Source organism: Muntiacus reevesi, chromosome 12 (genome assembly GCF_963930625.1).
Source record: "Muntiacus reevesi chromosome 12, mMunRee1.1, whole genome shotgun sequence".
Taxonomy (NCBI): domain Eukaryota; kingdom Metazoa; phylum Chordata; class Mammalia; order Artiodactyla; family Cervidae; genus Muntiacus; species Muntiacus reevesi.
Genome location: NC_089260.1, coordinates 38679862 through 38824040, shown reverse-complemented (window position 1 = coordinate 38824040; position 144179 = coordinate 38679862). Strand labels below are relative to the sequence as shown.

General features: G+C 35.3%; 1 long non-coding RNA gene across 3 annotated transcripts; it reads left to right on the top strand.

Moving 5' to 3' along the window:
• Positions 1 to 40776: 40776 nt before the first annotated feature.
• On the top strand, positions 40777 to 129313 carry LOC136145157 (uncharacterized). Of its 3 annotated transcripts, none has more exons than XR_010658708.1 (4): positions 40777 to 40956; positions 50077 to 50175; positions 93934 to 94109; positions 128043 to 129313. It is a non-coding gene; the product is annotated as an uncharacterized lncRNA (long non-coding RNA). The 3 variants fall into 3 exon arrangements; XR_010658706.1 differs by lacking the exon at positions 128043 to 129313 and adding an exon at positions 95076 to 95954; XR_010658707.1 differs by lacking the exon at positions 128043 to 129313 and adding an exon at positions 95076 to 95954 and having other exon boundaries at positions 93934 to 94113.
• Positions 129314 to 144179: the final 14866 nt, after the last annotated feature.

Genomic DNA, 144179 nt, shown 5'->3' with positions numbered 1-144179 from the left:
CACCCCCTTTTCACAGATCCATTTCAAGTTCAATTAGTACAATTAATGTTTAATTTATAATGTTTTTATGCCTTATGTAGAATATGCCTATAAAGATTTTGAACTAATACAGGGAATTTAGTCACTGTCCTCATAATTCCTTCCAGGAACTAGAATATCAATTTTCTTTCATCATCATAACACTTCTAAATATATTATTCATTTATTTTTTTAATCTAAAATATTTATGTATCTATAAAATAATTACATCACTTTTGATATCTTCAAAGTTGTTCCAGATGTGTTCATACTTCAAATATTTGTCCTAGTAAAATTATATATTCTTTCATATTACACAATTCTTTTATATGAGGAGCTAAAGACACTCAACTTTTAAATAAAAAGGAATGGATTAGACTTTGCTATTAAAGGTATAGTAGCAACCAGGCCATAAAAGACCCAATAAATAACTAGAAAATAAATTAATCTTAGAAGACATTCAAAAAATACTCATTTTAAATGACATGTAAAGCAATTAACCACTACCCTCGGTTTTTTTATAACGTGAATGCATTTATAAGCATGCATACCCTCTGAATGCTTTATAACATTCTTTTTCTTGATTTAAATTTTTATTTATTTATCCTAATAATAATAAAATATGCTTCTTTTAAAATTATGAGACACATGTTTTGTCTGTATTAGCCAACAGTTCTATCAAAAAATACTCCAAGAAATAAAAAATTATACATATCTCTACACAACATTTTTCACTGGAAACAAAGTACTTAAAATCATGTCAAAAACCACAGGCACAAATAAAAATGAATAAATTATTAATACACATTTCAACAGGCATGATGGAGAAGGAAATGGCAACCCACTCCTGTGTTCTTGCCTGGAGAATCCCAGGGACGGGGAGCCTGGTGGGCTGCCGTCTATGGGGTCGCACAGAGTCGGACACGACTGAAGCGACTTAGCAGCAGCAGCAGCAGCAGCAGGCATGAACCTAATAAACAATATGCTGATTGAAATAATCTAGCCATGAAAGGGCACATCTTATATAATTCCATTTATGTGAAATGTTCAGAAAAGGCAAATCTTCGAAGACTAAATTTATTATTGTTTTCTGAGTGCTAAGTTTAGGAATAAGATGTGGCTATAAATGAGCACAAAGTTCCCTTTTAGGATAATGGGTATGTTCTAAAATTGGATTGTAGTATAGTTGTACAATTATGTAAGTATACTAATATTCAGAGAACTGTATATTCAATATAGGTCAATTTGTGATATGCAAATTATATCTTAATAGAAGGCACATAAACCCCCTCCACCCCAAAAAAGTCACACTCTAAAAAAGGCATTAGCACTTCAGCAACTGTGAAGAACTGTTGATCTATAAAAAGAATTCCAAAAAGACTAGTACTTGAATGTAGTTTGCTCTAACTTAAGCTTTCTCCTTGATTCATGCTTGATCATATTCTCAGCTGGAAATGGTGACATTGAAATTATAGGTGAACACCTTGAAGCTATTGAGTAGAGATTGAATCTCAAAGGTTTTAAGGTGAAATTCAATATTTAATATGAAAAGTTAACTACCTGATGTTATTAGAAAGCAAAAATAAACTATTTTTAAGTTATCGCACTTTTTCTCTTTTATGTCAGTGAAAAGAAAACTTTGAAAACTTTTGTTGTCCTCAGCATCAATATTATGGTTGTATTTTCTTATCTGTTGTCTGCAGAGAGCTCAAAATATAAGGATAAATAGATGTGCTGATACCAAATGACACTGTACAAGGATTGCATTCCACTACTTAGTTTGTGAAAACATATATCCTAGTTTGCCCAGGGAAGTAAGTTAGTATAAACTTAGGGAATTGCTGAATAGATGATGGAATGAACTAGTGGCTAATATAGCAGAGGGTGCTGTGAAGGTAGCTGAAATAATGTTTTGAAATACCTTTAATTTCTCAAACCAGGTGTCCCATGAATATAAGGTACTAGATCTGATTGTATAGTAATTTGACTCTATAGTGAGAAAATTGCTCACCAAAATGGGATAAATTATCTCTTCCTCAAATACGAAGGCTCCAGTTCAATAATGTACTGGAAGTGATTATTTACCAAACGTCATTCTGATGCTTTGAAGTTAATCCAATTCACATGGTTAAAATGTGTATATCTAGTGACTATTTACATTGGCTAATACCATTTTTTTAATGTTTAACCTTATATTTAAAATATTTGTGTCAGTGGGTTTGTGTAGCTGCCGTTTACAACCACTGGACATATGCATATTAAAAATTTAAAATGTCAATAATTAGGTAGATTTTTTCTTAATACTTTAGAAATGAAGTCGTGCATGAAACATTAAAAGTTAACAATTGCTAAATTGACAGAAATTTTTTAAAAAAGCATAGGAAATGAGAAAAAGTCTTCCATAGAAAATATCTGCTTACTTGTTCCTCTATAAAATTTGCTAGCTGCAAGTGTCAATTGTGTTAATGGAGAGAGCAATTTGAAGTTGTAATCAGGATTAAGCCTCCATAAGACTCTTCATTTTTCTTTTCCATTTGATGACAATTTTCTGTAATTAATATCAGTCCTTTTTCACATCACAACTGCCTTGATATTACAAGTAGAACATTGTGCTGTGGCTTTAGGTAAGGGGTAAATTAAGAACAGATGAATTCTTAATAGCAGTCTTCTCTCACAAAATGTTCAAGATTATAAAACAATGTAAGGAAATAATTATTGAGGATGTGACACTGTATAAGGGAAAATTCATCTTAAAAATGTTTGGTGATTTTTCTTAAATTCCATTATCTTTAGTTCATCCGCACCTAAGTATTTACATGGGCATGCAAAAGGATCTAGAAAATGCAATATATAGGAATTATGTACGTGTCAATTTACACATGTGTATGTATTTATTTAAATATTAGAAATAATATTAAAATAGTGTATATCAATGAATTTTAATCTTTTAGATAAGGTTATTAGTCATGCACATGTAAAATTACATCTAGTTTGTATAAGTACAGTGAACTCAGAAAATTTTGAGTTTTTTGTTTTTGTGCTTATAGAAAATAAAAGGATGAAAACTTATGCATTAAATTATTGCTAATGGTCATGTCCCATCAGACTGTAGGGCAAAAAATCATGTTAATGCATATTGATTTTTTTCCTTTTACTCATTAGCAGCTTATTTTTTATTTCTGTATAATACACATATTTCTCTGTTGTTTTCCAAGTAAATAGATACATTCAAAATAAAACTGCTGTGACAATTCATATGTGGGTAACTTATATTTGACAACTTTTAGAGACACAAAAGAATAAATATGTGAATTTTAAATTAGATAATTCTTTTTACTCTTTTTTCTAAAATCAAATAGCTATTTATTCTAAAGGCTTTGAATGGATCTAAAAAGTTCTTCATTCTGGGAACTGTAAGTCTAGCCTTTAATGCATAAATGGAGTTAAAACATTTATAAATCAACTATAACTAAAATAAAAAAGAATGATACAAAGTGATCAAAGGTATAGTGATGCAAATAATTTTTTTAATTAATTCTAATTAGCCAGAGTATGAATATCCTGTCTCTCAGTTTTCTTTTAGCAAAATGGGGATATTAACCCTTATCACTGACGCAGTCAATAACAGACACATTTACAGAAAAGTTAAAACATAGGGTAATAATGGTATACTTCAAAAAGTACCTCCTGGAACAGAGTAATGAAATACATAATGGAATGATGTTCTTCCTGGAAAATTCAATATTTCTTATTGCGGTAATACAAAATAAACATATTTTTCAAGAAAGAAAGAAAGAAAGAAAAACTTAAAAAAGCCTTCCTATTAAAAATAAACTCTCTCCCCTCATATAGACAGTAACTTTCCAGCTCTCACACTTAAAATTTAATAATTCCTAAAATATGATTTTTATTATGTTCATTAAATAAGAATAATCAACATAAGGACAAAGGTATGACTTATTTATTTCATCATAGTTCCCAAATAAATTTTTCCTTGCATAGTAACAAATGTTTAGAAAATTAATATTCGCATGAGCAGAGTAAATCTTTTACTAACTGAAGTTATACAACCCTTTTGGAAGTGACAATGCTGAATCGTTATCTAAAACTATGCTTTTTTTTTTTTAATTGTTTTTTGTTGTCATCTGATCTTGAACAAAACTTGCAAGGCTATATTTTAAATTTTTGTCTTACCAACATTATGAAAACCCTGCCAAGCTTTTTGTTTAAAGTATAAAGTGATTCTAAGTTTTGGGTTTTGAGAATTCCTGAGTGGCCACGAGAGGAAAAAAATTCTGAAAGTTTTAGGCTTGTAAAAAGTTGAAAGCTATGTGGTACTTATATTTAGAGCAGACTCAGTTGAGCAGTTTCAGGTTACTGAATGAGCTTAGTAAAATAACAATATATTGCTACTGCAGAAAGAAGTTACTCTGCCACTAGGGATTGCCAGAAGAATCTACTTACATTTGAAAAAATATAAAAGAAATGAAACTCAAAATTGAAGCAAAAACTGGCCCCCCCAAAAAAAAAATTGCTCCATGAAAAAGGTGAGAGGAAATAATTTAACTTTGCTTTATTTTTTTAGTTATAAGTACATATATAAAATATTTATATAAAGTTTATAAAAGATCTTTTTCAGTTCAGATGAAGCCTGTTTTAGACGGTGAAAACCATAGTGTGGAATGAGCTAAATATTGAAACTGAATTCCAACAGATTTTTTTCTATTTAAGTGGTATTTAGTAAGATTTTTTTTTTAAAGCATCAAGCGTACTATTATTATATGCAAAGCTTCATTGAATAAATGTTAAATCTTCTGTGTAAATCAAGTAGGAATAAAATGCTTACACATTCAGTTATACATTGTGTGTGTGTGCAGTCATGTCTGACTCTTTGCGGGTTACTCTTTGTAACCCGCAGGCTCCTCTGTCTAAAGAAGTTTCCAGGCGACGATACTGAAGTGGGTTGCCATTGCCTCCTCCGTGGGATTTTCCCGACCCAGGAATTGAAGCAGTGTCTTCTGCATTGGTAGGTGGATTCTTAACCACTAGAGCCACCTGGGAAACCCCAGGTATACATTACCTTTTAAACATAATTTCAAAGACCAATATTTAAATCTTAAGCCTTTACATTTAGGGTTCTGATATAGAATAAAAAATCATAAAGGTCACATGCCCAACTTATTAATTTCTCAATCTTTTTTTTACTCTAAGTGCATTTCCAGTGACCATAAGCTTTATTACCAAGTAAATGCTGGTAAAGCTTTTACAGTTTTGTATACTGATATACTCATGTTTCATGAAAGAAATATTTACATGTCTATGTTTACCTACTTATAGAGAAAGATTTCTGAGTTAGGAGCAAGCAATTTCAAAGGAAATTGGAGTTGATAAAGGGGATTGATCTATCATTCACATCCATATGTGCATATATTGTCTTACGTCTCCTTCAAGATAACATTTTGATATTTGCACTGCTTTGTAACCATATTCACAAAAATAATTTAGAGATTATTTCCATGTTTAACTGGTTTTAGTATTCATAATTAGTTCTCTTATATGACAGATTTCCCTTATGAGCTCTTTAGATTTCTTGCTATCTCAACTGAGTAAATGTATTAGTTTGTTAGGACTCCTAGAGCAAAGTAACACATGCTGGGTGTTTTAAACAACAGAAACATATTGCCTTACATTTCTGGAGGCTAGGAGTTTGAGATGAAGATGTTGACAGGGTTGGTTCCTTTTGAGATTGATGAAGGATGTGTTGTACGTTTCTCTCCCACCTGGCAATCTAGTGTTCCTGGGTTCCTGCTGCATTATTCCAATCTCTGCCCTCATCTTCGCATGATATTCTTCCCATGAGTGTGTACATGTGTGTGTATCCAAATTCGCCTTTTTATAAAGACACCAGTCATATTGGACTAGGGCCTGCATCACTCCAGTGTGACCTCATCTTAATTAATTACATCAGTAATGGTCGGTCACATTACCAAATGAGGTCACATTTGGAGGCACTGCGTTTAAGACTTCAACACATGAATTTTGAAGGTGACACAAATCATATTCACATAACAGTTAGTATATTTTTAATAAAAAGTACTATTGGTGGAGTAACATGAGTAATATGTTTTCTAGTCCTTTCATAACTGAGAATGTTTTTTAGTTCCTTTTGTACACAAACAATATTTTTGCTAACTATAAAATTTTTTAATCATTTTTTTGGACAAAAGAAATTGGAGAATATACCCCAAGACCAGGTTTCGAAACAAGATTGATTGTATTTTCTTTGTGAACAATTTTTATTTTTGACCACCATATATTTGAAGGCATTTTTTTCTTTATCACAGATATTGCAAATGTACTTGCAATACAGCAAACTAATTTAATTTTCAAAATCTGATAGTGTTAGTTAAAATGTGGGTTTTGCCATTGAAAAATATGACAATAGTTCGCAAGAGCTTGACTCATAAAAATTTATTTCTTATTTAATTCTCTTTCTTTAAAAGATCCTCTATGTTCAAGGCTTTCCTCCGTGAAGTCATCAGGGTCCCAGGTTTGTTCTACCTTGATGTCGCTGCTGTTGCTGCTAAGTCACTTCAGTCGTGTCCGACTCTGTGCGACCCCATAGACGGCAGCCCACCAGGCTCCACCATCCCTGGGATTTTCCAGGCAAGAATACTGGAGTGGGTTACCATTTCCTTCAGCCACCCTCAATATCTAGCTTTCATCTTCTGTTCTGAAATGCTTATTCCAATTGCTGCTAACTTATCCCCACTCCAACTACAGAAGGAAGAAATACAAAGACAATGGTTACTTGTGTTAAGGGCACTGACTAGAAATTGCACGCATAGCTTTTGCTCCTATGCTATGGAACAGAAATTAGACACATAACCACACGCAATTTCAGGCAATCTGGAGAAATGTAGTATTTCCATGGGGAGCCAAGTGCTCAAATAAAAATTCTATTAATGTAGAAGAAGACAATATATAAAGGGACAGATAGTAGGCACTGCTATAATTTACACTTTCCTTCTCTTAAATATCCATTTGTAAATATTTTTTCATGCATTTGAATATACTTGCCTTTTTTTCCCCCATAGAATAACCCTCAATATTTCATCCACCCCAGTGTTCCATCCAGTTACTGTGTCCTACTTAAATTCTAGGATCTCTGGAAAATGTGTATTCCTAATTGTTAGGTCTGAATCTGCCTTATCATAGCCCAGCATCTTCTAAACTAAAAGACATGCTATCTATCTCCTTCTAGTCACCCCCCATAACCAATATGGAATATAATAAGAACATATCAACAACAGATCTTACAATGACTGTAGCAAAGGGATGTTGGCTACTCCAGGTCACCAAGGGATGCTGCCCCATTGCAAAGGGTGATGGTTTCCATGTTAAGAAAGCAGATATGCATGCTGGTCTTTCAGTCTACCCCCAGCCAGAGCTTCAAGGAGTTGTCAACTGTGATCCCCTCCAACACCTCATCAGGCTCTGTCTGCCACATGCAGATTCTAGCTCATCTGCAGATTCTGGCTGATCCATCATGGCATCCTCTGCATTGGAGTGAATAGAATATTTCTCAAAGTGATGGTTTCTGGAGAGAAGCTTCTCAATCACATTTTGATAGTCTTCCAATGTTATTCTCTGAGTCATACACATGGAAAAGAAACTTTAGGTTTTCTTTTTTTTTTCTTTTTTTTTTTTTTTGGTGTACCTGCTTCTGCTCCTCTACTACTCTGGTGTCCGTGGGTTGGAAGTAAGACATAATGATCAGGAAGTCCTCAACTTTGACCTCCTGGGCCAGGTCACTGACCCCCTGCACACTTTCATATGATCAAAGAAGTCAGATGGCTATTTGGATCATATTTTGTCAAGCTCCAATTCTGGGACTTTGTTGAAGATCTCTTTAGGAATGGGTAAACCATCCCTGTTTCTTAAGTTCAGCTTCTTAAACTCAGCTTCTTAAATCTCCATTGGAACTGTTGAGAAGCCTGTCTAGTCCATTAGCTCCTGCACCTTTTTAGTTTGGAGGTGGGTGGAGCCCATGGTGTTGTTGGCAGGGGCTGTGGGTAATGAATTTCTTGCAGGGTGAGAACTGGCATTGACTCTGCAACACTTGGTTAGGCCTTGGATCTAAGGGTGAGGATGCCAGGGATGTGTATGAGCCACAAGTCAAGTAGCTTAGGCAAAGAAAAAATAGTCATCCAAAGAGGAAAGAACGAAGTAGAACTGTCACTATTTGCAGATGTTATAATATTTCTATTGAAAATCCTAAATATTGCACCAAAAATCTGTTAGAACTAATAAACAAATTAACTAAAGTTGTAGGATACAAAGTCAATATAAAAAGCTCTTGTGTTACTAAACAAGAACAAGACTGTCAGAAAGAAATTAATAAAAACAATCTCATTTACAACTGCACCCTCAAAAATAAAATATCTAGAAATATATTTATCCAAAGAAGTGAAAGATCTGCACAATGAAAAATTTAAGATATTGATGAAAGAAATTGATGAATTATTATTGTGGAAATAACCATACTACTCAAAGCACAAAAGACCCCAAAAGTCAAAGCAATCTTGAGAAAGAGCAAAGCTAGAGGTATCATATTTCCTGATTTTAAACTCTATTACAAAGCTATAGTAAACAAAACAGCATGTAATTAGCATAACGACAGACACACAGATTGATGGAAAAGAAAAGAGAGCTTAGCAATAAATGCACTCATATATGTTCAAAAAATTTATCACAAATAAGATGTTAATATGCAAAATACATGAAGAACTCATACAACTTAATGAGTGGCACAATAATAGAGAATTCACTTGCCAGTGCAGGTGATGCAGGAGATATGGGTTCCATCCCTGAACTGAGAAAATCCTCTGGTGTAGAAATGGCCTGCTCCAGTATTCTCACCTGGAAAACGCCATGGGCAGAGGAGCTTGGAGGATTACCAGCCACGGGGTCAAAAAGAGTTAGACACAACTGAGCACACACACACACACACATCCAAGATGCATAAAGGACTCATAAAACTTGATATCAAAACAAAAACAAATACCAAAAGAAAAAAATCTAAAACACCAAAAAGCAATCTGGTTAAGAAATGGACAGAGGATATGAATAAACATGTTTCCAAAGGAGAACTACAGATATATGGCCAATGGTACATAAGAATGTGTTGAATATCACTAATTATTAGGGAAATGCAAATCAAAATCACATTGAGATACACCTCACATCTGCTAAGATGGATATTATCAAAAAGACAGAAATAACAAGTTTTGGTGAAAATGTGGAGAAAAGAAAACCTATGTGCACTATTTGAGAGAATGTAAATTGGTGCAACCACTAAGGAAAACAGTATAGAAGTTCTTTAAAAAATTTAAATAGAAATATCCTATAATCCAGCAACTTCACTTCTGGTATTTATGTGAAGGAAACAAAAACACTAATTCAGAAAAATATACGCACCCCAGTATACATTGTAGTATTATTCACAAGAGCCAAGAATGAATAAAGAAATTGTAGTATACACACACACACACACATATGTAATTCAGTCATAAAAAAAGAGAAGGAAATCTTGCCTTTTGTGACAACAAGGACAGACCTTAAGGGTATTATTATAAGTAAATTTAGTCAGAGAAAGACAAATAGCATATGACCTCACTTACAAATGAAATCTGAAACAGATAAGCAAATCAAAATAAAAAACAAAACTGAAATCACAGAGAATATATTGGTGGTTAACAGAGGTGGGGTGTGGGGAATAAATAAAATGGGTGAAGGTGGTCAAAATGTACAAACTTCCAGTTATAAAATCAGTAAGTGCTGTGAATGTAATGTACAGCATAGTGACTATAGTTAATAACACTCTATTATGTATTTGAAAGTTCCTAAAAGAGTTGTTCTCATCACAAGAAAAATATCTGTAAAGTGTTGGATTTTAACTATACTTACTATGATGATCATTTCTCAACATGTGCAAATATCAAATTGGTATGTTATACACTTGAAACTAATATAATATTATACATTTTATTTTATCTGGTAAAATATTATTCTTTTACTTGGGAAGTGAAGCCCAAGGTCATACAGTTGAAAACAGATCACACTTCTTTGAATATTTCAGCCATCAAATATCCATGCTTACTCTAAGCCAGGAAGAACTAGGTAAATATTTCCTGTCCCATAGTAAGGAAGAAAGTGGCAGAGGTGTAGGAGGTGACACTGTAGTGCCTTAGAGTTTTTTTCTGACACAAATCAGCTTCTCCAAAAAGATGTCCAGCTGGAGAACTTTGAACTTTCCTCGGGGAATCTCCTATGGGTGCTCTCCAAATATGGCTGTTTGTATATGGCCCTGGACATTCTTGTACACCTGACATTCAGGAAAGCTGAAAAAATCAAGAGACAACAGGGATTCCCTGAGGGTACTGATGATGAGAGCCATTTCTAGGAGAGACCACTGTTATTCTTGACAGCAGCCTTCCTGGGAGCAGCAGAAGGCCTCTAGGAGTCAACACCAGTGAGACTTGAGGCCAGAAATAGAACCGCCATGTATGTAAGTGAGAGTACCACGGTTCTCGCGGCGAGAAGCGCAGACTTTATTTCATCAGTCTTCTCTGTTTCCAAACTTTGTAGGAAGGGGTGTGATACTGGATTCTCAGAAGATTGCTTTAATAAATTAGTGTGTTCACATTTAAGTGATTTTTCACTCCACAATGGGGTACACTGAGAGACGGAACTGGATGAGTGGAAAAATGAAAGTGGCAAAAGAAAATTGGAAAATTAGTTGTTTTTTTTACATTTTATTATTATTGTTATTATTTTGGGGTCGTTTTTGCCATACATTCACATGAATCAGCCATGGGTATACATGTGTTCCCCATCCTGACCCTCCCTCCCACCTCCCTCCCCAATCCCATCCTTCAGGGTCATCCCAGTGCATCAGCCCTGAGCACCCTGCCTCATGCATCTAATGTGGACTGGCAAAAATCAGTTTTTTAAAAGAAGCATTCATTTATCTTTGGCCGCGGGTCTTAGTTGCAGCATGCAAGATCTTCATTGTGTCCCTCGGAGTCTTTGACTGTGGAGCACAAACTCTTTAGTTGCGGCATGTGGGCTACACTTTGGTAGTGGTGGTGCTCCGGCTTTGTTGCTCCATGGCATGTAGGATCTTTCCCAACCAGAGATCAAACCCGAGTTTCCTGCATTTGAAGGTGGATTCTTAACCACTGTACCACCAGGAATGTCCCTTTTTTTTTTTTTTTTTTTTTAAATTATTTTACCCCAACGTGAGGACAGACTAGCTACTATATCTCCTCCTTTGAAATCAATATATGGCATTGAGCTTCACAATGTTATATCAATGCAATTTATGAAAAGATGATAGAATGCCTTCTTATTTAGGCAAGTCATGTCATTTTATGTACTCATTTCATGTGACATTTTTCACGTTTTACCTTAAAAGTGAAAGTGAAAGTGAAGTCGCTCAGTCATGTCTGACTCTTTGCCTCCCCATGGACTGTAGCCTACCAGACTCCTCCTCCTACATGGGATTTTCAAGGCAAGGGTACTGGAGTGGGTTTCCATTTCCTTCCTTCTCCAGGGGATCTTCCCAACCCAGGGATCCAACCCCGGTCTCCCGCGTTGTAGGCAGACGCTCTTATCATCTGAGCCACCAGGTAGGCAATGAAATAACACTACCTTCCATGGAAACTCAACTAAATATATTGCGAAGAATACTGGATATGAATTGGGAGATTAGTCATAGCCATTTGAATCTTAAAGGAGTGTAAAATATTTTTACATTTTATTCATTTATTCATAAACCAGACATTTATTGAGAACTTAGTCTGTATCAGTCATTTAGGTAGATGATGACCTAAGAAAAAATGCTTATGCCCTCAAAGAGCATATAGTTTATTAGAAAAAAATGTTTAAACAGTTTCAGAATAATAAAATCAAAATTAAAATAAAAATACTGTCCTGTACTAAACAGGTACCTCAGTGAGAGAACATTCAATTCTTTCCTGGAGAGGAAGGACTCAGGAAAATTGCATAGGGATAACACACTACAACATATGACTTAAAATGCCAATTTAAAAAAATAATATAAGTAAGTGGGATTGTTCTTTAAAATATGAGAAATATAAATAAAATAGGTCTATAAATTATTTTTGATTTAAAATATCCAAAGTTTCTCCTAAATATTTAGAGAATGTCTAAATAATGGTAGAAGTGAAAGTATTAGTCTCTCAGTCATATCTGACTCTTTGCAGCCCCATGGGCTAAATATGTAGAGAGACATAGTGTTGATGGAAAATGAGATCTCTGGAAAAACTTCTTACTTTTTTGTTCTCTTAGTGAGGACATTTGACTCATACACCATTGTTCTGATTCAACCAAACACTTTTCCAGAATTTTATCATATGCATTTATTTCAGCAGCTCTCTAATTTGAAAAGTATACTGGAAAAAACAGAGTAAAAAATAAAATTTAGAAATCCTTGATTTAAGACAGAATGTATAATTTTGCAGTCCAATTCCCATTCTAATTCCATATGATGATAGTAAAACCTAGTTAAGTTTAAAATCATATTCTACACCTCCATTTACCACATTTTGGGTAACAGTTGCACTAATTAGTCTGTTGTATTTACTCTACATTGCCCCAGAACTTGAGGAAATTCTACCTGGAAGGTCATTCATACCTGACATGGTGCTAACTTAAAAAAAAAAAAAAAAACTATTAAAATTAATTTTTGTGCCTCATTAATTTTTAGATGCTACAAAAAAACATGTCACTTTTCCCACCACAAAGAACTTGCAATGTGATTAGGGAAATAAGACTGAGAATATCAATAAAAATGTCAAAACGGTTATGTTCTAATCATTTTCCTTGTTTTACTTGTACTTCTATATTGCAAGAACAAAATACTAATACCAAGTCATATACTACAAGTATTAAATATGCCTGTGAAGAAGTTGTGGAATTTACACTTTGACTTTGCATTTCCACAGACAGGGCGGTAATGTTCATCAGTGCATAGTTGGTGATACTGTACCTCTCAGAACTTCATCTGTCCTACAGACAAAACATATGAGACACGAACTGTCTGAGATCATGTTCAAACTTGGACAAGTCATAGAGCCAGTGATCATAAAACCCAGTGCAAGAATTACATACCTTGAGGACCAGTCAGTTGAGAAACCACTCATATAACCAAAAATCAGGAAGAACTTGATATGTCTTCATCACAGTGAAAGGAGGATTGGAAGTCAGAGCCAAAGGGAAAGATTTATAAGGTTGGTTTGTGGAAAAGTTTTCTAAGTTTCATCACAAACTGTCCAATTTATCTTCTGGTATTTATGCTAAAAGTAAACAAAATAAAGGAAGGCCTTGTTATAATTTTTCATAAAAAAGACAGTGAAGAATTTTATAACCTCTGATTATGTAGAAATGCTATAAACCATAAAAATGAGATGGGAAAGGGACAGAGAGTGGAAGATACAATAAATGGTACAGTTTTCTCATATTTTATAGTAAGCAATCATTTTATAATCAAGAATCACAAAGAAATGTTAAAAGTATTAATGCAAGATATATATTTATATATTTATATTTATATATATATTTAAGGACATTAAATAGACTTATTAAATAAGGTAATACAGTTGAAGTCATGTAGGGGTATTATAAGCATTTACTCATATCTGGCTCACTTCGCCTTCTTGGTACGTACAAGGAGTACTGACTCCTTCCTAAGACTTGGTTTATGGCCAAAGGGATATCAGCAGAAATAACTGCTGTCACTTCTGGCTGATATGCCGACTTCCTGTTCTTCTGTACTCCCATCCCCTGCAGAGTGGACATGAAGCATTGTATTGAGAAGTAGGAGTCACAAGATCAAAGCAGTCTAGGATCCTGAGCTACTGGGAGAATAGCTGCTCTGGAGGATGTTTTTTTACTTTTGGAGAATAACTGCACTGGAGAGTACCCAGACTGTAGGGTATTTTTTTGCAAGAAATAAACTTTGTTGTGATAAGTCACTGAAATATTGTGTTCTTTTTACTGCAGTATAATCTAGTCTTACCTGATTGACCCAAAATAAGTGGTTGGGACATAGTAAAAGAGGAAAGCATAGATTTAGATAACAAATATACTGTCTAAAGATTTAAATAATATACTGCTAAGTAATACCTATGAAGAAAACCTCTGAAAAATGTATAAATTTCCCAAATTATAAGGAAAAACTCCAGAAACATGCATAAAAGGAAACAAACACTGTTTACATAGTGACACATTTTAAAAAGTAGTGGGAAAAAATAAATTACGTTTTAACCAAACATGTAAATCATTTAACTAAATATAAATGGGCTTAAATTAGCCATTAAAAGAAAAAAGTTTTTATTAGAACCAAGGACAAAACCTAGTAATATGCTGTATACAAAAATACAAAAATTACAAAATAACCCAGAAAAGTCAAATATAAAAAATGTGGATGGAAATGGCAACCTACTCCTGTATTCTTGCCTGAAAAATCCCATGGACAGAGAAGCCTGGAGGGCTACAGTCCATGGGGTCACAAAGTCGGACACGACTGAACGACTAAACACGTGAATGTAGCCAGCCCAAGATGATGCAAATAAAAAAAAAAGAACTAAAATGGGATTAGCAATATTGAATCAGAAACAGAAACACATTTTAATTGCAAACTCTTATTTTTTTCCAATTTCAGTTTAATAAAAATTTAAGACAATTAAATATGCTGACTATAAGATATTATTAATTTACATATCATTTTTAAGTTCTGTACTCTATAATAGAAAATAGTTTTTTAAAAATTGCTATGAACTTCCAAATTTGGTCATATGTAGTGTCACAAAACACTTCAATAAACTTTGAAAAATCAAATTATTGTATACTATACCCTCTAAGAGAGCACAAATCTGTAAAAGTACACTCTTGCATTTAAAAACAATATGTATGTGTGTATACACATTTAAGGGCTTCCCAGGCGGGTAAACAATCTACCTGCACTGTAGGAAACACAAGACTTGTGTTTGATCACTGGGTTCGGAAGATCCCCTGGAGGAAGGGCATGGCAACTCACTCCAGTATTCTGGCCTAGAGAGTTCCCATGGACAGAGGAGCCTCGAGGGCTACAGTCCATGGGGTCACAAGGAGTCGGGCACAACTGACGCAACTTAACACACATACACATATAAACATATTTTTAACTTTATTAAGATGTATTTTAAAGAGCAAAAAATTCAAACCATTTCAAGTGTACAATTCAATTTTTTTATTGGCAGTTTCAGTGATCACCATAAGTCAATTTTAGAGTGTTTTTACATGTCTCCAAAATATTCCTCATGCCCATGTATATTTCAACCCTGTTCCCACCCCAATTCCCACCTCTAGTCCCCAGCATCCACTAATCTACTTTCTGTCTGTGTAAAGTTGCTTCTGTTGGATATTTTATGTAACTAGAACCATATAACAGGTTGTGTCTCTGTGTGTAGTTTCTCATACTTAGAATGAAGTATTCTGATATTAATCCATGAGACAGCATGGCCAGGAGTTTCTTCCTTTTTATTGCTGAGTACTATTCTATTGTATGGATATTTCACACTTTATTTATTCATTTATCAATTGATGGGCATTTAGCTTATTTCCATTTTTTAGTCATTGTGAATAATGCTGCTGTGAATACTCTTGTGCAAGTCTTTGTGTGGACATGTGTTTTTATATAACCTGGTTATAAACTTAAGTGTGTTAGACTCTACAGTAATTTATAAGAAACTTTCTTTTTTTTTCATTTATTTTATTAGTTGGAGGCTAATTACTTTACAATATTGTAGTGGTTTTTGGCATACATTGACATGAATCAGCTGTGGATTTACATGTGTCCCATTTCCCAATCCCCCCTCCCACCTCCCTCCCCATCCCATCCCTCTGGGTCTTCCCAGTGCACCAACCCTGAGCACTTGTCTCATGCATCCAACCTGAGCTGGTGATCTGTTTCACACTTGATAATATACATGTTTCAAAGCTATTCTCTCAGAGCATCCCACTCTAGCCTTCTCCCAGAGAGTCCAAAAGTCTGTTCTATACATCTGTGTCTCTTTTTCTGTCCTGCATATAGGGCTATTGTTACCATCTTTTTAAATTCCATATATATGTGTTAGTATACTGTATTGGTCTTTATCTTTCTGGCTTACTTCACTCTGTATAATGGGCTCCAGTTTCATCCACTTCATTAGAACTGATTCAAAAGTATTCTTTTTAATGGCTGAGTAATATTCCATTGTGTATATGTACCATAGTTTTCTTATCCATTCATCTGCTTTCAAACTGTTTTCCAAAGTAGTTGTACCATCTCATTTTCTCCCATAAATTGTATGAGAATACCCCACATTGTCACCACTGTTAGTTATTGTTAGTCTTATTTTGTATAGCTGATCTAGTAGATATAAAATATTTCATGTAGTTTTAATTTATATTTATCTAATTATGAACTTGTACTTATGAACTCTGGTGTGTTTTTTTCAAGGCCACCAAACAATTGGCTTAATCCTGACACTATCTACCTGGAGATAGCATGAGATTGCACAGGTAAAGGGTTAAGAAATACAAGACTGCCCCCCACCCCACTCAAATGCACAAATTTCAGAGACCAAACACAAGCCCAGGTTGTGGCTTGTGCTTCTGACCAAACAGCTATAGATGGTAGGGTCCCATAACTTTCTCCCAGTGATTTGTCATTCAATTGTGTCACCCTCTTTATGACCCTTTGGACTGTAGCCCACCAGACTCCTCTGTCCATGGGATTTTTAAGGCAAGAATACTTGAGTGGGTTGCCATTTCCTTCTCCAGGGGGACTTCCTAAACGAGAGATCGAATGCATATCTCCTGGGTCTCCTGAATTGCATGTAGACATATTCTTTACTCACTCAGCCTTGGGTTTTGTTAATATGCTACAGTAGTTCACAGGATTTAGAGAAACATTTTACATATGATTATCTTATAAAAGTATATAGCTTAGGACTCTGTGGGAGGAGTTTCATTGGAAGCTCTCAAAATCCTGTCCTTTTCAGGTTTATGTGATGGCTTCGTTATATCAGTATGGTTGATTAGCAACACCTTCTAGAACTAACATCCAATTAAGACATCCTTTTCATCAGAGGAGACTGGAATGCAAAAGTAGGAGGTCAAGACAAACCTGGAGTAACAGGCAAGTTTGGACTTGGAGTAAAGACTAACAGAGCTTTGCCAAGAGAAAACACTGGTCATAGCAAACACCCTCTTCCAATAACACAAGAGATGACTCTACACATGGACATCACCAGGTGTTCAATACCAAAATCAGATTGATTATATTCTTTGCAGCTGAAGAAACAGTCAGCAAAAATAAGATGGGGAGCTGACTGTAGCTCAGATCATGAACTCCTTATTGCAAAATTCAGATTGAAACTGAAAAAAAAGAGAAAACCACTAGACCAGTCAGGTAGGATCTAAATCAAATTCCTTATAATTATACAGTGGAAGTGACAAAGAGATTCAAGGGATTAGATCTGATAGGGTACCTGATGAACTATGGACTGAGGTTCATAACATTGTACAGGAGGCAGTGATTGAAACCATCCCCAAGAAATGCAAAAAGGCAAAATGGTTATCTGAGGAGGTCTTACAAATAGCTTAGAAATGAGAAGTGAAAGGCAAAGGAGAAAAAGAAAGATATGTCTATCCTTATGCAGAGTTCCAAAGAAAAGCAAGGAGAGATAAGAAAGTCTTCCTAAGTAATCATTGCAAAGAAATAGAGGAAAACAATAGAATGAGAAAGGCTAGAGATCTCTTCTAAAATATGAGAGATACCAGGGGTATATTTCATTAAAAGATGGGCTCAATAAAGGACAGAAACAGTATAGACCTAATAGAAGCAGAAGATATTAGGAAGAGGTGGCAAGAATACACAGAAGAATTAAACAAAAAAAAAATCTTAATGACCCATTAATGATGGTGTGAACACACACTTAGAGCCAGATATCCCAGAATATGGAGTCAAGTGGGCCTTAAGAGGCATCACTACAAACAAAGGTACTGTAGGTGATGGAATGCAGCTGAGCTATTTCAAATCCTAAAAGATGAAGCTAAAAGATGAAGAGTGCTGCACTCAATATGCCAGCAAATTTGGAAAACTCAGCAGTGGCCACAGGACTGGAAAAGATCAATTTTCATTCCAATCACAAAAGTAATGCCAAAGCATGTTCAAACTACTGTATAATTGCACTCATCTCATACACCAAAAAAGTAATACTCGAAATTTTCCAAGCTAGGCTTAAACAGTATGTGAACTGAGAACTCTAGATGTTCAAGTTGGATTTAGAAAAGTCAGAGGAACCATAGCTTAAGTTTCTAGCATCTGTTGGATCATAGAAAAAGCAAGAGAGTTGCAGAAAAACATCCACTTCTGCTTCATTGACTATGCTAAAGCCTATGAGTGTGTGAATCACAAGAAACTGTGGAAAATTCTTCAAAAGATGGGCATACCAGACCACCTTATCCACCTTCTAAGAAAATTGTATGCAGGTGAAGAAGCAACAGTTAGAACTGGACATGGAATAAAAGACAGGTTCCCAATTGGGAAAGGAGTATGTCAATGCTGTATATTGCCAGACTGCATATTTAACTTACATGCAGAGTATACTATGTGAAATGCTGGGCTGGATGAAGTACAAGTTGAAATAAAGATTGACAGCAGAAATATCAGTAACCTCAGATACACAGATGCTGTATCTTCCTTTAGTGAAGAGGAACTAAAGAACCTCTTGATGAAAGTGAAAGAGGAGAGTGAAAAGCTGGCTTAAAACTCAACATTCAAAAAATGAAAATCATGACTTCTGGTCCCATCACTTCATGGCAAATAGATGGGGAGACAGTGGAAACAGTGACAGACTTTATTTTCTTGGGTTCCAAAATCACTGCAGATGGTGATTGCAGCCATGAAATTAAAAGACACTTGCTTCTTGGAAGAAAAGCTATAACCAAAATAGACAGCATATTAAAAAGCAGAGACATTACTTCGCTGACAAAGGTCCATCTAGCCAAAGCTATGGTTTTTCTAGTAGTCATTTATGAATGTGAGAGTTGGACCATAAAGAAAGCTGAGCACAGAAGAATTGATGCTTTTGAACTGTGGTGTTGAAGAAGACGCTTAGAGTACATTGGACAGCAAGGAGATCCAACCAGTCCCTCCTAAAGGAAATCAGTCCTAAATATTTGTTGGAAGCACTGATGCCCAAACTGAAGCTCCAATACTTAGACTACCTGATGCAAAAAGCTGACTCATTGGAAAAGACTCTGATGCTGGGAAAGATTGAAGGTGGGAGGAGAAGGGGACGACAGAGAATGAGATGGTTGTAATGGCATCACTGGCTAGATAGACATGAGTTTGAGCAAGGTCCAGGAGTTGGTGATGGACAGGGAGGCCTGGCATTGTTGCAGTCCATGGGGTCTCAAAGAGTCAGACATGACTGTATGATTGAACTGAACTGATTGATGGTTGATTAAGTCATTTCCCTTGGTGAAGGAACTCGAATTCCACCCTTTTCCCTTCCCCAGAAGTGAGGGACTGGTGGGATGGGACTGAAAGACCAACTAACTAAATACAGAATGGTCTCCTCTGGCAACCAGATCTCACCCTCTGTTACCTAGGGGCTTTGCAAAAGTCACCTCACTAACATAACAGAAGAAGTCCTTAATGCGTTCCTTGCTTACGGAATTCCAAAGGTTTTAGAAGCTCTAGGCCAGGAACTGGAGAAAGACCAAATACGTATTTCTTATTATAAACCACAGGACTACATTATTTTGATTTCCAAGGGGTGCTAGTGGTGAAGAACCCACCTGCCAATGCAAAATGCTTAAGAAATGCGAGATCGATCCCTGGGTCAGGAAGATCCCCTGGAGGAGGGCATGGCAAGCCACTCCAGCATTCTTGCCTGGAGAATCCCATGGACAGAGGAGCCTGGCAAGCTATGATCCATAGCGTCTCAAAGAGTGGGACACGACTGTTGCGACTTAGCATGCATGCACACTGTCCATTTCTACATCTTTGGTAAAATGTCTATTAAAATCTTTTGCTCATTTTTAGATTTATATATATACATTATATAGCCTTGCATATTATATAGTATGAAAGATAAGGTATTATGAATATATTACATACTATGTTACATATATGTATATATTATGTATAACAACTATATGTAAATAATGCATAGAAAATAGTTAAAATCCTTTTTCTGAATTAATGAAATAAAACTAAAGCTTTTGGGGAAGAAAACTGATGACCTAACATATTTAGTTAATGGAAAGCAAAAAAGTGAAAAACGGGTGAGTTTTCAATCAGCAAATATGAAATTACAAAAATTAACATAAGAAAAAGTGAAAAGAAACTGTATATATATATACACAAATAAATGAATTATAATAAATAAATTAATAAACAAATGACCTATCTTGGGGGAAAATTAAGAAAATACGTGTCATTTTCCAAATCAAACAAGGCAAATTGACATCACACACATATATGACATGCCCACTAATAATAGAAATAATCACAGATATAGGGAATGTTAACTAAATCATGAGAGACTAATTTTCTCCATTCTATGCCTATGCATTTACAAACTTAAATTATGTGTGTATATATATTTGTGTGTGTATGTATCTTTTTTATTTTTAATTTTTTTTAGGAAAATTTAAAATGCCACCACCAATCACAGAACAGACAGATAATCTTGAACTGAGTAACATGAACTACAAAACAGATTTGCCAAAGAGATATACTAAAAACAAACAAACAAACAAACAAAAATGGACTGTTTCCCAGAGCAGTTCATTAAAATCAGTTAATTCTAGAGCTATTTAAAATCCTTTGAAGCACAAAAAGAGCTTCCAACTCTTTTTTACCAAGGTGGAAAAGTATTAACACAAAACAGTGATTAAAAAAACATAGTCTATCTGCTACATAGTCCCCTACACTTTCAAAAAGATGAAGAAAAATAAAACTCCAAACTAATCTCACCCATGACACCAATTTACAGAAATATTAAATAAAACCTACCAAATATTACCCAGAAGCATACTAATTAAGACTTATTCCATGCATGTACCTACTCTGTTATCTCCTGAACTTGACTACTCTAGCACCATCTGCAACATTACAGCAGCTAAACAATATTTGGTAACAGTCGATGCTTTTTCACTTGTGCTCACAGAGTGCCTACTGTCCAAGTAACTCTTAGGTGACTTGAATCATTGTTATCCTTTAATAAATGACTTCATAGGGAATGACTGATTCTCCATTTCTTCTTTCAAGACTCAGAAATGTCCAAGTGTTCTATTTTCCTTTGCATTCTATCCTACATTTCATCTCAGCTTTATTTTGTATTTGTGTGAAGAGGCAGAGGTAGCATTAATTGTTAGGGCTTTCATTTCTACACTATTTACTTTTGTATGCAACTTATTTAACTAATTAGATATATAGCCTTAAATGCAATATATACATTGATAGTTTTGCATTCAAAATAAAACACCAATGTAATATTTAAATGCAACATTTTTCACATTTTAAGAAACAGGCCAATTATTAAACTAGTACACCTAGAATAGTGATTAACAATTTTCTGCATCTCTCTTTATTCCCCCTTCTCTTATATCAGTCTATTATGTTTATCCATCTGTCTTTCTATAAAGCTATTATCTAACCATTTCCTTGAAATTCCTTAAAGTTCTACTCTCACAGAAGTCCTAAAAAGGCTTTTAGGATAAGCTGTACATTCAGATTCTTTTCTGAGGGCAATAGACATCATCTGATTATCTTACTAATGGAGGTAAATGTCTATCTTGATTGGGAGAAAAATACCACAGCCTTGTATCAAAGTATATCATGGCATAATAAGAAATGAGTATAATGCATGGCTTTTATCTGCATTTTCTCTTCTTACTGAAAGAAGGAATGAGACTAGAATAGGTGCTGCAGAAAGCCATTAAAAATAAGGTTGTTTGCTCTGGGTCTTGCCTGGACTGGCATAAAGACCCTGGGATAAGATGGGAGCCAAGGTGTTAGGAAAGCACCTCGTTAAAGATAGGCTGCCCAGAGAGAGCAGAAGGAAGGCTTCAGCTTGAGAGCAGGGCAATAACAAGTCCAGACATACAGGGGTTCATACACCTGAAGTCTGGAACAGTCAAACCAGCTTGAGGCCATCTAACGCCATAGTGGTTAGCAGCTGCAGGGGCTGTTTGAACCCTAGATTCCTGGAGAGAGTACAATACCAGAGTGACTACATCACAGAGCTTCTGACCCTGAGATCCAGTAAGTAAATGTTCATAAAGCAAGGATCAAGAGGTTTGGCTCTCCCTGGGTACTTGGCTCTGAGGGTGAACAAGCATTCATTAGAGAGATAAGGCTCAAGTTTGAGAGATAGGTCTTAAGCATTAGCAAGAGCATATCTGAGGCTTCCTAAAGTAAAATAGCAGGCCACCCACCAGAGTGGAGAAGGCTCAGAGAAGGCACAGCTGTGGCTGTCATAGAAGGATTGGACCAAGGAAAATTTTTCTTATAAATGAGACTGTCTCTAAGAAAAGCAAAATTTACTGGGTGAGATAGCGTTAAACACTCATCCTTCCTATTAAATATACAATGCAGTTTGCTTTTGACTTAAGATTTGAGTAACACTCTGCTTCTGGTATCTCTAAAGAATAAGTATGCAAATTTTAAATTTTATGTTTTAAAAAATTAAAGAAAAAACTTGAGAGCTAGGAAGGATTGTCAAGATAATATATTCTATCACATACCCACAAAATCCATTTCCAAATGAGAAATGTGACACTCAGGGAGGTTCTCTAACTTGCCTAGAGTCACGAGTGGTAATGAAAGAATTAATAATCATAATGCTGATTCCTAGCACAAGCTTAACTTCATTATGCAATATAGAATGTTGCTAATAGAAAATAAATTTGCTAAATAAAATTTCTACCTTATTCTACTTTTGAAAACATCAACAAAAACAACTAATGGTTTGCTATGCAGGAACACAGTTTTTTTTTTTTTTTTTTAATAAACAAAAATCCTTATAAATATAACTCATAGGTATTGGCACATTCTATATAGGTGCATAAAAATATATAATGTCACTATACATACACTGGATATATAAAGATATACTATCTAAATATATATCTATCCATCCAGATATACAGACAGATATATATAGCTTTATATATAAACAAATATATGGAGGTATATATGTATATGTACAGTTTTCATTGAAGATGTAATTTCAAGTTGTAATTCCTATCAACTGAAGAGTAGAATGTGTGTATATTTAGTTGCTTCAGTGGGTCTGACTGTGATCCTGTGGTCTGTATCTCACAGGCTCCTCTCTCCATGGGATTCTCCAGGCAAGAATACTGGAGTGGGTTGCTGTTCCCTTGTCCAGAGGATGTTCCCAAGCCAGGGATAGAACTTGGATGCCCTATACTGCAGGAAGATTCTTTATTATCTCAGTCACTAGGGAAGCCCTTTTGTTTGTACGTTTTGTCACTAAGTTATGTCCGACTCTTTCATGACGCCATGGACTGTAGCCCACCAGGCTTCTCTATCCATGAGATTACCCAGGCAAGAATACTGGAGTGGGCTTCCTTGCCCTCCGAGAGGGGATCTTCTGGACCCAGAGGTCAAACCAACATCACTTTATGTTTCCTGCCAGCAAGTTCTCTACCACCAGCACCACCTGGGAGAGGAAGAGAGAAAACGCTGCTTCAGAAGGTGCCATATTGGTATGTGGGTTGTTTTGAGTGGCAGGCAATCAAGATAGAGCAGATTTAAGAAAAACTTTTTTGCCTTCACCTTAACTGCCTAAAATAAGTTAAATAAAGGGTCTGTTCCAGGAAGAAACTATCACCAGAGATAACTATGAAGAGTATGGGTTATATGTGGTAAGCTGGGGGAGCTCAGCAGGGTCTGTTCAAACTCCTCTCTTTGTCCCTTTGTCTCTGCTTGGCATGGAAAACACTTGTTTGCCAAACATTTGCTCTCTCCATCTTGCTGTGATTTGTCATCATTTGAGGACCTAGACCCCTACCTTCTCCTTAGTTCAGGATGACATACTTGCTTGTGTGCTCCATATAAGTTTCAATTGCCTGAGTGTCTGAGAACCTCTCATGTCTGTGGGAGGTTCTGGTACACACGAACTTAATTTAATTTTCTCCTGTGAATCTGTCTTATGTCAATCTAATTATTAGATGTGTTAAAAAACTATGAAAGTAGAAAAAACTTTTCCTTTCTGACACAATTTAAAAGCTTGAACATAATACAACAAGCAAACATAGGAAGATTCTGACTGATTGGAAAGAAAATGTGGAGCTGACTAAGGACAATGGGGTTTGATGAGTGAAAATACAGTGAGCTCCCTGGCTGTCATTTTCACCTTTTATACAGCCAGGATGAGGCACAGGGGGCTGCAACCTGGAACTATCAAAAGAGGTAGGCAAAACCCCTAAGAGAACCCCTAAACCTTCTACTTAGCCAAAGAAGAAGGAAAATGGTACCTTAACAGAGTAGTAAAATTTTTGATGATACCCACTGTACTCTACCTAAATGCCAGTGGAAAATTTTTCCTCTCTCCTTTTTTGGTGTTAGGGGAGCTGAACGCTGAGCCAAAGTTCCACACATTCTCCTCTCATCCATCCTGACAATCAGTTCAGTTCAGTTCAGTCACTCAGTCGTATCTAACTCTTTGCGACCCCATGAATTGCAGCACGCCAGGCCTCCCTGTCCATCACCAACTCCCAGAGTTTACCCAAACTCATGCCCATCGAGTCGCTGATGCCATCCAGCCATCTCTCCTCTGTCGTCCCCTCCTCCTCCTGCCCCCCAATCCCTCCCAGCATCAGGGTATTTTCCAATGAGTCAACTCTTTGCATGAGGTGGCCAAAGTACTGGAGTTTCAGCTTCAGCATCAGTCCTTCCAATGAACACCCAGGACTAGATAGCAACAAATGGTGCTCTGATTATCACACCAGATTGTTCTTGTTTGAGCTAAGCAAAGAGCCAAACTTTGACCCCACCAGGCAGCAAAAATGTGGAATAAAGCAACGCTCATTGGTGTCATCCAGCACCCTGGACATCTGCGCCAGTATCAGTGAAGCTCAGTGGACTGATGAACCTCCAGCCTCACTGTTTTCCACCCTGCTGTCAGCAGTGAGGAAGTACAAAATGGTGTGAGGCAGCACTCGCTGACATTCTGCTTTTGCTGATAGGATATCATTGGTGGAAATCATAAAGTGTTGAATTTCTACCCCTGTCCACCAGTAATAAGGTAGTACAATGCCATGCTCTGCCCTTTCAAGGGTAGTGTCAGGAGAGCCCAGTGAGCATCTGAACCTCCACTTCCACCCCTACCTCTACCACCACTAAACAGGGTGACTGTTCACTAAAACAGACTAAATTGTGAACCCAGAATCTCACAACATATCCTAGAAGTCCAAAATACAATCCAAAGTCACACACCAATCCAAGAACCAGAATAATCACAACTTGTATGATGAAAGGTAATCTATAGATGCCATTACTGAGATAACTCAGCTATTAGAATTATATGACAAGTATTTGAAAAAAGTAACCATCTACTTGCTACGGTCCATAGGGCTGCAAAAGTTGGATATGACTTTTGCATCATCTACTTGTTTCATGAACAGTTATGAACTCTTTTAATAAGTGAAAAAATAGAAAAACTCCATATTGAGATGCATCATGATCAAACTTCTGAAAACTAAAGACAAAGAAAAAATCCTAAATACAGCTAAATAGAAATGATCCATTTCCTATACAGGAACAATGGTTTGAATGACAGCATATTTCTGATCTGAATCTATGGCTTCAAAAGGAAATGCAATTTGTTTTTCAAAAAAAAGAAATATCAACTTCAGATTCTATATATAGCAAAAATATTCTTGGGAAATAAATGCACTCCCAGATGAAGGAAAACTAAGAGAATTTGTCATCAGCCTTTTACCTTTTAAGAATGGTTATAAGAAGTTCTCCAAAGAGAAAGGAAAATAATAACTGTAAACTTTCATTTGGATCTCACAGCTGAATCACATATGGATTTAGCAGCCTAACACAGTTCAAATGGTCATTTTTTTCAGTGAGATTAATTTTTTTAATGTATGTTAAATACTCAGTTTGTTAGTTGTTCACATAATAGATACTAGGCAAATGATTGCAAGCCTTTGCCAAGCACTAAGCTAGGCAGAGGGAACACAGTGCATGTTAAAACTGCCTGTGTTAGAATTTTATACATGCAGAGAACATAAAATTTCATGGGAGAAAATGGCATTGGACACACAATGAGACAGTTTTAAAATTTTACAATTATTTAAGAGCCTATGAAAATGTATAAGATCAAGGAGATTGTATGTCAGAGGAGACTTACTTCATCTAGTGGATCAGGTAGGCAGGGTTTTCTGAGAAGTTATGATTTAAGATATTTAAAAATGAGGGAGATAACAGGATTACTGTTGATAGGAGCAAGGAAGGGTGCAGGAAGAGCATTCAGACTAAAGGGACACCAGGCACCAGAAGCTGATGTGGAAAGAAAGGAGTTTGGGGACATTCTAAGAAGTACAACAAAACCAGCACAACTGAGATTGTAGTGTGTAGCATGGGGAAATGACATTTTTGAGACAGATGGAGCCTGAAAGTCACACAGTTCATTTTAAATTTTAAACTATGTGTATGATCAACATGAAGCTGCAGTTTTTTGTTATTGTTACTATTTGTTTTTAATTGAGGTACAGTTGCTTTACGATGTTGTGTTAGTTTCTGGTGTACAAGGAAGTGAATCAGCTATGTGCATGCATATACACTCTCACTCCTGGACCTTCCTGCCCCCTACATCCCACCCATCTAGGTCATCAAAGAGCACCATGCTAATCTTCCTGTGCTATACAGTAGGTTTCCACTAGCTATCTCTTTGACACATGGCACATGAATCAGTCCCATTCTCTCAATTCAACCCCACCTCACCCTGTGTCTACATGTCCATTCTCTGCATCTGTATCTCTATTTCTGCCCTGAAAATAAATTCATCAGTACCATTTTTCTAGATTTCCACTAGAGTCTGTCATACAGAGTGAAATAAGTCAGGAAGAGAAAAACAAATATCATATATTATGCAGCAGTGTTTTGAATGCAAAAGCATTATGATCAAGCCATTGGTTCCTGTTAGTGCTTTTCAAAGCCTCTTCTTTCTTTCAGGAAGCACAGGTGGATGACAGGGTGATTCTTAGTTCTTAGTGATTCCCAAGGATAGCAATTATCATCAGTTTCCCCTCTTTGTGACAGGGGTAGCTACTGACAACAAATGTTCCAAGTGACTTCTATCTTCCTTATCAATTTATTGCCCATTTTCTGGAGAATATTTCAATCAATCATTACTTTTTCAACACCTTTACTACACTTCTTTTTCCAGTATGCTTCTAATTTTCTTAGATTTCATTTAAATCAATAAAATTATATTTAGAATAAACCTTGACACATAACTGCAAGAAAATACATTAATTTAAGGTAATACCTATTGTTTGGGCTTCCCAGGTGGAGACAGTAGTAAAGAGGCCACCTGCCAATGCAGGAGACCTACGAGACACAGGGTTCGATCTCTGGGTTGGAAAGACCCCCTGTAGGAGGACATGGCAATCCACTCTAGTATTCTTGCCTGGAGAATTCCCATGGACAGAGCAGCCTGGCAGGTTACAGTCTGTAGGATCACAAAGAGTTGGACATGACCGAAGGGACTTAGCATGCATGCACACAACTATGGTTTACACAATTTTTTTTCAAAGTCCACCTAAGATGTCCTAGTGGAGGAGGCAATGGCACCCCATTCCAGTACTCTTGCCTGGAAAATCCCATGGAAGGAGGAGACTGGCAGGCTGCAGTCCATGGGGTGGCAAAGAGTTGGACACGACTGAGTGTCTACACTTCACTAAGATGTCCTAGGGAAGCAAGTTTGAATAAAACAACTTACTGATTGTAGTTATGTTTCCATCAGCTCCATGCCCACAAAGCCCTGCCTAGAGAGTAAGAGCAGAAATGTATTTGCTTTCTGAGCTCAAATTAATTCTTGTGTATTCTAATCTTTTCAAGTGGTTGTAATGGAAATTTCTCTAGTACTATGTTAATTTATTTAAATGCCTAAAGTTTATTTTTATGTATATCTCCTGATGCTACTTCTCCTCACTTTGCAGTAAAAGGCTCATGAATACTTATGTAAAACGGGATTTATGTGGAAAATTCTTGAAGAGATAGGAATGCTAGACACCTGACCTGCCTCTGCAAAATGTGTATGCAGGTCAAGAAGCAACAGTTAGAACTGGACATGGAACAACAGATTGGTTCTAAATAGGAAAAGGAGTACCTCAAGGCTATATATTGTCACCCTGCTGACTTAACTTATATGCAGAGTTCAGTTCAGTTCAGTTCAGCGCTCAGTCATGTCCGACACTTTGCGACCCCATGAATCGCAGCATGCCAGGCCTCCCTGTCCATCAACAGCTCCTGGAGTTTACTCAAACTCATATCCATCGAGTCGGTGATGCCATCCAGCCATCTCATCCTCTGTCGCCCCCTTCTCCTCCTGCTCCCAATCCCTCCCATCATCAGGGTCTTTTCCAAGGAGTCAACTCTTCACATGAGGTGGCCAAAGTTTTGGAGTTTCAGCCTCAGCATCAGTCCTTCTAATGAACACCCAGGACTTATCTCCTTTAGGATGGACTGGTTGGATCTCCTTGCAGTCCAAGGGACTCTCAAGAGTCCTCCAACACCACAGTTCCAAAGCATCAATTCTTCGGCGCTCAGCTTTCTTCATAGTCCAACCCTCACATCCATACATGACCACTGGAAAAACCATAGCCTTGACCAGGCGGACCTTTGTTGGCAAAGTAATGTCTCTGCTTTTTAATATGCTATCTAGGTTTGTCATAACTTTCCTTCCAAGGAGTAAGCGTCTTTTAATTTCATGGCTGCAATCACCATCTGCAGTGATTTTGGAGCCCCCCAAAATAAAGTCTGACACTGTTTCCACTGTCTCCCCATCTATTTCCCATGAGGCGATGGGACCAGATGCCATGATCTTAGTTTTCTGAATGTTAAGCTTTAAGCCAACTTTTTCACTCTCCTCTTTCATCTTCATCAAGAGGCTTTTTAGTTCCTCTTCACTTTCTGCCATAAGGGTGGTGTCATCTGCATATCTGAGGTTATTGATATTTCTCCAGGCAATCTTGATTCCAGCTTGCGCTTCCTCCAGCCCAGCGTTTCTCATGATGCACTCTGCATAGAAGTTAAATAAGCAGGGTGACAATATATAGCCTTGACTTACTGCTTTTCCTATTTGGAACCAGTCTGCTGTTCCATGTCCAGTTCTAACTGTTGTTTCCTGATCTGCATACAGGTTTCTCAAGAGGCAGGTCAGGTGGTCTGGTATGCCCATCTCCTTCAGAATTTCCACAGTTTATTGTGATCCACACAGTCGAAGGCTTTGATGTGGTCAATAAAGAAGAAATAGATGTTTTTCTGGAACTCTCTTGCTTTTTTGATGATCCAGTGGATATTGGCAATTTGATCTCTGGTTCCTCTGACTTTTCTAAAACCAACTTGAACATCTGGAAGTTCTTGGTTCAAGTATTGCTGAAGCCTGGCTTGGAGAATTTTGAGCATTAACTTACTAGTGTGTGAGATGAGTGCAATTGTGTGGTAGTTTGAACTTTCTTTGGGATTGCCTTTCTTAGGGATTGGAATGAAAACTGACCTTTTCCAGTCCTGTGGCCCCTGCTGAGTTTTCCAAATTTGCTGGCATATTGACTGAAGAACTTTCACAGCATCATCTTTCAGGATGTGAAATAGCTCAACTGGAATTCCATCATATCCACTAGCTTTGTTCATAGTGATGCTTTCTAAGGGCCACTTGACTACTTGACTTCACATTCCAGGATGTCTGGTTCTAGGTGAGTGATCACACCATTGTGATTATCTGGGTCATGAAGATCTTTTTTGTACAGTTCTTCTGTGTGTTCTTGCCACCTCTTCTTAATATCTCTGCTTCTGTTAGGTCCATACCATTTCTGTCCTTTATAGAGCCCATTTTTGCATGAAATATTCCTTTGGTATCTCTAATTTTCTTGAAGAGATCTCTAGTCTTTCCCATTCTGTTGTTTTCCTCTATTTCTTTGCATTGATCGCTGAGGAAGGCTTTCTTATTTTCGTTTCAGGATCCCATCACAGCTGTGCTCATATACTTGCATAGAATCTTTTTGCCTCTCTTCCAGCCAATGTCATGGCCTCTATGTCTTTATATCTGACTTGACAACCAAATTCTGACCTGATGGTTTTATTTGTCTGTACCATCTGTGGTATAAGAGTGGTATAGGAATCTGCCTGCCAGTGATGGAGATGCGGGAGACGAGTATTCAGTCCTTGGGTTGGGAAGATCCCCTGGAGGAGGAAATGGCCACCCACTCCAGTACCCTTGTCTGGAAAATTCCATGGACAGAGGAGCCTGGCAAGCTGCAGTCCATGGAGTAGCAAAGAGGTGTACATAACTTGGTAACTGAGAACACACACATATATTCCTTAACATTTGCCCTCTAGATTAAATCATGTAGGGTTAACGTTTACTTACCAGAGTTATACTGCCAACTCTGAGAAAAAGCGCCAGACTCTTTCATTTGAAAATAAGCAAAAAATAATAATGGTGCATTTTTCTGTTAAAGATAATTATTTTTTATTGAATTATGACTTATTTCTTAACCTAACATCACAGATTGTTTTTGAAAATTCCATACACTTCCCTTGATATATTTATTTTATATTATAAAAATATATCAAGGAGATCATTAAACACATTATGTTGGGGAAATCTTTCAAAAGATACTGATATAAGAAGCTAAGGAGAAAGTCACTTCTCAGAAATGAGATTAAAAAATAGAGTAATTTTTATACACGGTGGCTCTATATTAATTTTTAAACTCTTTAATTCAAATGCGCCTTTAATGTAAAAGATCACTCTATGATAACATTAACAGACTTGTTATGTGCCTACAGCATCAGAAATGTACCAGATGTATTATTATTTTTCTTTTTTTAATCTTAACAGCACCTCTATGAGATAAATATTATAGCCTCACTTTAAGGTGAGCAAATTGGGATTCAAAGAGGATTGATGGCTTAATTGAGTTTACATGCTAATAAGTAGTGACCCTTTAATGGAAACAAGTTTGATTAGAAACCGTTTTCTAGATTCCAGTTCAATATCATGATATGTTGAATTTGGCTACTTTTAAATTACAAAAAAAAAAAAAAAAAAAATACTGAGACAGAAATTTCAGTGAGAATCAGTATAGTTCTGATAGTCATATCAGTCAGTTCAGTTCAGTCCCTCAGTCATGTCTGACTCTTAGCAACCCCATGAATCACAGCATGCCAGGCCTCCCTGTCCATCACCAACTCCCGGAGTTTACTCAAACTCATGTCCATCGAGTTGGTGATGCCATCCAACCATTTCATCTTCTGTTGTCCCCTTCTCCTCCTGCCCCCAATCCTTCCCAGCATGAGGGTCTTTTCCAAAGAGTCAACTCTGCATGAGGTGGCCAAAGTATTGGAGTTTCAGCCTCAGCATCAGTCCTTCCAATGAAGACCCAGGACTGATCTCCTTTAGAATGGACTGGTTGGATCTCTTTGCAGTCCAAGGGACTCGCAAGAGTCTTCTTCAACACCACAGTTCCAAAGCATCAATTCTTCGGCGCTCAGCTTTCTTCACAGTCCAACCCTCACATCCATGCATGACTACTGGAAAAACCATAGCCTTGACCAGGCGGACCTTTGTTGGCAAAGTAATGTCTCTGCTTTTTAATATGCTGTTTAGGTTGGTCATAACTTTCCTTCCAAGGAGTAAGCGTCTTTTAATTTCATGGCTGCAATCACCATCTGCAGTGATTTTGGAGCCCCCCAAAATAACGTCTGACACTGTTTCCACTGTCTCCCCATCTATTTCCCATGAGGTGATGGGGCCAGATGCCATGATCTTAGTTTTCTGAATGTTAAGCTTTAAGCCAACTTTTTCACTCTCCTCTTTCACCTTCATCAAGAGGCTTTTTAGTTCCTCTTCACTTTCTGCCATAAGGGTGGTGTCATCTGCATATCTGAGGTTATTGATATTTCTCCAGGCAATCTTGATTCCAGCTTGCGCTTCCTCCAGCCCAGCGTTTCTCATGATGCACTCTGCATAGAAGTTAAATAAGCAGGGTGACAATATACAGCCTTGACTTACTGCTTTTCCTATTTGGAACCAGTCTGTTGTTCCATGTCTCTGTATTTAAATAACAAAGGCCATTTTTTGAAAACACATGAAGACTATCACTTTTGTATCTCTAAACAAGACTGGCTATGAGATTTTTTTTTTTTTCCCCTAAATTTTGCTTTTAAAAGACATATGTGTTCTTTGTGATAAATATGATCTTCATGGTTATTTCTCAGAATTAGACATTTATTTTCACAAATTCATTTCATGCTTATGAGAGAATATTTTAGATTATAAGTCTAACTACAATTACTCACTACCTATTCACTTTCCAGATTTTGGAAACTATGAGTTATTTATTGCATAATTTTTATTACATAAATTTCAAATTAGTGAATTTATCAGTTTATATAATGCTATCTCTTTGATTGTGTGTATAGCTAACAGGTCACTATCACATTTGCTGTTGCTGTTGAAGACTTCAGTTCACGCCAACATGTCTTTGTGAGCAACGTCCATGTGCCAAACCAAAGCAAGGGCTGCTGAATGAAAAACAACACAGTTCCTACCCTCAGGAAAGGCCTCATTCTAGTACACTGGCTCAGATGGTAAAGAATTTGCATGCATTGCGGAAGACCTGGGTTCTGTCCCTGGGTTGGGAAGATCCCCTGGAGGAGGGCATGCAACCCAATCCAGTATTCTTGCCTGGAGAATCCCCATGGACAGGGAAGCTTGGAGTGGGTTACAGTCCATGGGGTCACAAAGAGTCAGACATGATTGAGCGGCTCAGCACAGTACACTGTATAGAGCAGCAATTACAGAAGTTCATTTTTGAATTTCAAAAATGATTAGTCAAGCTCCTAATAATGGAACTGGCTAGAATTAGAATTTTCAGATTTTATTACACATTAAGCAGCAGCAATTTTCAGTTAGGGCCCTTTTTAAAGTGAGATTTAGAGGAAATACTGACTCTGCTCTGTACTTATATTACTGGGTACTCTCTGCCTACAGTCTGATATCTATTGATTTTAACTTACAATCTTCCATGTCTTGCAGTCTAGTATTCCACCACATGATTTTTTTTTACTAACTGCCTATAAACTACTTTATCTGATTATACTCTGTGAAACACAGTGCCAACTGCTTTCAGGGTCATACCCCCAGTTTTTCAGGACTCTGAATTATTCTGTTATTCTTAAGTATGTTTCTATCTTTACTTATCTTCTGACCAACATCCCAGTTACAATATGGTCAAACTAAATATTAGTAGCTAATGGTGTTATCTAGCTTTTGATAATGATTGTATTTCTGGTTTCAAGCAAATCCTCCACCACACAAATGGGAAAAATCTAGCCCCATTAAAAAAACAAGAAACAGAGAGATTTATTTTCTATTCCTTAGTGGAGATTATAGTTAACTATTCAAAATAAGTGCATGGCAGGGCTCAAATCACAATGCCAAAATTTTAGAGAGGACTCATTTAGATACATGATTGATACTGATTTATGATGCATGTTGGGAACAATGTTATCCTTCTCAATGCTGTATTGTAATTATTAAAATATAAACTTAGTTTAATTAAAAATCATTTTATTAATCAATTAATGGGTATCAAGAAACTAATCTCTCAAGGAAATTAATAGCATGGTATAGTAGAAAGATGAAGGAGTTTGAAGTTTAGTTTCTAAAATGGAGTGATAATACTTTACAAATTTACAATAAGGGCAAAATAAGAAAGTCATATGAAACACTTTTATAAAATGCTATCATAGTTTTAACTCAGATAACTATCTGGTAATTAACTAAAAATAGGACATCAAATTGACTAATATTGGAATGATTCTTATGAGAGGAGAAATTTCTCAATTATACAATACATGTGTGTAGCTGTCCTACTTTCACATAGCTTCTTGACTACCTAAGATGTCTAAACAGTAGATATGAAACTACCTCAGGGCTGAGATTATTGGTTTCACTTTTATATTCCTCAGTTTCTACATTTACATTAGCTGTGCTAACAAAGAGGCAGGTTTGTATATTTTTTCTAAGTAGACCTATAGTAATGTTTAGAGAATATAATGGACAGAATATATCTCATAACATGCACATTAATTTCTCATTTTAACGACGATTTTTAAATGCAATGAAAACAACTATGTTTAAGAATGTGAGTTGATCACAGAGGAAGAGAAAGCTGAAATGGCTAATATACTTGACCAACATACTTGTATCTGGGGTCACATGTGGGGGAGAAAGCAGTTCTTACCATTGAAAAGCTACAAAAGACCTTGTGGTCACTGCATTTGGATGTAATAGCTAACCAGCAGAAACACAAAGTGGAACTTGCTCCGTTAGAACAGCAGATAACACAGCTTGAAAGCGACTTTACAGCTGCCAGGAAACTTTGTAGTTAGAAAGATCAGCTACACCCTTGAGATTGTGAGACATGGGGAAGCAGATATCTGTTAAAAAATCACATTGCTATTGATAAGGAGAGGGAACTGGAAATATACTACTTTGTTCATTTTTTCTGAATTATTGAGAAGTATCTATTTTGCCATAAATTTTGTGAATCCATCTTTCTTTTGTTGTTTGTCTCTAAATTCAATATATACCATAAGTGCTGGTAATAGAAATGCCATCAAGTTTCATTTAGATAGAGATTAAAATGAAATAAAAATGCAGTATTTATTAACTTATGCCTGTAGATGGCTGGAAGATAAATCTGCCAAAACTGTAAGTGTAAATCCTTCCCTATTCGCTTTGCATTTCAGAGGCAAAGCAAAGGACACATTTTTCCTAGTGGGAAAAATGACACGTGTCTGACAGGTGAAATTAACACCATCTATCCAATTCAATTGACTAAGCGCTTATTGTATAGAGAGCTAAATATAGGACTCTGGGCTAGATGCTGGTAACACACAGATAGGCAAATAAGGCAAAGTCCTGATCTACAGGGAGCTTATTTCCTGATGGGAGTTCATTGAGTGGGCTACTGTGTAATACACAGGCTACTATTATGTTCATTAAAAAGTATGCAAGTTCACTTTACTTAGCATGCAATTTTTATTATTCATTAAGAGTAGGTTTCCTTTTTTAAAAAATTAGCATGAAAATCAATTATCTGAAATCTAATCAACAATATGTAATCTCTACATTCCAGAATTTTTCAATTTCTAAATTTTAAACATATATTCATAAAACATGGATAAATGAGTTCTACACCGTAGTTCTTTTAAAGTTAGTTTTACTACATAACTTTTATAATGCAGTGTTTTGGGGTTTTTGTTTTTTTAATCTGGATATTTGCACAACCTGCTCAGAATAAGGACATGGAAGAAATGGCCACTGAGAGATCTAGGACTTTGAAATTTCCCATAGAAAACAAACAAAGCAATATAATTCTTACGTTTGTAACAACTGTTGAAGTGTTTCATTATGCTGAATTATTTAAAGACTATTAGCTATATTAATACCAAATCATTCTTGCATTGAACTTACAATTTAACAGTTGGTTAGGGAAAAGTCATGTAGAATTGAATAGACTAACCCACACTTTTTATTAATAATAACAGAAGTAATGGAACAATGAAATACATATCCATAAGAAGATATCACATGCCATTTACTAAGTTTTGTACACCTGAGAAAATGTTAATATAAATAATTGTTATGTTAAAAATATAGCCAAACATGTCTGCAGGTTTTAAGCTGTCTAATGTAATTCTACATTCTCAGTGAATAATGTTTAACATTTGAACCAAAAACAGTTTGGCACGAATAATTAAAGGCTTAAGTTAAATACATAGACAGTCATTTAAATTTAGATCTGCAATAACATTTACTATTATTCTCCAAGGCTTTGACTGCTTGACAGAAACAAAGTACTCTGGGATTAATTTCAAGAAATGGTGCCAACTGTGCCGCAATTTGCTGTAATTAAGACATGAAAGAACACTAAATATTCAGATTAAAAGAAGCATGATGGAGCATGATAGAAAGTCAAGGTGTGGCAGAGAGCCAAAAAAAAAAAAAAAAAAAGAAGACAGCCAGGAATACCATATTGATGGATATGAAAACAGCACCAGTAAAGGCTGGTGAATTTTCTTTTAAGGAAGCACATCATTTTAGTCTTAGATTACTTTTTATGTCTTTCTTCACTCAAATGTAAAGCTGAGACCTGGTGTGTTAGAAAGATAATAAAATTGAAAGAGAAAGTGACAAACATTGTGTTCTTCTACAGCTAATTAGTTTAAGTGATGTGGAGAAGTCATTAGGAGGGTGTCATAATTATCTTTATGGTGAAGGAATTTCCCTGTGTGTTACATTAGTGTAGTTTGCTTTAGAGCTAAATGAAAAAGCTACATAGGTGTTAACTACAAGAGATTAAATACACTTTCTGTGTTCATTAAACTCCTCTTTATAGTTTAAAAGGAAAGAATTCATTTTGATCTAACAAGTCTCCCTTTTAATTCCCTAAGAATCATGAGAAATATTATTCTTTAGTCTTGTAACGTTTATGTATTAACACTTCATTCAGAATAATGGTGGGTGAATCTTCTCCCCAACTGACTTTTTACTTTTTTTTTCTTTTCCTTTTTTGGAAGTCCTTTTAAGGTTTTGATCCTAGAAAAGAAGTGGATACTTGACCCAGTTGCTAATGAGGGGTTTGAATAAGCTCTAGTATCCTATAGCTCAAAATAGCAGGATGGCAGTGTAAAAAGTCCATCATAAAAGGCAATACGTAAAAAAAAAAAAAAAAAAAGACTTGGTAAGAAAGTCAGAAGCTGGTCTCCTGCAAGCACACGAAGCCATCAAAGTCAAAGTGGGTGATGGGGAGGCAACTGGACAGTGTGGTCAAGAGACTGAAAGAAAATCCAGAATCTACAAGGAGGGCAGCGTTAGCAAGATCAATCTTCCTCGTCAGAGTAGGTCTGCAGCAGCCACATGGGAACATGCAGAGTTGCAGAGAGCAGGGCTTTGTGAGAGAAACCAATGTACCCCAAATTGTGAACTTTACCAGAATGGAAATCTGTTCAGCCTGACAAAAGAGAATTTCCTGTTCCAGGTATATGATTAAGGCTCGAAATAGAAAATGTGGATCTTTTCAGGCTTTGAAGATGCTGCGAAGAGTCAGCATCTTTCAGAGAACCATAAAAATAAAACTGAGTTGTTTCCATATACAGAAATCTTTGCAGAAAATGTATGATGTCTTTTGAATACAGACTTTTTATCTTAGCTTTTCCCCTTGATGTTGCAAAAATCTTCATTTGGGAATACAAAGCTTGTAATAAAGGGTTTATTATATAGTGCTCTGAAGCAGTTCAAATTGATATTCTGTCTAGAATCTTACTATTCTAACAAAAAAAAGGTAGTTGAAGAGACATCAAAGAATTTCATAGGCACTAGTATTTACATAACTTAGATAAGATACAAATAAGATAATTCATTTCATAGCAAAAATAAGTCATTGGTATTACTTGTAATCTATGACACATAATATTCATACAGCATTGAATGTCTATATTTAAAAGTCTACAAGTTTGCTAGGTTTTTTATTTCCCATATAAATGGATAGTATGAAGCTATGAGAATTATTATTGTTATTATTACTTGTGGGCTGTTGTTTGACTAAAGTTTGTGGTGTAATACTTTTATAAACTAGAATATGAATGAAGTCATTGGGTACATAGTAGAGAGTCATTGTCAGCCCCTTAATTTTTCCTTCTACTATTCACAACGTTTCCAAATACGTGTTTCAGGATAAAACCCCCTAGAGGTCTCCTGCAAATTCTTTTTCAATACAACCAGATCATTGCAGATAATTGTATTACACAGTGTATCGATCCAAAATCGTTGTGCACCGGAAACATCTGAAAAAACATGATTATAGCTTTCTGTTTATTGTTCGTACATCATATAAGCAGGCTTTTGTGTGAATCACCTGTAAAAAAGGCAAGGTGGAAACATCAGAGAAATTACCTCTTTACAAGAATCTATTGATCACTTTAAATCAAAGAAGTATGTTTGACATAAGATTACCTGCCAGTTTGAACATTAGGTACACTATGTTATAGCCTGGGGCAGTTGTAAGTCTGACAAAGGGATTGTAAATAAAGCATGCAGCTGCGAGTGCCTCTGGCTTGGGATCAACTCCAGCTCAAGTCCAAGGCATAGGTAAACTTAAAATAATTTACCCCTTTTTAACCAGCATATAATGAATTAGAATAGACTCTTAGGAGAACCGTGAGGCATAAATCTCTTAGTCATTTTGAAATGGCAAACTTCATAGAAAATTCACAACATACACAGTTGATAAAAGGTCTTTTTTGCACATATGCCACAAGTTGACTCTAGTAGTCTAGAAGACAGTCTATTGGTACAAGTAGGTTCTTCAAACAAGAAACTTCCTGAAACAATGTGATATCTACAATCTTTTGTAGATAGCTTGATTGCTCAAAGTCAGGGTCATCAACCTCTCAATTTCAATATCAGAAAATTCTCCTTAAACTTATCTAAAAAGTTTTGGTGCAGTTTTGTTTTTTTTTTTTTGGATAAGAAATACGTATATTGTGAACGGTGAAAAAGCTTATAAAATGAAATATCATACTTTATGGAACTACATATACAATGTTAAAAATCTATCACTAGAAATATATTGATTATTTTCACTTGATGACTTGACTATAGTTTTTTATTGGTCAAGATCAAGGAAAGCTAAAGTGCCTTTATATATACTTTAAACTTGAAGGATTTTTTAAAAATTTTGAAATCAAGCTTGTAAGTTCTTTATTGGATTTTTTCCCTGCATGCTTTAACATATATTGAAATTATTAAACATTTAGCTCATTTGTTCAGAGAGATTTCGATGTATTTGAAATTTAATAAAGATGAGCTCTGGGTGATGCATTCTTCCTTGTTAAATATTTAGCTGTTTGTGTTAGCTCTCTGGTTTCCTGAGGCACAAATTTAAACTGCTAATATAGAGCAGGTTTAAGCTATAAAAATAGTAGATGCCATAATTTCTTCTGGGGCAAACTGGTCATTTTGAATATTTGCAAGAAAACAAAGGAAACATGTGTGCATATATTTATTAAAATATAAGCACACAGTTGTATATATATAATATATAATCTTAAAAAATCTATAAACGAGAAATGGAGAATCAAATATTCTTAGATCTAATTTATAAAGGAGACATCATTCAACTTCAAAGATGAGTGATAAATGCAGAATATTTATATGAGTTTCTTCTTTATGAGGTTGACTGTAAAAGATACCTCTGATGTAAGACTGTAATACTGTGGCTTCCAACTTTACTGAAGCTTAAAATAAACACCATTTTTGGACATAAAATGAGAATCATTAAAAGGGAAGATGCTCTTTTTATAAAAATCTGATCTCCATTTCTATTTCTATTTTTATTGATTTGGAGATACAAAAAGGCATTTTTTTTTTTTCTTCAGTTGGATTGCAAGACTGAAATTACTAATTTTCGTAAAATATCATGATCTTTAATGCAATGGATTATAAATCCAGTTATATTTAAGAATACTTCTAAAAAGATACTTTTAAAATAATGCAAATAAACAAATCCAAACATATGATTAAAAATAAAATTTAAAACCTGATAACATTTGCAATTGATGATATGTATTTGAGCCAATTGAAAAGAAAAAAAAACAAAACAGATAAACATTTTTATAAAGGGGGAATAGTCGAATAAAATATACAGATATATATCTCTAAGAATACAGTCAACAAAGAACAAAGGAAAAATGTCTTTGTCTTAAATCACTTATTTTTTGAGAGCTTGAAGCATACCGCCTGTCTGCTTTGGTCTAATGAAAGAGTGCCATCTATTGGATGACCTTGAAAAAGTGTTTAAATTTCATAAATATTATACATGAAAATAAATCAGTGGAGAGTCATCATTTTGGCATAATTTATAATGTGTCAGTCTTTGTCTATGTGAATATATGTACATATACCCAAGGCCTATGCTAAAGAAAGAACAAGAGAACTATACATTAATGTTAGTTCATAATACACTTATATTGCAGCAAAATTTTTACAAGTTATCTTGGGGAATTGTTGTCTGATGAAGACATTTAAGTTTTTCATTCAAATGCTTTATAAATTCGAGTTTACTGACAAGCATCTTGTATTTCTTCATACATACCTTTGTTTACTTGTGCTTTAAATAAAGGAATCTGAAAATGTGAATACACAAATTTGTATTTGGAAAAGAAGGATCTGTTTAAATCTTTCTCAAAGTTGCATTGCATAAAATTTAAACCAAAAACAAAAGAAGAAAAAAAAAAAAAACCAGATGAGCTTGGTTTTTTAAAAGGCAATGTTCTTGTTTTATCTTTCAGCCCAAGAACTTGCCAGTCAAGATGAAAAACTTCTTCTAATGGAATCCAGCTTTAAGGCTACTCAAGAGCAGCTAACAGCAAATAGCAGAAACAGTTCGCCAAGAACAGAACAGTAGAAAACCCCAGGCAGAGCCGAAGACAGTGACAGCAGGGCTTATTGCTTCTGAAGAAGAAAAAAATGATTACAAGTGAGTTGTTTTTCAGTCTTTCAGAAAGTTTTACTTTACAAACTGAAATCAAGTCAGTCCTTTTGACTTTAGTTGCTAAATGTTTAATTCTCTCTGTCTTGCAAAAGGTTCTGTGTAAATATTCTAGCTTGTTCAATATATTGTTCTTTCCAAAATAGATAAACTTTCAGTCTGCAACATTTCTTAACTGAAATGGCACATGTTGAAAACGGTAACTGTCTTATTCCAGATTCTGAATAATGATGTGGCAGTCAACTTTCTTGTTAACTATCAAGAAATGTTCAAGGTAGGATTCAAGGGAAAGAGTACACTGTGTTTCTGTAGCACCTATCTGCCAATGGCATTCTCATCTTTCTCCTTTCAGAGTCCAAAGGTTACATATGGCTCTTGTTGCTTTTCTTTTTTGTTAAAGTAGCAGCTCTAAGCAAGACACTATTAAATTGGGAGACATTGAGAGTGGAAAATTTTTGATCAGACCATTGAGGCATGTAAGAAACTATGAAGAAAAGTAATAAAGACTTAGGTTGTTCTGAAACACTCATGAAAACTGTCCTTAGCGAAGCATCTAGTATTTAATTTCTGTTTTTATTATTTAAATCTTTATGCAGTTACTTTGTATCTCTGCAATGTTTTCAGATTTTATCATTGGCTATTCAAATAAATATTAATTTCTTTTTTATTTTAGTTTCTGATAATTAAGTATTCTATCGTCTGTGTCTTTTTTTTCTGTATTTATTCTCTTAGTCTGTTTTCAAAAAACAAATAGAAAGTAGCATAGCCCAGATGAATCTCTCTGTCTCTCTCTTTCTGTTTGTAAAGAATTACACCTTACTCGCTGAACTTGCTTGAATCAAGTAATTGCAGTTAGATAAAGCATCCACACCTGAAGTTTTTTCCCCTGTCACTCACTCCTTTGAACAAAGTCCTGCAGCCAGAAGTAAATTTGGCCTGTTTTATTTGATCTTAACTGCTCTTTGTAAGTCAAATTCTAAACTTATACTCCTTAATGCATATCTTGATATACCTATAAAAAGGATTTCAAAATAATGCATATAGTAAACATTTCTTTCTTGATTTGTAGTTTATAGGGCACATAAAATATAAAAGGAATTTTTTTGAAATTTATTCATGAGAAATTTATGTTTTAATTCAATGATTTAATATTACAAGGCACTAAAGCAATTATAAAATCTAGGATAATATTTTGTGTGCTTCTAAATAAAATCAAATCCTATAATAAACACTCTTTGCCATTCATGTACCTTTAGTCAGATGCCAGGACACACACAACAACAAAAAAAGACACATTTAACAAATATTAAAAGGTAGAAATTGGTACCAAGGATTAAAAGCATATTGGGCAAAGTTTCTTTGGGAATGCATATAGTAATGTACTATTGTTATAAATATTATGGTGTCTTAAAAAAGCAAAATTATTTTAGGGAAATAATATGCCTAAGATATGTTTATAAAATAAGAAATATATAAAAATGATTGTGAACTTATATAAAACTAATGATAGTATTTGATGTTAGCATATTGCTCTTAAAATAATGCCAACCTTTTTTCTATAGTTAAACAGTACTATAAAGGCACATTATTCAGTATGTCCACAAAAATATAATTTTTGACCTGAAAACTGACATGCAGTGATCTGCTTTCAATCTTGAATTTTATAAGTAAATAGACTAGACAGTGATTCATCTAGTTAAATAATAATGAAAAATCAAACAAGTTCTATATGTTTGATCTATATTTATCTACTTTATTTTCTAATACAGCTTCATCCTGAAATTAAGTATGATATTCTCTCTTAATATGAAACTGCTGTCAAGGTATACAGATATCATCTAAGAGTATTTAAAGTTGTAACCGCATGTTTTCAAATCTAACTATTTGAAATTGTTTTTAGCAATTAAATATCCTAAAAGTCATAAAATTAGAAATATTATTAAGACATAAGAAAATGTTATTAAAGTTTAAAAGGATTGATAAATGATCATAATCAAAACAGTGATGATTTCTTAGGAGGAACACATTTATCTTTCTTTTCAAATATAGCCTCAACATAGATTGTCACAGGATATGAGTACTTGTTACATATATGTGTCTATACGTTTTCCATAATACATGGAAAAATACACTATTGTTTAAATGTCAAATAAAAATCAAAACCCTTTGGCTTAGCAAACAAAATATTCTGTTTATTAGTTTTGATTTTTTTTTTCCCCACTCAATCGACAGGTGGCATGAATTGATCAAATTTACCAATTGATTTGGTTTGGGGCAGTGCCAGACACCATTGGGTTTGCCAGTCAGAAGAAAGAAAGACCATGTTAGGTGTCATAAGGCATGAAAGTATTATAGTTAGTTCCCTTAACCTGTCATCCCTTTATCTGGAAAACTCTTAGAATTTTGACTAGCAGATAAAGGAACAAAATGTATGGGGGATAAATTTAAGGTCTTGAGTAGCTTCTAGAGTTTATAATCAACATAGAATCTTTCTGCAGAGAGCAGACAATCTCACGTAGAACAAAACATTCTGGGATTTTTATTTAGAAAAACAGCAACTCATTTTTGAAATTATAACTTTTTTATTTTACAAAAAATAGAAAAAATGGAATACCTCAAACATGATTTTTTAAAATGTGTTGGGATGAGTCATAGAAACAATAACTAGAATGTGTATTTTAAGGGACCTGCTACAATCTGAGATATTTATCAGTCAGGGTCCTCTATGTATGTCTGTAACAGTGATAATGTATTCAAGTGACTGTTTGATAAGTTATCCCAAAGGTATTTCTTTCATTCATTTATTTTGGGAAACATTCAGAATTAACCAGGTTGCTATATCACCTACGTCTATCATTAGAGTAAGTCATTTCTTAACTAAGTGTGAAACAGTTAAAAAAGAAATGTGCACAAAACTTGGCAACAAAAGGAAGATGTTTTTAACATTAAAAGGTGACCCGTAAGTTAGTTTCCATAGAGCTGAATTTTTAAAGAACGCGTAGGATTTAGATTTTATTTTTCCCCTTCTCTTTTTGAAATAAATGTAGAGAACACACACCATATACTCAGTATAAGACTGTTACACTTGAAAGATTTGTTCTGAATGTCCAGTGGGAACCTGGAAATCGTAATAATTTGTAGTATCGATTGAGTGAAGCTATGCAGCTGGGGCCTCCGGTGAATAGACAGGAATAGACATTTTATTGATTAACTTTTACAGTCATATTTTCAAGACTCCACTGCAACATAATTTTCACTTCCCAGCTTTGTGTCGCTGCATCATGAAACTTGGATTCTTCTCTCTTAACATTTACCCACTTGAGGAAAAAAGCATGAAAGTATGGACTTGTCTTGCCAGGGTTGTGATCTACAGAGATGCAAAACTTTCTGGAAAAATGATTTATCTCAAGTGCCATTCCACTACAAACAGTAGAAAGGAAGTAACTGGTTGTAACAGTTTTTGGAAATATCATGATGGCAACTATTTAGAATTAAAATTCTTATTTTTCTAATTCTTTTCATATTCAGGAATCTTAATTTTCCTACCCTAACTCCATACTTGTAACTATTAAAATGAAATATCTTGTGATGGCTTTGCTTTCATTCACATGTACTTTACGTCTCATTTAATGTAAGCCACAGGAAAAAAAATTATTGTAATAATAGGCTAGAATTTAGTCTAAAATGAAAGCTGTTACATACTAAATCATTTTGGCCAATAATTCCAAAGTATGAATATGTGAATATAGACCTATTGGACATATGTGTTATTTCTCTAGTCCTATGAGAGTTTTTAAAATTATTTGAGCAGAAAAAGATTGTATTTGCACAGGTGAAAATCTTGCACATCTTCTCTGTATAGTCATATATTTATTTACCTCAGGTTCTTCTCTGCTTGCATTTTTGGCCTCTGAAACAAATTGCAGATTTTATGCTCTCATTTACATACATGGAAATATTTCACTGCAATTTTATGTAAGAGTTGATGACAGAGATATTTAGACATTAGACTGGATTTTAAAACAGGATTAAAAAAGATGACATCGATTTCTTTTTTTAACTCATATCTGCATTTCTTTTATTTATGACCTTGAAAAATCTAATATAAGTATAAATTGATCCAAAGATAAAATTCAGGAGCTTCATGTGACCACCCAGAGTCACGAAATATAAATAAATTAGACCAAAAATTTAGCACAAGCTTTAATAATTATGCAAGATAATTCATATTCCTTAATGTTTGTGTCTCACATAGTTAATTTTAGGAATTTTATTTTTATTAAAATTCATGAATAATTAATATGGAGTTTTGGTTATGAAATTCATAATTTGAATTAAGAGGCATTTTAAGGTTCTAATTTACTTCTATCTCAATCTAAAGAAATGAGTAAAACATCCTATCTTAATAGAATGTGAAACAAAATTTTTTTCTCATACTGAATATTCCTTTTTTTTTTTGATATTCAGTAAGCTTATAGATTTTTTCCTATTGATTTTCAGAAATACAAATATTGAGAATTTGCTTTGATTTCTCTTCCAGGGAGTATTAATTTATCCTGTTAAAAGTCTTATAAACACTTTTATGTACAAAATATATATATAGATTGTGTTGGTTGAAGTTTCACAGTTATCACAATGAATATAGCACATTAATGTGTGTCTAGATTTTTCAGTTACTCATATATATATATACAAAGCTATGTTTTTGCTTCTAATCTTCATTTATAATGCAAAGATATTTGAATAAAATATCTATGGTTAATTCTTTCCTACTTCACATTGAAAGAATGGACAGAATAACATATAAAGAATACAAGTTATTTTATAATATGCATGGATCTTGAAAGACTCTTACCTCTGTAATCAACTAGGTGTTTTAAAATTATTTACCAAAATAAGGAATGCAATTAAGACAGATCTAGTAATAAACATAAAATACGAAAAGTCTGAATTGAGATTGATTTCAGCATAATCCTGTAGAGGAATCCCCAGTTATTGATCAATTTTAAAGCCCATGCATAGCACTTAGAAAGATAAAGTAAGCAAGGTCAGATAATCAAAGCATTTAAATAGTAAAAACAGCAACTGCCACTGTAGACTGCTAAAATAAATCCATAATACAAATTGCTTTAGCAAAAAGTGGATGAGCAGCTGATCTTCCTATTGAACTCTGATACTGTTCAGTGACCACACTGGGAAAAGGATTGGGAGAAATGCCTTAAAGATCAATATTGAGTGAGATGTAGCAGGGATTCGTTTTGAACATGAAAGCATTACAGGTGTGAGAGTATAGACATCTTCAGGAGAGATGCCATCAAGAGGAGATTGTTTAATACAGTTAAAAAATGCCATCTATGCCTGATGTTCCCATGCCACACTCACAGAAATGCTCTCCTAACTGTTTCAAGAGATTGAATGAAGTTTAAAACAGCTCTCAACTTTAAAGTAGAGTACATTGACTTTATACTAAAATAGTGGTACAACTACTTACCAAAGACAGTTAATATGTAAACTCATGTCACTAATACATATTTGAGATATCAAACAATTATATGATAGTGGTCTCTGGTCTTGTATAAATATATATAAATTAATCATAGAATAAGGGAAGGAAGAAATATTTTTTGGAATTTTGTGAAAATGTACTATTGTTGTGAGTTCCTTTTTGAAACTTGCCACAATTTGGGCAGTTTTATTTTTCATGAGTATTTGAATTCTATTGGCTAATTATATTCTTGGCTGTAGAGAACAGTTGGAATTTCCAGTATATAGATCTATGACCGACAGAATTAAGTTTAACAAATTTAACTACTCTTTTAATACAATTTGAGTTTAACTTCTACACTTAATGAGACATCTTCATGGCTATAATGAAGTTTCATGGGAAGCTAAATATGCACTAGCATAAGTACGCACAGTGTTATTGCATTTTAGAAAAAAGTGGTTCTTCAATATTGCAGTTGAATTGCATCTTACCTTTTCTTCAGGTTCCCATAGGTGTCATCCTTATGTCATTATCTGTTTCCATAGCTTCTGAATTCATCCACATGCTCATTTCATGAATGATACTGTATCTTGATATGTTAAATACACCAAAAGGGTTTTCTGTACAGATATGTCTGTGGAATATCATCATAGTCTCCTAATCTGACTATAGTATTTAGAGCCTTAAAATATTTTTGACTGATGATTTTGCTTCATTTGCAAAAGCATTTCAATATTGAACTTCTCAAGTAAATAACATAAAGCATTGAATTATTTTAATCTCTTTTCATCTGGAACAGAGAAGAAAGAATCTAAACAATGACTGGTTACAGACAGAATTTCAACATCAAAATGATTAACATTTACACACTACTGAATATAAAATAATCAAGCAGACCCTACTGTATAGCACAGAGAACTCTACTCAATATTCTATAATAACCTATATGGGAAAAAATCTGAGAAATAGTGGACATATGTATATGTATAACTGAATCACACTGTTGTACACCTGAAACTAATAGAACATTGTAAATCAACTATACTCCAATATAAAGTAAAAATTAAATTAAAAAGCTAAAAATAAATTCTAACATGAGTCACAAGTATAAATAAATACTGTGATCAAATGTGGGAAAAAATAAGAAAAATGAAATATAAAAATCAGGCTGAGGCTTAAAAGTTGCATAACTTAGGCTTAGTTTTCCTCATTCCTTTCTCGCCATAATGAATGGTTATTTACAACTATTGTAATCTCCATGTTTGCTGTATGAATTGCTGATAGCAGCAATTTTAATGGCAAAATTGTGGAACAATATTCATAGTTGTCAGAAAAAGGTCATTCTATTTGCATTCATTAGGAACCTGGAGGACTGCAGTGTGTGTTTCCTTTGGGATGTTGCAACTATTGATTTATATACAGCTGTAGGAAAAATTAATTAGGATTATATTTCACTTATTACTGCAGGCTGTGTAATAAGAAAGAAAACCATTTTTTGGTCAGAAAGTTGAACTGAAAAACCTAACTGGAATCATTGTTTCTTAAATCACAACTACTTTATCATAAAATTTTTCTTTTATAATCTGGTTAAAGGCTGAGTGCATTTATGGAAATTTAATTAGCACATTGAAAAATGAGTGTTTTAGTATATATCCTATGACAATAATTATAATTCAAATTAAGCCAAAGAGACATTTTCTCCTTGTTAATTGAACCTTTCCTTTCTTTAACCAAAATCCATGTATACTTGTCTACTGTGAGTTTGCAGGCACTGAGACATTATTGACAAAAGAAGTAAATCAAAAACTAAACAGAGACCAAGATCAGGTGAATTCTCAAGGTGAAGAAACAGATTCCAGAGTCGAAAGCTTAGAAGTATAACAAATGAGAAAGAAGTCTTCTTAATTTTTACATTTTCAGTCTAAACCTGCTTATAATTAAGTTCTCCTGTGAATTTAATATATCAAATAAATATGATGTATTTATATTTGAGAATATGTTACATTGATAATACCCTGTTAGTGTGATAATATCAGATTTCAGATTATTTGAAAAATATTTTTGTCTCCTTTCTGTGAACACTCTGCATACTCCAAGTGAAAAAAAAATTGAATTCAGTTCTCCACATTGTTTATACGTGACACATGTTTGAGATTAATCAAATTGTAGTCACTTCTAATTAACAGCAGAGAATAATTTCGAAATGGGGCAGAACCAGATGACAAAAAATAGTTTGTGTGTGTTTAAGACATACTTTATGAATGGAAACACATGCTCATTGTGATGTTTCTAACTTGAAATTTTTATTAACTCAGCTATCATCTTTTAGATGCATCGCATTTTCAGAGAAACCCACTGCCTGGCCTCTGGTGGACACTTAGGCATAGAATCAGCATTTAGGAAAAAGCCAAATCAAAGAGAGGTAACTTGATGCCCCTATAAAAGCTAAAACTAAAGTACAGTATCAAAATCCTTTCATATTATTGGAAGTTCTTGGTTTTACAAAAGGGACAGAGGTCAAAAGCAAAACAGTACAAATACAGGCTTCTTCTCTATATTGTACAGATTAGATATTCTTTAAAATTAATGACTAGGATTGAAAATATACTACTTCCCTCTCTAAAACTTTTAACATAGTTTTTCTTAGCTGTGATCATAACAATCTGCTCATTAATTCCTTAATGTACCTACTAGAATGTAAATTGGTAAACAGTTTGTGCTTTACTTCTTCACTCCAAATATTTGGGGCCCCTTTGAGAGAAAGTATTTATCTTGAGTAATATGGAACTTTGTTTTTCCCGGGTAATAAGCAATATTTTCCACCATGACACATTTTGTATTCTGTTGCAAAAATTATATGAGGTATTTATACCGAGATTCATTGCAGGTCCTTGGCTTTTGTAGTGAATCTAACATTTCCAGTTTGTTTTCAAGCTAATGCTGTGTTGGACTAATAATGAGGTAACTAACTAAGAATTTTATAAAATCACAAAAGTCTGGGGCAAAAAATTTGAATTACTTTCTTAGCTAAAACAAAATGACCAGAACTGTATTTCTTAGGAAAATTTATTGATCAAACTATATACTGGTCCACAGTTGATTGAAAAGCTAATGTTTTAAAGGCACTGTTTCTTTGGGTTGTGAGGAACACAAAAAACAGCTAAGGTAGAATTTTTTACCCTGAAGGGGTGGGCTGCAGTCCATGGGTCTCAAAGAGTTGAACACGACTGAGTGAATAACACACACACACACACACTCATAAGCTAAAAAGGGGAAGATACATGATAACGAACATTCACAAACCTAAGTAATGTGTGATTTGTCCTTTAAATTGAAAAGAAAATTATCACAGTATAGAAATAATTGCCTCATAAGGGGTGATTAATTAAAGAGGCAATAGTTGGCGACTATCTTTTCAAATTGTGTAAATATTTGAAGGGATGTTTTGATGTTGTTGTTTAGTCACTCAATCATGTCCAACTCTGCGACTCCATGGACTGTAGCCCACCAGGCTCCTCTGTCCATGAGGTTTTTCAACCAAGAATACTGGAGTAAGTTGCCATTTCCTTCTCCAGTCGATCGTCCTGATCCAGGGATTCAACCTGTGTCTCCTGCATTGACAGGTGAATTCTTTACCGATGAGCTGGATGAGATGTTTACATGGACAAAAAGATTGAGAAGCAAAAACACAACAAGAAAGTATATTTTTGGCCTAGAAAATGGTAAGTGATTTTATTTTATAGAGAATAGTTGGGTGTAGAGAAAGGCAGATTGAAACCACATTGTAGGTAGTCTCTATGCCACTTCTGGGAATTTATAATTTGCTTAGAAGTAATGGGGAGATTTTTAAGAGTTGTAATAGTCAAGGGCATATAATCGCACTAATTAGAGAAGCAATGGGCTGAATCTCTCACCATTTTCTCTTAATATTTCAACTAGCTAATTCCTATTCATCCTTAAATATTGGTATCTAGGTCACCGCCTCCCTGTGATTGCCTCTTCATTCAATCCAAACTGAATTATGCTAAATATTTCACATTCTCTATGGGACCTAATGCATACACTGCTATAGTAAACATCTCACCTTATTTTACCTATTTTTGTAATGGTAAGACCCATTTACCCCAATGGATAGCTCTGTGTTAATTACTATTTTCCTGCACCATGATAGGCACTGCACTCTTTTAACTAATTTTTGGTAAACAAGTACTTAACGAAAGGAATGAACTTAGCTGTGTGCCTGGTTCAATATATCATCCATCACCTAGTGAAACACTCAGAATTGCTGATCTGACTTCTAGCATGCATTACAAATATCAAAAGAAGACTTGATTTTTATCTAAGGGTAGTAACAATATTAACCCTTGGCTGAGATATGGTCAGACAATTTATTCAAGTTTGAGAGAAATGGATTTGGAAAATGGAATCTTTATTGTCATAGATGAGAGTTGGTAAATTGCAACAAATTGACACAGAAATGTATAGTAAGCAAAAGGTACTTGCATTATTGTTTTAAATATTTGGTGATGCTGTGGTCTATATGTGTGTGTTCCCTCAAATTCTCGCGTTTAAATACTAATCCAAAGAGTGGTGGTATTAATAAGTGAGGTCTTGGGTGATTATATTATAGTGATACAACCTTCATGAATGGAATTAGTGTTCTTATAAAAGAGCCCTGAGAAAGCTCCCTTGCCCCTTCTATCCTGTGAAGACATAAGAAAAAGGCAGTCATGTATGAAGCAAGAAGCAGGCTTTCACAAAGCATGAAATCTGCCAGTGACTCCATCTCTGATTTCCTAGCCTCTAGAACTCTGAGAAATAAATTTCTGCCCTTTATAATCCATTGAGTTTATGGTGTTCTGTTATAAGAGCCCAAAGTCACTAAGACAGGTGGGGAGAAAGAAAAGAAAAGAGAGAAAAAGTAGAGTAGCTGATTGAAAGGAGTGAGGAAGGACTAAGTCCTCATGCAACATCGACTTGAATTTGACAATAGATGAAAGATATAGAGGACGTGGACAAGGAAGACACAAGACTGAAAGTGGGTCATTGATGGGGCAAGCATTCAGAGCATAGAGCAGACATTTATGAAGTGTAAAGATAGACACTTACAAAGGTATCTTTTACATCTGAGAAGATATGAGTGAATGATGGATACAGATGTCAGGAAAATGAGAATAGCTTTTGAAATAAAGTAATCTGACAGAATGAATATAGCGGGAGTTTAGAGGACTGTAAACAAGACTATAAAAAATTACTCAAACCATTGAGAATTGAGTGGAAAATGAGAAGACAGCATATACTAATGTGTATGTGCTTAAGGAAAATTAGACTCATAAGATTGAGGGGCAAGGATTACTGAGCTAAAGTGAATTTGAAAATTAGCTTATTCAACATTATTTCCTTAGATCCAGCTTTGCAGCTAACAGTGATCCTATGTTTAAATGACAACAAAATAACTAAATCCTTGCCCTCAAAAAGGTTATGTTCTAGCAGGGAGTCAGATAACAAAAGAAGAAAAAAATTGTTCAACAAAATTATACAATGAAGCCTGTATCTTTCTTGGGTCTTATAATTCTCTCTTTTTTGATCTTTTTAAACTTTTATTGAAATACAGTTGTGTTAGTTTCTGGTACACAGCAAAGTGATTCAGAAATATATATATAAATCTTATAAATAAATATTTGTATATATACACTTTTTAAGATTATTTTCCATATAGGTTATTACATAGTATTGAACATAGCTCCCTGTGCTATACAGTAGGTCCTTCTGTATAATTTTCTTTGTTATATTAAAAAAGACTTTGTTATTAGGGATGTGAAAGTGCTTGAATGGCATAACATCTTCCAGTTCTGGGAATATTTTTTCCTCAGAAATCCATCTCTTTGGGTTTTATGATTTGCATTCCTTCTGAAGACTAGAAAAGAGAATATTTTAATATTTCTTTATAATAAAAGCCATGAAAACTTTATGACAATGATTGACATAGCAATACAATACATACTGAAATCACATTTTCACTTTTATTTGGAAACATCTTATATTTTTTTATTCTCTTTTAATTTTGATGCAACTCTAAAATCTAAATTTCTCTTCTTTTTGCCATCCTCTTTACTGTCGATCTCATGGATTCACTTACAGAGATGAATCTAAACTGTGAGAACCTCTGGACTATAGCACAGAAGTATTAAGGATTCTCTCTCCCCTGTGCTTCTTCTGCTCCCCGTAAAGTTAATTTAATTTTCATGTTAGAATTATTCTATTTTTATCATTGTTGGCGCTGAATCTCTTTACTCTCCTGGAAGCCTGAGCTGTCTTCTCCACAGTCCGTTCATAAAACACTTGCTCAAAGATGGATTCAAACTAGTGGTGACTGCTCTTTGTGTGGATTATTCTTGATTTGGATTAAGACAACAGATAAACCAAGGCTAACTAGATATCTCAAGAGAGCATGGAAGAATTTACTCATTAACCAATTAATTTAATATCAAAGAATGACAAATGATAAATATAGAACTTAGAAAGGATTTAGACTTTCCTGTCACAGTCAACGGCAAATGCTTCTATGACATTGTTCCTAACCTATTCACCTAATTGAGTCGTGCTTTCAGTTGCCAATATACCTACAAAGCTTGTGCTTTGTATGCGGCTCAGTGGTAAAGAATCTGCCTAATGCAGGAGACTCTGGAGATGCAAGTTCAATCCCTGAGTCAGAAGGTCCCCTGGCATTTCATAGGAAATGGCAACTCACTCTAGTATTCTTGCCTCAGCAATCCCATGAACAGAGGAGCCTGGTGGGTTACAGTCTATGGGGTCACAAAGAGTCAGACACAACTGAGTGACTAACACCCTGGAAATGGAGTTCCATGTATACTTGGCAGACATTTAACAGAGCTAAGACTCTATGATACTTTGAGGAAAATTCTGAATATTCACTCTCTAGTGAATTTTAAATTTCTTAAGGTCTAAAATGATGTTCACAAATATATTCTCAAAATATAAAATATATATTGATGCATTTGTTTATGAAGTCCAAGAAAAGATTTGGAAAGATGAAATTAAAGCTCATTTTTTTCCTCCAATCAAAATAAATGACAAACGACACAATAAAAAAACAAAGCGCAAAGATTGTAGGAAGTGTCTAGCTATGAAAATCACTACATTTGTGCATCTGACTTCAATAAACTAATACTTGGCCTAAAATCCAGTATGTCTGATGCTGCAGTTTTACTTGAGATAAGACACCTGGGGCAAACTTGAAATATTGAAATGGGATGAAAAACATAAGGGAGATTCACCCTGTCCCACTATGCTAAAAAAACCTGACACATTTGAGGTTGCAATGGGAACACAAACTGTTTGTGGAAAGGATTGTGACTCCACTGGCAAAATGGACCAAAGGTGAATTTTAAAGCCCCTCCCCAAATGCTGTCAAATCATCAACCGTTGGTATATTTTAGAAAACAAGTAGGCAGGGCTTTATTTTTTTTGAAGTCCAGATAGTGCTGTGCTGTCATTATGACTTAGCAAGGCTGAGTTTGCTTGTGTAAAAGACTTTTCAGGAAAATTTGCTCATATTTTCAAGTTACGCACTTGAATAAATATACATTGCTTTGCCTAGATTTATTTTCCTCCTAACAAATTAGTCAGGCTTTCTGGTCTAATGTCTTATTGTAAACAACGTTTTTTTTTTTTTTTTCTTTTAAACAAAGAGGAATTTGTGAACCCTTGCCCCTGCCTCCATAGGAATGAATTGATTATGAGGACCCCTCCTCTGCTCTCTCATCTTCAAGATGCTCTGTGCTCGGTGAGCACGGAAGTTAGCTTCTGTCACAAGTGAAGATACTGCAGGAGAGTACTACTTTCCATGGAATAGCTTTTATTTTTTTCCCCTGATGAATCGGGAAGTTTCACTCTACTTTAATGAAAATTATTTACTTATTTATGGCCGAACTGGGTCTAATTGCTGCAGGCGGGCTTTCCCTTCCGTGGTAAGCAGGCGCTGCTTTTCTTGGTCATGCACAGGCTTCTCATTGCCGGGGCTTCTCTCCTTGCAGAGCAGGGCTCTAGAGTGCGGGCTCAGTAGCTGCGGCATACACATTTCGGTGCTCCGCATCATGTGGGATCTTCCCGGATGACGGATCACATCTGCTTTGGCAGGGGGATTCTTAACCAGTGTACCACCAGAGAAGTCCTCTTCCCCACTTTAAAAATTTTCGTGGAAGTATAGTTGATTTCCAAGGCTGTGTTAGTTTCGGGTGCATAGCAAAGTGAATCAGTTATATACATACGTTTATCGACTCTTTTCTAGATTCTTAGGAGTATAATGCAGAGTTGCCTGTAACGCTACTTTTAAATTCAGCTGTGTGCTTGGACAAGCAAAGGTACCACAGTACCATAGTTAAAGAGAACTTGTACTAGCATTTAGGAAATATATAGGCACACACACACACACAAGAACACGATTGAAAAAAATAAAGATGTCAACTTGAACTTGCAGTGTATTTTAGCCTCATCTAAATATTGGAATTTTAATTTATATTATCTGAGTAGAAAATTAGTACATATATCAAGCATGGAGGTTTGCAGGATATTTCATCTGATTTTTTAAAAATTATGGAGAAATAGCAAAGAGAACTAGGGAAGGAAATGCCAACCCACTCCAGTAATCTTGTCTGAAAAATTCTGTGGACAAAAGGAGCCTGATGGGCAGTCCGTGGGCCTGCAAAGAATCAGACATGACTGAGAGACGGAATACACACACAAAAGTATAGACAGTTTGTGAGCTTCTCCCTGTCTTGTGGTGGATCTGAGACCACAGCACTGATCTTCTGACAAACCTCAATAATCTTCTAATTTAGGAGCTCCATTAAATGAAATCTGACCATTATAAAAATGTCTTTACCAAAGGACTCTATCTCCTTCTCATATGGCTTTGACTGAGTCTGAGAGTTGAAGTGTAGTAGATAAGCAGTAAGAATGTGAATTACAAAAGAATTCTTAGCCTTAGGTGAATATTTCAAATATGATATTCTGCACTTGAGGTTAAAGTAAATTTTTGCTTATGCAAAAAATAAATTCCACTTAGGTAAAATGTAGTGTATTATTTTTCTTCTTATAATTAATAAATGACCTTGAGGAATCAAAATCACCCAGTAGTATGAAAGCACTTATTAATGACCATACATTTATCCAAAGAAATATTTGTTTTTTTCTGAAATGAAACCTCTTCAAGTAAGTTGTGTTACATAGTCAATCTTAGTCCCCTTCCCCATCTTTAAAAATAATAGGTCATTAAAATTATATAGTGACACTCAAAGCTGAACCTGACTGGGCTAAAGAGAAATGTTGCTTGACACTAGAGAAAGTTTGAGATGTCTTGCCTCAAATGTTTTTAGCTGAATTTGACTGTTGCAGATAAAGGAACAGAGCCCTCAATTGCTCATAGAGGAAGTTGACATAGGTGAACAAATACATTCATTTCAATAGTAACACAAGAGTGATTCTTCAAAGATTTTTACTGGAAATAATTGTAAGCAATGTGTATGGTTAATGCCACGCAAAATTCACTTTGGTTTATAAAAAATATTTCACAGAAATAAAACCAACATTGTAAAGTAATTATCCTTCAATTAAAAATAAATTTTATAAAAACTAAAAAAATATTTTAAATTAATGTATTGAATGAATTGGTTTTTTTTCTTTAAAAACAATAGAGGGAGACCTCCAAGCCTCTGCTCCAAGCAGCATCTCATAATGGATAATAGAGTTCAGATACACCTGAATTCGAATCCTTTTAAGCTATAACCAGTTTGAACCAATTACTTTATTTACTTATTTATTTTGGCCATGTCCCACAGCACATCTGGGATCTTAGTTTTCCAACTGAAACTGCATCCCCTGCAGTGGAAGCTCAGGGTCTTAACCACTGGACCACTAGGGAAGTTCCTCAATTACTTTACTTTTAAGACAGTATTTTCAGCTTTAACTTGGAGATAATAATATTTTCCTCATAGGGATGTTACAAGAAAATAGACAATTATATAGAGGGCATGCACTGTGCCTGACATAGTCATGATTCTCAATTACTGGTAGACATTATCAAACTAGAAATAAAGGTTCTTTTTCATAAGATACAACATGTTATACGTTTTCTAACAGCAAAACTCCACCATTAACCTCTGCATGGAGCCATGATGGATAAAAGATTAAACAGATTAATGTATTTAGAGGATATTGCCCTTACTTAAATGGATATAAAATAGCCTTTGGCAACCCCTAAATAAGGGTTTTTTGGTTATTGACTAGTATCAGCTCTCAAGAAAATGAAGGCTTTTCCTCCACAACTCAGCAGCATCATATTTGCAATATTATTAACCTCATTAGAGAAAAGAAAAATCTGGTTCTCTTAGAATTGTCTAGAACTATTCTCTTTAAACTTCAGTCTCTTAAATTTAGTATTTTGCTAACTATTTTAGATATAGTTTTAACATAGCCCCTGTAAAGAAGAAAGAGATTGATTAATTTGCTGCTGACAAGAGTTCACATTCTTTTTGTTTTTCTCAGAGAATGCATCTGCTTCCTATTCGGAACATGGTTCCACTTTTACAACCTAATTGCGCTACCCTACACTGCTCTGCTATTTTCTGAGTCTGAGCCTATGTTTTAGGCCAATCATCACAGAGTCCCGGAAGTGTAGCCTTGGAAATTGAAGGTTGCACAGATACATAGTACTGGATATTTATGTATATATATACAGATACATAGCACTGGAGATATATATATATATATATATATATATATATATATATATATATATATATGGCAGCATAGCTGCTTCATATTGTGTAAGCATGTGGTTATATATTTTAGACTTGTCCTCACAATTTCCTGAGATAGGTCAGGATTATTGTCTCCATATGATGTGTGATATTTGTCATCTAATAATAAGTGGTTGAATGATTTAAGCACTTTCTTTGGCTTTAAACTTAATTTGCTCCTTTCACTGGATCTTGGGCTAAATAGTTAGAATATTTTGTCCAGATGTATAAACAGAGATTTTTAACAATTCAGGCTTCAACTTAAGGCTCTATTAAGTTTAACTACTAAAATATCACAATGAGTAGCAATTAAATTAACATCCATGAAACACTGTAGTCAATGAGATACAAGTTAAAGCAAACTTTTCAGATGCAGAAGCTAAATTCAAAGTAATATCCCCTTTTCTCCAGGTTAAAATCATGAATTAAAGTTTTGTTGCAATGTCATTTCATTCTGTAGAAAATCATCACAGTGGTATCAGATTGAACAATGTTGTTGTTGTTTAGTCACTAAATTATGTCAGACTATAATCCTCCAGGCTCCTCTGTCCATGGGATTTCCCAGGCAAGAACACTGAAGTGGGTTGCCATTTCCTTCTCCAGGGGACCTTCCTGACCCAATAATTGAACCCATATCTCCTGCATTGCAGGTGGTTTTTTTTACCACTGAGTCACCAGGGAAGCCCAATTTAACAATACCCAATCATATGTTGGAACTAGGAAGTTTTGAGAGATTAAACTTTTGGAAGAATTTGTATATTTGAGCTTAGTACACATGGTTGAAATTTTGAGCTTCTGTTTCTTCTCTCTAGACACCAAATCTTTAATTAGCAACTTGCCTGATTGCTGCTTCTGCTTAGCATAGGAAAACCTTCCTGCAACATTTAGTAAGATAGACAAATCCTCCTTCCCAACCAAATCATCAACCTAAAGATTACAGAAAGCAAAACTGTTCAAGCTTATCTTGTCAAGTTCTCTCTTGTGAAATTTGATCTAATTTATTATAATTCTAGATTCATTGATAATGTACTAAACATGCAAGCACTAAACATTTATTAAAATAAGTCCCTAACATGTTCTACCAGAATGGAAACTTTCATACATCAGAAATACAGTCTCAATGTGATTATTTTACAAGTGAACAGAAGCATTCTGAGATATGATTTAACTCTGTTGAGGTCACTTAACTGATAAGCTGCAGGTTAGAATTTTAAATCTAGGATCTCTAATGTCAAGGCCAACATTTATTTGGTTATACTATACTTGACTCATAAACTATAAGATTTAATAGGATTTTGGAAAAAAACGTATTTTCTTCATTAGTCTTGGTCTTGTCCCTGTTCAGCGGTTGAAAACAATGATCCAATTATTAGTAAGCTCATCTAAGGGCAGGGACCAGGTCTTCTGCCCCTCTCTATATTTTCAGCATCTAACACAGTGTTCTGCATGAGTGGACATCCAATAAGTGTTGACTCAGACAGACAGAAATCATTCCTTAAACCAAATATATGCCAAACCTCAGATTGTTGTCTCCACAGAACATGTCTAAGTTTCCCAGAAGTAGAAATACTCATTCAATCTATTGCAAGGTTTCCTGATTCTGTCTTATTTTAATGTGTTAAGTTTCTTTTTTCCTTTTTCACTATTGCACGAGGAAATTTTTTGGCAAAATATGTTGGATTTCCTCTAAGAAAAACCAACATTAGCCATGAAAATATTCCTATGATCATGATACAATATCATATTTCTTTCTTTGTATTTGGAGATTAAGACAATATTAATAAAGCTACAATAAAACTTGTTACAGCATGATAATCAAATGTGTTTGTTCTTTGTACTATACTATCTTGTATAGTGTGGTTTTCTGTGTACTGTAGTATACAAAATGGAAAACTAGAAAACTAAAATTCACAATAACTTTTACAAAGAAAAATCTTGGGCAATAATTGACAAGGTAATCTTTACTTTTACAAAACATACTCATGATATGAATCCTCTACAATGTTATTTTCAGTTCAGTTCAGTTCAGTTCAGTCACTCAGTTGTGTCCTACTCTTTGTGACCCCATGGACTGCAGCACACCAGGTTTCCTTGTCCATCACCAACTCCTGGAGCCTACTCAAACTCATGTCCATCGAGTCGGTGATGCCATCCAGCCATCTCATCCTCTGTCGTCCCCTTCTCCTCCTGCCCCCAATCCCTCCCAGCATCAGGGTCTTTTCCAATGAGTCAGCTCTTTTCATGAGGTGGCTAAAGTACTGGAGTTTCAGCTTCAGCATCAGTCCTTCCAATGAACACCAGGACTGATCTCCTTTACGATGGACTGGTTGGATGTCCTTGCAGTCCAAGGGACTCTCAAGAGTCTTCTCCAGCACCACAGTTCAAAAGCATCAATTCTTTGGCGCTCAGCTTTCTTCACAGTCCCACTCTCACATCCATACATGACCACTGGAAAAACAGCCTTGACTAGATGGACCTTTGTTGGCCAAGTAATGTCTCTGCTTTTTAAAATGCTGTCCAGGTTCGTCATAGCTTTTCTTCCAATGAGAAAGTGTCTTCATTCCATGACTGTAGTCACGATCTGCAGTGATTTTGGAGCCCCCCAAAATAAAATCCTGACTGTCTCCCCATCTATTTGCCATGAAGTGATGGGGCCAGATGGCATGATCTTAGTTTCTGAATGTTGAGTTTTAAGCCAAGTTTTTCATTCTCCTCTTTCACTTTCATCAAAAGTCTCTTTAGTTCTTTAGACTACAAATAATACATCACTAAGCAATTTTTAACACATGTTAGTCTAATATTTACTTTAAGTTATCATAGCTCCTGATAATCCGAAATGTTTAGTTCATGTGTGAACTGCTAGGTGCAAATGAATTCCATGTTTTTGAGCAACAGTGAAAAATCTTACTGGTCGTGTGTGGAGACTGATTTTTTTCCTTTAAATTCAGAGAAATCATATATATTCTTAAAAACAGCTCAATTACAATATTTTCCTCTCATAGATGTTACTGATATAAGAACTGTTATATCTGTTTATCTGCATATATATATATATATATATATATATATATACACACACATACATATATATGTATATGCAGTATTGATGACATATATCAAAGAAACTATAATACACTATTCAAATAAAGAACAAAAATATATACACGAGCAACAGATAGGCTCTTTAGATAGTATTCTTAATGGTAATGTAGGGTGTTTTCTTTATGTTTCCTTATATGAATAGTGCACTCTACTTTTAAGAAACCAGACAGAGTAGTTACCATTCACTTAGAACCACAAATATTTCTGAATCTTTTACTTTCCTCATAGGTCTCTTCATTCATACTATGGTTTTAGACTGTAATTTTCAAATACATATATTTATATTTATGTGGTATATCAAAATAAATTATTATATGTGTAATATTCCTTTATTCATTCACTCATTTTGTTACTAAGTATCTATTGATATGTGCCAGGTACCTTTTAAAATCCTTGAGAATTATGACAGGAAATCAAGCAGACAAAACAATTCCTTTCCTGATGGGTGAGTGTGAAAGTCACTCAGTTGTATCCAATTCTTTGTGATCCCAAGGACTGTAGCCTGCTAGCCTCTACTGTCTGAAAAATTCTCCAGGCAGAAATATACTGGAGTGGGTTTCCTTTCCATTCTCCAGGGGATCTTCCCAACCCAGCAATCGAACCCAGGTCACTTGAATTGCAGGCAGATTCTTTTCCATCTGAGCCTCCAGGGAAGCCTATATCAAATGGAAGAGACAGACACAAAAGAAAATGATCAATTTTCACTTGTGGTTTGTTTTGCAAAGGAAAAACACATTTGCAATACAAGCATATATAAAAATAATTTAAATCTTAACCATAGAGTCTTTTTAAATTAAAAGAAAAATTAATAATTGTTTGGTTTGCAAGCCAAGAATTGTGTAACTTTCGGTAGTATTTTGTGCACTGCTAGAGCACACATTTCTTTTGTGTGGGGTTTGTTCGAGATTTTTTGTCTTACATCCAGACAAAATTTTAGATATTAAAAATTAAACTGCATAATATCACAGCTTAGAAATTACAAAATGACTTTTTAATCCTCCCCTTTCTTTCCATAGAAAAGGAAAGGTGAGCCTTTTGATTCATCTGTTTTTTGATAGGGAGAGCAAATTCATTAAAAAAAAAAATCAAAATAACCATGTAAATACTTAAAGAGATCAATTCTACAATAATTGTAGAATTAAAAATTAAATTAGGAAATTGTAGAATCAAAATTAAATTAGGAAAACTTCAGAATTCTGAATTTTAAATTGTTGTTAATGTCATTAATTAAATGTAAACACACCCTGTGGAAGTTCTACTGGAGAATATTTCTGTGTTCCCATATTTTATATACATGGAATGTAATCGGAGCTTTCTGGTATATTTACAATCAGTATGTAAACAAGAAAAAAAAAGTCAGTGAAAAAATTGTGCTGCTTATTGAACATTGAAAAGTGTTAATAAATTTTAAATATCACAATAATTATAATTGGCCAACTGCAACATACCTGACCTTATAATTTATGAGACTTTATGTAATAGGGTTAATAGATATTTGCCAATATTTTCTTTTATAATATTTGCCTATAAATTATAGAGTTCATGATATTTAATTCATCTGTGTTTTTTAAACATCCATCTCCTGCTCTGACTGTAATTTATGTGAATAAAAATCCATGTCTGTTGTCCACCCAGTGCGCAGCACTTGGAAGTTGGTGTATATTCAATTACTATCTAGTGAATAAATAAATGGGCAGATAAATGAATAAAATGAAATGTGGGCTAACAGAGTAATAATGACTATCTTTTATCAGTGAATTTCAAAATCAGGTACCATTTATTGCATAATTATTATACTCCAGGCTTTGAATTTAGCTTGAAATGATCATGTATATGCCATTGAAAGTATACAAATTTAAAATTTTGATCTCTTCATGGAGGATTATAAATCATTATGAAATATCCTTTTTTTTAATCTGTATTTTGCCTTTTTCTAAGTTTTCTTTTTCTGAAATGACTCTAAATGTTCTGTTTACTAGTGTTTGATGTTTTTTTCCACCTTGTCACTCACTCAATTTGTACCTTTATAATTAACATGTCTTTTATAAGCATTACATTCTTGGGTTTTATTTTATCTATTATGACAATGTTTGTCTTTTATTTGGAGCATTTAATCCATTTATCAATGATCAGTAACATTTACATCAGTCATCCTACTATTTGTTTTATGTTTTTCCATCTATTTTACTCTATTTCTTATCTGGCTCCTTGCCTTCATTTGTATAACACGAGATAATATAACATTTTTGCTTTTCCTCTACTAACATGCTCATTACCTACTTCTTTATTATTACTTTAATGTTTATCCTAAATATTAAAACATGCATTTGAAACTCATGGAGCTCTTGAAATATCATTTTTATAGCTTTGCCGAAAAATCTTTAACTTTGCTAACTTCCATTTTATGTTTTGCATTACTGAGAACAGGGTTCTTTGGTTTTGGTTTTTGTTTTCTCATTTATTTGAAACTCTAGGAGGTAGTATGATTATTGTTTTGTACAGTTAATGTTTATGATGCCTCACAGACTGTAGTGTTGTCTTTAGGGAACATTGCTGTTTGGCCCACAGAATTTCTTTTGCTATTTCTTTTAAAAAAGAACTGCCGGTAATTTCTCTTATCTGTGATTTGTCTGAACACTTTATATTGCCCTAATTTTTAAACTATTTTCTCTGGATATATAATGCTATATTGGTGGTTGTTGGATTCAATACTTTAAAATAGATCCTTTTTTTTAAAATTTCAATCTTCCATTGTTTTTTGTTCAAGGTCAACTCTGTCTTATTATTTCTCATTTTTCTTTGACTTTATTTCTTATTTTGTCTTTATGTTTCATAATTTGACTATGGTAGATATGATGTTCTTTGTATTTATCTTGCTTATCTATGGGTATATATCTTTTCTCAGTATTGAAAAATCTTAGATCAACTTTTCAAATACTGATTTTGTCTCATTCTCCTTCCTCACTTTCTGAGACGTTATCAACATGCAAGCTATAATAATTGACTGAACCGTTTATAGGTATTATGTTCCCATCTGTACTTTTTATTTTTTCTCTATTTTCAGTTTGCATATTATAATTGACCCATCTTCATATCTAACCACCAATCCTGACTTTTGCTTTACTCTAATTGCTCTTAAACACATATATTGAGGTTTCAAATTTCTTAGTCTGATTTTAAATTTCACAATTATTTTATAGATTCCTCTAATTTGGTGAAATTTTCAATTAAAACATTTTTTTTTCTGTCTCACTACATCTATTTTTGAATATATGAATCATTATTTTAAAATCCTTTCAGATAACCCCAATAACTTCATCTCTTATTATTTCTTTTAGTCTTTGGTCATTTGGTCTCATCTTTTTTGTCATTTGTATTGAATGATAAGACTTGCAAATGACTTGAAATTTTCACTTAATGGCATATATTTTATTTATTTATTTATTTTTAAAAAGTGTAGCTCCAAATAATGTTAACTTCCTCCAGAGAGAACACATCTTTTCCTCTAGTAGGCAAATACTTGTGGGAGCTATCAGCTTAATCAAATCTGAGATTGCCTTGATTCAAAACTGGACCATGCTCTGGGTTCTGTTTACCTTTTGTTTGCCTCATTTTTGAGGCATAAATCTTCAGGGAATTCAGATGGAAGCCTATTGTTTTCACCAAAGCCCCTCTACTAGTGTGACTTGAACTTTAAAGCTCCATTCTCAGCATTTTGAGAATGTTACAAAACCTGCTCTGCTTTTCAAGGATTTTTGGCTTAGACTTTAACCTACCACTCCCCACAGGTTCAGAATTTGGGCAACTGTTTTGATGGTAAATCAAACTATTAACTTTAAACTCCTCAGGCACTGAGGGTTTTTTGTTGTTGTTGTTGTTGTTTAATTCTAAAAATGCCAGAAGCTTTGCTATTTTCTCTATCTCCACCCCTCAGAAGCACTCAACTTGGGTTCTTGCTTCCCTGCCTACAGAGAAAATGACTGCTGTTTCAAATGCTAGTCAACTAACCTTTGCACAATTCAGTCCAAAAACAAAACAAACAAACAAACAAAAAATGGATAAAGGTAGCAGTTTGTGAGTTTATGAGTTGATTTCTATGTCTTTGCAATTTCAAAATTTGTAACAGTAAATACTAACATGTTTCAGGATATTGAAATTCAGATCAGGGTCTCTTCTAAACAGTCATTAATAAAGGAAGAAAGGATGTTGATGGAAAAATATAGCTCTTATTAAGCTGCATAATATAAATATCAGAAACTATTAATTCAATTTATTTCTTGGATTTTATTGTCATTGAATAGACGAGGTGACAAACTTTCAAATATTCATGAAAACGTAAGTGTAAAAAAATTGAAATTGTTTTCAATAAGGCATTTTATCAGACTTACAGTGGTGTATCTTACATAATTTGAACAATATTGCTTTATCACTATTTATATTTAGGAAGTAAGTAACAAATCTTTTTATGTACAAATAATCATTTACAGTTTTATTTTTAATAGTGAGGAATTTTAATGAAGAATAAAAACTCTATCAACAATAATTTCTTAAGCTTTCTTTATAATTTTTTTCAAATTACAGAAAAATAAAAAAAATATTTGTAAGCCACATTATGGACATAATTTAGAAAACGTGAAAGTCACTCAGTCATGTCCAGTTCTTTGAGACCCCATGGACTGTAGCCCCACCAGGCTCCTCTGGGCATGGAACTCTCCAGGTGAGAATACTGGAGTGGGTTGTCATTCCTTTCTCCAGGGGATCTTCCCAACCCAAGGACTGAACCCAGGCCTCCCATAATTTAGGAAGTTATGTGCTAATGCTGTGATTGAAGAGTATATGAAGATTATGGAAACACAAAGTTATGCCAATATCTTTTTTTAATATAGGTGAATAGAACATTATATGACATTGGTTTCTATTTATTTTCTTTTGTTCGTAATTGCTACAAAAGTGTAAACTATACCAGCAGTGAATTTAAAGTACTTCAAGGTAAAACTAATGACTTTTTCTTAATTTAAAAATATAGGTGTAATGATTAGTATGCCAAGATTATTTAGTAGAAAACATGGAAATTAAACTAAATATCTCATGGTTTTATTTTTTAATTAATTTATTTTTTATTGAAGGATAATTGCTTTACAGAATTTTGCTGTTTTCTGTCAAACCTCAACATGAATCAGCCATAGGTATACATATATCCCCTCCCTTTTGAACCTCCCTCCCATCTCCCTCCCCACCCTACCCCTCTAGATTGATGCAGAGCCCCTGTTTGGGTTTCTTGAGCCAGACAGCAAATTCCCGTTGGCTTTCTATTTTACATGTGGTAATGTAAGTTTCCATGTTACTCTTTCCATACATCTCACCCTCTCCTCCCCTCTCCCCATGTCCATAAGTCTATTCTCTATGTCCATTTCTCCATTGCTGGCCTGCAAATAAATGTTTCAGTACCATTTCTCTAGATTCCATATATATGTGTTAGAATACAGTATCTATCTTTCTCTTTCTGATTCACTTTACTCTGTATAATAGGTTCTAGGTTCATTCACCTCATTAGAACTGACTCAAATGCATTCCTTTTAATGACTGAATAATATTTCATTTTGCATGTATATCACAACTTCTTTATCCATTCATCTGTCAGTGGACATTTAGGTTGCTTCCATGTACTAACTATTGTAAACAGTGCTGCAACAAATGGTGGGATACAAGTATCTCTTTCAATTTTGGTTTCCTCAGGGTATATGCCTAGGAGTGGGATTGCTGGGTCATATGGTGGTTTTATCCCTAGTTTTTAAAGGAATCTCCATACTGTCTTCCATAGTGTCTGCATCAATTTACATTCCCACCAACAGTGCAAGAGTGTTCCCTTTTCTCCACACCCTTTCCAGCATTTATTGTTTGTAGATTTTTTGATGAGAGCCATTCTGACTGGTATGAGGTGATATGTTGTTGTAGTTTTTATTTTCTTTTCTCTAATAATGAACGATGTTGAGCATCTTTTCATGTGTTTGTTAGCCATCTGTATGTCTTCTTTGGAGAAATGTCTGTTTAGATCTTTTTCCTGCTTTCTGATTGGGTTTTTATTTTTCTGTCTTTGAGTTGTATGAGCTGCTTATATATTTTGGAAAACAATCCTTTGTCAGTTGTTTCATTTGCTATTATTTTCTCCTATTCTGAGGGTTGTCTTTTCACGTTGCTTAAAGCTTCCTTTGTTGTGCAAAAGCTTTTAAGTTTAATCACGTCCCACTTGTTTACATTTGTTTTTATTTCTGTAACTCTAGGAGGTGTGTCATAGAGGCTCTTGCTTTGATTTTTGTTATCGAGTGTTCTGCCTATGTTTTCTTTCAAGAGTTTTATAGTGTCTGGTCTTACATTTAGGTCTTTAATTTACTTTGAGTTTATCTTTGTGTATAGTACTAGGAAGTGTCCTAATTTCATTCTTTTACACGTAGCTGTCCAGTTTTCCCAGCACCATTTACTGAAGAGGCTGTCTTTGCCCCATTGTATATTCTTGATTCCTTTGTCAAAAATAAGGTACCCATAAACTCATGGGTTTATTTCTGGGCTTTCTATCTTGTTCCATTGTCTATATTTCTGTTTTTGTGCCAGTACCATATTGTCTTAATGACTGTAACTTTGTAGCATAACCTGAAGTCAGGAAGCTTGATTCCTCCAGCTTCATTCTTCTTTCTCAAGACTGATTTGGCTATGCCAGGTCTTTTGTGTTTCCATATGAATTGTGAAATTTTTTGTTATAGTTCTGTCAAGAATGCCATTGGTAATTTGATAGGGATGGCATTAAATCTGTAGATTGCATTTGGTAGCATAGTCATTTTCACAATGTTGATTCTTTCTACCCAGGAACATGGAGTAGCTCTCCATCTGTTTATGACATCTTTGATTTCTTTCATTAGTGTCGTATAATTTTCTGTGTAGAGTTCTTTCTTCTCCTTAGGTAAGTTTATTCCTAGATATTCAATTCTTTTTGTTGCAGTGGTGAATGGGATTGATTCTTCAATTGTTCTTTAGATTTTTCATTGTTAGTATATAGAAATGCAAGTGATTTCTGTGTATTGATTTTATATCCTGCAACTTTGCTAAATTCACTGATTAGCTCTAATAACTTTCTGATACTATCTTTAGGGTATTCTATGAGCAGTATCATGTCATCTGCAAACAGTGAGAGCTTTACTTCTTCTTTTCCAATCTGGATTCCTTTTCTTTCCTTTTCTTCTCTGATAGCTGTAGCTAGGACTTTCAGAACTATGTTGAATAATAGTGGTGAAAGTGGACACCCTTGTCTTATTCCTGAACTTATGGGAGAATGCTTTCAGTTTTTCAACATTGAAATAAAGTTTGTGTCAGTCTTATCATACATGGCCTTTACTATGTTGAGGTAGATTCCTTCTATGCCTATTTTTTGAAGAGTTTTAATCATAAATAGGTGCTGAATTTCATCAAAGGCTTTTACTGTATCTATTGAGATGATAGGGTTTTTAATCTTTCAATTTGTTAATATGGTGTATCACATTGATTGATTTCCATGTATATAAAAGAATCCCTGCATCCCTGGAATAAACCCAACTTGATCATGTTGTATGAGCTTTTTGATATGTTGTTGAATTCTGTTTGCTAAAATTTTGTTGAGGATTTTTGCATCTATATTCATCAGTGATATTGGTCTATAGTTTTCTTTTTGTGTGTTGTCTTTGTCTGGTTTTGGTATCAGGGTTACGGTGGTCTCGTAGAATGAATTTGAAAGTGTTCCTTCCTCTGCAGTTTTTTGAAAGTTTTAGAAAGATAAGCATTAGCTCTTGTCTAAATGTTTGATAGAATTCTCCTGTGAAGCCATCGGATCCTGGGCTTTTGTTTTTAGGGACATTTATGATCACAGCTTCAATTTCAGTGCTTGTAATTGGGTTGCTCATAATTTCTATTTGTTCCTGGTTCAGTCTTGGAAGAGTGAACTTTTCTAAGAATCTATCCATTTCTTCCAGGTTATCTATTTTATTGCCATAAGTTGTTCATGATAGCCTCTTACAAGCCTTTGTATTTCTTCATTGTCTGTTGCAACTTCTCCTTTTTTATTTCTAATTTTGTTGATTTGATTCCTCTCTCTTTTTTTCTTGATGAGTCTGGCTAAAGGTTTGTCAACTTTGTTTATCTTCTCAATAAACAGCTTTTAATTTTATTAATCTTTACTCTTATTTCTTCTATTTCTTTTTCATTTGCTTATGCTCAGATATTTATGATTTTTTTCTTTCTACTAATTTGGGTTTTTTACTTCCTCTTTTCCCAGTTGCTTTAGCTGTAATGTTAGGTTGTCTATTTGATGTTTTTCTGTTTCTGGAGATAGGATTGTATTGTTATAAACTTCCCAAACTGCTTTTGTTACATCCCATAGGTTTAGAGTTGTCGTTTTCATTGTCATTCGTTTCTAGAAATTTTTTTATTTCTCTTTCAATGCCTTCAGTAACCTGTTGGTTATTTAGAAACGTGTTGTTTAATCTTCATGTGTTTGTGTTTTTACAGTTTTTTTTTTTTTTTTTTTCTTTCTTGTAATTGATATCTAGTCTCATAGCATTGTGGTCAGAGAAGATGATTAATACAATTTCAATTTTCTTAAATTTACCAAGGTTTGATTTGTGACTCAAGAAGTGTTCTATCCTAGAGAATGTTCCATGTGCACTTGAAAATAAGGTGTATACTTTTGAATTTGGATGGAATGTCCTGAAGATATCAATGAGATTCATCTCATCTAATGTATCATTTAAGATGTGTTTCCTTTCTAATTTTATGTTTTTATGATCTGTCCACTGGTGTGAGTGGGGTGTTAAAGTCTCCTACTATTATTGTGTTACTGTCATTTTCTCCTTTTATGTCTGTTAGTGTTTGTATTATGTATTGCGGTGCTCCTATGTTGGGGGCATAGATATTTACAATTGTTATGTCTTCCTCTTGGATTGATCCCTTGATCATTATGTAGTATCCTTCCTTATGCCTTCTAATCTTCTTTATTTCAACGTCTATTTTGTCTGATATGAAGATTGCTACTCCAACTATTTTTTACTTCCCATTTACATGGAATATACTTTTCAATCCTCTCACTTTCAGTCAATATGTATCTTCAGGTCTGAAATGAGTTTCTTGTTCAGTTCAATTTTGTTTGATCATTCTTTGTGTCCAGCTCTTTGTGACTCCATGTACTGCAGTACACCAGGCCTCCCTGTCCATCACCATCTCCCAGAGTTTACTAAAACTCAAGTCCATTGAGTCAGTGATGCCATCCAATAAATTCATGCTCTGTTGTCCCCTTCTCCTCCCACCTTCAATCTTTGCCAGCATCAGGGTCTTTTCCAAAGAGTCATTTCTTCACATCAAGTGACCAAAGTATTGGAGTTTCAGTTTCATCATCAGTCCTTCCAATGAATATTCAGGACTGATATCCTTTAGGATGGAATGGTTGGATCTCCTTGCTGTCCAAGGGACTCTCAAGAGTCTAACACCACAGTTCAAAAGCATCAAGTCTTCAGTGCTCAGCTTTCTTTATAGTCCAACTCTCACACCCATACATGACCACTGGAAAACCATAGCCTTGACTAGGTGGACCTTTGTTGGCAAAGTAACGTCTCTGCTTTTTAATATGCTGTCTAGGTTGGTCATAGCTTTTCTTCCAAGAAGTAAGCGTCTTTTAATTTCATGGCTGCAGTCACCTTCTGCAGTGACTTTGAAGCCCAATATAATAAAGTCTGTCACTGTTTCCACTGTTTCCCCATCTATTTGCCATGAAGTGATGGGACCAGATACCATGATCTTAAGTTTCTGAATGTTGAATTTTACGTGAACTTTTTCACTCTCCTCTTTTACTTTCATCAAGAGACTTTTTAGTTCTTCACTTGCTGCCATAAGGGTAGTGTCATCTGCATATCTGAGGTTATTGATATTTCTCCCAGCAATCTTGATTCCAGCTTGTGCTTCATCCAGCCCAGCGTTTCTCATGATGTACTCTGCGTGTAAGTTAAATAAGCAGGGTGACAATATACAGCCTTGACGCACTCCTTTTCCTATTTGGAACCAGTCTGTTGCTCCATGTCCAGTTCTAACTTGCTTCTGACCTGCACACAGATTTTTTAAGAGGCAGGTCAGGTGTTCTGGTAGTCGCGTCTCTTTAAGAATTTTCCACAGTTTGTTGTGATCCACACAGTCAAAGTCTTTGGCATAGTCAATAAAGTGGAAATAGATGATTTTCTGGAACTCTCTTGCTTTTTTGATGATCCAAAGGATGTTGGCAATTTGGTCTCTGGTTCCTCTGCCTTTTCTAAATCCAGTTTAAACATCTGGAAGTTCACATCTCATGTACTGTTGAAGCCTGGCTTGGAGAATTTTGAGCAATACTTCACTAGCATGTGAGATGAGTGCAACTGTGTGCATTAGAGCATTCTTTGGTATTGCCTTTCTTTGGAATTGGAAGGAAAACTGACCTTTTCCAGTCCCATCGCCACTGCTGAGTTTTCCAAATTTGCTGGCATATTGAGTGCAGAACTTTCACAGCATCATCTTTCAGGATGTGAAATCAACTGGAATTCCATCACCTCCACTAGCTTTGTTGATAGTGATGCTTCCTAAGGCCCAGTTGACTTCTCATTCCAGGATGTCTGGCTCTAGGTGAGTGATCACACCATCATGATTATCTGGGTCATGAGGATATTTTTTGTATAGTTCTTCTGTGTATTCTTACCACCTTTTCTTAATATCTTCTGCTTCTGTTAGGTCCATACCATTTCTGTCCTTCTTTGAGCCTATCTTTGCATGAAATGTTCCTTTGGTATCTCTAATTTTCTTTAAGAGATCTCTAATCTTTCCCATTCTGTGTTTTTCTCTGTTTCTTTGCACTGATCACTGAGGAAGTCTTTCTTATCTCTCCTTGCTGTTCTTTGGAACTCTGCATTCAAATGGGTATATCTTTCCTTTTCTCCTTTGCTTTTCACTTCTCTTCTTTTCACAGCTATTTGTAAGGCCTCTTCAGACAGCCATTTTGCTTTTTTGCATTTCTTTTTCTTGGGGATGGTCTTGCGCCTTGTCTCCTGTACAATGTCATGAACCTCCGTCCATAGTTCATCCGGCACTGTGTCTTTCAGATCTAATCTCTTGAATTTGTTGTAGACAGCATATATATGGGTCTCATTTTTTTTTTTTTTTTAATACATTCAACTAGTCTGTGTTTTCTGGTTGGAGCACTTAATCCATTTACATTGAAAGTAATTATTGGTATTTATGTTCCTATTGCTATTTTCTAGTTTCTTTGGAGTTCATTGTGTAGATCTTTTTTCTTATGTTGTATTTCTTGACTATATAATTCCCTTTAACATTTGTTTCAAAGTTGGTTTGCTGGTGCTGAATTCTCTTGACTTTTGCCCTTTTAAAGTTTTTTATTTTTCCATCAATTTTGAATGAGATCCTTGTTGGGAGAGTAATCTTGGTTGTAGATTTTTTCCCTTTCAATACTTTAATTATATCCTGCCATTCCCTTCTGGCCTGCGGAGTTTCTGCTGAAAGATTAGCTGTAAAGAACATGAGGCTTCCCTTGTATGTTATTTGTTGCTTCTCCCTTGCTGTTTTTAATATTCTTTCATTGTGTTTCAGTTTAGTTCAGTTCAGTCGCTCAGTCGTGTCCCACTCTTTGCGACCCCATGAATCGCAGCACGCCAGGCCTCCCTATCCATCACCAACTCCCGGAATTTACTCAGACTCATGTCCATCGAGCTGGTGATGCCATCCAGTCATCTCTTGCACTGTCATCCCCTTCTCCTCCTGCCCCTAATCCCTCCCAGCATCAGGGTCTTTTCCAATGAGTCAACTCTTCGCATGAGGTGACCAAAGTATTGGAGTTTCAGTTTCAGCATCAGTCCTTCCAATGTGTTGAGTCTTTGTTAATTTGATTGATATGTTTCTTGGCATATTTCTCCTTGGGTTTATCCTGTATGGGACTCTTTGTGCCTCTAGGACTTCATTGGCTATTTAGTTTTCCATGTTGGGGAAATTTTCAATTACAATCTCTTCAAAAATTTTCTCATACACTTTCTTTTTCTCTTCTTCTTCTAGGACCCTTGTAATTTGAATGTTGGTACATTTGATATTGTCCCAGTGGTCTCTGATACTCTCCTCAGCTCTTTTAATTCTTTTCACTTAATCTGTTCTTCAGAAGTTATTACACCATTTTATCTTCCACCTCATTGATTTGTTCTTCTGCTTTAGATATTCTGCTACTGATACCATCTAGAGTATTTTTAACTTCAGTAAGTGTGCTATTTATTCTGTATGCTTATGCTTTTATTCTTATAGGTCTCTATTAATTGACACTTGTGTTTTCTCCATTTTGTTTTCAAGGTTTCTGATCATTTTTACTATTCCATTCTGAATACTTTTTCAGTTAATTTTCCTATTTCCTCTTCATTTATTTGAACTGTGTTTCTAGTTTGTTCCTTTATTTGTGCAATATTTCTCTGCTTTTTCATTTTTAAAAAGTGATTGTGTTTGTATCCTTTCCCCAGGCTTCAAGTAAAGTTGAATTCTTTCCCTGAAGAAAGTTCAATTCTTTCTTCCTTTTGGTTTCTGCCCTCCTAAGGTTAGTCCAGTGGTTTTTGTGAGCTTCCTATAGGTTGAGCTTTGTGCTGAGCTTTTGTGTGTTTTTTAGTTTTTCCTCTGATGGGCAAGACTGAGTGAGGTGGTACTCCTGTCTGCTGATGATTGGGTTTATATTTTTGCTTTGTTTGTTGTTTATTATTTTTTTTCATTTATTTTTATTAGTTGGAGGCTAATCACTTTACAATACCGCAGTGGGTCTTGTCATAAATTGACATGAATCAACCATGGATTTACATGTATTCCCCATCCCGATCCCCCCCTCCCACCTCCCTCTCTACCCGATCCCTCTGGGTCTTCTCAGTGCACCAGGCCCGAGCACTTGTCTCATGCATACAACCTGAGTGGGTGATCTGTTTCACTATAGATAATATACATGTTTCAATGCTGTTCTCTCGAAACATGCCACCCTCACCTTCTCCCACAGAGTCCAAAATTCACTGCACAGGGTGCTACTGGTGATTGGATGATTCTGGGTCTTGTATTCAAGTGGTTTCCTTTGTGTGAGTTCTCACTATTTGATAACCCCTTGGGTAAGTACTCTGGTAGTCTAGGATTTTGGAGTCAGTACTCCCACTCCAAAGGCTCAGGGTTTGATCTCTGGGCAGGAGCGAAGATTCCACAAGTGATTTGTTATGGCATTCAGTCAGTCAGTCAGTTCAGTTGTGTCTGGCTTTTTGTGATTCCATGAAACACAGCACGCCAGGCCTCCCTGTCCATCACCAGCTCTCGGAGTCCACCCAAACCCATGTCCATCGAGTCAGTGATGCCATCCAACCATCTCATCCTCTGTCATCCTGTTCTCCTGCCCTCAATCTTTCCCAGCATCAGGGTCTTTTCAGATGAGTCAGCTCTTCACATCAGGTGGCCAAAGTATTGGAGTTTCAGCTTCAACATCAGTCTTTCCAGTAAACACCCAGGACTGATCTCCTTTAGGGTGAACTGGTTGGATCTCCTTGCAGTCCAAGGGACTCTCAAGAGTCTTCTCCAACACCACAGTTCAAAAGCATCAATTCTTCGGTGCTCAGCTTTCTTTATAGTCCAAGTCTCACATCCATACATGATCACTGGGAAAACCATAGCCTTTACTAGATGGACCTTTGTTGGCAAGGAAATGTCTCTACTTTTTAATATGCTGTCTATGTTGGTCATAGCTTTCCTTCCAAGGAGTAGGCATCTTTTAATTTCATTGCTGCAATCACCATCTGCAGTCATTTTGGAACTCAGAAAAATAAAGTGAGCCACTGTTTCCACTGTTTTCCCATCTATTTCCCATGAAGTGATGGGACCAGATGCCATGATCTTAGTTTTCTGAATGTTGAGTTTTATGTGAACTTTTTCACTCTCTTCTTTCGCTTTCATCAAGAGGCTCTTTAGTTCTTCTTCGCTTTCTGCCATGAGGGTGGTGCCATCTGTATATCTGAGGTTATTGATATTTCTCCCAGCAATCTTGATTCCAGCTTGTGCTTCCTCCAGCCCAGCGTTTCTCGTGATGTACTCTGCATATAAGTTAAATAAGCAGGCTGACAATATACAGCCTTGACATACTCCTTTTCCTATTTGGAAACCAGTCTGTTGTTCCATGTCCAGTTCTAACTGTTGCTTCCTCACCTGCATACAGTTTCTCAAGAGGCAGGCCAGGTGGTCTGGTATGCCTATCTCCTTCAGAATTTTGCACAGTTTATTGTGATCCACACAGTCAAAGGCTTTGGCATAGTCAATAAAGCAGAAATAGATTTTTTTCTGGAACTCTCTTGCTTTTTTGATGATCCAGCATTTAGGGAGAGTAAAACAAATATCCAAAAATGAGAAACCAAAGATGAACCCCAGAGAAATGGCAGTTGCAAAATCAGGCAACTAATAATTCAAATAATGAAATATACACATATACATATACACCCACGAGCAAAGTGAAAATAGTCCAGCAAAAATAAAGTACAGTAGATTGATTGGGCAAGCAAAGGAAATAAAAAATTATATTTACCAGTTATGGACAAAACTAATTTAAGCACAAACTGGAAAACAAAAATAAAGCAAGGTGACAAGTGTCACATAAAGCAGTGAAAACAAAACTAAGAAATATTTTGAGAGAAAAGAAGAGAAAGAAAAGAAAAAAAGTATAGACATGAAAGTTAAATAGAGGTAGATAAAGAAGATTTATATACATTAACGATTAACTGCAAGGCAAAAAGAACAGTAAGAAAGACAGATGAAGGAACAAATGTAGAATAATATAATAGGTTTAACAAAATTAAAAATTAAAATTATAAAAAGAGCAAAGAGAAAAAAACAAAAGAAGAAAGAAAAAAGGGGGGATAAAGGAAAACTCCGCAGAACTGCAAAAGCCCAATTCAAGGGCAGAGGTTGCTAACAACACTAGAAAGTGTGATCGAATATACACATTTACATACAACTGAAAAACAAAACTAAAGCAAGGTGTCAACTGAGGAATAAAGCAATGGAAGTAAAACTAACAAATATGTTGAGAGGGAAGGAGAGAAAGAAAAGAAAGAAAGAATAGATATGCAAAGCTAAATAGAGGTAGATCAAGAAGATTTATATACACCAAAGATTAACTGCTAGAGGAAAAGAACAGTAGGAAAAGCAAACAAAGGAACAAATGTGGAAAAAATAGTAATAGATTAAAAAAATTAAAATTTAAAAAGAGATTAAAAAAAATAAAGATGAAAACACAGATCTGCAAAAGCCTAATGTAGAGACAGAGATTTGTGACAGCAATAAAAAATGTGACTGAGGAAAAAGGAAAAGAAAAGAAAAAAAAGAAAAACAACAACAACCTCAAAAACTTAACTGGATTTCTTAGTACCAATAAAATCGACAATTACAACGGGGGCGGGGGCGGGTGGGTGTACTGATCTCTGGAGCTGCCGTGGGGGCAGCTCAGAGTCTAATCTGGTCCTACTCCTGTGTGTTCTTGCCTGCAATGTCCACAGCTATCAGGGCTAGTGCATTTTCTTTTGTGGGAGCTCTCAGTGGCCTTTTATATATTCCATAGACACAGAGTCTGCCTAGTTGATCATGTGGATTTAATCTGCAGCTTGTACAGCTGGTGGGGAAGTTTTGGGTCTTTTTGCTTAACCACACTGTCCCTGGGTTTCCACTGTGGTTTTATTTCCACCTCTACATTTGGGCCGTTCACTGGGGCTTAGCTCCTGAGGCTGCCCTGGAGGACTTGAGTTTGCCCCTGTGAGGGCCAGTGTGGAGGTGGTGCAGCTGCTTGGGTCACAAGGGTTCTGGCAGCTCCAGGTACTCAGGGGGGTTGGCGGCTAGGGCAGCAGGAAATATAGTGCTCTAGAAGGGGTTGGCAACCAGTATTGGCCAATACGCGCCAGTATTCTTGCCTGGAGAACCCCCCTGACAGAGAAGCCTGGCAGCCACCATCTACAAGGTTGCAGAGTCAGACAGGACCGAAGTGACCCTGCACACATAAACACACGACTTTTTTTTTTCCGTCTGTGACAGCTCTGCCCCAGTGACAGTTGACCATGAAGATAGTGCAGTTGCTTGGCTTGCGGGGACCCTGGTGTTGCCCAGTGTTCAGGGAAACAGACTGCCTCCGTGGCAGGAGTTATGGCCCTGTCAGAGTCTTTTCAAGCCTCCTGTAGCGGGCGATCAGAGGTCTCTCCGGCCAGTCTTTCTCCGTACGTAGCTCGTAGCTCGGTGGTTCAAGCACTCAGAGGGATCCCTTGCATGGGGCCCTTCTCTATTGTTCAGCATGTCAGGCACACAGGGGGCCCCTTTGTAGATCAGCGCATCGGGCACTTAAAGGGGCACCCTGGGTTGGGTCCTACTCTATCATTCCGCATATCAGTCAACGAAGAGAGTGCCCTGGGCGGGGTCCTCCTCTGTAGTTCAGTGCCTCAGGCAGTCAGGCATTTGATGGGCCAGCCTCTCTATTGTTCAGCTGCCATGCTGCCTTTTGGGGAGAGAGAGGCTGGGTGATGGCTCCACCCTCTCCACGTGCCTCAGCAGTATTGCCCTGCTTTATGGCTTGCAGTATGGCTGCCTGGCTTTCTTCCACAGGCATTTCCCATCACGATCTCCTCTCTCACATCCCCTCCATCTCTCTCTATGGTCAACAGCAGCCCTCACAGTGAGTTTGCTCCATGATCCCTAAACTCCAGCTCCCAGCTGCTGCCCCTTCCAGGAGACCCACGTTCCTGCCCGGGGTATGTATGGCTGTGGCAAGGACTGTCTGGTTCTCATTCCATTTAGGCTGCCACAGATCAGCTGTTTCACTCTCAGCCTTAAATGTTTCTCCTCTGACTCAGACAATTGCCCCAGTATGGGTATCTGACCGCTGCCTCAGTTCCCCCACCCACTGAGGGCAGGTCCAGTCCTACTCCTCTTTCTCCCCTGGTTCCTTCATCCTACCAAGTTTTGCCTGGTTCTATGTATTCTTTTCTGGTGGTCAGGTACTCCTGTCAGCTCTCAGCTGGTGTTCTGCATGCACTTCTGTGTCTAAAGGTGCATTCCTGATTCATCCGTGAAGAGAGATGTACTCCACATCCATCCAGCTACTCCTCTGCCATCTTGTTCTCTGGCCTAAGTATGTCACATTTTAATGGAAAAAAAGAATTTCAATTAAAATCAAGAAATATTCTGAGAAAAATAGATTATTCATCTTTAGTTAGTGCATATTTTGACCACATTAGAAGAATAAAATATAATACTTATTATCAACAATCATAAAATAAATAGTCCAGTAAATTCCTGTTCCAGAAGACAGCTTTTACTCACTACTTTCCCTTATGTTATGTTGGAACTCTGCTCAAGTATGTCACACAGCAACCCAGGCTTAAAAATTAACCACTATCTGTATGATTCTTCAACAGGTTACAAACTTCTCTACATCTTATGCTTCATTTATGAAATAAAATTATATAACATAATTTCTAATCATTTTTTCTCTGAGATACTATGAAGCTCTATGTCCTTAAGGTAAGGTTTTCATATGATAATTGCATGTACTCACATTTCCTTGTTATTCTTTATCCACTAGAAAATTGACTCAGCATTATGAATCCCAACACCAAATCTCATTTCATAATGACACAGTGTCCGTGCATGCATATGTATATTTTTCGACCAAAACACAAAATTATCTAAATGCTCATTCTGAGTGATCAAGTGAGATAGAAATGAATTTCATCCTTCGAAAATTTCCAATTCATAATCCATATTTTCTCTTTTTCACATCTACTTTGAACAACAATATCTAGGGAAGGTTAAATAGACTTAATGTATTAATTATTAATCTCTAACTGTGCTTTACCCTCCTGGCAGTGACAACAATAATAATGGTCATTCCATCCCCATGAGAACTCATTCATTCCTTCATTTAAATAAGACATTGCTGGGCATTATGAGGGTCACTGGGGTGTTATCCATACAACTGGACATATTGGAATGCCATAGAAATAACCAGGGAAGTGTGAATGTTGTTTTGGGAGATAACAGGGAAGATTTCTCAGAGGAAATTACATAACGGAAAGACAGTTCCTAAACTTTGAATAAAGACTTTTTTTCTTGGTGAAAATAATATTCATAAAAAGGAAACCATTTTCCTTTTCAATGAACTCACACTTTCATCTATCCTTTGCCCTTCTTTCTCATGGGAAGACAGATACATTCTGTTCTAAACCCAGCTGGTCCCTTGTTGCAGCTTTTACTTCCCCCAAGGTCTTATATCATTAATTATCACTTCCTTCTTGAATAGTTACTTCTCTCATTGTCCACTGACTCTGTGTGCTTCCAACTACAACTATGTTCTATGATTTCCATGCATTAACAACAACAACAAAAAAAACTGTCTTCCAACCTCCCCTTTAATTTAGCCACTCTTCTTTTGTACTCATAGGAAAACGTCTTGACCTATACCTTCTCTACATCAATAGAGATTCCTCAATGCTAAATCCAACAACTTCTCTATCTAGAGCCTACTTGAACACTTAATATCTGTACAATGTTTGACTTCGAGGAACAGTCCTCCTGGAAAAAAGCAACTTTTCCTTTAGCTTCAAGTGTAGTATTCTCTTTTGTTGTGTTCCAGTCGCAAAGTAGTGTCCAACTCATTTTTGTCCCCATAAGCTGTAGCCTGCCAGACTTATCTGTCTATGGAATTCTTCAGACAAAAATACTGGACTGGGTTACCATTTCCTTATTCAGATGATTTTCCCGACCCAGGGTTCAAACCCACGTCTCCTGCATTGGTAGGTGGGTTTTATACCACTGATCCACCAGGAAAACCCAATATTCTCTTTCAGCTATTTATTTAAATCGATCATGTAGGCTGTTCTTTCTAAATTCTTTTCTTAACAATGTGTGTTACCTTATGTCTCCCTCACATTCTCCACATATAATGATTTGTGTGTTGAGTTCAAAGAGTTGCAGTGAAGATCAAATAATATAGTTCATGCAAAATTATTGACACATGCCAAGTCCACTCCAGTATTCTTGCCTGGAGAATTACTATAGGGCGGAGGAGCCTGCTGGGTTACATTCCATGAGGTTGCAAAGAGTAGAACATGATTGAACCGATGAGCACACAAAAGCTTTAATTAATAAATGGGAAATATTATTATAATCATTAGTGTTCCTAGTGATATAGTCTAATCTAACATAGTGATGACTGCTGAATCCAAGCTCTTTGAGCACTGTAGAGCCCAGAATTATTCAATACACTTTTCTGCTATGATAAACGTGTACAATTCTGGCATTCAATATGGCAGCCATTATCCACATGTAACTTTCAAAATATCTGCAATGTGGCTATTGTGAAAGAGGAACTGAAAATATTAATATTCCTTAATTTTAATTAATGTAAATTTAAATAACCACATGTGACCAGGGACTACTATACAGTATTAGCACAGATCTAAGCTTATTTTTAACTTACATTCAGTTTGCAAAATTAAAATGTATCTAACAATCAGATTCCCCTTCTGCATTTTATAAAACAAGCTACTTTTCTGAATTCCCTGTTTCAATTAATGGCATCACCATTTGCCAAGGCAACAATGTTCAAATGCTATGTGATGAATTAGGATTCATTTTGAAATGAAAAGAGCATGACCTTTGAATCAAACACACCTGGCTTCAAATAGGGCATCTCCATTTCCTTGCCATTTGACCTTGGGCAAATTAAATAACCTGCAAGAGAATCATTTTTTTTCCATTTGTAAAATAGAAATAAATATGTGTATCACACAAGGCTATTATCAGGATGAAAAGTCACAGCTTATGTAAAACACCTGGCATAATGGTTGGGCATATAGAGCATATATATTTCATAAATATACATTACCTCTTTTCTTGCCTCCCATAGCAAATGGATTAACAGATTCTATTGATCTCCTGTTGAAATATTTTATGTCTTTCCTCTTTTTCCATTCCCATTGAATATGTTTTATTAATCTCTTTCTCATCAACTTTTTCCAGTGGAATAGCTCTTAATCAATACCTCTTCCCCAGTTATCTTTTAGTAATATCTCTTATCTAGCCATACTCTAAATTTCTACAAAATAGCTTTTCCAAAATGTTGATCTGATCTCATCACTATTTATTGCTTTATAATTTTGCTATATTAGTATGTAATTGTGTATTGCATGGTTCTAATTTTTATATAGTAGGTGGTACCACAAGTGTATCATAGTACAAGTATTCTTCTACAATCCTTTCATGCTTGCATCCTTGGGGTCCATAATTTAAAATTTTCATTATGCATAACTCTAATGTCTTTATTTTTATATTTATGGCACATATAAAAATGTGATGATTTAGTTATTTTTCTGTTGATAAATATTTAAGACTACTTTGAACATTCTAGTATACTTTTCTTAATGAACACATACAAAATTTTTCTAGTATATGTACATGTTATATTGAATAAAGTGAACAAATGCTAAGAGTACAGCTCATTTAAAGTGTATACACTTCATTAACCACCACACAAATCAAGACACGTAATGATTCCAATATCAGAAGGCTGTTATTACCTACCATCCCTAGGATTACAGTTCTGAGTTCCATTATTCTACATTCATGTTCTGTAATTTCATGTATATCAATATACCTTTTTTCATGTCTAACCTCTTTTAAATATTATGTTTATAAGAATCATGATTGTCCTGCATGTAGCTTCAATTCTTCCTCCCCACCCCATTGCTCTTAAATATCTATTATATGAATACTCCATTACTTATTTATCCATTGTACACCTCAAGTGTATTTGAATTATTTCTAGTCTTTTGTTATTATTTCCATAGAATGAACACATGCACTTATTTCTGTTCAGGCTATTCCTAAGAGTGAAATTACTAGATCACAAGGTAATACATTTTTAGCTACAGTAGATACTCTCCACACCATTTTCCAATGTGGATTACCAACTTACTTTCTTACTAGAAATTTCTGAGGATTTCAATTGCTCCACATCCTCCATAATACTTGAAATCCTGGTTGCAATTCTCATAGAATTGTCAGGATATCACCTTGTGGTTGTGCTTCTATTTCCTTGATAACTAATACTTTAAACAACTATTCATGTGATTATTACCATTTGTATATCTTTTGTAAAGTGCACTTTAGTGACATTTTCCACATTTTGTTCTTTTTTATACTTTTAGTTTTGATTTGTTTAGACCTATTACATAATCTGGAATGAATCATTAGTTGAATATATGTATTGCAAATATCTTTACTAACTCTGTGACTTGACTTTCCCCTCTTATTGTGTATTTGATGAAAATAAATTGTAAATTTTCATGAAGCACATTTTTAAAAAAAACTTTTTGTTGTTAGTGATGTTATACTGTTTACTATTAACTCTAAGTTCATGAAAATTTACTCTTATGTTTTCTTTTAAAGCTTTATTTTTTAGATTTTGCATTTATTTCTGTGATACATCTGGAATTAATTTTTTGTATGGTTTGTATAGGGTCAAGGTCCATTATTTTTTCCCATATGGATATTCAATTGACCCACCACCATTTATTGAAAAGACAATCGTTTCCCCCACTGAATTGTGGAGGTGGCTTTGTCATAAATCAGGTTACTATATACATGTGGGTCTGTTTCTGGAATCTGTAATTCCCTGCCATTGAAATATTTATCTTCGTACAAACACCATACTGTATAAGTTGCTGCAGTTTCAAAATAAATTTTATGGCTAACAAATCCTCTAGTTTTGTTCTTTTGAAGATTTCCTTTCCTACTCTAAATTCTAGGTACTTTGCCTTTCCATGTACATTTTGGAGTTTGTTTGCCAGTATCTAGAAAAATCTGAAGTGTTTTCTAGCATGTGAACATTTCCAGTATACAAATATTTCCTTATAAGAACTGCCTTTTGTATTTTTGACATGACATACCTTCATTACTGGGCTTCCTTGGTGGCTCAGTGGTAAAGAATCCACTCACAATGCAGGAGACACAGGGGATGTGGGTTTGATCCCTGTGTCGGGAAGATCCCCTGGGGTGAGAACATGGTAACCCACTCCAGGATTCTTCCCTGGAGAATTCCCTGGACAGAAGAGCCTGATGGTCTGTGGTCCTTACGGTCACAAAGAGACATGACTGGAGCGACTTAGCACACATGCATATGCATCTTCATTACTATTCATTTCAAGTAATGTCTAATAATCTTGATGAGTATTATGTTTTAAATTTCTAAATTCTTGGAATTTTTAATCTCTGTTATTGATTTCTAATTTGACTTTTTATGTTCAGGTAGTCTATACATTTTCAGTCTATTGAAATGTGAAGTGATATGTTTGACAAGACAGATTTCGATCAGTTTTGGTAAATACAGAGCATGAACTATATGTGGTGGTGTTTCTCTCTTCAGGAGAGTGACATGTGTGCTTCCTGTGACAGGTTGTGTTTTTCAAAATTAGCCACACAATACTCCCCATCCTACATGATCATTTACAATGTGACCATCACTTTTTTTTTTTTTCCAGTAAGAAGCGGGGTCTATGTTTCTTCCCTTGAATATGGTGGACTTGTTATTTCCTTATAACCAAAACAATGCTGTGGAAACACTATATAACTTACAAAGTTACGGCAGAAAGTGCATGGATTTCTGCCCTGTTCACTGGAACACTTAGTTTTGGAGCACCAGGTCACCACCTAAGAAGTCTAATTAATTATCTTGAAGTCACTATGTTGTCAGAAAGTAAGACCACATAGAGAGGCCATTGCAGGTGCTCTGGTCAGCAATTATTTTTTTAGTTTGTTTTTTAATTGGAGGAAAATTGCTTTACAATGTTGTGTTGATTTCTGCCATACACCAATGCAGATCAGCCATAATCATACATATATCACCTCCCTCTTGAGCCTCCCTCTCCTCCCCCATCTCACCTCTCTAAATCATCAGAGAGCATCAGGCTGGACTCCCTGAGCTATATATGGTCAGCAATTCTAATCTGTCTTCCCCACCAAGGCACCAGACTTATACGTGAATCAACCTTCACAGGATTCTAGTTCCAAGATATCAATCACGCATAGTCTTCTAGTCTACCAAAACTAAAACTGATCTTCATAAAGCAGAGTGAAGCTTTCCCCTCCCATTACCCTCCTTACCCTTTCCCAAGATTCTGTCCTTCTGTAATTGTATAATAAGATAGTTGTTATTTTATATCTCTGAATTGAAAGAGAAACAATTATTCTATACCTGGACATGAAGGGCTGCTATAACATAAACCTGAAACATATGGTATTGGCTTTGACATTGGGTAATGAACTGAAACTGAAAAGGCACAAAAGACATCAAGATGACTGGAAGAACAGCAGACAAAAAAGACTTTTGGTATTTGATTATGGACAGTGTACCAAAAGTTACCTGTAGCAATATAACACATATAAAGTGTACCAAATGAACCAGTGATCTAAGAGAATTTACCAGCTATACAATTTATCTTCAAACTACAGCAATGTATACCATATGATGTTTGTCATGTAAGAAATTGGACTCTTCTGTGGTCATAATGCTGTGTAAAGATTAAGAACATAAAGATACCACATTTACTGTTATTGGCAATCCTAGTCTTTAATCCTTCTCAGTTTATAAAGGGAGACATGAAGGTTAGACAAACCTTCAAATGAATTTATCCATCAGTCTTTGTGTCATAATATTTTGAATTTGTCAATTTAAGTTATCTGATGTGTTTCAATCTGTGTAATTGACATCTTTTTTTAAGTTCATTGGCTTCTCTCTCTTCATAGGTGGATTCATTGTGAAATGATTCTAGTAGTAATTTCTTTCTTTCTCTTTTATATAACAAGATGTTATACTCTCAGAACTGTTAATACCTAAAATCAGAAGTTTTCCCAAGGAACTCTGTTTTTGTATGTGATTGTGTGAACAGTAGTATTTTAAAAGAAAACTCTAGGTACCAAAAATGATCATTACTTCTCAGTTGCCTGATGTTTCTAGATGGAGTGACTATATACACATATATATATACACAGATATATATACATATATATTTAAAACAACTATACTTGGAAATAAATAATATTTAGATATAAAAAATATTACATTATATATATAAATATATGCATATATAATCATCATGGGTTCATACAGATACTTGCTGTTCAAGACTAAAAAGATTATATAACATCTTTTATATTATAACAATATCATCTTCCTTTCACACTTGGTTTTATAGATAGAGAGGAAAGTAGCATTAGGGCACTCTATTATTAGCTGTTTTACACAGACAATAGTCTAACAATATTATACTACCACAAATACAATTACTGTACTTATTATTTTCATGTGCTGTCCACTTTCTCCTATGTTTTTATAGGTGCACTATATCTATGTTGTCAGAGCATGTAAATATTACATATAATATTCTCATCTTTAACCTTGATTTAGTCTTAATTATACAATTAATTATATATTTATCACACAGTTTGTATTTAGTTTCATGTCTCTTTAGCAATTTTGAATGCTTGAAGTTTATCCTCTAGTGGATGAATCTTCAAGAAAATCTTATATTGGGAGTATTTCTTACATTGTTGTTTGTTGATGTCTATTTTTTTTTTTCATGTTTGAAAGTTTGCTTGTTTAGAAATAGTCTTTAGTTCACATTTTAAATCCTTGTATGTCTTAAATATGTTTTATCTTTTTCTGACTTAAGATGTCAAAATTACTGATGCTAATCAATTTCTTGTCTTACAAAACATTTGCTATTTTTAATAAATGTCAAAAGAATATTTGATTTTTCTCCACATTATAGTAATTTTGCAACAAGATTTTGGTGTTGGTCTCTGTGGATCACTTTTTCTTAGTGATATAAATTATTAAATCAATTAATGTTTACTTCTGTCTGTTAGAATACTTTTCATGAAATATAATTTATTATTTGCTCTCTTCCCTTGCTTTGATTTTCTTCTTTAAGAAATTCTGTTATCTGTTGTTGGATCTTCTTTGTTTATCTTCAGTATTAGTCAATTTCCCTCAAACACTTTATCTTTTTCTCCATTTCTCATAAATTTTAAAATCTTCTTTTTCATTTTTAATTAATTTTAAAGAGCTATCAGTGATGCTTATTTACTCTTGGTTTCTTTTAGTTTAGTCTTCATTGCTGATACTATTTTTTCCTCTTTAATATGTAATTATTTTCTAAGTCCTCACATCTTATTTCTGAATTTTTCTAATTCTGATTTTTGTTATCAAATTGTTTGATTCAAACCATTTAATTCAAATGGTTTTTATCTTTTTCTTGGAAAATGAGGTTTATAGCTTTTAAAAATATGTTTGTAAGTCATTTTCTGGTAGTATGCTTTTGTTGTCTAATAGTCCTTTTTATCTTCTATCCTTTCTTCTCCTCAAAGCCACATTAAAAAGTATATACTATAGTTTTTTGAAAAGAAGAAATATATAATTTTTGTGAAGTCTAGTGTATTTTTTTTTCTTTTATGCTTTATGCTTTTGGTGTCAAATCTAAAATATCTTTGCCAAAACTATGGATATAACAAAATTTCTCATATATTTTCTTTTAGAAATTTTATGGTTTTAGATTTTACTTTTTAGCCTACCATACATTTTAATCAATTTTTGACATGACAATTTGTTTTTATTTTTGTTTCCTAATGAAGCAACTCCAGTGTTCTTGCCTGGCGAATCCCATGGACAGAGGAGCCTGGCGGGATGCAGTCCATGGGGTCGCAGAGTCGGACATGACCGAAGCGACTTAAGACATGCACACACAATGAAGAGCCACTTGTTCTAGCACTGTGTTTTGGCAAAGATGATATTTTTTTCACTGAATTGCCTTTGTAGCCTTGTCAAACATTTTAGTCTTTATTCTATTTTTTTTTTGATTGTTTTAACTATTTTAAATTCTCTGGAGTCCCCTATATATTTTATATATTTTATAGACAACTTGTTAGTGTCAACCAAAAAGTTCTTCATAAATTTTATTGAATTGTGCTGAAACTTAATCAGATTTATTTCTAAGTATCTAAGTATTTAATATTTTGAAAAATTTCAATTTTGATTTTTGCTAATATAAAAAAGTACACAAAATTTTATAAATATTGGCTGGTATACTGTATACTTTCTTATACATTCTAGAAAGGTTTTATTTTTTTTTTGTACCTGAATTGTATTTACATAGATGACCATATTGTTATTAAATAGTTTTGCTTCTTTCCTTTTAAATTTTGTTGACTTTAAAAATAATACAGTCAATTATTTTACCAGCAAAAATGGAATTTATTCAGGAATAGCAGAGGAATGGCAATTCAGGACAAGCAAGCTATAGCAAAAGTCATAGGCAAGTCAAACAAACACTGGAGAAAAAACATTAATTTATAAAGAAGAGAAGATTAGAATGGACTGTTTTGAACAAAAGTCCATCAGAGGAAAGTGACGGTTCAGGATGATGACAGTTTTTCATTGGTTGAGTTACTGGAGTATTAGATTTCTTGTAGAAGATGCAAAGTACATATTCTCTTGTTGGGACCTATAATTGATGAATTTTTTTCCCCCTGTTGATAGTTCTTCTGTTAGGGTCTATAATTGACAATTTTTACTATAATTGACACTGAGTGGCACTTCATGAGAGTTCCTGCTTCGATCCATTTTAGTGAAATTTCTCTTTGTTAATTTTCACAACGTTGAATACAGCCTTTTTTCATGCATATTATACTCTCAAAGACCTTTAGTGCAATGTTGAAGACAAATGGTGAGAATAGATGTCCTAGACTTTTTCCTAAAATTGGAAAAGCATTCTTTTACTATTAAATATGAAGTTAGCTATATGTTTTTAGATGACTTTACCTGAGGACACCTATTTCAATTCCTACTTCACTGTTTCCAGAAGAAATGGGTGTTAACTTCTATTAACTCATTTCTTTTTGTATCTTTTAAGATGTTCATTAGCTTTATACTTTTAAGCTGGTTAATACAATGGATTATGTCAATTTATTTTTAAATGTTAAACTAAGTTGGTATTCCTTTAATAAAATCTCCTTTGCATTGAAATACAATAATTTAAAACATTTATTTTGCCAAAATTTTAAGAATATTTGCATCAGTGTTCATGGAGGTTAGTTGTCTGTAGTTTTTGTTATTTGTGTAGTGTTCATGGAGGACAGCTGTCTATAGTTTTTGCTACTTGTGATGTCTTTAGCTTTGGAATAAGAGTGATGCTGGACTCATAAAATAATTTAGGAAGCATTTCCTTCTCTTCAAGAAGAAATTTGTAATTATTTCATTTTTTTATTTTTAAGTGTGTTTCATGAGGAATATTGCATGGACCTGAAGTTACTTGGGATTGATTGCTTAACAGATGTTTTAACAAATAATTCAATTTAAAACACATAAGGCTACACAAGTGTCTTTCAGCAAATTTCCCCTTTCATCTAAGTTCTAAGCTTTTGACATAATTTTTTTAATGACAGTTATTTATTTTTCTTTTAACATCCATGTATCTGTAGAGATACAACTTTTGTCATTAATGATATTGGTAATTTACATCTTGTCTCTTTTTGTTTTCTTGGTCTAACCAGAGGTTTATCAGTTGTATTAGTCTCAAAAAGCTATATTTTGGTTTAATTGATTTTTCTCTTATTCAGTTCAGTTCAGTCACTCAGTCGTGTCTAACTCTTTGCAACCCCATATACTGTAGCATATTAGGCCTCCCTGCCCATCACCAACTCCCAGAGCTTGCTCAAACTCATGTCCATTGAGCTAGTGATGCCATCCAGCCATCTCATCCTCTGTTGCCCCCTTCTCCTTTTGCCTTCAATCTCTCCCAGCATCAGTCTTTTTTTTTTTTTCCATTTATTTTTATTAGTTGGAGGCTAATTACTTTACAATAGAGTAGTGTCTTTTCCAATAAGTTGGCTCTTGGCATCAGGTGACTAAAGTACTGGTGCTTCAGCTTCAGCCTCAGTCCTTCCAGTGAACATTCAGGACTGATTTCCTTTAGGATGGACTGGTTGGATCTTGCAGTCCAAGGGACTCAAGAGACTTCTCTATCACCACAGTTCAAAAGTATCAATTCTTTGGCACTCTCTCTTATTAGACTTTCTAAATATTTCATCTATATCATTTATCATTTATATTCATCCTATTTCTGATTACTCACAGTTACATTTGATTTTCTTTTTTAGTTTCTTAAAGTGAAAGCTGAGATATTAATAGATGATTAAATATTAGTATTTAGTGTATTTATTGAAATAGTGATTTTATACAGAGATTTAGTATACTTTTCATCTCAGACACTCCAGTTGTCATTTCTAGAGTCTTGATTTAATTTTTAATTTTTTTAACACTGTATGTGTCTCTACTTAACCTTTCAATCGTGGGGGACATGGTAATAACTTTTAATGTCCTTGTCTGCAAAGTCTAGTATCTGTGTTAGTTCTGATTTATGTATTGATTTGTCTTTTCATCATAACTTTTATTCTTCTGCTTTTTTGAATTCTTTGATATCAAATGTTGAGCTCACCTTCCTGTGGTTTTCTTCTCTCTTGAAACTTAGTTCCTCAAATCTTTGCAATCTCTGTGGATCTCCAAAAACTTCACACGTACTTTTTATTTTTTAATCTAAGCTTTCTAATTGTTTTTATTAGATGGTTGGTACAAGAGAAGCAAGCCTAACATTACTGGTAGTGGGATTCATCAATTATTTCATTTTGATTAGAAAAGAAAAAATAACAGTTTAGAGAAGAAAGTTGTAAACAAGCTGCAAGCAAGTTGCTTGATAGCAAATGATCCTTAATAGGAACAGAGCTGATAAAAGTTTCCCTTTTGACTTTTGAAATGCTGGAGCTCTCTCCTAGCTCTTGATTCCATAGAGGCTAAATAATAAATTCATGCCATAGCAAGACTACAGTTGCAAAATTTTGACCAAAAACTTGTCAACTCTTGGATGGCAGAGACAGCCATCTTTAATTCCTACTGCACCTAGTTCAGCAACTTGAACTTTATTTTTAAAATAAAGTAAGGGTTTCAGTTTAATAGATTATTTTGGAGAACAATATTTAAAACATTTAAAAAGCATGTAGAATGTGCTATTCATTGTGTTAAATGATTTAATTATAAAATCTTGTTAACTCTGCACAGCAGCATTATAGTGTATGTTTGGGGAAAAAAAAAAAAGTGAAACTTAGTCACTCACTAGTGTTTTGCTGTTGTGTCCAACTCTTTGTGACCTCTGTCTATAGACTTCTCCAGGCAAGTGTATGTTTAAGGCAGGGTAAATTCCAATCTTTCACCCAAAGATTGTCTTATGCTCTCTTCCCCGAAGAGAATATATCTTTTTTCTTTTGCTTTATTTATTTGAAATATCACAAATTACATAGTTAATTTTTTATATCCTTAGAGTTAACATCAGAAAATCAGATGAGTGAATTTCTGAAAATTTTATTTTCATTTGCCATCGCACAGTGAATGTATTTTATTTTTTAATTAATTAATTTTTTTTAATTGAAGGATAATTATTTTACAGAATTTTGTTGTTTTCTGTCAAACATCAACAGCAATCAGCCATCAGTGTACATTTTAGAGTTAAAGGTTGATTTCAGCTCCACCAACGGTCCTGGCTCTACTATTATACTTCCTATTCTCTTCCCAGTAGCAGCAAATAGTGAATTGGATCCTGTTATTATTCACCGATCCCTTATGTCAGCTGAATATTTCCTTGGCTTAGAGTGTGCACCTTCTCTCTTCTACCATCCTCTACGCCAAGTCCCTTCTCTGTGTTCTGTCTCCTGGCTCTGACAACCCAGCCGTCAAATCTCACTGCCCACTACTTACCTCCACAAGGAGTTCCTTTATGACTTAACATAGACTTTGTCTGCTATGACTTCCTCAAAAAATTACACTGATTTCTTCCTCAAAGGAGCAAATCTAGCCCTAAATTCTGTCACCACCACTCTCCCTGATGTGAAGATAAGGCTAGAATTTTACAATTCCTTAAGTGCAGACCAAACACTGTAACTCAGAAGAGAAAAGAGGTATACTAGGTTAGGTCACTCATTCAGACAGAATTGGAGTGCATATCTCTTGGCTATACCCAATTATAAAATAATAAATCATAAAATACACTGTACACACCAGAAAAGGTAGTCTATCTACCTATGCAAATCCACAGCATTATATACAAGGACTTTCTAAAAAGAAGAGGCCCAAGTAGACATATAAAGATGTATAACATTCCCACAATTCAAAGATGAATGTTTTTCAACATTTTAATATTTTTGAACCTTACTCTTGTTAATATATGTCAAATAGCAGCACTCTTCACTTGTTTTTCTTGAACAAATTTTTTAGATAACCCCATGTCTTAGAATCCAAGACACTAGTGTTTATCAGTTTGTCTCCAGATGTTTATCTCAGTGTTTATTTCATAGACTTCAGAGTCATCTAATTTTGCTGTTAATATGTGATTAAACCATTTTGTATTGACAGGCTTTGGTCACAGCAAAGCACAAACAAGTTTAGGAAAATTTAGAAAAATTATTTTCCCCTTCAGACTATAAATGTCTCTGTCTTTAAGAATACATTTATAGTAGTGCTATATAATATTATCTTTGTTAATATTTTTCTACTTTAGTCATAATAACCACAGTAAGATTAAAATAAGTAATATGTCTAATTGAAATCATTCAAAGAATTTTTATGGATTTATATTTTCTTGGGCAAAGTGCTTATGATCTTTTTATCCATTTAGACTATTGAAAGAAAGATGAAACAGGTTTAAAATGGGTATAAATTATTCATAGCATTTTTATTCAATTTTCCTTTAAAGGAAAGAAATCAAATGTATTTTTCTTCAGCCTTTAAAATGGAGATTTGGACTCTTATGCTTACCAGATCAGTAACATGATGTCACCAGAATTTGACTTATATCACCTTGGTTTTCATACAGAGGCCGTTGTCTCAGACCTTTTCCACTTTCACAGGAAGAATTCTTACACAAACTATTAAAATCATACCTCGTCTTAATTTTGCAACAGTATAAACCCAACCTGCAGTGGTAGGCACTAAATTATGGGTTCTTAAATTTGGTTTCATGTGATTTTATTTGCTTTGTTTTCAGTATCTGGTAAGAAATTGGCAGTAGACCATGAATTATTATGCACTTATGGTGTCTCTTCTGTGTGCTAGTATTCTGCTGATATTAGAGAAAACTTAGCCTAATAAAGTGAAAGTAAAAAAGTATATCTCTAGTTAAATTGTTCAAGAGTTACACTTTATATTCCTCTAACAGCAAAAATAGAAACTTCACATGCTGAAATACTGTCATGCAATAAGGACTGTAAATTTACAATTTCTCCATCAAGAGAGCCAGAAAGTCAACATATGTAAACACTATAGTTTGAACATCTATTTCAAAATTATAATGAAAGATGTGTTAGTAAGTGCACTATATGTCTTGTAAAATCTGTCTTCAAATTTAAGATTTCCAGAATTTAGGAAGTTTTAAAATTAAAGTTGTAGGGTTTTCCACATTGCTTATTTTTAAAAACCTAGTATGCCGAACCAAAGCGGCACTGTTGCATATGCTGATGTAATGGTACATACTGACTCTTTCACACAATTTTAGTTATTATGTTCATGGCTTTTTGTGTACATGATATCCTGAACAATGATTACTCTCTTAAATTGTCTCATGCTAGATCATGGGAACAAAATTTGTCTTGTTGCATAGAAAACTTCATTCATGAGACTTTTAACTAAGACTATTAGGTGCAATGTGACTTTTCTGGTAGCTCAGCTGGTAAAGAATCCGCCTGCAATGCAGGCAGCCCCAGTTTCATTCCTGGGTCTGGAAGATCCCCTGGAGAAGGGATAGGCTACCCACTCCAGTATTCATGGGCTTCCCTGGTGGCTTAGATGGTAAAGAATCTGCCTGCAATGTGGGAGATTGGAGTTTGATCCCTGCGCTGGGAAAATCCCCTGGAGGAGGGCATGGCCACCCACTCCAGTATTCTTACCTGAAGAATCCCCATGGGCAGAGGAGCCTGGTGGGGTTACAGTCCATGGGGTCACAGAGTCAGACAGGACTGAATGACTAAGCATAGCACAGCCATTAGGTTCAATGCCAAACACAAGCAGTGGTAAACAAACAAACAAAGAAACAAACAAAACTTGTATATGAGAGGGTTCTTATTTTTACATAATACTATTAATAGTGATAATATAGTCCAGATGTTAAAAATACAGTTCCAAGGCCTTTAAATTGCAGACTGTGATGAGAATATAAGTTAGTGTCCATAATATTATCTAATAAAATGCTTAATAAAGATTCAACATATGTTATTCAATAGATGTGCTTTAGCAAAATCAATTTCTTTGCTTAGCCCATAGGTATAGATTTTGTGATCATGTCTCCAACATGCTAAGTTATTTACTTAAAACCCATTGAATACTATTATATTCATTATGAAACATATACAAAAAGAAGAATGGAAAAAGTGAAGTAAAATTGAACATTAATAGACCTAGGTTTCTCTTCAAACTTAGCTCTGGAGACCACGATACTAGATTATTGAAACTGGCTAATTCTGTCTATAAAAGTGTTGCTCAAATCTCTGGCTTCCCTGATGGCTCAGACAGTAAAGAATCTGCCTGCAATGTAGAAGACCTGACTTTGATCCCTGGAGCAGGAAGATCCCTGGAAAAGGGAATGGTAATCCACTCTGATATTCTTGCCTGGAGAATTCCATGGACTGAGGAGCCTGGCAAGGCTACTGTCCATGGGGTCACAAAGAGTCGGACAAGACTGAGCAACTCACACACACACACACTTAGTCTGCTGAAAGACTTTTTAAAAACTGTAAATAACTGCAACCCTCCCTTTTCAAGAGCTACTCATTTTAGTCTAATCTTTCATTCATACTTACTTTAATTTGATATTTCTGAGCATTTTATGACTCCTTCTATTTTCTTGAAACTTACAATATATGGCTTTCTAGCAACTAACCAGGCTTCTCTAAATATTGGCACAATTATCCTACAAAAAGATTCTTATAATTAAGAAATTATGTAATTTTAGGTCCAAACCAAGTTAATAATTATTAAATTCACTAAGATAACAAACATAAATAGCTCTGTCCTGTGAAATTACTGGCCTATATTTATCTGGCCAATAATGGTTATTAAGAAGCATAAGTAAAATAACTATTCTTCCACTATATCTCACTGTTGTTTGTGTGAAATTGTATATATATAATTGTTTAAATTTCTAACTAATTAACCTACAATTGTCTTTCAGGTTGCTCTGAGTTTGTCAGTAAAAAAGCTTGGTGTTTGACACTTTATGACTATTTTGTTCCTTTTGAACTTTTAAAATCTTTCATATAATAACTGTTTTTAAAAATTGAATAAAATAGGCTGTTATGGATTTTTTTTCCCTTTTCTTTCAGACAGTGGTGAGAGAGGAAAATGAAGGTGAAGGTGAAGTCGCTCAGTTGTGTCCAACCCTTTGCGACCCCATGGACTGTAAGCCCACCAGGCTCCTCTGTCCATGGGATTTTCCAAGCAAGAGTACTGCAGTGGGTTGTCATTTCCTTCTCCAAGAGAGGAACATAACAGACAAAAAGTAGGTGTGTGTAACATAAAAGAAAAAGCATAGACCCAATATGTTCTTTGTGGAATATATTGTGATAAACTTGCTGTAGGGGCCAGTTTGGGCTTCCCAGGTGGCTCAGTGGTAGAGAATCTCCATTTTAAAGGCCAATGCAGGAAACATAGGAGGCATAGTTTCGATCCCTGGGTTGAGAACATCCCCTGGAGAAGGGAATGGCAACCCACTCCAGTGTTCTTGCCTGGAACATCTCATGGTCAGAGAAGCCTGGTGGGCTAGTTTATAGGATCACAGTCAGACAAGACTGAGGAACAGAGCATGTGTATGAGGGACCAGTTTAGTGACTACTTGAAGTAAAAACAATTTTCAGTTTTGGAGAAAGTAGAAACATTTTTCTGTATGTCCATTTAATGACCACTTTAGAAAAGAAAAGAACGACTTTGCGTTTTTCACTTTTATTCTTGCTTGAGTCATAACAACACTACCTATAATTTTATTAGGCCAAGTTAATGGTATCTGACATGTTTTAGGGCAGAATCCTTGTCTTTTGTCATGCTAACTGCATAATTGTTATGGGTAAGAGGTGCAGGGAGTCAGAAGACACGATTTGGCTGGATTGAACCAGTCAAACTGAAATTAATAGGTTTTGATCTATCAGATTTTAGAATATATTTTCATTTAATTAATTTAAGTTTAAATTGAGTTCATTCCTCAGAAAAATTCTTAGAAGCACAGTTAATTAGCTATGGTCCAAATTTGCCATCTGATTTTAATTTGATGAGGGATTTCTACTGGGCTCTTAATTGCTATATTTGCCTTTTTAAAATCACAAAACCAAAGTCCAAGAAAAAGCTGCTAGCCAATTGTATTAATGCATTATAGAAAAAGCATATATTAGCAAGAAACATTATTGGAACTGGGTGCATTATTTTGAAAAATGAAAATTATGTGTGATAACATAACTGTAATTATGTTTTTCAGATATCACTGGAAGTTCAGTATGAAAAGCTCATTGTTTATTGGAAAAATAATGTATTCCATTTAATAAAAATGTTACAAAACAGTGAACATAATGCTTTTTGAGGCTGGTAAATTTAAAAGAAATTTTTTTCATTTTACTTAAAAAAATCAACTACTATCAAAAGTATTTTGGCTATGTAAGTGTTCCTTCTGAAAGACACATGACAGAAAGTCATTTTAAGCAGTCCATTTTCATCCTCACTGCTTATTAAGTATTACTTTACAAGATAAAGTAGTGTATCTGTTTCAATGCATTGCCTTAATGATCATTTTAAGACTAGAAGCTTTCAGAATGTTTTTATAGAAAGTAATATGATCCTACATATTTACACTGAGTCAGAAATTCTGCTTATAGTTCTATAGGGAAATTTTGAAAAAAAAAAAAGAGCACTGTTTTTATTGAAAAATTTGAGGTGAACTATGGTGAACCTATTTATGACAAGCAATATCTCAAGGAAATAAATCTTAAAATTAGATAATGACTATGTCTATACAGGCTTCCTTGGTAGCTCAGCTGGTAAAGAATCCACCTGCAATGCAGGAGATCCCGGTTCATACGTATATTTAGAGTTAAATTTTATTTATTCACTTATCTTTGAACATTTATTAAAGTATAGTTGATTTACAATGTTGTGTTAGTTTCAGGTGTATAGCAAAATGATTCAGTTATACATGTCTTTACATTTTTTTCAACTTCTTTTCCCATATAGTTACTACAGAAGATTGAGTAGAGTTCCCTGTGCTATAGAGAAGGTCCTTGCTAGTTATCTATGTTATATATAAAAGTTTGTTTATGTTAATCCCAAGCTCCTTATTTATCCCTCCCCCACCCTTACTTCCCCTTTGCTAATCATAAATTTTTTTTCAAATCTGTGAGTCTGTTTCTTTTTTATAAATAAGTTCATTGATACTACTTTTTAAAGTTGGATTCCAGTATGAGTGATATCATATGATACTTGTCTTCCTCTGTGTGAGTTACTTCACTTAGTATGATAGTCTCTAGGTCTATCCGTGTTCCTGCAAATGGTATTTTTTCTTTTTTATGACTGAATAATATTCCATTGCACATAAGCATATCTTCATTATTCCTTTGTCGATGGACATTTAGGTTGCTTCATGTCTTGGCTACAGCAGAGAGTGCTGCAATGAATATTGGGGTGCATGTATGTATCCAGAGAAAACCATAATTAGATGCATTTTTATTATGAGGTTATAATGATGGAAACTGATGCCTAAAGGCATCTAAATTATTAACAATTTGAAAATTTGTAATTGTTGTTTAAGGGTTTTCCCAGTATCTCAGTGGTAAAAAATCTTCCTGCCAATGCAGGAGGTGTAGGCTCAATCCCTGGGTTGGGAAGATCTCTGTAAATGGCAATCCATTCCAATATTCTTGCCTGGGAAATCTCATGGACAAAGGAGCCTGGCCGGCTACAGTTCACAGGATTGTGAAGAACTGGACACGACTTAGTGACTGAACAACAGCAGCAATAATTGTTCAACTGTATTGAGATTTCATGAATATTTAGGTTCAGAGTTCAGTCAATGGTTTTGTGTTTAAATAGTATTATTTTACTTGTAGACACTTTCAAGACCTTTTATTTTATATGTTTAAATATACATATGGATATTAGACTTCTCTGGTGGCTCAGACGGTAAAGTGTCTGTTTACAATGTGGGAGACCTGGGTTCAATCCCTGGGTTGGGAAGATCTCCTGGAGAAGGAAATGGCAACCCACTCCAGTATTCTTGCCTGGAAAATCCCATGGATGGAGGAACCTGGTAAGCTACAGTCCATGGGGTCGCAAAGAGTTGGACACGATTGAGCGACTTCACTTTCTATATATGTTAGACTCTACTGTCCAGAAGACACAATTTAGAATGAGTCAAGTCTGTGAGTCACCCCTCAGAAGAAAGGGTCTCAGAAGAAATGTCTATCCACTGACAAATACACTGGATTTTACTAGTGACAAATAGACTTTATTATGTTAAACACTGAGATTTTGAAGTTGTTTGTTACAACAGTCAATTTGTTGTGACTAATACACTCTCCAAATAGATAATATTTACTCTGTGTCCTAGAGAATGAAATTAAGTTAATTATGCAACGGTGATAAAAATTACTTCTATGGAAGCTGAACACTAGTTTAAAGTAGAAGAAATAACAAGTGCAAAGGACAAGAGAATGGAGAGAGAATGAAGTAGGGTTAATGGGGTTAGGTAAATCTAGAGGAAATTTCTTCCATAATCTATGAGATAACTGAAGAGAGTATTAATTAACAAAGCATGAGTGAGGGTGCAAATAAAATCATTGAACTTAAAGATATTTTGAATATAAATTGAATGAATAAAATAGTATAAGAATAGAGTATAATGGAGAAACACCCAAGTGTATTTTTGGCCACTTAGAAGCTGTGGGACTTTGGTTAAATGGTTTAACTTTTCTTAGGGGTCAATTTTCTCAGCTTAAAAAATATGTTTTCTTTAGCAGTTTTCAAATCTTTATGTCAGCCATAAATAAATGAATAAAATAATCTGCCATGAAATCTCTTTGATTTAGAGAGTGAGGCTCCAAAGCCTCAAAGTCCCAACTCTTCCCATATTGCCTTTCTTTTTTTTCAAAATTAATTTATTTATTTTAACTGGAGGTTAATTGCTTTACAATATTGTGGTGGTTTTTGCCATACATTGATGTGAATCAGTCACAGGGGTACATGTGTCCCCCATCCCAACCCATCCCTCTGGATTGTCCCAGTGTACCAGCTTTGAGTGCCGTTTCATGCATCAAACTTGGACTGGTCATTCTCTCAAATCTCCCCACCCTCACCTTCTCCCACAGAGTCCAAAAGTCTGTTCTTTATGTCTATGACTCTTTTGCTGTCTCACATATAGGGTCATCATTACCATCTTTCTAAATCCATATATATGCGTTGATATACTGGATTGATGTTTTTCTTTCTGACTTACCTCATGTTGTAAAATAGGCTGCAATTTAAAGGAAATCATATTGCCTTTCTTGTAACTCACATTGATTCCTAAAGAACACTTGGGATCTGAGGAGCCAATGGGAAAAAAAAGCAAAAGAACAGTTGATCTCCTGGACCTTTATATTTGGTGTTATAGATACATCCCAAGTTAAACTCATAATCATATTTCAAATCTATTTTTCCACATATTGTCTCTTTATTCCTCAGACTATATATGTTCTCTGGGAGTTATCCTATCCATTCTCCATTCTTTCTTTTCCTTTGCAATTATCTACTAATTACTCTCAAATCTATTATCTCCCTCCCATATATTTCATATAAGGTCTAGTTAACAGCGTCAAAATGACCTACTTGCCCATCACACTTAATAAATTAAACTGAATGCATAAACTCCATTTGCACACCTTCTTCTAATCTTGTATTTTCTCATTAGAATGAATTCCCTTAAACTGTATTGGGTTGTTCATGCAAACAGCTTAGGTAAGTCTTAGAAGCCTTTATCTCCTTTGTCTCTCTATTTCTCTTTTGTTTAAATGTCAATCGTTAAGACCTCAACTTCAATTCCAGGAGAAATATCTAGAGAGATATTATAGTGATTCAGCTCATCAATTAAATAATTATTGAAACCATGGAAAGTGATTAATCATGCAATGATGTATAATGAATGAGAAGACACTGGCCTGGGGAAGTCTCTTATAAAATTCATTTTAAAGACCAGAAAAAGAACAACAGGGAAAAAATGAATGAATAAATAAGCAAACAAATATGTAAGTGTGGGAAAAGGAAACTGAAGGTAAGAGGAGACCCATTTGAGTGTTAAACTACAATAACCTAGGAGAGAAAGAGGTCAAAATTGTGAAATACTGTAGACAATAAAGCAGACAGGGAAATTTAGTAATAAAGAGAGGGTAGAAGATCTTAATGAAGTCCCTTGCTGATGATGTTCCAAGAACCCACAAGAACCTGGACACTTCCCTCTGGAATGGGCTGAATTCCATAAGCCTTACTTCAAACTGTTGGAGACTAAAAGACACAAACTTAACCAAAAAGAATAAACAAACTAGGCCATGTGGCCCCTGTCCGGCAGGAAGAAGTTTCAGAAGAGACCTTCGGCCCCTTAACCCTAAAGAGTAAGGATGCAGGGCCTCTTAGAGAAGAATGAGACAGTCTGGGACCCGGGGCCAGTGCTGCAGGGTTTGCAACTGGACACACTTCTCCTGAGCAATAAAATACAAAGAAACTGCATGAAACTAAAAATAACAGCATGCATGTGCCGTTAAAGCAAATTCTGGACAAAGACACAAAGAGACCAAAAAAACCCAACTGCCAGTTTTGAAGAGCCAGAAGCAAAAATAGCAAAAGCAGGACGTTGCACACAACACTACCTAGGGGGCGGGCAAACTACCTAAACGACCCCTCCGTCTAACTCCTGGACACATCCCTACCCTCCCTTCATATAAGGAACAAGCTTGCCTCCCCTCAGGTAACAAGCAAGGGAACCTGTTTTTGTTCTTGCTCCCTCCCTACTGCACCAGAGACCACAATTAGACCTTGACTGGAAAAATAAAAAAAGTTCTATGAAAGAAGTTAGTGGCATTCTGAGCATGGCATTCATGTTTTATTGTGTTGAAAGGGGCACAGGGAATGAGGAAGGATTGGTGCAAGAGTCTTGGCCGGGAAAGAGAGGATAGCAAGTCACAGCATTTCTAAGCCTCTGTGTTCTCTTCTGCTCAATTTTATTGTGTGTTAAAAATGATTATGGAAGCCAATTTAGATGATATAGATACACTTAATTTAACACTTCATAAAACAGTTTCATGAAAGGACAGTCTCCTTTCAGCTAAAAGGAAGAAGAGGAAGCTTTAAAAGATAAAGAATGAGGAAGAGAAAAGTAGAAAATATCAGTGACTGGGGCCATATTGTTAACTTTATTTAGCGTCAGAAGGCAACTGGCATCTGGAGATTGGCCATCTGAATAAATTGTGCTTCTGATTATGAGGAGCATTTACAGTAAAACAAAAGTTCTTGAAATTTAGAATTATTAGTGAAGGATCCTTATAGGAGCAACTTCCTCTTGGGTCTACAAAGCTAATTCAACCTGTGATACAAATTTGGTCTTCCTTACAGATTTTATGGGTAAGAATGAACTTATGGATGACTCTAAAAACTTTTCAAATCATTTTTAAATTCCTGAAATATGTACCTCTTCTTAGTGCAGAAACAAACCTCAAAAGTTAGCACATTTTATTAAAATTATCTAATTTTGAAGACTTTGACCTTTCTGAAGACAGGCAATGTCTTATTCATTTTTGTATCTTCAAACTCAAGCATGGCACTTATCATATATTAAGAGCAAAATCAATGTCGATTGTGTTCCCCAAACTAAAGTTTGGTATGCAACTAAAATTCTATGAAAGTAAGTTATGGGTTAATATCTTTGTTTCCAGTCAAGATCCAAGAAATAGCTAAAAATAAGAGGCAGAAAGGTGGATGCCACTCAAAAATTTTATCCAGCATATCCTTCCTTTTCTCTTCCTCCTGGAGATAGGAATAGGCTGAGTAGTTCACTAAACCCAAGGTTGGCTGCCATACTTCCAGTTTTCAGTTGTAAGCCTTTATTTTGGAAAAAGGTGTCTATCGGAAGACACATAAGAGGCAGTTTCTCTCTATCAGCAAAGCTAGCTTTCTATACTTAATGAACTAAAAGCAGTTATAGTGCATTTTAGTAATATTCTGTACAATTCCAGAATGATACTGTACTTGGTTTTTGCAGAATGAACTTAAGAACCTCAAAACAACTCCTTCCATATAGCAGCTCTAATATGATGTAGAAAGTTCCCAAGTTTGGAACTTTTCCAAAACCCTTAGAGTTCCCTGGTCTCAGCTGTTATAGTAATTTCCAACTGCTATTAATTAGAAATTAAGTTTGGAATATGAGGAATCTTTAAATTTTGCTTTACCTTACTTAATCTTTTAGCTGTATTGAGAAAGTTTCCTTTGTGATATATGGCACAGAATGGTATGGCCTAGGAAGGTATTATTTTATCCATCAGAAGTATTCCATTAAACCAACTCAAGTCATGGCATTCCCTGGGAGAAGGAGTCAAATTTAAAGAACCTTTGTGGATTGCTTTGATTAAGAGAATCATAAGGGCCATGGTACATGAGAGTTCTTCAAAGCTCTGAATGATGGTTGAAATCATATAAAATTTAGTATTACTTTCAGCTCCTGGCATTGCTCTAAGATCACCTCTTCTGGAGGCACCACTGTCAATGTCACACATGCTACAGTTGTCCTTCAAACCAGATGTGTGTTTACTGTGTGTTGTATACCAGTTATACTTCTGGTTCCTTTAGCAAACATGCCTAGTCCAACTTATTTTCTCCAATCAGTCACATCCCGGGATCCAATGTATAAATCCAATATCATATATCTTGTACATAACTGTTCTAAAGAATCTTATTTTATATACTATATGTGTTAGAATAGTGAACATTGTCATGTAAGTAAAAAATTTTGCATATAATAATGCAGTAAACCATCCAAGTGTCATATCAACTAAAGCACCAAATGAACCTTAAAGAGCAAAAAAACAAAACAAAACAGAAAGAAAACCTCTTGCACAAAATTGATATAATTCTTCACTCTAAAGAGGACTGATGAGGTTAAAAACTGGGATTTTAGGACCACCAAATTTTCTCCAAACTTGTTCCTGTCTTATTTTTCCCCTTTATTTTCTCTTATTGTTTTGTTAGTTGCTAAGTCATGTCTGACTCTTTATGCTACTGTACGGACTGTAGTCCAACACCATGGACTGTAGGCTGCCAGGCTCTTCTGTCCATTGAATTTCCCAGACAAGAACATTAGAGTGGGTTATCCTTTCCCTCTCCTCTCTTTTTCTTAGGATCCCTCAGATGTGTAGCTAGCTTTTTTTCTTTTTCTTTCCCTTCTTTTTTTAAACCATGATTATAACTTTGAAACAAGCAAACAAAAAAAGGTTAATTTGTGGATAACAGCTTTTGAGGATGTCATATTAAAATACTGCTTAAATGTTTATAAAGTAGAATAGAAAATCAGAATGTTTCCTCCAAAAGAGAGGAAAAGACATTTTAAGAGATAAGATGATGGGATATATTTTAAAGGAAGTTTAGCAGAGCTTATGTGATTTGCTTTTCACCAACACAGTAACATCTCAGTTCACATCTTTTAAAAAATGAGTCCAAAAATACTCTGTTTATATACAATGACAGCTACTGATGGTGCTATGGCTCAAAAACCTTTCGCCATTTCTCTGCCCTATTTCCTTGGCCTTGGGTGTCTTTGCTCCCAACAGCCCACACTCACTATGCTTTTTTAGAGAATTTCCCTCCTTCTACTGGAGTCACTTTCTATATGAGTGCAGAGAGACCTGGAAGTGAGGGTCTGAGTTTACAGAACTTCACACAAACTAACTTCCCTCAAGACAAACAACACTAAGGTATAATTTGCACTTCAGAGATCCTTTGCAAGATCAGACTAAAGCTAGCCTCTACGGAAAAGACAATCTGAAATCACTTCCTTGCTTATTTCCCCCATTCTCCCTGTCTTTATTCTGTTCCTCTCAGTTCCTTACTAGTTTCTCCTGGGAACACTTCTTAATTAATCACTTGCATACAGATCCTTTTCTTAAGTCTATGTCTGGGAAATCCAATCCAAGGGCAATATTATGCAAAAATACTCCTGTACAATAATTTTCTTATTTTAGAATTATCCAATGAATGATCTCTTTGTGAGAGAAAATGCATTATTCAATGAATTCATTAAATGTATATTTATTGAGAAACTACTAAGTGTAAAGCACTGTAGTAAGAACTTTGGACATGGACAAGAACAAGACCTCTTACTGCTTAAATTCTACTGACAGACAGACACAAGCATTAAATGAACGATATACTTAAGATATGTAATTATATCTATGAAGGAAAAGTACAAGGATCTATGAAAGCAAACATGGGAGAGGGGTAAAACGGCCTGGACTATCAGAGGAAGTTTCCTTAAAGGAGTGATATTGAAACTGAAACCTGAAAATGACTAGGAGAAAATCAGATGGGTAGGATGCGGGGGTTTCTCCAAAGCGGGAAACAAAGAGAAAGTCTTAGGAGCAGGACAGAAGGCCAGCGTGGCCCTGGCAGAGTGAACATTGGTGTGCTGTAAGGCAAGGCAGGTGGGTAGGTGCCAAGTCATGCATTTCCTCTGGCATATTAATCATTTCAGTTTTATCCTAAAAGCAAGGGGAAACCCTGAAGAGTTCTAGGATATGTGCATGGGCTTAGTCACGCAGATGTGTCTGACTGTTTGCAACTCCAAGGACCATGGGCAGCCAGGACTCTCTGTCCATGGAGATTCTCCAGGCAAGACTATTGGCATGGGTGGCCATGCCCTCCTCCAGGGGATCTTCCCAACCCAGAGACTGAACCCAGGTCTCCCTCACTGCCTGCGGATCCTTTAGTATCTAAGCCCCAGGGAAGCCCGGGAAGAGAAGGGATGTGGCCAAAGATCACTTTGTTTACAGGTCCTGGTTTAGTCTAAAGCGAAACAAGAGCTTAACATCTTCTGGGGACATCTAGGGGCAATCTTCCCTGGTAGCTTAGTCAGTATCTGCCTGCAATTCAGGAGACCTGGGTTTGATTCCTGAGTTGGGAAGATCCCCTGGAGAAGGAAATGGCAACCCACTCCAGTATTCTTGCGTGAAGAATCCCATGGACAGAGGGGCAGAGGAACCTGTCTGGCTACAGTCCATGGGGTCGCAAGAGTCAGACACAAGTTGGTGACTAAACTACTGCTACTAGATACAATCTATGGGCTCTGGTGGTGGCTTTGGCTGATGTTGCCAGAGGACATAGAGAAGTAAATGGCTGGATTCAAAGGACATTTTAACAGTAGTACTGAGTGAGGAATTAATTATGGACAGGAGAAGGGAAACGTGTCAAAAATCAAAGTCCCATTTCTGTCATGAATACGTGGGTACATGTTCATGTTTTCTAGGAGAATGTCAACCACAGTAAGAAAGCTGCTTTGAAGGCCCTAACAGATGCTCAAGGTATTGATTATGTATTCCAATTATATCCAATATATAAAACACATATTAGAAGTGAGAAACACCTTTAATCGGTGCATATAAATAGAAACACATATGGGCATTTTTTTAGTTTTTGATGAAATATTTAACTTGACTATGACTTAATTATATCTGTGCTCATTCAAAATATATTTCTATATTCTGAATATAGTTAGCCACCTAGAAAATGAAAAGTATATGAAGCTTTTCTGAAAAATATTGTAGGAGGAAGAAGGAAGAGAAGGAAAGGTGGGGAGATTTGCAAAGGAAAATTAGGGAAAACAGAGGAATTAATGGAAAAAAAAAGAATAAAGAAAGAAATGGGAAGTGGGAAGGATGGAAGGAAAGAAGAAAAGAAGGAAGGAAGGAGACAGGATTTTTGTTTCCCTATTAATTGTCACCATCATATTTGACCTTCTAACAAGGTCATTCACCCTCCCGTAATGAAGACAAATGTAATGTACTGGATTCTGCCTAGATGATGAAACAAATCCATTTTTTCATTTGACAGTTCAGACTTTTAATTTGGTGTTTCATCTTCAAAAAAAAAAAATAAGATTGAATAGGGTTTGGTATGCTTGTAAATTTGGATTAAGGTTAGTCTGATCTATTCTATAAGCAAAAGAGCTTATTACTCTTGCAAATTTTAAGATGAGATCAAAGCAATACATTCTATTAACTAGACATTTTCCACTAAAGGTAAGTCATTTCTTGCTTCCAAGAGAATGCCTAAGAATAATTTGAAAAGAAAATTCTCCATGTTTCTCTGTATGAACAAGAAAAATCATACACATAGTGTAAGTACAATAGGAAACCTCTTCCATGTTTCTTGGTCCTGCAGTGTGGATTTTGTAGGGTGATATGTAGAACTCTCCACATGGCATTATAATTGAAACATTGTTGTATGTTACAAGATTCCGTTTTTTCATCTGCCTTCCATAATAGTCACTCTTTAATCTTTTTTTTCCCCCTCTGTTGCCTCATTTTGCCTTCTCAGAGTATTACGCATGCTGAATACCATTATTACTTTTGGTTATTAACTAGGGATGGATTTGGAAAAAGTAATTTTGTGCCAGCTTGATGTAGCAGAATAAGCTGTCAAACATCATAGCAGGTGACAGTGCGCTGTCCTTCTGTGAAGCTACGGCGCAGTGTGTCTTATAGCTGGAAGGTTATAGGTAATCAGAAAGGATTACTGAAGGCAGCTTTATTAAATATCTGCAGAGGTCTACTGTGGCTGCGACCAGATAATATGAGCTTCCAATATGAAAACAGGAAATTATTAATAAACTGGATTGGCTGTTCTGAATGCCCTTGCAAAAGTTTATCTAATTTTACTTTCCAGGGAGATGAATGTCAAGTATTAGATTTATTATTACTTAAGGTGTAGGCCTTTTATACTTTGAAGTGATTCTCTTTTAATTTGTTATATTTCCCTGGATGTTTGATGATATTAACATTGTTTAAACCAGGATGTTTCCATTCTCATTTTCTAGTAAGTAAATTTTGACAGTTCAGAGTAGAGCAGGCTTCATGTATTCTTTCTGATACTGTATGATAAAATATGGCTTACCAGGAGACTTAAATATATAAGTTGGCAAGATGTTTTTCCATATTGGAATAAAGCATTTTATAAGCTTGTATCCAATACAGTTCTTTAATTTTCTTTTATGGAAATTTTCAAAGCGAAAAAAAAGTCAGTTTGTTCTTTCTTTTAAAGGATGCTTTCATTTATGGCAGAAAAAACTGTTGATTTATTTTTGTTTAATTGTAGCACAAAATAATAAGGCATAGCATTTGAAGAACTCCTACAACTGCTTTGATGCACCTTCATCTATTCAGGAGCATGAGAAAGGCAGCACCTTACGTTTAACACTGTGAAGTTTGACAAGCATTGAAACAAAAAAAGGAAGTGTAAATTTTACTAATCAAAACATCTGTACGGTGCAGCCATTTACATTTTCCTATCAAGACATGAGAGAAATGTTAATTTTAGACGACTCTTTTTATGACCTATAATTACTGTCATTAAGAAAGCTCTGGAGACTTACAGGGGGGCTTTGACTGAAATACAGTTTGACATGTTCTATAATTAATGCTGAATTAACGTGCTACATGAAGTGCCTTTGGAAAAAAAAAAAGGTTTCTTTTTCTCAAAGAGAAGTCAAAGAAATTATATTACATGCATGCCCACCAGCACAGCAGTATTTCAACATATATTTTTGAGCCTGTGAAAAGCTGACTTCTCAGGTACTTAAAAATGAGTATTAAAACTTTCTTTCGGTTTAGGTAGGATATGTATACAAAAGAAAATTTATTTGTTTCCAAGTTCTTTCTTTCATATTCTAGATGAAAAATTAATACATTAAAGATGCTTGCTCCTTGGAAGAAAAGATATGACCAACCTAGACAGTATATTAAAGAGCAATGACATTAACTTTGCTGACAGATGTCCCTCTAGTCAAAGCTATGGCTTTTCCATTCGTCATGTATGGATGTAAGAGTTGGACCATAAGGAAAGCTGAGCACTGAAGAATTGATGCTTTTGAACTGTGGTATTGGAGAAGACTCTTGAGAGTCCCTTGGACTGCAAGGAGATCAAATCAGTCAATCCTGAAGGAAATCAGTCCTGAATATTCATTGGAAGGATTGATGCTTAAGCTGAAGCTCCAATACTCTGGCCACCTGATGCAAAGAACTGACTCACTGGAAAAGGTTCTGATGCTGGGAAAGATTGAAGGCAGTAGGAGAAGGGGATGACAGAGGATGAGATGGTTGGATGGCATCACTGACTCAATGGACATGAGTTTGAGCAAGCTCTAGTGGGTGATGGACAGGGAAGCCTGGCATGGGGTCACAAAGTCCATGGGGTCACAAAGAGTCAGCACAACTGAGTGACTGAACTGAACTGAACTGAACTGAAGTTTATTTGCTTTTGATATACTAAGAACACTGAGAACATTGAAAAGAGCGGAAATTTGATCATAAAATGCACAATTAGTGCTTCTAGTGTAGTAATTCTAATGCTTTCTTACAAGAATGTTATTGTAATCTTTTCCTGGAATATAAGATCCATGAGGGCAGGTGATATTGTCTTTAAATCCTTTACAACTAAAATTTGCATGAGATCTACTGGGTCCTTAATAAATTTGGTAAATGAACTAAAAGAATAAGGAATATCATACTACTGTTTCAACATTTTGAAAGATCTTCTCTATACTACTGTAATATTCAAAATGTTTTTGAAGTCCCTGACAAGAAATGCGATATAACATCTTCTGTAGGTAGGGTTTTGTGTTTGTGTGATATGAAAAAAGACAAATAATTTTTCAGAATAAATTTTTAAATAAAAACTTCTCAAATTAATTAAGAAGGAAAATCTCATTTTTGGGTAAAAGCACATTTTGTGGTAGTTCTAATAATTTCACATTAGCCATACTCAGAAAGAGTGAAACTATAAAATATCCTTGAGGACATTTCCAGAGAGTATCTTAAACAATTTCATTCTTAATAATATTTTAAATAAAGATAATTATCAAAATTCCTTGGCATCAAAACTCAACATTATTTTCCTTATAATTTTAATTACACTAAGATTTTTGTTTAATGTTTATTATATTACAAAGCTGGTGTTCTGAGGAAGATTGGAAATAATGTGTCTTCCACCAGAATCCACTTCTAAGTTTACTACACAGAGTCATCCTCAGGGGACAGTTAATATACAAAGCATTAAAATACTTCTAGGTCAAATTCCAAACATTGACTTTGCTATTGTTTTTCTTGGTGGCTCAGATGGTGAAGAATCTGCCTACAATGCAGGAGAACTGGGTTTGTTTCCTGGGTCAGAAGGATCCCTGGAGAAGAGAATGGCAATGCATGCTTGTATTACTGCCTAGAGAATTTCATGTACAGAGAAGCCTGCCTGGCTATAGTCCATGGGGTCATAAAGAATTACCCATGACTGAACGATTCACATTTTCACTTCCCTGGTGACTCAGTGGTAAAGAATCTGCCTGCTAAATTAGGAGTCGTGGGTTTGATCCTTGGGTTGCAAAGATCCCCTAAAAAAGGGATGGCAATCCACTCCAGTATTCCTGCTGGGGAAATCCCATGGACGGATGAGCCTGGTAGGTTATAAATCCATGGGGTTGCAAAAGAGTCAGACATGACTTAGCTCATAAACAACAACAACAATTTTTGGTTTGAAAAATTAGACGTCTCAGATTATTTTGTTGTTCAAAAATTTCCCAGAGTATCTCAGCATTTGAACTGATTCCTCCTTGCAATAGAAGCAGGACCGGACTAATCTGCTGTCAGTTAAAAAACAAACAAACAAACAAAAAAATGCATGAAACAAAACAAATAAGGCAAACCAAAACAACAAGAAGAACAGCAACAAAACACCCCAAACTAAAGGATATCCAAATAGCCTCAGTAAAGGCAAAAGAGACTCTGACATATTTTAACACCCCCCCCCAAAAAAATCTATGATAAACCCACAGAGGAATCTCTTCTTCAACTCCTGCTTCTGTGTGAGCAAATGTTTGTTTTTATTAAAATTGGTTTTGAAAAAATGTCATAATAAATACGTGTAACCATATTGGACAGAGAGCTATTCCTCTCAATCTGGAAAGCACACACTCATGAGTTTCTAAAATAATCTGCACTCAAATGAAATGTGTACATGAAAGTACAAGGAAATAGCTTGCATGTATACAAAATTAGAAAAGAAAACCAAAATTTGCAAAGTATAGGCAATCAAAGTTAAGGAGCATGTAACAATGCTTTTAGATTTAAATTTTACTTATCACTGGATGCTAAAATTGTTCAAGCTTGTGAAGAAAGTTTTCCATAAAAGTTTCAGTTATTCTTCTTTTGATTGCTATTGTAGTTAAACTCTATGTTGTTTGAGGCTAAGAAATATTGATTTTTCATGTTGAAATATTAATAGGGACTTATAAGATATATTTGAAATGCCCTAATTTATTATTTCCTTCCTCATCTTTTGTCAGGAATTAAGCTCAATTTTTTTTTTCTTTTTGATCAATCCAGGTAAGAGAGAAGGAAAAATATCACTCCACTCCAAATGAGCACAGTGGACTGAAGTTAACTACAGTGTATTTTATTTTGGTAGGCAGCTTTTGCTACTTCCTTTTGGGAAATAAGAAAATTAAAATAAATAAATAAATAAATGAAGGATCCAGTTTTTTCCTGAGCCTCTTCTTTGTATTTTACAAATGTCTCTTATTTGCTTGTGAGCTTCTGGAGGATGAGGGTCATGTTCTGTTCCTTTAAGAATTCTAAATGTAACCTTGGTGTTGATACAGTCCCATCCCAAGTTCTAGGTGAATGCCATTGACACAGACACTAAGTCTGGGAACAAAGTTTTCTTCATATAAGGAATGAGGATACAGCTGGTCTTTGCAAAACTTTGATGTCTTCTCTGAAGAAAAAAAACAGAAGTAAAAAGTGCAACTGTGGAAAGAATAGAAATACATAATGTTTTCTTCAAAAGGTGAATGATGTATCAATGAGTACGTGTGTGTATGTGTGTGTGTGTGTGATTGAAGCAACCACTGAATAAATGGTATATTAAATACATTGCTTGTAGGCTATGATTAAAATAAAAAGTTTCTCTGAAACTGGTGCTACCTCAATAATAAAAATCCTAAAATGTTTTTAAGTTCCAAATGAGAATCTCTACTCAGCGATAAGAATATATCCGGTCCAATATATTCATCAACATTTTATTTTTAGTCAAATTTAAAGCTTATTCCCTCTTTAAACCATGATAAGCTCTGTAACTGGGGTGTCTTTCTAGAAGGGGCATGTTCAATGACATCGACTCTCCCCATTCATTCCCTCCCTGTCCCGTGGCAGCAATGAGGTGGGAGAAGGCAGGAGAGGTCGGGGATAGAACTGAAGTTTTTATTTTCTAGATGACTTCACACTTCCAGTCCTTGAAGTTGACTGAGATGACCTTTGCCCTTTTTGAGGGCTTCTGTGGAAAATTCAGAGTCCATCACCAGTGGATACAGCTGAAACCCTCTTGACTCCAACCCAGAGTCACTCCCAAAGGACTTTGCAGTCCTTCTGTGGCCCAGGCTCTCTTCTTATGTAGGACACAATGATGGTGTGCAGGTTTATTAATGCTGCCATTTCTGGCCTACTGCTTTCCGAAGGGTGAGTCACGCACTATCCTTTCTCCCTGGCTCCACCTAGGTTGAGCGGGCCCGGAGCAGATTCTTTCCAGGGGCCTGTGAATGCCCTTTCACAAAACATAAGGTAAAGGATGTGGACCCTTCAGCCCTCCCTACTTTGGAGAAGGTAATGGCTTCCCTTGTCAATTTCTCTCCAAAGATGTGGCTTTTCAACTCTCTCTCAACTACTGTGGTGTGGAGGCAGTCACTAAGTCGTGACTACCTTTGCACCCCCATGACAGCAGCCTGCCAGACTCCTCTGTCCATGAGATTTCTCAGGCAAGAATACTGGAGGGAGTTGTCATTTCTCCAGGGGATCTTCCCAACCAGGGATGAAATCCTAGTCTCTTATGTCTCCTGAATTGACAGGTGGGTTCTTAAGCCCTAGTGCCACCAGGGAAGCCCTCTTTCAACTATAATCCTTCCTGATTTCCCTAATATGACCCATGATCCCACAGTTGCAAAACATCATTTTTCCCTATAGTAAATTGTGCATTTCAAATCATCTACAGTTTTTGTTTTCTCTACACCGCCTCCCATTTTCTTATGTTACAACTTCATTGAAAGAGATGTGCATGTGTGCTAAGTTGCTTCAGTCATGTCTGACTTTTTCTGACTCTATGGACTGTAGTTGGCCAGGTTTTTCTGCCCACAGGATTCTCCAAGCTAGAATACTGGAATAGGTTGCAAGAGAGGTTAGAGGAAGAAAATTAAGTTGGTAAGTATTTGGAAGCCAGAATGAAATATTTGGCTATGTTTCTAAACAATAAAATTATTTCATCAAATAAAACCTGACTTTTGTTCGAAAAAGAAAAGAATTGCATTCATTGAAGTAACATTGGAAAGCTTGATAGGTGAATCTCCTTCCTTCTCTGCAATTCTCTGCCCTTGAAACAACTCTTTCCGCTGGAAGGAGTTTCTCATATCCAGAAACCACAGGATATGAAAGTATATATGGAAAGACCTCTCTCTCCTAGAGGTCACACATGATTCAGGACAAATACAAGGTTAATTATAAGGAAGACTAAACATCAGATCTGGAGAAGGCAATGGCAACCTACTCCAGTACTTTTGCCTGGGACATCCCATGGATGGAGGAGCCTGGTAGGCTGCAGTTCATGGGGTCTCAAAGAGTCCGACAGGACTGAGCGACTTCACTTTCCCTTTTCGCTTGCATCATTGAAGAAGGAAATGGCAACCCACTCCAGTGTTCTTGCCTAGAGAACCCCAGGGACGAGGGAGCCTGGTGGGCTGCCGTCTATGGGGTCGCACAGAGTCGGACACAACTGAAGCGACTTAGCAACAGCAGCAACAAACATCAGATAAATAAATGTTGAGGAGAGAATAAAGGGTATGAAAAACAATTAGGAAACAATAAAGTGACTGCAGAAAAGGCAGAGAGAAAGTATATAAAGGGGCATTAACAGTGATTTAGTTAGCTTGTTAGGTAGGTAGTTGTTAGAAGAGCAAAATAACACAATCTTTTTCTTGTATTTCTTTTGTTTCTTTTGAGGAGTAGCAGCATGTTTTATGTCTATATCTTTGTAGCTTCAAAGTCGTGTCTTATTCTTCTTCCTCCGTTCTCTCCATGGAGATGTTTACTTTCATTGTAATTCTATTAACACATTACATGTTAGCAGAGAATTTAATGCAGATTTTGAAAAGTGATAGATTCATGATGGGATCCAGTTACTAAAATTTGACCACATCATCTCCTCTATCTTCAAACATGCTGCCAATTTTCATTCTTTCCCTTTTTAATGAAAAATAATTACTGAAGAATATCATTATTTCTTCTATAAGAATGAGGCTTGGAAGATTATAGGGACTTTTCAAATAGCAACATCTCTTGGGCTCTGACTTTATTTCCATATCTCGTAAATCTAAATGCACCATTTTTGTTAGCTATTTTTTTTCTTTTTTAATAAAAGTATATATGTGAACTCAATATTTTAAATATGATTCAAAAATTTTTTGTGTATTTCACATCAACTGAATTTTTTTTCCTCTTTTATCTTTTGACCCACTTCACCCATTTCCCCATCCCCGCACCTCCTCTCTGAGGCTACCATCTTTTTTTCTGTATACTAGCTTATTTTTTATTTTCCCTTCTGTCTTTCTTTTAGTTTTTTTTTTTTTTGTAAAAAAGATTCCATGTACAAGAGAGTTCATATGGTTATTTGTCTTTCTCTGTCTGACTAACTTCACATAGCATAATGCCCGCTCCCCCGCCAACTGTTGTCCACACATCTGTTTCCTATGTCTGGATCTCTATTCCTACAGTTGTCATATCTGATTTTATGACTTAGTACTGCTTGGGTTCAAAGCTGAAATGTCCATATATCAGAAAAACTACCATTCAACTACTAAGTATCCATATGTCTGATCCAATGCTTTTTGATTGTCTTAACACCCCTGAGCACCAACCTCCACAAAACAAGTAAGTGGATAAATAAACCTGCAAACATACCAAGAAGTCATCATTTTCTAGTGCTGTGTTTCATTTGTCATCAGATGACACCACAGTTTACCCAGTGCTATTAGCAGGTAGCATGAGACTTATCTCTGACTATTTCCTTCCTCTATCTAAATGAGTACGTTTTCTGAATAGTTCAGAGTGCCTATTGGTGCCTAACATTTGTCAGTGTCTTCATTTTTAGATAAAGTTTAAGATCCTTAGCATGCCAAACAGATCCTTCTTGGATTGGATTGGATTGGATTGGATTGGATCCATGATCCAATCTTGATTAACTCATGTAACATCATCTTTTGTCATTTTTTTCTATATTATAATTTATTTTCTAGTAGTGATGAACAACTTTTAATTCCCCAGACTTACGCAAACAGTGCCAGAATTTGTGTCTTGAGTGCCTTGGTTCCTTTTCTGTCTAGAAACTATTGACTTTACCTTTACTTATTTTTTAAAAAATTATTTATTTATTTATTTCACTTTACAATATTGTATTGGTTTTGCCATACACTGACTTGAATCCTCCATGGGTGTACATGTGTTCCCCATCCTGAACCCCCCTCCCACTTCCCTCCCCATCCCATCCCTCTGGGTCATCCCAGTGCACCAGCCCCAAGCACCCTGTCTCATGCATCAAACCTGAACTGGAGATTCGTTTCACATGTGATAATTTACATGTTTCAATGCCATTCTCCCATATCATCCCGCCCTCGTGTTCTCCCACAGAGTCCAAAAGACTGTTCAATACATCTGTGTCTCTTTTGCTGTCTCGCATACAGGGTTATCATTATCATCTTTCTAAAGTCCATATTTATGCGTTAGTATACTGTATTGGTGTTTTTCTTTCTGGCTTACTTCACTCTATATAATAGACTCCAGTTTCATCCATCTCATTAGAACTGATTCAAATGTATTCTTTTTAGTGGCTGAGTAATATTCCATTGTGTGTATTGACTTTACTTTTAAAACATGATTGAGTTTTTAAAAATTTTCTTTAAAGACTCTTTATCCTGATTCAATAGCTAACAAATCCCTAAAATTGCTTACTAATGTAGGTAGGTATCTGTTTAAGTACAGATGTTATTACATCTAAAGTAACATTTTAGAAATATAGAGAATTCTAATGTGATCCACATGTGTAATTTTAAAATTTCTAGAACTTATGTTAAGAAAAAGGGAAAAATAAAACAGGTGAACTTAATTTTAATAATTTGTTTAATCATATCAAAAACTTATTATTTCCAAATAAAATCAATGTAAAATTATTTTTTTTAAAAAGTTATACCAAATCTTTAAAATCTGGTGTATATTTTATGCTTACAGTATATATCAATTTGAATTACTTAAATTTAAGTGCTTGGGCTTCCTCAGTGTCTCAGTGGTAAAGAATCTGCCTGTAATGCAGGAGATGCATGAGATATTGGTTCCATCACTGGGTTGGGAAGATCCCCTGGAGGAGGGCATGACAACCCTCTCATATTCTTACCTGGAGAATCCCATGGACAGGGGAACCTGGCAGGCTACAGTCCATAGGGTTGCAAAGAGTTGGACATGACTGAGGCTACTGAGCCCTCACCAAGCAAACTTTAGTGCTTAGTAGCTATTTATGGCTTGTGACTTGGTTAACTGGCCAAGTCCATCCAATGAGCTAGGCTGTATTTTTACATTTAAATTGATGAAAATAATAATAAGATTAATAATATTTATTGACACTTAATATGAAATTTAAATTTCTGTATTCTTCATAAAGATTTATTGCACTATAACAACGCTTATGCATTTATAGATTCTCTGTAGCAAATTCCATGCTAAAAAATGACAGAGTGAAGTAGTTTTGAGAAACTATGTGGCCCCCAAAAGTTTAAGATATGTACTACCTGGAGCTTTGCAGAAAAAATGTACTGCTCTATTTTTTAGTGGTCCTTTCTGCTAGGGCCATGTATTAATTATTTTAGTCTGCACTCAACACAGAACTGACACACAAAATAGACTCTATGTTTTCAAAATAGCATATATTTTATGCATTCGATTTACAAGCCCTTATTGAACAAACATAATCCTAAAACTCAATCTGTTTAACTAGAAATTGTACCTTAGAATTTTTCTAGCCTAGAACATTGTGTCACTAGAATAATAATTCCTACTCTTTGAGACTCTTTCCAGCTCTTTGTCACCCCACGGACTATACAGTCCATGGAAATCTCTAGGCCAGAGTTGGTAGTCTTTCCTTTCTCCAGGAATCTTCCCAACCCAGAGATCGAACCCAGGTCTCCCGCATTGCGGGCAGATTCTTTACCAGCTGAGCTATTAGGGAAGCCCAGAATAATAATAAAACATTGTCAAAAAAAGAATTCTCAATTCAGATAGATCTGCATTCAAGCTCCAAGTCTTCCCCATCCATCATCTTGAGCAATTTACTTACTTTCTGTAATTCTTCATTTTTATGTCTTTAAAATGGGTCAAAATAATGCTAACTCATAGGGCTGTACAATGATTAAATGAAATGATGCATATATAAGAGTATAGTGAGTGAAATCTGGTAAGTAGTCAATAAATATTAGATATTTTTAGTACATATATCTAAAGTTTCCTAACCTAAAAGTGTATTCCCTCTCAGTAGCTTTTAGTCTCTGCTTTTCAATGAAATGACATTTTAGTTAATGGAGTTCATAAAACTATAAATATTTATCCATTTCTTCAAATATTAGCATAACTATGTAGATAAGTTATAAGTAATTTGAACACTGAAACATATTACTAAAATATTATAATTAAACAAGCCTTTTAAATGTATATAAATGGAAATGAAGAATAATTTCAAAGGAGAAAATGGGATTAATCCATAAGAAACCAGAAAGAAGTAATACTTAGTAAGTTTTAAGGATTTTAGAATGAGGAATATACATTTTAGTAATATACTATGAAGCTCTACACTAGGCCCATAAATATTTTTTAAATAAGAATTTAAAATGTAATAAGCAATGTGTAAAAGTTATACATTATTATTTTTCATATTATAAAATTATTCAAATCAAATGACTCCATTTATTTCCCTTGTTGACTTGTTAACATAGCTGAAAATAATTATTTGGACAGTTATGTTTAATTTAGGTTTTATGACTCCTTGGAGTGAAAGGAGGAAGAGTGTTGTAATTTTCTGGACATGGAGAGTCATTTGCTGTGGTAAACTGGATAAATGCTCGTGCTGCCTCACGGGAATGGGATAGAAAAGAGTAGCCGCTTCTCTTCTGCTGAGACACCAAGGTCTCCATATTCTTTCGAAATCAGTGGCCTTAGAGGGATCGTGAATTGCTGAGGTAGAACAATCCTTACTCTTCTTTATCTCTCATCTACTGCCTTTGAAATTAGCTAGAGCTGCGTATTTGGAAGCAGCACAAAGGGCACGACTGGAAATAAAAATATGGCCTAGGATTTGTGATGCTCAAGTGATTCAGACTCATTTCTCCAATAGCAGCAGTACTGAAATATGCTAGACTTATCACTGATATATTGCAGTTCATAGTGTTCTAATTCATTTCACAGAAGTAATCCTGTCCTGCCCTACCATTACTCTTTTAAATAGAACTTACACTTGGTTCCATTTGAAATAATTCATCATTAAGCTCAGAATACCTGAGTCCATCAAATTATGCAGATACAGAAAGTGTCCAGACCTTCTTTGTGGACAAAATCACAGTGGTTAAAAACTCCTCTGATATGTAATGCTCAGTTGTGATATAAAATGCACTTCCAGCATGCCAAAGCTTTTTCTTCCATCAAGTAGTTTCTGAAATTCTGCATATATCTTTCCCAATGATTAAAATGGGCATAAGCAAGTTCCTTAGTTTCTGTATTCAGCATGCAACAAAATGAGCTTATTTTTTCTTATGTGTAAGACTGACATTTTAACAATAGTCTCTTAACATTTTCTTTATTGTACGAATCCACTGCATAGGTTAGTATTGTGTACTTTAGAGACAATATGCCTGTGCTTATTAATTTGTATTACATTAATGCATATTAATTTTGTTTTGTATTGTTGGCTCTTCATCATCAATTATGCGGATTTTATTTTACCATTTCACCAAAGAAAGAAATACTTATATAAGTATCTAGAAAATAATTATCTCTATGTAGTATTTCACAGTGCAATGTTACAGATTATTACTGAAATCACTATGTTGACTTTGCTTTTATTTTTTCAATTTGTAACTCTGTTGTCCACTTTGCTGGATTTATTTTATGGATCACAAATAGACCTAATTTCTTAAACATTTATTGCTGTGAATGGCCACTTAGCAACAATAACAAAATAATTATATTGTCTTTAAATGTGTAGGATTTATGGATTTTCTTCTAAAAAAATAATCAGATAGGTTTAAATAAAAGAAGCCAACCATTTAAGAAGAGAAGTAACATAAAGTGTCCAAACTTCAACTTCCTGTTACTTATAAATACATAATGTCTTATGTTTGTAAATAAGTTCAGATAAAAAATACTCTAGTTTTTTTTTCAAAAGCTATCACATCATGGAACTAATATTTTATTTAAGTGTATATTAATCAGTTTCAATTCAAAACATGGCAATCCTTTGGTTTCTGCACACTCTAGTTTCATAATGAGTAGTCTCTTATTTTAAGTCAAACTCCTATCACTAATCATGGAGGAACAAAGATGTGTCCAAATTTTGAAGGAACATGGGTGTCCCAAAGCTCAGATAATGAATTTTAGCTCTCTCTGGAGAAAAGCCTTTCCTGTATGTAGTCTGGCAATATTCCAAGATTTCTTTTTAAAAGTAACTCCATATGTGTACTGAAAATAAGCTAGTGATGTTTTAAATCAACTGGAAAGAGAGGCTGCTCTTTTCAATATTTTTTTCCTAAGCATAACTTTGAAGTGCAGCATTTGGGGATTATGAAAGTTTGGGTTACCTGCTGAATGAAGGCATGGAAAATTATTTGAAAGTACCTTCTTTTTTTTGAAACAGTCCTTTAAACTTATGAAATATCACCTGTGGTTAAGAAAAGGTATGCAATTCAAAGCATTTTTTTCAACCTAAAGACAAAGAGTTAATTTTAAATTGTGATTATATTTTCCAAGTTTTCTATGACTGCAAGATCATAATCAAAAGTTCGTGGTTCACTTATTTTAGAGGCAGGAGATGATGGGGACAAGTCAATGTTATTAAATTAGAGAAAATATGGGTAAATTTATAATGAGTTAGGTACTGTGAGCAAAACTGAAGCGAAGACCGCAGCTTACTATGCTCTAATGATTGTCTCACAGCAGGATTTTAAGTGATTTCATTCTCAAATAAATTCAACTTGCATCTATTTCTCAGTAATGTGTTCTAAATTTATGTAAGGCATTCAAATATTTGAAATATGTATATGTATATATATATATATTCCATTTTGTAATACTTTTGGCTAGTAAAAAATTGGGACATTGCCAGATTTGTATATCATATATATATCATGTATATTATCATATATATATATATCATGTATATTATCATATATATATATATGGGAAATGTATTTGAAGAAGAATTCTTCAGAAAGCAAAGAAATTGTAATAATATGTCTTATTTATATCATGAAAGATATCCTTTGCCTAATGTGTCACAGACACACTTGATGGAGTTGGATATGGTCTAACAGCATTTTGAAAAGATATGAATGGTTCTGTAGTTAAACACTTATTTTAATACACAAAATTTGTTTTTCACTATATCCAAATGGAAAATGGCTGCATCTTTTTTTTAGTAGCTATATAAATTGATAAAAAAATAACCAAAAAAGCAACTTGATACTTGTTAAGTGGCAACCGTGTTAAAAATCATGTTTTAGAGATACTGTAAAGCTATCTCTTCAGAAACTCATTTTCAAAGTATTTAAACATTTATAATTGGCAAATAATTTTTAATTTATATTTTCAACAATGTTATATAGTGCATAATTTATGTTAAAACTAACATTCACTAGATATATCTTTCATGAAATTAAGAAATACTGAATGTATCTTTCATGTAATTGGCACTGTGCTAAGAGCTAAGGAACCAATCAAATATGTTGTTACTGTTGTTCAGTCGCTAAGTTATGTCTGACTCTTTGAAACCCATGAACTGCAACACATTAGTTACCATGCATATTATCTATTGATAAGTGTTAAGGAGAAAAAGATATTGTAGAAAAGGGAGATATAATATTCTGGGTATGTTGCATGGAAAGGTTATTGAAATTTTTGATAGAAAGACTGAAAATCACCTCTGAAATAGCTTTTGAATAAAATAGACATTGTATATGTCTGGAAGAAGTGTACTAGCTCAAGGTACACATAGGGGAAGCTACTTGTATTTTACAAATAGAGAAGATGGCAATATGGCTGTAGAAAGGCAGAGAAATATGTAGCAGAAGAAACATAATGTGAATTATGTGTTAGTAGACCACAGCAATTTTGAGAATAGACTATAAGCAGGCAAAGATGAAGGCAACAAGATAATTTATTTTATTTATTTATTTTTTTGTTTTTCTTTTTATTTTTTTTATTTTTTTTTTATTTTTTTTAATATTATTTTATTAGTTGGAGGCCAATCACTTCACAACATTTCAGTGGGTTTTGTCATACATTGACATGAATCAGCCATATAGTTACACGTATTCCCCATCCCGATCCCCCCTCCCACCTCCCTCTCCACCCGACTCCTCAGGGTCCTCCCAGTGCACCAGGCCCGAGCACTTGACTCATGCATCCCACCTGGGCTGGTGGTCTATTTCACCATAGATAATATACATGCTGTTCTTTCAAAACATCCCACCCTCACGTTCTCCCCCAGAGTTCAAAAGTCTGTTCTGTACTTCTGTGTCTCTTTTTCTATTTTGCATATAGGGTTGTCGCTACCATCTATCTAAATTCCGTATATATGTGTTAGTATACTGTAATGTTCTTTATCTTTCTGGCTTACTTCACTCTGTATAATGGGCTCCAGTTTCATCCATCTCATTAGAACTGATTCAAATGAATTCTTTTTAATGGCTGAGTAATATTCCATGGTGTATATATACCACAGCTTCCTTATCCATTCATCTGCTGATGGGCATCTGGGTTGCTTCCATGTCCTGGCTATTATAAACAGTGCTGCGATGAACATTGGGGTGCACGTGTCTCTTTCAGATCTGGATTCCTCAGTGTGTATGCCCAGAAGTGGTATTGCTGGGTCATATGGCAGTTCTATTTCCAGTTTTTTAAGAAATCTCCACACTGTTTTCCATAGTGGCTGTACTAGTTTGCATTCCCACCAACAGTGTAAGAGGGTTCCCTTTTCTCCACACCCTCTCCAGCATTTATTGCTTGTAGACTTTTGGATAGCAGCCATCCTGACTGGCGTGTAATGGTACCTCATTGTGGTTTTGATTTGCATTTCTCTGATGATGAGTGATGTTGAGCATCTTTTCATGTGTTTGTTAGCCATCTGTATGTCTTCTTTGGAGAAATGTCTGTTTAGTTCTTTGGCCCATTTTTTGATTGGGTCGTTTATTTTTCTGGAATTGAGCTTCAGGAGTTGCTTGTATATTTTTGAGATTAATCCTTTGTCTGTTTCCTCATTTGTTATTATTTTCTCCCAATCTGAGGGCTGTCTTTTCACCTTACTTATAGTTTCCTTAGTTGTGCAAAAGCTTTTAATTTTCATTAGGTCCCATTTGTTTATTTTTGCTTTTATTTCCAATATTCTGGGAGATGGGTCATAGAAGATCTTGCTGTGATTTATGTCGGAGAGTGTTTTGCCTATGTTCTCCTCTAGGAGTTTTATAGTTTCTGGTCTTACATTTAGATCTTTAATCCATTTTGAGATTATTTTTGTGTATGGTGTTAGGAAGTGTTCTAGTTTCATTCTTTTACAAGTGGTTGACCAGTTTTCCCAGCACCACTTGTTAAAGAGATTGTCTTTTTTCCATTGTATATCCTTGCCTCCTTTGTCAAAGATGAGGTGTCCATAGGTTCGTGGATTTATCTCTGGGCTTTCTATTCTGTTCCATTGATCTATATTTCTGTCTTTGTGCCAGTACCATACTGTCTTGATGACTGTGGCTTTGTAGTAGAGTCTGAAGTCAGGCAGGTTGATTCCTCCAGTTCCATTCTTCTTTCTCAAGATTACTTTGGCTATTCGAGGTTTTTTGTATTTCCATACAAATTGTGAAATTATTTGTTCTAGTTCTGTGAAAAATACCCTTGGTAGCTTGATAGGGATTGCATTGAATCTATAGATTGCTTTGGGTAGAATAGCCATTTTGACAATATTGATTCTTCCAATCCATGAACACGGTAAGGTTCTCCATCTGTATGTGTCCTCTTTGATTTCTTTCATTAGTGTTTTATAATTTTCTATGTATAGGTCTTTTGTTTCTTTAGGTAGATATACTCCTAAGTATTTTATTCTTTTTGTTGCAATGGTGAATGGTATTGTTTCCTTAATTTCTCTTTCTATTTTTTCATTGTTAGTGTATAGGAATGCAAGGGATTTCTGTGTGTTAATTTTATATCCTGCAACTTTACTATATTCATTAATTAGCTCTAGTAATTTTCTGGAAGAGTCTTTAGGGTTTTCTATGTAGAGGATCATGTCATCTGCAAACAGCGAGAGTTTCACTTCTTCTTTTCCTATCTGGATTCCTTTTATATCTTTTTCTGCTCTGATTGCTGTGGCCAAAACTTCCAACACTATGTTGAATAGTAGTGGTGAGAGTGGGCATCCTTGTCTTGTTCCTGATTTCAGAGGAAATGCTTTCAATTTTTCACCATTGAGGGTGATGCTTGCTGTGGGTTTGTCATATATAGCTTTTATTATGTTGAGGTATGTTCCTTCTATTCCTGCTTTCTGGAGAGTTTTAATCATAAATGAGTGTTGAATTTTGTCAAAGGCTTTCTCTGCATCTATTGAGATAATCATATAGTTTTTATCTTCCAATTTGTTAATGTGGTGTATTACGTTGATTGATTTGCGGATATTAAAGAATCCTTGCATTCCTGGGATAAAGCCCACTTGGTCATGGTGTATGATTTTTTTAATATGTTGTTGGATTCTGTTTGCTAGAATTTTGTTAAGGATTTTTGCATCTATGTTCATCAGTGATATTGGCCTGTAGTTTTCTTTTTTTGTGGCATCTTTGTCTGGTTTTGGAATTAGGGTGATGGTGGCCTCATAGAATGAGTTTGGAAGTTTACCTTCTTCTGCAATTTTCTGGAAGAGTTTGAGTAAGATAGGTGTTAGCTCTTCTCTAAATTTTTGGTAGAATTCAGCTGTGAAGCCATCTGGTCCTGGGCTTTTGTTTGCTGGAAGATTTCTGATTACAGTTTCGATTTCCTTGCTTGTGATGGGTCTGTCGAGATCTTCTATTTCTTCCTGGTTCAGTTTTGGAAAGTTATACTTTTCTAAGAATTTGTCCATTTCATCCAAGTTGTCCATTTTATTGGCATAGAGCTGCTGGTAGTAGTCTCTTATGATCCTTTGTATTTCAGTGTTGTCTGTTGTGATCTCACCCTTTTCATTTCTTATTTTGTTAATTTGGTTCTTCTCTCTTTGTTTCTTAATGAGTCTTGCTAATGGTTTGTCAATTTTGTTTATTTTTTCAAAAAACCAGCTTTTAGCTTTGTTGATTTTTGCTATGGTCTCTTTAGTTTCTTTTCCTTTTATTTCTGCCCTAATTTTTAAGATTTCTTTCCTTCTGCCAACCCTGGGGTTCTTCATTTCTTCCTTCTCTAATTGCTTTAGGTGTAGAGTTAGGTTATTTATTTGGCTTTTTTCTTGTTTCTTGATGTGCGCCTGTAATGCTATGAACCTTCCCCTTAGCACTGCTTTTACAGTGTCCCATAGGTTTTGGGTTGTTGTGTTTTCATTTTCGTTTATTTCTATACATACTTTGATTTCTTTTTTGATTTCTTCTATGATTTGTTGGTTATTCAGAAGCGTGTTATTTAGCCTCCATATGTTGGAATTTTTAACAATTTTTTTCCTGGAATTGAGATCTAATCTTACTGCACTGTGGTCAGAAAAGATGACTGGAATGATTTCAATTTTTTTGAATTTTCCAAGACCAGATTTATGGCCCAGGATGTGATCTATTCTGGAGAAGGTTCCGTGTGCACTTGAGAAAAAGGTGAAGTTGATTGTTTTGGGGTGAAATGTCCTATAGATATCAATTAGGTCTAGCTGGTCCATTGTGTCATTTAAGGTTTGTGTTTCCTTGTTGATTTTCTGTTCAGTTGAGCTATCCATAGTTGTGAGTGGGGTATTAAAGTCTCCCACTATTATTGTGTTACTATTAATTTCCTCTTTCATACTCGTTAGTGTTTGCCGTACATATTGTGGTGCTCCTATGTTGGGTGCATATATATTTATAATTGTTATATCTTCTTCTTGGATTGATCCTTTGATCATTATGTAGTGTCCTTCCTTGTCTCTTTTCACATCCTTTATTTGAAAGTCTATTTTATCTGATATGAGTATTGCGACTCCTGCTTTCTTTTGGTCTCCGTTTGCGTGAAATATTTTTTTCCAGCCCTTCACTTTCAATCTGTATGTGTCCCTTGTTTTGAGGTGGGTCTCTTGTAGACAGCATATATAGGGGTCTTGTTTTTGTATCCATTCAGCCAATCTTTGTCTTTTGGTTGGGGCATTCAACCCATTTACATTTAAGGTAATTATTGATAGGTGTGGTCCCGTTGTCATTTACTTTGTTGTTTTGGGTTCACGTTTATACAACCTTTCTGCATTTCCTGTCTAGAGAAGATCCTTTAGCATTTGTTGAAGAGCTGGTTTGGTGGTGCTGAATTCTCTCAGCTTTTGCTTGTCTGTAAAGCTTTTGAATTCTCCTTCATATCTGAATGAGATCCTTGCTGGGTACAGTAATCTAGGTTGTAGGTTATTCTCTTTCATTACTTTCAGTATGTCCTGCCATTCCCTTCTGGCCTGGAGGGTTTCTATTGATAGGTCAGCTGTTATCCTTATAGGAATCCCTTTGTGTGTTATTTGTTGTTTCTCCCTTGCTGCTTTTAGTATTTGTTCTTTGTGTTTGATCTTTGTTAATTTGATTAATATGTGTCTTGGGGTGTTTCGCCTTGGGTTTATCCTGTTTGGGACTCTCTGGGTTTCTTGGACTTGGGTGGCTATTTCCTTCCCCATTTTAGGGAAGTTTTCAGCTATTATCTCCTCGAGTATTTTCTCATGGCCTTTCTTTTTGTCTTCTTCTTCTGGGACTCCTATGATTCGAATGTTGGGGTGTTTCACATTGTCCCAGAGGTCCCTGAGGTTGTCCTCATTTCTATTGATCCTTTTTTCTTTTTTCCTCTCTGCTTCATTTATTTCCACCATTTTATCTTCTACCTCACTTATCCTATCTTCTGTCTCCGTTATTCTACTCTTAGTTCCCTCCAGAGTGTTTTTGATCTCATTCATTGCATTATTCATTTTTACTTGACTCTTTTTTATTTCTTCTAGATCTTTATTAAACATTTCTTGCATCTTTTCAATCTTTGTCTCCAGGCTATTTATCTGTACCTCCATTTTGCTTTCAAGATTTTGGATCATTTTTATTATCATTATTCTGAATTCTTTTTCAGGTAGATTCCCTATCTCCTCCTCTTTTGTTTGACTTGGTGGGCTTTTTTCATGTTCCTTTACCTGTTGGGTATTTCTCTGCCTTTTCATCTTGTTTAGATTGCTGTGTCTGGAGTGGGCTTTCTGTATTCTGCAGGTCTGTGGTTCCTTTTTATGGTGGAGGTTTTACCCAGTGGGTGGGGTTAGACAATTGGCTTGTCAAGGTTTCCTGATTAGCGAAGCTTGCGTCAGTGTTCTGGTGTGCGGATCTTGATTTCTTCTCTTTGGATAGCAATGGAGTGCCCAGTAATGAGTTTTGAGATGGGTCTATGTGTTAGGTGTGACCTTGGGCAGTCTGTATGTTGACGTTCAGGGCAATGTTCCTGCGTTGCTGGAGAATTTGCGTGGTATGTCGTGCTCTAAAACTTATTGGCTCTTGGGTGGTGGTTGGTTTTGGTGCAGGTATGGAGGCTTTTGTACGGTCACTTATTACTTAAAGATCCATGTAGTCAGGAGTTTTCTGGTGTTCTCAGGTTTTGGGCTTAAGTCTCCTGCTTCTGGATTTCAGTTTTATTCTTCCTGTAGTCTCAGGACTTCTCCAACTATACAGCACTGATAATAAAACTTCTAGGTTAATGGTGGAAAGTTTCTCCCCCGTTAGGGAGACCCAGAGAGGTTCACCGAGTTACATGGAGAAGAGGAGAGGGAGGAGGGAGATAGAGATGGGCAGGAGGAGAAAGAGGGGGACTCAAGAGGAGAGAGACAGATCTACGAAGTTGTCTGATCCCAGAGTGTTCTCCGTAGCCCAGACACCCATAAAGATTCACAGAATTGGATTGGGAAGAGAAGGGGAAAGGAGGAAATAGAGGTGTTCTGAGGTAGAAAACAGAGTCAAGATTGGGAGAGAGTAATCAACACACTCCTGAATAAAAATGGGAGTTGAATATTGGATTCTTAAATGTTCACAATTTATATCATATACTGAAAAACAAAAATTAAAAATCTAGAGTAGAGGTTAGACTCTTAAAAATACTATATTAAAAACAAAAACCCAAACACACAAAAGAAATTTTAGAAATATATATGAAGTTTGGTATAAAAATAGGGCTTCTGTTCTTCTTCTTCTTTTTTTTTTTTTTTCTCTTTCTTCTGCAAGGTTATAGTGTATTGAAAATGAAGATTAAGGCATAGTAAAAGGAGTGCTAGAGGGCTTTAAAAGAAATCAGAGAAAAAGAAAAAGAGAAAATAGAAGAGAAGAGAAGAAGAAAAAGGAAAAGAAAAAAAAAGAAGAAGAAAAAGAAAAGAAAAAAGAAAGAGAAAAAAAATTGTTTTGCCTAATTTAAAAAAATCATAAAAATCTATGAAAATGAAAGTTAAGGAGTAATGGGGGAGTAATAGGGAATTTTTAAAGGAAAATAAAAGAGAGCCAAGAAAAAAGAAAAAAAAAATTTTTTTTCCCTTACTTAAAAAGAAGAAAAAAAAAAAAAACAGAAAAGAAAAAGAAAAAATATATCTAGGAATTTCTCTGGAGCTGTTGCGGTCAGTGTGGGTTCGGCTCAGCTTCAGATAGCTCCTCGTTCCAGCTTACACTTCTCGATATCTACAGGCCCTTCCGGTGTAGTCAGTCGGTGGTTTCTTCAGGGATTTTAATTTGTTGCACCGGTCCCTTCTGAAGCGGTTCCCTTTGTTTATTTGGGTTCTGTTGCCGGTCTCTTCTGCGCCTAATTTCCGCCCTGACACAGTGGACGGAGGTGGATTCTTGTTCAGGTAGCTAGTTCGGAAGGGGCTGTGCCGGGAGGGGCCGTGCGGGGAGGGACTGTGCGGGGAGGGGCCGGCGCTCCAGGGAGAGGCTTGCGCTCTTTTCTCGGTCTGTGCTGCTCAGGCTCCGGGCTGCTCTGTCTGAAGCCCGAGCCAAGTTGCGCGCGGCTCCAGCCCTCGGGCGATTCACAAAAGCGCGGCACACAAAGCCGGGTCCAAGCTCCGTCCCCTCACCGCCCGAGCGGCCCAGGCAGCCAGGCGCCTGACGGGCGCTCTCTCCCCGGGCGCGCGCGTCTTCTGCCCTGCGCGGTCCCAGTCTCAGTCCCCGCCGGCGCCAGTCGGCGTGCGCGCCCTCTGCCCTCCGCGTCCCCAGCCCCAGTTCCCGCCCGCGCCGGTCGGGCGCCCGCGCCCTCAGTCTCGCCACGACCCTCCCGGCGGGCTTCTGCCGCCCAGAATCTCGGTCCCTTTGTTCTGCGAGCGGCCGGCAGTGTGTTCGGGCCGGTTAATTTTCTCTCTCCTTTGCTCTCCCACAGTTCAAGCTGGGAACTCACAAAAGCTCCCTCCGATTGTCCTCAGGGCGCTCAGGCCCTGATCCAGCCCCAAGTAATGCCGCCCGCTCCTCTCCGTTCCGCCCCCACTTGCTGGTGGCGGATGCGGGCGACTGGGGTACTCTTCTGCTGGGAGTTGCTTTTAGGCTCGTAATCTGTGGGTTTTATTTATTGTATCCCTCCCAGTCAGATTCAAACTCTTGAGATTCCAACACTTCCCCCGGGCCCGCCAGAGCGAGGGTTTCCCGGTGTCTGGGAACGTCCTCTATTAAGTCCCTTCCCCAGGACGGATCTCCGTCCTTAGCTCTTTTGTCTCGCTTTTTATCTTTTATATTTTGTCCTACCTCCTTTCGAAGACAATGGGCTGCTTTTCTGGGCGCCTGATGACCTCAGCTAGCGATCAGAAGTTGTTTTGTGAAGTTTGCTCTGCGTTCAGTTATTTTTTTTGAAGAATTTCTAGGAGAGAAAGTGGTCTCTCCGTCCTACTCCTCCGCCATCTTGGCTCCTCTCGCAACAAGATAATTTAGAAGCCTATCGCAACAATCGGGGAAGAGATGTTTTCCCTAGTAGTGGATTGTGACAGTGGTGATGGTGAAGATAATAAAATGTGGTTGAATAATAAATCTACGGTATTTTGAAAATAGAGACAGCAGGACTTGATCAATTTCATGTGGGATACAAGACAATAAGAAGGGTTAATAACAGCAAAGGCCAAGGTTGGAGGTTTGGGGTTCTCACTGACAGTGATGAAGAAGTCTGTTGAAAGGAGTGGGTTTGGGGAGAAAAAATCTGATATTTGGATGCTTGTAGATGTTCAGGTTGAGAGTACAACAGTTTATTATTGATATAAGTCTGGAGTTCACGTGGAAGTCTAGAGTTGAGATATAAATTTAGGAGTCTTTAGTAGTTGTTGTTGTTGTTTGGCTGGTACATAGTGTCTCTTTGAGACCCCATGGACTGCAGCCTACCAGACTCCTCTGTCCATAGGGTTCCTGGGCAAGAATACCAGAGCAGGCAGCCATCTTCTTCTCCAGGGCATCTTCCCGACCCGGGGACACAACCTGGGTACCCAAACTGGGTCTCCTCATTGGCAGGTGGATTCTTTTACCTCTGAGCCACCAGGGAAGCCCAAATTCAAAGCTCATTAGATTGTATTAAAACAACTACCCTGGATGAGTATACCCAGTATGTATAGATAAAGATAAATATCCAATTCCTTATTACAAAGTTAAATATAGTCTTTATTACTTTTTCATTTTTATATTTTTCAGACTCATCTATATAAAAAAGCTTAATAGAAAAAACTGGAAAATGCAATATCAAGGAAAAAAATAACAAGATACTGATAAATAAAAAGGAGAGCTGGCAGAATCACCACAACTACCCTGCAGAATGTTGTATTATTATGTATTGTTTTGGAAAATGTATATGCCTTATGATATAAAATTCACATTTATTGTGTATAGTGGGGAAATGTTATAAAGAATATTTATTATACATGCCCTAAAGACATACAACTATTTTATTGCAATATTTCAAATCAACATCTATCAGAAGAGAAATGGGAGACTGACTGAGGAATGAAATATTACATAGCTGTCAAAAATAGGTACACCAGAACTATTTTTATATACATGTTTATATATATGCATACATATATATATCAACTTTTATTGGACTCATAGACCGAATACTGAGTAACCAAAACAAAATGCAAAACACTTTATACAGTTATGAAATAATTGTATTTCAGTTAAAAATCATAAATATTGTACATACATAGACCTCTGCTGTGATAATGTTTGTACTAAATATAGAAACATGAATAGCCTTAACTTTAATCATAATTATTGCTTCTAGGGTAGGAAAAGGGGAACATGGATAATTATAATATTATCTGTAGTTGATGTACTATCAAAAACATAAAATAATCAGATACAACTATAACAAAATGTTTTCATTTCTTAGTTGTGTTGTGTTATTCTATTTTTTCTACATATTTTTATATCTTTTTAAAGAGAAGATCTGATGGTTTTGTGCATGTGTGAAAATTGTATTAGGAACACTCCCAGAAATTGAGTCACCATGCTATAGAGTTGGATTGCTGCTAGAACTATTAAATAAATTGGAAAATACTTGGCTCTTAGTAAAGAATTTTGCTAAACTCTATTATTAACTTCTCTCAATGTAGATATCAGCATTTTCCTTCCACTAGTTTCTAGTAGTCAAATATAAATTCATAGCATCACACAGTCCAAAATGAAAAGGGAGCAAAGAGTCTACATCTCAAAATAAAAATCCCAGCCCTGACACAACTCAGTTTAAAAATTGAAATAGACATCATGGGGAGAAAATTCACAAACAGCAGATGTTGTGGTTCTCTTTTCAATTGTTGATATTAAACAAGAACACCTCTGAGATTTCACATCCTGTGTTTATATATTGTAGTTAAAATGGTAAAGTGGTATTTTCTGGTACTTTTAAATATTTTATGATATAAGGCATTTATGATGAAGAATCATTTTGCTCACAAAATGTTAGATTTCCTCTAACATTCTGTTTTAACTTGGAAGGAAACTATACCTATAACCTATATTGCATGGATAGGAAACAATGAACAGATAGTGCTACAAAGTGATTTTGTACAAAGTAAATGTTTTCATTTTCAGAGAGGTAAATGTTTGACACAACATGGAATATGATCATTTTTTAATATTGTATCTAGTAGGGTTATCTAAACATAAAAAATAATGAAATTGCTAAATATGTAAAATCATTCAATTTAGTAGTTTGAAATAAATATAAGAAAATATTCTATATTACAAACATAGATCATTACTAATACTGATATAAAGTGTTCTCTTTTTAAATTGATAAGGCAGCAGAAAGTAAAGCTTGCCAAGTTACAAGTTAATCCTCTATTCGATCTAATTAGGTTTATATTCTACATGCTTTAAAGGTTACACAAAGAAAAACTGTGTTCTATAGCTTCTATTTTTAATTCTTTATAACCATTTTGCACATCCCTACTATTAATTACAAAAGCGTGAGGAAATAAAGCTATATTTTGGAATGAGTTTTCTTTGACTTGAAAAGAAAAAAAAAAAACAAAAAAAAACACACAATTACCCTGCCGAGCACATGAGATCTGGATGTAGATTGCCTAGATTTGAATTCTTTAATCTCACTCATCTTTCTCACCTTTAAAGTGAGGCTTATCATTTTGTGAAGATTCAATGGGATGAGACAAAAATGTACCTAATGTTTGGCACCTGAGAAGCACCCAGCTATCATCTATTACAGCATTATTAGTACTGTTTTTGTTGTTGTTGGAAAAGAACTAATTTTAAAAATAGTCTCTGGTCTTACAGCATCTTCTTTACACTCCCTTTAACTCATTCTCTTTTAAGGATTATTTAAAAAATCACATCTGGTTAAATTCTTTTCCCAATTAAAATCGTTAACAATTTTCATTTACTTTTAGGGCAAAAACCAAATATGTCTGTTTGGTCATAACATGTCTATTAGGGCCCTACACAATGTCATCCTTGCCTTCCTCAACAGCTTCATCATTAACAACTTTATCCACTGCTTTTGCCCCCCAGAAACACTTTGTTCTCTCAAAGACACCAACTTCCTTCCTCCTATGGACAAGCCTATACACATGCAGCCCTTCTACCCAGTCAATCCCTGCTTACCCTTCAGATCTCTGTCCTAAGTTCAGCTTCTCTGAATCTTCCTGGATAGTCTGAACCCTCCAGCTCTGCTCAATCTGTTCTACAACACATGTTTCTTAAAATTTTGTGATTAGTTTTGCAGTGGTGTGCTATTTTATTATATCGAAAAAGAGTTTTTCCACCCAGAAAGTATATATTAAGTTAAAGGAATAGTCACTGAATCCCCTTCAATTGCCCATGGCTACATAAAGTTCTTCCCAATCAAAGAAAGGGAGAAGAAGAATCAGAGAGGGAATAAGAGAGCTTATACCTTTTTGGGTCCCAGAGTCAGGGTAGGTAGAGTAATGAACATAAAAATAATAAACAAATGGGATCTAATTAAATTTAAAAGGTTTTGCACAGCAAAGGAAAAGACAACCCTCAGAATGGGAGAGAATATTCACAAATGAAACAATATACCAGGGATTAGTTTCCAAAATGCACAAACAGCTCATGCAGACTCAATAAAATAAATAAATAATTGAATAAAAAAATGGACAAAATATCTAAATAGACATTTCTCCAAAGAAGACATACAGATGGCTGAAAAGCACATGAAAAGATGGTCAACACCACAAACTATTAGAGAAACATAAATCAAAACTACTGTGAAATATCACCTCACACTAATCAGAATGGCCACCAGTTAAAAAAAATTAGAAATAATAAATACTGGAGAGAGTGTGGAGAGAAAGGGAACATTCTTACACAGTTTGTGGAAATGTAAATTGGTACAGCCATTATAGACAACAGTTTGGAGGTTCCTTATAAAACTAAAAATAGAACTACCAAATGACCCAGCACTCTCACTCTTAAGTCCATACCTGAAGAAAGCTATAATGTGAAGATACATGCATACAAATGTTCATTGCAACACTATGTACAATATCCATGACATGCAAACAGCTTAAATATACATCAACAGAGGAATGGGTAAAGAAAATATGGTACATATACTGCTGTTCAGTCACCCAGCCATCACCAACTCTTTGCAATCCCACAGACTGCAGCACTCCAGGTCTCCCTGTCCCTCACCATCTCCTGAAGGCTTGCCCAAGTTCATGTCCATTGCATCAGTGATGCCATCTAGCCATCTCATCCTCTGACACCCTCTTCTCCTTCTGGCCTCAATCTTTCCCAGCATCAGAGTCTTTTCCAATGTATCAGCTTCTCACATCACATGACCAAACTACTGGAGCTTCAGCTTAACTATCAGTCCTTCCAATGAATATTTAGGGTTGATTTACCTTAAGATTGACTGTTTTGGTCTCCTTGCAGTCCAAAGGACACTCAGGAGTCTTCTCAACCACCACAGTTTGAAAGCATCAATTCTTTGGCACTCTGCCAGATTCTTTACAGTTCAGTTCTCACAGCTGTATGTGACCACTGAGGGCTTGACTATACTGAACCTTGTCGGCAGAGTAATGTCTCTGGTTTTCAAACATACTGTCTAGGTTTCTCATAGCTTTCCTGCTGAGAAGCAGTCATCTTCTGATTTCATGGCTGCAGTCACCATCTGCAGTAATTTTAGAGCCCAAGAAGAGGAAATCTGTCACTACTTCCACTTTTTCCTCTTGTATTTGCCATGAAGTAGTACATGAAGAGGTATATATATATATATACACATACATATATATATACATATATATATATATACACACACCACACACACACAATGGAATGTTATTCAACCATACAAAGACCAAAATAATGCCATTTGCAGCAATATGGATGGACCTAGGTTAGGGATTGTCATGCTAAATGAAGTAAGTCAGACACAGAAAGACAAATATCACTAATATGTGACATCTGAAAATAAGGTGCAGATATACTTATTTACAAAACAGAAGTAGAGTCACAGATGTAGAAAAGAGACATATGGTTACCAGGGCACTGGGGTGGGAAGAAGGGCTAAAATGGGAACTTGAGATTGAAATATGCATACTGCTACATATGAAATAGATAACTAATAAGAACCTACCATTTAACACAAGGAACCCTGCTCCATACTCTGTAATGCCCTGTAAGGGAAATGAATCTTATAAAAAGAGTGGATATATGTATAGGTATAACTGATTCACTAATAAAAATTAAAAAAAAAAGAATTTGGTCAAATCCTAAATTCCCTTACCCTTACATGATGCTGAGAAAGCAGGAAAAAATTCTTAATGCTGTTTCTAGGCATTTGACCTTAAAATAGCTCCAAATCTCCATTACGGTCCTAAAATTCTGCAGATAGGTAATAACAGCATAAATGTTCCTTTGAGAGCTATTGTAACTTGAAACAGGTAAGAATAAAATATAGTGGAAATAGACAAATAGACCTGGGAGAAAAATTACTGAGGATGTGGCAGGCATGAGGGTTTATGAAGACCCTCTCTTCTCATCACCTCAACCACCACACTGATGCCATTGACTATCATGTCTAGGCTGGTGCACCAAGCATTCTCCAGAATCTGAATAAATCCTCAGAGAAAATGATTCCACCAATAAATTGGAAACCTGATATATAATTTAAGTTTAATTATAGGAAGATAATACAGTGAATTGGTTGCAGTATATGCTTAAAATATTTTAATTGATTCTCTAAAATTATGTGACTAGATTGTAAATTCTATAAAGACAGGGATCTTTTCTATCTTATTCACTTCTCTATCTTCACAAGTACAGTCACAAGCACAAGTAAGTGAATACCTATTTTGTGCTTGGTTAGAGAGCAGTGATGAATGAATTATAAGTATATGGTCTGCTGGCTATGAACTGGAGGCATTATTTTGTGGAAACATATATTTGAGTTAAAATTTAAATATTATAAAAAGATTCCTTAACCTAAAGGCAAAGATGTTGCCACCCAACTTGGAACACTTGGCATATCTGGTCTCCATTTCTCACATCTGTAAATTTGAGATAATATAATATCTCAGTCACTGAGTGCAGAGAAGGATTATAAAGAAATAATGCGTGTAAGCTGCATATAAGGTTATTTAAGCTCTCCATTACTTTTCTTCTGAGTAATTTTTTCTAAGCAAGTATGACACCAGAAAACATTACTTTTTGACTCTATTTTTAAGAAATGAAACAATGTCTATACTTTGGCCTAGTGACATATATATAATCATGTGACTATAAGTAAAAGTTATTTATAATTGAAAGCAGTTTTTTAAATAGATGAATATATCTTAAGAAATTCTAGTTGTTTTATTGTACATAGTGTGTCTGCTCAATTGCATCTGACTCTTCATAACCCCATGAACTGTAGCCTGCCAGGCTCCTTTGTCCATGGAATTTTGTAGGCAAGAACACTGGAGTGGATTGCCATTTCCCAAGTGGTCAGGCAGTATTCCTGACCCAGGGATAAAATCCACATCTTCTGTGTGTTTTTGCACTGGAGGAAAATTTTCTAACACTGAGCCAGCCACCTGGTAAGCCCATTGGTGCATAGAATGTGAGTTAAATATTACAGCAAATACTAAGTGTTTTAAGTTATTCTCTGAAAATGCTTTTAAAAATATCACATCTGTTTAGTTCTAAATGTTAATATTCATGGAGTTATTCTTTCCCAAGTCAAGGGATTTTTTAACGGATTTTTTTAGAGGTTAAAATATGTGTGGCAATCAGAGCATCTGACTAAATTACTGTTATGAACCAAATTGTGTCTCCTTCTCAAAAGCCATATGCTGAAGCTTTAACCCCTAATACTTTAGAATGTGTCTGTATTTGTAAACAGAGCCTTTAAAGAAGTAATTAGGTTACAATGAGGCCATTAGGGTGGGTCCCATTTCAATATGACTGATCTACATATAATAGGAGGAGATTAGAGAGACATCACCTATATGCAGATAAAGAAAAGACCATGTAAAGACAGCAAGAAGGGTGCCAAGCCATGAAGAGGGCTTGGAAAGAAACCCAACCTACCAATGCTTTGATCTAGGACTTCCAGTTTCTAAAACAGTGAGAAAATTTCTTTCACTCAAGCAACCTCAATCAGGTATTTTGTTATGGGAGCCCTAGGAAACTAATATAACATCATCAGCATTAGTTTTTCTGTACCACTCTACAGTGTAAAAATATAAAAACAAATTTTAAGTTAAAAAATAGTACTATTTAACACCTCCTGGAGCTAAACATGTTACAAGATTTCACTTAGGATATATGCCCATTAGAAGGTCTTCCCAAGTAGTGCTATTGATAAAGAACCTGCCTGCCAATGCAGGAGACATAAGAGACACCAGTTTGATCCTTGGGTCTGGAAGATCCCCTGGAAGAGGACATGACAACCCACTCCTGTGTTCTTGCCTGAAGAATCCCATGGGCAGAGGAGCCTGGCAGGCTATAGTCCACTGGGTCACAAAGAGTCAGACATGACTGAAGCAGCATGTAACACACTCCCATTAGAAATGTATGCCCAAAAGAAATGTATGCCAACATTCATTATAAAGATATTCATAGCAATTTAATTCTTAATAGCCTCAAACTAGAAGCAACCTAAATGTGCAACAGCATGAAACAGATTAAACATATTATGGTGCAATGTAACTCAAATAATGAAAACAAAACAAAACAAATGCTGATACACGCAACAGCAAAGGAGAATTGAAAATATAATTTTGATGAAAGAAGCCAGACACAATATACATGGCGTATGATTATATTTAAATGGACTTCATAAACAGCAAAAGTTAATTTAGGATGATAGAAGTCAGACTAATGATTACAGTTGGTAGATAAGTAGTGAATAGGAAAAGGAGTAAGAGGGAAAGAAATGCTGAAAATTTGTATCCATAAGCTAGTTGGTGGTAATATGAGTGATTATATAGGTTAAAAAAGTCATGAAACAACACAATATTAGCATGGTTTGTATAAGTTATACTTCAATTAAAAAGTTTAAAAATACCACCCTTTTTGCATTATTTTTAAACATATATTTCATGACAAATAAGTCACTATGCTTATAATGAATTTCTGGCATATATTTAATTTAGGATTTATACCTTGGACAGGAACCAGGGGATTATATATTTTGCTTAGGTAACTCTTCCTCAAAAACAATGTCATTTTAAAAAATATAAATTTTTTCTTAAACACTTGATCTTTCACATCGTTTCTTTACACATGGTGTTCCCCATTTGCCCAGGACAATTTCTCATCCTCTCCTCTAGTATGAAAATTACTTTTTCTTCCAGAGACTGTCCAAAAGGCACTGCTGCTTCCTCTCTGAGTCCCCTTTCTAGTGTATCAGGCAGAATTCATTAGTTGTCTATGTTCTTGAACTTATCATACCACATTGCAGTATGCTTTTATATGCGTGTGTCCTGTACATAAAAGTTATCCAAATTGTTTCTTAAATGAATATATTAGTGGAATAAATTATGTAAAAGTTAACTGTGCGATGTGCCCAGGTGGCCTTCCCGGCTTCTCCAGGCAAGTGACTGCAACCTCTTCTGTCCTGTTTTAGGGTAAAGGAGGAGTGGAACTTCATGGTTAAGTTCAGAAGAAAAGGCATTCCCTAGGCTGAGTACTGCAAGAATGGCTTCGTGAACACCAGCATGAGGCTGCTTGGGCAGATCCAAAGGAGCTCTCTTGCTAGGCAGAGGGTGTTCTCCAAGGAGAGAGACAAATGGAGGAGTGAGTTTGTGTTTGAACTTTCCAGGCGTCACTGGAAGGAGCTTCCCAGATTCTTTGAAGGAGCAGATGCACATGAAAGAATGGCACATCAGTAGTACTCTGATTCAAATCATTCCGAAGTATATTGAACTATTTCAAGTCATGAGGAGTCTGCATCTGCCAAAAAACATCTCCCATCTTCCAGCTGAAATCAAGATCAAGCTCTGAGCCTTTGGAATGTCTGCAAGACTGACTGCAAGACCCTAGACTACCAGAGGAATAGCCCTAGGGAGTATCAAATAGTGAGAACTCACACAAAGGAAACCACTTGAATACAAGACTGGGCATCATCCAACCACCAATAGCACCCCTACAGGATGCCTCATTCTAAACAACAAACAAAACAAAAATACAAACCGAATCATCAGCAGAAAAGATTACCACCTCACTCAGCCTTGCCCATTAGAGGAAAAACAAACAAATAAAAACTCAGCACAAATATCACCCTATACAAAGCTTACACAAACCACTGGACCAACCTTAGGAGGGCAGAAACCAAAAGAAAGAAAGAATTCAACCATGAACCCTGGGAAAAGAAGACCTCGAACACAATAAGTTAAAAAAAAATAATAATAATGAAAAGGCAGAGAAATACTACACAAATGAAGGAACAAACTAGAAATACAGAAGCCCAAATAAATGAAGAGGAAATAGGCAAACTACATGAAAAAGATTTCAGAATAATGATAGTAAAGATGATCAAAAACCTTGAAAACAAAATGGAGAAAATGCAAGAATCAATTAACAAAGACCTAGAAGAATTAAATAATAAACATACAGAGACAAACAAAACAATTACTGAAATTAAAAATACTCTAGAAGGAAGCAAAAGCAGAATATCTGTAGCAGAAGAATGCATCAGTGAGCTGGAAGATAAAATGGTGGAAATAACTTCTGAAGAGCAGAATGAAGTAAAAAGAATGAAAAGAGTTGAGGACAGTCTAAGACACATCTGGGACAATATCAAACATTTGAATTTTAGGGGTCTCAGAAGAAGAAGGGAAAAAGAAAGAGTATGAGAAAATTTTTGAAGATTTTATAGTTGAAAATTTCCCCAACATGGAAAAGGAAACAGTCAATCAAGCTCAAGAGGCACAGAGTCCTATACAGGATAAACCCAAGGAGAAACATGCCAAGACACACATTACTCAAACTAACAAAGACTAAACACAATGAAAGAATATTAAAAGCAGGAAGAGAGAAGCAACAAGTAATATACAAGGGAAACCACATACACTTAACAGCTGATCTTAAGCAGAAACTCTGAAGGCCAGACAGGAATGGCAGGATATAATTAAATTACTGAAAGGGAAAAATCCACAAAGATTACTCTACCCAGAAAGAATCTCACTTAAAATTGATGATGAAGTAAAAAACTTTTCAGACAAGTGAAAGTTAAGAGAATTTAGTACCAACAAACAAGCTTTACAACAGATATTAAAGGGACTATATAGTTAAGAAATAGAAGAAAAAATATCTACAAAATCAATCCCAAACAATTAAGAAAATGGCAATAAGAACATATATGTCAATAATTACTTTCAAAGTAAATGGATTAAATGCTCCAACCAAAAGACACAGACTGGCTGAATGGATACAAAACAAGACCCATATATATGCTGTCTACAAGAAACCCACTCAGACCTCAAGACACATATAGACTGAAAATGAGAGAATGGAAAAACATATTCCATACAAATGGGAAGCAAAACAAAGCTGGAGTAGCAATCCTCATATCAGACAAAATAGACCTTAAAATAAAGATTACAAGAGACAAGGAAGGACACTACATAATGATCAAGGGATCAAGCCAAGAGGAAGAAATAGCAATTGTAAATATCTATGTACCCAACACAGGAGCACCCCAATACATAAGACAAACACTAACAGACATAAAGGGAGAAATTGACAGTAACACAATAAGAGTAGAAGACTTTAACATCCCACTCACATCAATGGACAGATCATCAAAACAGAAAATTAAAAAGGAAACACAAGTCTTAAATGATATATCAGATGAGATGGATCTCACTGATACCTTCAGAATATTCTACCCAAATGGAGAAGAATACAACTTCTCAAGTGCACATGGAACATTTTCCTGGATAGACCATAACTTGGGTCACAAACCAAACCTTAGTAAATTTAAGAAAACTGAAATCATATCAAGAATCTTCTCCAACCACAATGCTATGAGACTAGATATCAATTACAAGGAAAAAACCTGTAAGAAAGAGAAACACAAGGAGATTAAATAACACGTTTCTAAATAACCAACAGGTTACTGAAAAAATCAATGGGAAATAAAAAAAATTTTTCTAGAAACAAATGACAATGAAAACACGACATATCAAAACCTATAGGATGCAGTGAAAGCAGTTCTAAGAGGGACGTTTATAGCAATACAATTCTACATCAAGAAACAAGAAAAACATCAAATAGACAACCTATCTTTTCAAATAAAACAACTTGAAAAAGAAGAATAAAAAAATCTAAAATTGATAGAAGGAAGAAATCATAAAGATCCAAGCAGAAATAAATGAAAGAGAAATGAAAGAAATAATAGTAAAGATAAATAAAACTCAAAGCTGGTTCATTGAGAAGATTAACAAACTTGACAAACCTTTAGCCAGAGTCATCAAGAAAAGAGAGAGAAGAATCAAATCAACAAATTTAGAAATGAAAACGGAAAGATTACAACAGACAATGCATAAATAAAAAGGATTATGAGAGACTATTATGTTACCACTGTGTGGTAACAAAATTGATAACCTGGAAGAAATGGACAGATTCTTAGAAAAGCTCAATCTTTCAAGACTGAACCAGGAAGAAATAGAAATTATGAACAACCCAATTACAAAAGCACTGAAATTGAAGCTGTGATAAAAAATCTCCCAAAAAATAAAGCCCAGGACCAGATGACAACCTGGGAGAATTCTATCAAACATTTAGGGAAGAGCTACTGCTTATCCTTCTAAAACTCTTTCAAAAAATTACAGAGGAAAGAACACTTCCAAACTCATTCTACGAGGCCATCACCACCGTGATAACAAAACCAGACAAAGACAACACACAAAAAAGAAAACTACAGGCTGATAACACAGATTAACATAGATAAAAAAATCCTCAACAAAATTTTAGCAAACAGAATTCAGCAACACATCGAAAAGCTCATACACCATGATCAAGTTGGGTTTATTCCAGGAATGCAAGGATTCTTCAATATATGCAAATCAATCAATGTGATACACCATATTAACAAATTGAAAGATAAAAACTGTATGATCACGTCAATAGATGCAAAAAAAATCTTTGATGAAATTCAACATCTTTTTATGATTAAAACTCTTCAAAAAATGACATAGAAGGAACCTACCTACATAGAAAAGTCCATGTATGATAAGCCTGAGGGAAACATTACTTCAATGTTGAAAAACTGAAAGCATTCCCCCTAATATCAGGAATAAGACAAGTGTGTCCACTTTCACCACTATTATTCAACATAGTTCTGGAAGTCCTAGTTACAGCTATCAGAGAAGAAAAGGAAAAAAAAGGAATCCAGATTGGAAAAGAAGAAGTAAAGCTCTCACTGTTTGCAGATGACATGATACTGTACATAGAATGCCCTAAAGATAGTATCAGGAAATTACTAGAGCTAATCAGTGAATTTAGCAAAGCTGCAGGATACAAAATCAATACACAGAAATCACTTGTCTTTCTATATACTAGCAATGAAAAATCAGAAAGAGAAATTAAGGAATCAATTCCATTCACCATTACAACCAAAAAAATTAAATATTTAGGAGTAAGCTTACCTAAGGAGACAAAAGAACTGTACACAGAAAATTATAAGACACTGATGAAAGAAATCAAAGATGACATATACAGATGGAGAAATGTTCCATGTTCCTGGGTAGGAAGAATCATTATTGTGAAAATGATATACTACCAAATGCAATCTACAGATTCAATGTGATCTCTATCAAATTACCATTGGCATTCTTGACAGAACTGGAATAAAAAAATTCACAGTTCATATGGAAACACAAAAGACCCCGAATAGCCAAAGCAGTCTTGAGAAAGAAAAACGGAGCTGGAGGAGTCAACCTTCCTGACTTCAGATTACAGTACAAAGCTACAGTCATCAAGACTATGGTACTGGCACAAAAACAGAAATATAGACCAGTGGGAAAAGATAGAAAGCCCAGAAATAAACCCATGATTCTATATGTACGCTATTTTTGACAAAGGAGGCAAGAATATACTATGGGGTAAAGACAGCCTCCTCAATAAATGGTGCTGGGAAAACTAGGTATCTACATGTCAAAGAATGAAATTAGAAAACTTCCTAACACCATACACAAAGATAAACTCAAAATGGATTAAAGATGTAAATGTAAGACCAGACACTATAAAACTCTTAGAGGAAAACATAAGCAGAACACTAAATGACATAAATCAAAGGAAGATCCTCTATGACCCACCTCCCAAAGTAACAGAAATAAAAACAAAAGTAAACAAATAGGACCTGATTAAACTTAAGAGCTTTTTCATGGCTAAGGAAACTATAAGCAAAGTGAGAAGACAACTCTCAGAATAGGAGAAAATAATAGCAAATGAAACAACTGATAAAGGATTGATTTCCAAAGTATACAAGCAGCTCATACAGCTCAATGCCAGGAAAACAAACAACCCAATCAAAAAGTGGGGAAAAAACCTAAACAGACATTTCTCCAAAGAAGACATACAGATGGCTAACACATGAAAATATGTTCATCATCACTCATTATTACAGAAATGCAAATGAAAACTACAATGATATATTACTTATCACCAGTCAGAATGGTCATCATCAAAAAGTCTACGAAAATAATTGCTAGGGAGGGTGTGGAGAAAAGGGAACACTTGTGCACTGTTGGTGGGACTGTAAATTGATACAGACACTATGGAAGACAGTATGGAGATTCTTTAAAAATCTAGGGATGAAACCACTATATGACCCAGCAATCCCACTCCTAGGCCTATACCCTGAGGAAACCAAAATTGAAAGAGATACCTGTATCCCATTGTTCATTGCAGCACTGTTTACAGTAGCTAGAACAGGGACGCAACCTATATGTCCATTGACAGATGAATGGATAAAGAAGTTGTGATACATATACACAACGGACTATTACTCAGCCATAAAAAAGAATGCATTTAAGTCATTTCTAATGAGGTGGGTGAACCTAGAATCTATTATACCTAGTGAAGTAAGTCAGAAAGAGAAAGATAAATATAGTATTCTAACACACATATATGGAATCTAGTAAAATGGTACAGAAGAGTTTATTTACAGGGTAGCAATGGAGTAACAGACATAGAGAATAGACTTATGGGCATGGGGAGAGGGGAGGAGAGGGTGAGATATATGGAAAGAGTAACATGGAAACTTACGTCACCATATGTAAAATAGATAGCCAATGGGAATTTGTTGGGTGACTCAGGAAACTCAAACAGCGGTTCTGTATCAACTTAGAAGGGTGGGATGGGTAGGGAGATGGGAGAGAGGTTCAAAAGGGAGGGGATATATGTATACCTATGGCTTATTCATGTTGACATTTGACAAAAAAATAAAATTTGGAAAGCAATTATCCTTCAATAAAAAAATAAATTAAAAAGAAAAGTTAATGATGGGATAGGAGTGAGGTTGGCTCTGAATTCTGTAAGACAACATTGTTCCTTTAATCATAAAAAAAAGTTAACTTTCTTTATTGCTTACATGGTAATTCATACATTTCTTCTGATATTTTGAATCAAAATATAATTTATATGTCAATCAATCTTGTATGCTATAAAATACCACAAGTACAGTATTGTACTTTGTTTATTCTTATTTTCCCATTACTGCACATAGTTCCATTGCAGACATAGTTGGCACTTCACAAATGGTTTGTATATGATTATGAATCAATAAACTTAGGAGCAGTCATTTAAACAATGAATGCAAAAATCATCATATTTATCCATTCATGAGATTTGTCATACTATTAATTAACATTTTCTAAGCTGAGTTCAAAAATTTTGAAGATCTTTACTAGGGGTACAATTTGCATCAGAAAATTTGAGAAGTCAATCATGGTAACAAACATTTCCCACTAAATGATGAAATCAAAACAACTTACCATGAACATATCTTGATAAACAAAATGAAATTATGAAAATAATTTCATTAATAATGAATTATGTTCAGTGGAGTCATTAAGGTCAATAGTTAAGGATACTGCTCAAATTTCTATTTTTATAATGCACATATCCATTTTAGTATGTAAACAATCCAGAAGTGGTATAAAGCCCTAAAAAAGCATAGCATTGCTGGGGAACTAATAGGTTGATGTAAGTGGAAATTCAATATAAGCGGGTTTGACAAATGTGGGGAAATTTAACATGGAGCCTGTGGGACTTTTGGCCAGACTTTTAAATTTGATTGATAGATTTAAGAATTTTATATATATGGATTCAATACAAATGGGTATCATGGCATCACAAAAACAATATTATCAACTAAAGAAGTTGCAAAACTCTATCTCCTGGGCATTGGATGTGTATGTCTTTTTAGCTAGTAAAGTTAACAGTTGCAATCCACTTGCTTTTACCTCCTCTGATGTGGTTTTGCAATTTACTGTTTCTTCTTGAGTTTTTTGCATGTTGTCTTTTAATCAGATGAACGTTTGATAAAATGCTAAGCACAATCTTTTTATTTTTTTCCTTTTTCAGTTTTTCTTTGATTATAGTTTGTTTTCCTAATGCTATTTTGATATTCAGTTAAAAATGTTTTTTAATTTACTTTCTGAAAGGAACTTCCTTCAAATATTGTATATACTATTCCAGATATCCTTTTCTTTGATCTAACGAAAAGCAAAGAAAAAAAAAAGTAACCAAATCAATCCTAAAGGAAATCAACTCTGAATATTCATTGGAAGGACTGATGCTGAACCTGAAACTCTAATACTTTGGCCACCTAATGTGAAGAGCTGACTGATTGGAAAAGACCCTGATGCTGGGAAAGATTGAGGGCAGGAGAAGGGGGCAACAGAGGATGAGATGGTTGGATGACATCACTGACTCAATGGACATGAGTTTGAGCAAACTCCAGGGGATAGTGAAGGACAGGGAGGCATGGCATGCTGCAGTTCATGGAGTCACAAAGAGTCAGACATGACTTAGTGACTGAACAACAATAATTACTTCTGCTATACTTTGTATAGATGGTTGGATGGCATCATCGACTAGATGGACATGGGTTTGGATGGACTCCCGGAGTTGGTGATGGACAGGGAGGCCTGGCGTGCTGCGGTCCATGGAGTTGCAAAGAGTCAGACATGACTGAGCGACTGAACTGAACTTATACTTTGTAAAGCCATAATAAAGGTAGACTTACATTTCTTACAGATGCTTTGCTCACTTCTTTAACCCCAGTCCTTATGTCATCTCTGGCGTATAGACACTGTTCTCATAGGACTTCAGTGAGGAGGGCTATCATCTTGAACCCACTTAATGTTGCTCTAAATATTTCCTGCAGTTTGTCAGATTTTCATTTTTATTTTCCATGTGATCTGATTGACAAGCATTTCTAACAATCTTTCCTCTCAACAGTGTAAGATATAGACTAAAACTAAATAGATAGGCATTTTAAAACACAGTTCTATGGTAATGACATTTACTTTGTTCTTTTTAAAAATTAAAGATAAAATTTTATAGATTTTTAGTGATCTATTTTAAAACTTAAAGCTACTTTGTATGCTTAGTCGCTCAGTCGTGTCCAACTCTTTGCAATCCCATGGATTGTAGCCCGCCAGGCTCCTCTGTCCATGGGAATTCTCAATGCAAGAATACAGGAGTGGGTTGCCATGACCTCCTCCAGGAGATCTTCCCAAGCCAGGGATTAAACCAGGTCTCCCACAATGCAGGTGGATTCTTTACCATCTGAGCCATTAAAAGTTGTTTATTTAGTCTATTTTTATGATTTCCCTTTTTAGCTTCTGTGAA